The following is a 137,355-nucleotide window of genomic DNA, read 5'->3' on the forward strand; positions in this document are numbered from 1 at the left end:
ATTTATTCTGCAGAAGAGGAAGAGAATAGCATGTCGACATCTGGCAGTTCTACCTTAGGAGTTTGACTGTTGGCACTTGTTGAAGGGGTGGGCAGGTGTCTCTCCCCATCTGACTTGAACAATTCCATCAGCTCTGTCTGCTTGGCTCTCTGCCTCATTTCTTTAAGTATCTCAGTATATGGGGCAAATGCAGTGGAGGCAAGGCGCTTAAATTTGAGGCTGCGATCAAGCATAGGGTCACACTCTTCCATGTCATTAAAAATTTTTTCCAAGGCAGAATTCCATTCTGATATTTTGGCTGCTGTGAGGGGGACAATTCTTGGAGTCCTGGGCTGACTCTCGTTGCCATCCTCATCATCGCTGACTCCAGTGCCTTGTTTAGCCATCTCATCCAGGTCTTCATTGGTGGGTTCTACTGCCTTCTCTGCCAAAATTTCCTCCACATCTTCTTCCTTCATGTCCTCAAAGCCTTCTCCGCTTATTTGCTGCGCGATGTGCATTATGTTTCTCACACTGTTCTTTATATTTTCTGTAATACCTTCAAAACCTTCCAAATTTTCCACACAGTCCGGCCAAACTTTTTTCCAACAGTTATTGATAGAAGCTGGCTTGATGCTGTCCCAGGCTGTGCCAACATAATCAATAACGTTGTGTATAGTGACTGATTTCCAATAATCCATCATGGTGGTTTCCTTGTTGGCCTTGAGTGTCTCCCAAGCTTTTGTATAAAGCTCCCTCGTATAATGTGCCTTGAAAGCTTTTATTATACCCTGATCGAGGGGTTGGATGAGAGATGTAGTGTTTGGAGGCATAAAAAGAACTTCTACGTTGGGATGTGCGTTTTCAATTTCTTCACGGCAGTGGACTGGGGCATTATCCAAAATTAATAAAACCTTGAAAGCAAGGTTTCTGCCCTGGAGATAATGTTCAACTTCTGGAATGAAGCAATTGTGGAACCAATCAGACATCATCCACGCTTTTTTGTTCCACCTCCAATGGACTGGCATGTGGTTCACATTTTTGCCTTTAAGTGCTTGTGGATTTGGGGCTCTGTACACCATTAAGGGTTTGCACTTAAAGTCACCCTTGGCATTGGTGCACAATAGCAGGGTTGCATGGTCTTGGAAGGACTTAAAGCCAGGGGCTCTAGAGGCCATTTGTGTTATATAGGTTCGTTTGCCAACATCCTTATAAAACAAGCCCGTCTCATCGGCATTGAAAACCTGCTCTTTCACATAACCCTTTTCCTGTATAACACTTAGCAAGTATTTCTTAAATTCTTCCGCAGCTTCCTGATCCGCAGAACTTGCCTCTCCTGCGAGTTTAACATTTTTCACACCGTAGCGCCTTTTGAACCGCGCGAGCCAGCCGGCGCTCGCCGAGAAGGGCTTCACATTTCTCTGACCCTGGGTAACGTGACAGTAGATCTCTTTGGCTTTCAGTCTCACAACAATGCTGTCCATTATGCTTTTTTTGTCGGTCGTCATCTCAAGAATCCACAAATTAAGCCGCTTTTCCATCTTTTCCATAGCTTCATCACGCACTATGGACGTCAACTTGGCGCTTTCTGGAGCGGCCTCACGTACCGACCGGCGAATTTCCTTTTCCTTTTTCTTGATGTACCGAATTGTTGATTCATTAACATTGAACTCACGGCCAACGGCACTGTAACTCATGCCCGAACGGAGCTTATCTAACACGCGTATTTTCTCCGTAAGGCACATCACAGCCTTCTTGCGCTTAGGAACGCGAGACAGCACTTCAGCAGTACGCTTGGGGGCCATTTTAAACAGCAAAGACCAACAAAAAGCACAAAAATGCAGGAAAAAGTGGCACCGGAGAGACGGCGAAAAGGACTCTTGTTTACAGCAGGGAGAGTTGAACCAAGAAGGTGGAGCCTCTGCCTTGTTCAATCTCAGCTGGAAACTTAAACCTCCGCAGACTCCAAATGTTCATTCTGCGCATGCCCGGGAATAACCCAGAAAGCGCCCTTTATAGATTTGGGGGTTGCGGGGGCGGGAAAAATGCTTAGTGAGCAAGCGAATTTGAAAATACAAAACCACAGATAAAGACAGTCAACTGTATTTCCGTAGATATGTAATTTTATTTAAGCACATTTACTCCATCAAGGCGGTGAGGTAGCATCGAAGACTACAAGTCCCAGCATGCACGTCTTCAGGGCGGCCCGAACCTCCGCAAAGGCCAGAGTGCCCGCCCAGAGGCATCGGCCGGAAGTGTCGTGTTTCGACCACGTGGCACTGTCTGAGCATGTGCAGACGGTGCCGGGGTCGCCCAAGCTGCTGCCGCCGCCGCCACCGCCGCCTGAGCGGCAGCTCTATGATCACTCCCTAGAGCTTTTCGGTTGGCGGCTGCTGCTGCAGTCCTGTGGGTTGCCTGGCCCCAAGCGGCAGTGACATGGAGGAATTCGACTCCGAAGACTTCTCCACCTCGGAGGAGGACGAGGACTACGTGCCGTCGGGTGAGCGATGCGACCTGTGGCGAGAGGCGGGTTGCCCCGCCCCACGCCTCACGTGAGGCTCGCCTGGCCCTGCGGGCGTCGTCGGTGTCCGTGGGCTGCCTCGGTGTCGCGCGGTTTCGGGCGTCCCCGCCCTGGACACCCTTGTCCACGGGCCAGGCTGGACCGAGGCGTGCGAGCCGGTGAGTTGCGTGCAGCCGCTCCGCGTGGGCCGACTTCGGCCGCCGCCCCCTCTGGGAGCGAGCGCGGGAAGCCGCACGTGAACTCGGCCCTGGAGCTGGGGACGCGGTCGGTGCTCCCCGAAGGACACGCGGCTTCCGAAGTCCTCTGGACCGAGGTTGTTTTCATCCCGAGGGAATTGCTAGCTCCTGGACAAATCTGTCCACCTTTTGTCTTCCCAAGGGATGTGGTTAGAAAGTTCACACGAGGACGCATTTTGCCACCTTGCAGTGCCTACCCGTTGCTCTCCTCTCAGAACTTTATTTTAAAGCGTCTCAAACCGAATGGGGTCAAGATAAAACTAACCATCCAAAACTATCCCTGCCCCATCGTGCACTCGCCCCAGGCTTATCCATCTCGTAAAAGTTGTATGTACCCATATAATCCCTCAAGTGGTGAAAAAGCACCCTTCCATCCCCACCGCGCTCCCGTGTCCTTACTCTGTCAATCGGATCAACACGTTTTGTCGTCTTTGCGTAAAATGACCCTCTGATCTTTTGCTCGCTAATCTCACTGCTTTTTACCATCTGAGCTACCATTACCCTTCTCTAGGATTCTCCATACCTTACTAACTGGTTTCCCTGATTCCGTTGTCTCCCCCAACATTGGTCTTATTCCAGCAGCCAGTGGTCAATTGAAAACTCGTTTCCACTTTAATCAAAGTTGTGCATGCACATACTTAAACATAGGCAAGCATTTAAAAAAATATTTCAGTGTTTTAGATGGACACAATACCTTTATTTATTTATTTGTTCGTTTGTTTTTAAGTGTTCCTGAGGATCGAACCCAGTGCCTCACGTGTGCGCTCATAAGTGCTGTACCACTGAGCCACGACTCCAGCCCCATAATCAAGCATTTTTTAAGAGGCTTGTTTTGAAAGCTAGCAGTTCCCATCACCCTCATCCTTATTCAGTACTAGCCAGGAGAAACTGCTTTCCACTTTTTCAATTTGGAATTTAAGTTTTCTTTTGACTTAACTCATCCATGGTGAGTCTTTTTTTTTTTTTTTTTTTTAAATACTTACCTTGTTCCACTGACCTTCAGTCCCTAGCACACACACACACTTTCACCTTTAAGTCCTCCACAGTTCCTCAGCCCACCATTGTTTCTGTCAGGTTTTGGTTAGACAAGTAGTATTCATTATTTACATTTTTCTAATGACTGTGTAACATCTTGTTCACAGCTACACCTGGGTGGTGTACTGTGATTACTTGCAGTGCACAAGTCTTTCCTAGAGTTAGTAATTACCTTTTTTGTTAGTTTTGTTGCTTAGCTGTCTTGTGTTCTTACCACTAATTTCACTCTGAACTTTTAGGCTTGTCTAAATCATTTCCCAAGATATTAAGATTCACTAGGTTTTCTTTTTTTATATATGTATGTATATATATTTAGTTGTTGATGGACCTTTATTTTGTTCATTTATTTATATGTGGTGCTGAGAATTGAACCCATTGCCTCACACATGCCAGGCAAGCACTCTTCCACTGAGTCACAACCCCAGCCTCAGATTCATTAGGTTTTCACTTTCATCTTCTATAAGTCCATCTCTGCCCTTGCTGGTTTGGTTGCCTTCTATGACTGTGAAACCTAGGATGTCCATCATCACCTCTCTGAATGTTCTTTTTATATCTCTTCTGTATTGAATTCCTTGTTTTTTTTTTTTTTTTCTTTTTTCTTTTTATCTTGTGTTGTCTTTCTTGATGTTCCACTGAAGTGAGACTAAATTCTCTAATTTCATGAGGAAGGATGCATGGCAGAAACATTTTTTAAGATCTCAAATGTCTAGGACTGGGGTTGTGAGTCCATGGTAGAGGACTTGCCTACCACATGTGAAGGACTGGGTTTGATCCTCAGCACCACATAAAAACATAAATAAAGATATTGTGTCCATCTACAACTAAAAAAAAAAATTTTTTTTTTTAAATCTCCAATTTCTAAAAGTAACTATGCTATTGTCAGGCTTGACTGATGTAGAATTCGAGGTTGGAAATTATTTTCCACCAGAATTTTAAAGGTGTTGCTTCATTTCCTAGATTCTGTGTTGCTTTTAAGAAGTCTATTTTTTTCCCTCTGTTTTTAATTGAGGATCAAACCCTTAGCCTTGAGCATACTAGGCAAGCACTCTACCACTGAGTTACATCCAAAGTTGCCTCTTTTATTTCCTCTTTTTTTGTGGTGCTGGAAGGCAAGCTTGCTAGGCAAGCATTCTGCCATTTAGCCACACTCCCAGTCTCCTAGCACCTTTTATTTTGAGACAGAGTCTTTGTTGCTCAGGCCTGCCACAAGCTTGTGATCATCCTGCCTCAGCCTCCCATGTAGTTGGGATTATGGTATACACCATCATACTGGGCTTTTGCTCCCATTTTCTGATACATCATTGTGATATGCCTTTGTATGAGTCTGTTTTCAGTCACTGTGCTGGGCCTTCTAGGACTCCCTGCCCTTCCAGAAAATTTTTTGATGATTTCTTCTCTCTATTTTCTGTTTTATTTTTATGGAATCTTCATTTTTCATGTTAAGCCTTATGTCAGACCTCCTGAACTCTAATTTTTATCCTCTCCTTTTTTCTATCCCACTGACTTTGTTCTCCTCTTCCCGATGCTTTGGGAGTTTTCCCTTCCCCGAAACTTTGTAGTAAACAGTTCACACTACATCAGTTATAGGAGCAACTCCAGTCTTCTTTTTGACAGCATTTACGTGTCTGCTTGCTGACCAGGGTATACAATTTATTAGGGTTGACAGTTGGGCAGAAGCTCTGGTTCCTCTTTAAGTGGGGATATTTGTTGAAGTTAATCCTGTGACAATGCATGGCACTTTACCCTGGCCTCCTGGGTGCTTCTGGTGCTTGCTTATCTGGCCATGGTAATGGCTTACTTTGCCCCAGTTTACAGGTCTTCTTCAGTCTGAATGGCATGTCAGCTGCCGGGACAAAAAAGCTTGAATAACTTTTTTGTTCTTGGAATATTCTTTTTTAATAGTTTTATGTTCTTATTTCACAAGTGTAGTATTTTATCACTTTAAGGATATAATAACACTGAAGTTTTTTGTTTTTAACTTCCAGTAAAATTTACTCTTAATTTCACTGTTCTGTGATTTTTGGCAAATGTGTAGAATTGTGTAATTACTACCAGAATTAACAATTTCAAGCCTCTCAACCCCCCAAAATAGAAAAATCCCTGTGCTACTCTTAGGACAGTGCTCCCTTACCCACAACGCCAGCTGATCTATTTTTAGTCTGTATAGAGTTGCCTTTTTCAGAAAGTAATATAAATGGAAGCATAACTCTTATGGTTTGGATGTGAAGTGTCCCCCAAAAGCTCATGTGTGAGACAATGCAAGAAGGTTCAGAGGAGAAATGATTGGGTTATAGCCTTAACCTAATCAGTGAATTGATCCCTGACAGGGTGTGGTTGCAGAAAGTGGTTCACTGGGGCCATGACTTTGGGGTATATATGTGTATCTGGCAAGTGAACTCTCCCTCTGCCTTCTGATCACCACTCTGCCACACTCTTCCTCTGTGATGTTCTGCCTCACCTTGAGCCCAAGGAATGGAGCCAACCATCTGTGGAGTAAGACCTCTGAAACCATGAACCCTCAAATAAACTTTTCCTGTTTTAACATTGTTCTAGTCAGATCTTTTAGTCACAGCACTGAAAAAGCTGACTAAAAAAGCTTTATGTGCACGACTTCTCTTATTTAGCATGAAATATTTTTAGATTCACAATGCTGTTGTGCACATCAGTAGTTTGTTTTTTCCATTGTTGAGTGGTAGCCAATGTGTGAATGTGCCACAGTTTATCCATTCCTCTGTTGAGGGACAGGGCTTGTTCTCAGTTTTGGATGTTTACTAAAAACCTGCGTGTTAAATATATATGTATGTGTATATATGCATATATATATGTATATGCGTGTGTATGTGTATATATACATACATACATACATACATACATGGGTTTTCATTTCTCTTGGAATAAATACCTAGGAATGGGATTGCTGGGGTTTATGGTAGTTGTATGTTTAACTTTAAAAGAAACTGCCAAACTTTTCCTTGTCATTCTCAGCAGTACGTAAGAGTTCCAATTGTTCTTCATCCTCCACAGCACTTGGATTGTAAAGTTGTTTTTGTTTTAATTTTAGCTAATTTTCTCATTTAATTTACATTTCCCTAATGATGTTGACTGTCTTTTGAGTGCTTATTTGCTGTTATCTCTTATTTGGTCATGTGTCTGTTCAAATCTTTTTAAAAAGTGTTTTTTTACTGTTCAGTTTTGGAGTTATTTGTATTCTGGATATAGTCCTTTGTTGGATATGTGTTTTATAATATTATGTCTCAGTCTATGGTCTGTCTTTTCATTTACCTAATAGTGTTGTGTGCCACTTTTGATGAGGCCAAATTTGTCAAATTTTTTTGGAGGGGAGGATACTGCAGATTGAATACAGGGGTGCTTTACCACTGAGCCACATCCTAGCTCCCCCACCTTTTTTCATCTTGAGACAGGGTCTCACTAAATTACTTAGGGCCTTGCTCAGTTGCTAAGGCTGACCTCAAACTTGTGATCCTCTTGCCTCAGCCAACTGAATCTCTGGGATTACAGGCATGTGCCACCATGTCTGGCCCGATTTGTCAAATTTTTTTTGTGGATTGTGCTTTTGGTATCATACCTAAGAACTCTGCCTATCTCAAGATCACAAAAATGTTCTGTGCTTTTTTTCTGAAAGTTTCATAGTTTTACATTTTTTATATTACTCCTTTTCAGTCAGTTTTTGCATAAGGTATGAGTTATAGGTAATACCTAATTGACTCTCATATTTGTGACTTCTACATCAGGGTGATGGCAGTCTGATTCTTTGGAACAAGAGGATATTCTGTGTGGCAACGTATATAATGCTTAGCTGGTTGTGGTGATGCCTGTTTGTAATCCCAGTGACTCGGGAGGCTGAGGCAGGAGGATTACAAGTTTGAGGCCAACCTCAGCAATTTAGCAAGGCTCTAAACAACTCAGACCCTGTCTCAAAATAACAAAAAGGGCTGGGGATGTGACACAGTGGTTAAGCTCCCCTTGGTTCAGTCTCTAGTACCAAACTGTGTATATGTGTGTGTGTGCTAGTTACACTTAAAAATTTTTTTTAAAAATGTTACTTGATAACCCTTGCACAAATCACTACTATATTAGAGTTTGGGATATTTTCCTTATCCTATGATTTTTCTTTATTTATTAGTTTATTTCATTCTGTAAAGTATAACCTTCCCTCATAAACCAGAACAGGATAAATGTTTCACTATTTTCTCTTAATTATAATTTTCAAAATAGTAATTTTATGTTATTGGTACCAGGAATTCAGACCAGGGGTGGTCAGTCACTGAGCCACATCCCCAGCCTATTTTCAATTTTTTTGTTTTGAGACAGGGTCTTGCCAAGTTGTTAGGGCCTTGCTAAGTTGTTGAGATTGGTCTCCAGCTTTCAGCCTCCCAAATTGCTGGTATTATAGGCATGCGCCACTGAGCCTGGCTATTAGAGCAATTATTTATTTACTTATTTAGGTACCAGGATTGAACCCAGGGGCACTGAGCCACATCCCCAGGCTAATGTTTTTTAAGTTTTTTTTTTTTTTTTTTTTTTAGTTGTAGATGAACACAATACTTTTATTTATTTTTATGTGATTGCTGAGGATTGAACCCAATGCCTCACATGTGTGAGGCAAGCACTGCATCACTAAGCCACAACCCCAGCCTCCTCAGCCCATTTTTTAATATTTTATTTTGATACAGGGTCTCAGTGAGTTGCTTAGGGCCTCTGTAAATTGCTGATGCTGGCTTTGAACTTGAGATTTTCCTGCCTCAGGCTCCTGAGTCACTGGGATTATAGGCAAGGGCCACCATGCCCAGCTGTTATCACAATTTAAAAATAAATTTTTTAATTTATTTTTTTAATATTTATTTTTATCTTAAAAATAAAAATAAGTGATATGATTGAAAGGAAAAAAAAAATCACCTGGGTGCTGTGGCACATACCTGTAATCCCAGCAGCTGGGGAGGTGGATCACAAGTTCAAGGCCAGCCTGAGCACCTTTAACAAGACCCTCTCTCAAAATAAAATAATAAAAAGAGCTGAGGATATTGCTCAGTGGTGGAGCACTCAATACCACAATCCCCAGTACTACAAAAAAAAAAGGAAAAATGTCAGTAGCTAGGCACAGTGGTACATGCCTTTAATCCCAGCTACTAGGGAGGCAGTCTGGGGGAATCTCAAGTTCAAGACGAGCCTCGGCAATTTAGGAAGACCCTGTCTCAAAATAAAAGGAACTTGGGTGCTTCAGGACCTAGTTTTAATTCCCAGTACTGCTAAAAAGAAGTGGAGGGACATCTATAAGGATATGTAGGAGAGGAGCACATGGGTTATAGATGGAACGAGTTTGAGTTGATAATTATTGAAGGTGGATAATGGGTACATGTGTCATGGGAGAAGAGATGTCTTGGGAGAAGGTTCTGAGGAGTTCCCAGAGGGGAGGGGGATCTTAACTCAGGACCAGTGGGGTTCTTGGTATACGTCATGGAAAAGAATTTCAGCAGGAGCCATAGGAGGCATAGACAGGTTTATTTAGGAAGGTAGGTATGCATGCGTGCTGTCTGAGAGGGAGAAGCTCAAAATAGTAATTTTAATTGTGACCTGAAATGGTACAAATTATTTTTTCTGACTTAAAAAAATCATAAAGGGCTTACAGATTTTAATCGATTCACCTTTTACTCTCCTAACAGTTATTCCTTTTTTTAGGGGGTGGGGGGTTACTAGGGATTGAACTTAGGGGCACTCAACCACTAAGCCACATCCCCATTCCTTTTTATTTTTTATTTTTGGGACAGATTCTTGCTAAATTGCTTAGGGCCATGCTAAATTGTGGAGGCTGGCCTCAAACTTGCTATCCTCCTGCCTCAGCCTTCCAGAGTTGCTGAGATTACAGGCATGCACCACTGCACCGAACTACTTCCTGGCTTTCTGACACAGCAAAAATGTCCTGGTTTCACCTTGTGCTTTCCTTGCTTCATACTTGAAATTAATTGCATTTTTATTCAGGAATTTCTTTTGTGGTTAATCAGATAAAAAAAATACAATTTGACACAGAACCACAGCTGGTGATGTGCTAAATCATCCCTGGGTTAAATCCCGGTCCTCCCCCTGCAAAAAACAAACAAACAAACAAAACAAAGCAAAACCCACAGAGCAATAGTAAACTGCATGGTACTGGCATGAAAACAGGCACATAAACCACTGGTACAGAACAGAAGACACACAGACAAATCCACACAACTGCAATTAACTGATCCTTTACAAAGGTGCCAAAAACATGTATTGGAGAAAAGACAGCCTTTTTAACAAATGGTGCTGGGAAAACTGGTTATTCACATGTAGAAGAATGAAACTAGACCCTCATTTCTTTTTTTTTTTTATAATGGAGATTAAACTCAGGGGCACTTGACCACTAAGCCACATCCCCAGCCCTATTTTATATTTAGAAGGTCTCCATGAGTTGCTTAGCTCCTTGCCTTTGCTAAAGCTGGCTTTGAACTCAAGACCTTCCTGCCTCAGCCTTCTGAGCCACTGTTATTTCAGGCATGTGCCACCACACCCAACTAGACCCTTATTTCTCACCCTGCACAAAAATAAATTCAAGATGGATCAAAGACCTAGAAGTTGAACTAGAAGAAAATGTAGGATCAATACTCTAGCATATAACCATAGGGAACGACTTTCTCACTAGGACCTGTAAAGCTCAGGAAATAATACCAGGAGTTAATAAATAGATTATATCAGATCCAAAAGCTTCTGCACAGCAAATGAAACAATTAGGAATATGAAGAGAGAACCTAGAGGAAGGAATAAAATCTTTGCTACCTACTCTTCTGACGAGATTAATGTCAAGAATATATAAAGAACGCAAAAAAAACTTTATACCAAAAAATCAAATAACCCAATTAATATATGGGCAAGTGAATTAAACATACTTCTCAAAAGAAGAAATATAAATGGCCAACAAATATATGAAGAAATGTTCCGCATCATTAGCCATTAGGAAATGCAAATCAAAACTACACTGAGATTTCATCTCACACCAGCCAGAATGATAATCAGCAAGAATACAAATAATTAAGAGGTGCTGTAGAGGATGTGGAGAAAAAGTAACACTTTTATACTGTTGGTGGGACTCTAAATTAATAAAACCACTATGGATATCAGTGTGGCGGCTCCTCAGAAGACTAGGCATGGAACCACCATATGACTCAGCTGTACCACTTCTTGGTATTTATACTGAAGAATTAAAGTTATCATACTACAGTGATACATGCATACCCGTGTTTATAGCAGCACAATTCAACAGTTGTGTTACGGGTTTTGTCAAGTTGCTGAGACTGCTCTGGAACTTGTGATCCTCTTGACTCAGCCTCCTGAGTCACTTGGATTACAGTTATGCGCCATTGTGTTTGGGCTGTTTTATTTCATTTCATTTTGTTTTGTTTTGTTTTTCTTTTTTTGTTTGTTTGTTTTGTTTTGTTTTGTTTTTCTTTTTTGAGGAAGGGTTCTCACTGTGCTGCTCAGACTGGTATTGAACTCATGGACTATGACAGTCCTCCTACCTCAGCCTCCTGAATGCCGGGACTATAGGTGCAATACTGCACCCAGCCCTTCTGATCCTTTCTTATTACATACTACAATGGAGTAGATAATCTATTACATATTTTGGGATAGAATTCTGTGAGTGAGATTGCTGGATTGAAAGATAAATACATTTATCTAATTTTATTAGATGCTGCCAAATTCTCCTTCATAAGGTGTTTGTTAGAATTTGGCAGTACCGGGCTGGGGAGATAGCTCAGTCGGTAGAGTACTTGCCTTGCAAGCACAAGGCCTTAGGTTTGATCCCCAGCACCACCCCCCCAAAAAAAAAAAAAAAAAAAAGATTTTGGCAGTATCTAACAAAATTGCAGATCCTTGAGTGTGCTGGTTACTGCATAGTCTTGTTAACAGTATTTGCACAACAATAATATCCTTTTTGGGGGTGGGGGGACTGAGGAGTTAATCCAGGGGCAGTCAACCACTGAGCCACATCCCCAGCCCTTTTTTGTGTTTTATTTAGAGACAGGGTCTCACTGAGTTGCTTAGGGCCTCGCTAAATTGCTGAGACTGCCTTTGAACTCATAATCCTCTTGCTTCAGCCTCCTGAGCCACTGGGATTACAGGCATGTGCCACTGTGCCCAGCAGTAATATCCCTTCACAGTATTTTGTACTGTTCTTTTTTTTCCTTGTCTTTCCAGTTCCCTCTCTCCTGTCCTGGGGATTCAACCCAGGGACTTGCAAATGTTCTACCACTGAGCTGCATCCCTGTCCTTTTTATTCTTGAGACAGGGTCTCACTAAGATACTAAGACTGGCCTCAAACTTGTGATCCTCCTGCTTCAGTCTCCCAAGTAGTTGGGATTAAAACATGTACCAGCTTGTACCTAGCTTTTCTTACAAGTAAAAATGTGAACTATATACATAGAATTGAATTTAATATTCATGTATTCACCACCCAATTTAAGAACTAGAATATTTGTTCCTTGGACACTCTTATGTACTCTTGATTTTCTTTATAGGCATATTGACTTCAAAAAGCTGAGTAGAAAGCATAATATAACTATGGAAAAGGCAGTACTCTGGAACTCTCGGTATTTAGTCATAGCATTTATGTTGATCACTTAATACTCTTGAATTCTTAGAGTTTTTGTGCCATCACCCTTGCTTGGTATCCCCCAGTCCAGAAACTTTGGACTCCTTTTCGATAAAATCTTTAGACTTCTACTGGCAGGTGGAGGTGGTACAGGCCTATGGCTTAGAACTGTGGAGGACTAAAGTTTCTAACTGCTGCTTTACAGCTTTTCCCCTGTTAGGAGGACTCACCTTCACCCCTGGTTCCAGAGGCAGCTGATGCTTTCAGTCCCTGTGCTCTTGAGGATTCTGCATTTTTTATCACTTTAGCCTTTTACTTTCTCCAGACCTGCAGGCAGATAGAAGTTGCTCTTCAGGTTTCAGAAAAATGTGGCTGTTGTCTTCTTGCCTATTCTTTCCAGCATTGTAGGTTCTTTGAAAAATTCTTTGGCTGCCATGTGTTTATAGGGGTTTAAGGAAGCCCAATTACATGTGTGTGTTCACACTGCTGGCTTACCCTGAAGCTTGCTTCTCTCCTTGCGAAATTTTTTGACTGGTATTTGCTTGGTGTTGGGAATATCAAACTGGTTTCCCTTTTGGAATCCCTCATATTGAGGATGTGTGTTTGTGTATATGTGTGTGTGAGAGAGAGAGAGAGATGGTCATTTTCTATATTTTCACATGCCTAGCTCCTTTTTAAAATCTCTACTATCTTTTCAGTTTTTTTAGTTTTTAAGAGTTTTGTTTTCTAAATTTAAAAACATCTTATTTCTTGGACACTACCATTTCTCTTATTCTTTGAGGATATTAATTATAAAGGTTTTTTTCCTTAAGTTTTTAGTGCCCCACCCCCCCATTCCTGCACTGATTATTTCCTTCTCTGTTTTGAGTCTTGCCTGTCATATTGGAGACTTTCCTCAAGCGTTTGGGGGTCCTTGATTCGTTGTGAGTGAAGTATTAAAAGCTTATTGGATGTACAGGAGTATCAAAACAGCACTATTTGTAATGGCACCACATGGGAAACAGTCTAAATGTCTTTCCACAGTAGGATGTATAAATAACTGTGATGTAGTCATACAACAAAATACTCTTTAGGAATGGGAATGTATAAACTACTAACAAGTTGCGACAATAAGTTGACTCATAAGCATACTGTTGAATGAAAGACTTTAGATGAAAAAATATATTGAGGCTTATATTTGGTTAAAGTTCAAAAAACAGGCAAAACTAACCTGTGGTGTTAAAAGTCAAGATAGTACCTTGGAGTCGGGGCAGTGACTGGTGACAGGAAGCAGACAAAAGGGACCTTCTGGGATGCTGGCCATATTTTGTTCCTTTCGCGGGGTCCTGGTTTACTATGGGTCATTTTGTTGAACTGTACATGGGATTCATGTCAGCTGTACATTGGATTCATTTCAGCTGTACACTTGGTGTGTGCACTTCAAATAAAAGTTGAACCTCTGTGTAGTTTTGGTTTATTGACTGGCGTGCACAGTGTGGTCAGACTGGGCATCGAGGTAACACTTGTTCAGAACCCTGAATCTCAGTGTCTGAAGATGGAACATAGATGTGTTTGTTCTTTCTGCCATATTTAACTGAAAGTCTTTTAAGTTTCTTTGTAAACCCCATTTGTGGACAAGACAGGGTATCTTGGTTAATTTTGCACAACTAAGATGAGATGGAAACATCAGTTTCTTCTTCAAAAAGTAGTAGATTTAGAGTCTGCATTCACTTATTCATTGAACAAATATTTACAAATCAAGACAAGCAGAGTCCGTGACTTCAAGGAGCGTACAGCATAGCAGAAATTGTAAACCTTCAGTATAAGGGGAATGAGAGAGAGTGGGGAAATAAGGACTACTATGGAAGCCTAGGGTAGGACAACTTAGTCGAGTCTCCAGGGCTCTGGAGGACTTCCCTAAGGAAATGATGTTTTAGGGGAAGAATAAGGAAAAATGCTAGACTTTTTTTTTTTTTTTTTTAATGAAAATATCTCATCTTGATGTGAAAGTCCTTTTTCCTGTATGTCTGACCACCCTATTATGTAATTTCAGGTGGAGAGTATAGTGAAGATGATGTAAATGAATTAGTGAAGGAAGATGAAGTGGATGGTGAAGAGCAGACACAGAAAACGAAAGGGAAAAAGAGAAAGGCTCAGAGCATTCCGGCCAGGTGATGCTGCTCTCAAGTTCCCTAGAAATCAGGGGCTTCTCTACAGTCATCTGAATTGCTGAGATCAGTCTGATGACAGATTTCTTATTGCCAGGGTTTCTGACACTTTACTTTTTGAAGAAAACATTTGCTAATATTTTAGAAATAAATTCTTGGTCTCTGATAAAAAAATGTTTATTTTTATTTATTTACTTGTTTTTTTGGTGTGTGTGCTATTGGGGATTGAACCCAGGGATGTTCTAACATTGAGCTACATCCCCCAGCCCTTTTTACTTTTTTATTTTGAGACATGTTCTTGCTAAGTTGCCTGGGCTGGCCTTGAACTTAAGATCCTTTCACCTTAGGCTCTTGAGTTGCTGGGATTACAGGAGTATATCACCATGTCTGGCAAAATTTGTAAGTTTTAATTAAACAAAAACCCTAATACATAAAATGTGTGCATGGCTAAAATGAAGCTATTAATGTATACCCTGTTCCTAGCTTGGCATTGTGTCTTGAAGACTGCTACCAGAGATGTTCTGTCCTTGTAAAACATAGATGTATTTATCTTCTACCCTCTTTATTTTAAGAAAGAACAAGTGGTAGCACACTCTGCTTGTTGCTTCTCACTGTCCTTGTTTCACAAGGACATAGCAGTACATTTAAACATACGCATTGTACGGACAGGCCTTACTTGTCTTGAGGATTCCCTTACTGAGGAACATTTAGATCATATCTAGCTTTTAGTTCAACAAACAAGACTGCAGTAAATGTTTTTTATACATGTCTTTGTATACATGTACACATGTATATGTACACATAAGTCAGATTTGTAGATGTAGAATTGTTTGATCTAAGGTTATATGCAATTCAGTTTTTTTATTTTTAGCAAATTTTCTTTCATAAGCTTATACTGAATTACACTTTCATCAAAATTAGGAAAATTTTGTTAGTAATTTAACTCTGGGGCATCTTCTATGGAAATCTTTTACCTTGTTACTGTTTTTGTCTTCCTGATCATTGAAGCAAAAAGCAGACTATAATTGATGAAAAGGAAAAAAGCAAAAAAGAATTTTAGATTTAGATGATTCACTTAAAGCCAAAGTAATATAAAAAGCAGTATGCTTCTGTAAGTCTTGGGCCCAGTTCTTTTGTCTCTAATCCGGCTTTCATTTCTTCAGAAAGTAGAGCAAAACATTGATATATGTTTTTCCCTGAGAATTTCTGGAAGAAATAACACAATAGCTGGGTGCAGTGCCACACACCTATAATCCCAGAGAGTTGGGAAGGCTGAGGCAAGGAGATTGCACATCCTAGGCCAGCCTCAGCAACTAAATGAGGCCCTAATCAACTTAGCAAGGCCCTAGGCAACTTAGTGAGAGCCTGTCTCCAAATTTAAAAAAAGGGCCACAGATGTGACTCATGACAGAGTGCCTCTTGGTTCAATCCCTAGTTCAAAAACAAAAACACTGTTTTGAACAAATTAATTCTTTGAGGTGATTTTGGAGTTTTGTTTTATTTTGTTTTTAAGTGTAAATAGCTGGTCCTGACTTAGAACACTATATATTGATTCTAAGTGATTGGGGAAAATGCTAACAGTAAGAACTCAATTCTTCTGTAAAATTTCAGTTAATCTTCCCTGCCCCCACACCCCTTATGTTTGCTAGTAGTCCCAGGCCTAAATTTTTTTTCAGGTATATAAGATTACATTTGGAATTGAGGAAGGTGTAACAAAACATTTGCATTATCTGTCTTGTCTTGATTTTCTTGGTGACCCGTGGTGATTAGGAAGAGAAAACAAAGTGGCCTCTTGTTAGAAGAGGAAGAAGATGCCAAGGCTGAATCTGGAGGAAGTAGCAGTGAGGAGGAAGATGAAACAGAAGAGCAGGAGAAAGGTATTGGGTCAGAGGATGCAAGGAAAAAGAAGGAGGACGAGCTCTGGGCCAGCTTCCTCAACGACGTGGGACCAAAACCAAAATTAGCCTCCAGTACACAGGCAAAGGTAAGGCTGGAGAGGAATAATATAACTGCATCTCCAGAAATAGCCTAGGGTACCCAGATGTTTTGTGGGTTTTTTTTTTTTTTTTAATTTATAAACATTTGAATCTTATAATAGAAAGGAGACTCCATGCCTTTTATAGTAACTTTACTAAGTGGAAAGCAAAGCACTCTGTATGTTATAAAAATAAGCTTTTCTCAGTATGGAAATTCCTCAAAAAAACTGGGAATGGAACCACCCTATGACCCAGATATCCCACCCCTTGCTGTTTTTCCAAAAGAACTAAAATTAGCATGCTATAGCAATATAGCCACTTCAGTGTTTATAGCAGCACAATTCACAATAGCAAAATTATGAAATCAACCCAGATGTCTATCAATAGATGAATGAATTAAGAAATTATGGTACATACAAAGTAATTTTACTCAGCCTTAAAGAAGAATGAAATTATGTCATTTACTGGTTAATGTATGGAAATGGAGAACATCATGCTAAGTGAAATAAACCAGGCTCAGAAACTCAGAGATTGAATGTTTTCTTCCATATGTGGAAACTGGAGTAAAATAAAGGAAAGGAGGAGGTAAGGATAGGATAACATATAGGGAAGATCAGTAGTATAGAAGAAGATCAAGAGGCAGAGTAGAGGGACAAGAAAGGGGAGGCAGTGTAGAGTGTAGAGTGAATTCTGAGAAAAATCATGTTATTTGCACATATATATATATATATATATATATATATATATATATATATATATATATATATACCACAGGGAATTTCCCCTTTATGTATGAGAACCAATCAAAATAGATGAGCAAGCCGGGTGAGGTGGCACAAGCCTGTGATCCTAGTGGCTCCGGAGGCTGAGGCAGGAGGATCATGAGTTCAAAGCTAGCCTCAGCAAAGTGAGGTGCTAAGCAACTCAGTGAGACCCTGTCTCTAAATAAAATATAAAATAGGAGTGGGGATGTGACTCAGTGGTCGGGTGCCCCTGAGTTCAATCCCCAATACCCCCCCAGGCCCCCCCCCCCAAAAAAAAAAAAGGTGAGCAAAAGGAAGTATAGCAGAGTAGAGAAAGGGGAAGCAATGCAGGGCTGGGGATAGGGGAGGATGAGAGGGAAAAGGGGAGATCATGAACAGAAATCAAATTCTATACATGTGACTTTTGTCAGGATGAACCCATCTACTATATGTAACTATAATGCTCTGATAAACAGATATTAAACAATAACTGTGGAAGGGTGAGATTAGAACAGAAAGACAATTGTCAAAAACTAGCATAAGAACAAACTACATGGTAGACTTATGGACAGTGTTTACTGGTGGACAGTGGGTTTATTTTTTTCAATTATAGTACATTAAAATTATGTAATAGACACAAATTTTAAACTTTAAAAATTGCTGGGCTGAGACGCCGGAGCCAATGAGAAGGTGCGATGTTGGTGGAGTCTTAAGATGGATGCCGGGCAGGTGCTTCCTGACCGAAGAAAAGACGTGGAGTGGACTGCTGCCTCCTGGCCTGAATGAAAGTGCTGTTGAATCGAATTCTGAAGACGAAGCCACACTGGAGAAGTCTGAACTTGACTTACAGGAAGATAAGGAGGATGGGGCTAATAGAGACACAGAAATCTCAAGTTTCCCAGCAGATGGACCAAAAACAGAAACAGAGGCCAATGCAGATGCATATGAAGAATGCCCTTGTGGAATTCCTTTAAATTTGTGGAACAAATTTCAAGAATTGCATAAAAAACATTCTGAACAGAAAACCTTAGCTTCATGATTCAGAGGGAAAAAGAGAAAATGCTCCAGAAAAGATAAATTGAAGAATGAAAAAGAATCTCATAATGAACAGCCTTTAAATGAAACCCAATGGAAGGAGCTTACTCAATACTTTGGAGCCAATGATAGATTTGAACAGCCTGTTAAAAAGAAAAGGGTTGACAAGTCAGGTCTTGAAAAGCAGATAGACCAGGCTGTGGAGGAATGGGATGTGGAGAAGGCTGAAGAACTCAGCAACCAGCTTGCTACTCGAGAGCTTAGTGTAAAAATTGCCAAAAAAATCGCCTGTTACAAGTTTGTAAAAGCCAAAAAGGAGGCTGAAAACTCTCAGGCAGCCCCCAAAAAGAAGAAACTTGCATGGGGATTTGAAGCAAAGAAGAGATGGGAAACCAAAAACAACATGGGATATATGTAATTTGTCAGAGTTCTTCAAGATACTTGCAGACTCATGTGCTCCATTTACTGAAAAGATTTTCCTACTTAGGTTAAATATGTCAAGAAATTGATAGAAGTAGAAAAAATAAGCATAAAACTTTGGAGTTATTATCAATTCTTTTCAACCTTTTTCTAAGGAGTTCATTCATTCTATTGAAGTGAATTAAGTGAAGCATTTTGTTATTTGTGTAAGAAACCTAAGCATACATGCAAGAAAAGAAGTAGGATTTTATTTATTTATTTGTATAGACCTACAGTATAAAATCAGTTTTGCTTTTCACATGTTTAGTATAGCATAGCCTGTGAAGTCCTTGTACTTTCTTATCTGTTCTTGGCATAACTACATTTTTTCTGGAATTATATTTTTAAGATTAGCTTTTGTTTATAATGGATTAGTCACAGTGCAAGTCATAAGTCTCAATTGATGCTGTCTTTGCAAATGACTTTAATTACCCTGATGTTATTAAAATAACTTTATTCTTTATTGGAGGCACTAGAATTGATATTTTATAGTCACATATTAAAAGCAATTGATTAGTTTTTACATACCTTCAGATTGATTAACAATGCAGAGGGGACAGAATATAATATTTGGAGGATGATTTAAATTCAGCTCAGCTTAGAAATGTTTTCCTAAACATCTCTTGGCCTTGTCATTCTTTAAATGAATAAAGTTTTATTACTATTTATAACATAGCATCAACCATGAACTTCCTTACCAGCTTATCACTGGATTTCTTGAAGCCCTTTCCCATTAGGACTATGAAACACACACCTAATGAAAACTACTTCCTGAGGGACCTTCCTGTCTTTAGCCTCATTCATTCATTCTATCTAAAAAAAAATTGCCCTGGCATCACATCTCAGCTGTTCCTCAAAAAACAAAACAAAACAAAACAAAAAAAACCTTTTAATCAAATAAATTGCCAGTAAAGGAATCATTAACTGATTAGAGATGAAACATTAAGAATAATCATAAACAGCATGTTGAGATGACTCTTGTAGTTTTAGACTTTGATGAAACTGATTGTATTTCTTGCTTTTTTATGTAGAAAGGAGAGGAGGCTGAAAAGATGAATTCAAATAAATTGTTGGTCAAAGCAGAAGAGCTGGAAAAACCTAAAGAAACCGAAAAAGTAAAAATCACCAAGGTGTTTGATTTTGCTGGTGAAGAAGTAAGGTAAGAGAATCTTTACAGACATTAAAAAGTATCCTTTTCTAATTGAGCAACTTTATATGTGGTGTTAGACATTTTTTCTCCTTCCAACCCATCTTAATATTTTGGAAAAGTTTATATTGCTACTTGCTCATTGCTGTGCTTTTTGACTTTGGATAAGTCATTCTCTTACTTTCCTTGACTATGAAATAGAAGCCACAGTGGGGCCTCTGAAATAAGATAAGAAATGAAAATGCTAAGAGAGAAATTTGGTTCCAGTATTGTTTCCTTACCTTAGTATTATTGTTTAAATTGGTTTATGAGGTTTGTTTACAGTACTTTAGAAAAATAGTAGAGGCTTAGTACCTTGACTAATTTAGCCTCCTGGCTGTTATAGATTAAGAGCCACATGCCTGGAATTTTCTCTCATTTACTTAAATTTTTTATGTGAAAACAGCAAATCTATAATTTTGAGCTAAATGAGGACAGATGAAATGCCAGTAAGTAATTCTGTAGTTAGTCTCATTAATTATCCTTGACAGTAACAAATTAGGGGCTCTCTGAAAACAGACTTTTTCTTAAAATTATTATTATTATTATTATTTATTTTTTAATTTTTTTATTTTTTTGGTGGTGGTGCAAGAGATTAGCCACTGAGTCACATTTCCAGCCCTTATATTTTGAGACAGGCTAAGTGCTGTCAAGGGCTGCCTTGGCCCTTGAGTTGCCGAGATTACAAGCATGTGCCACTGTATCTGGGTTGAAATTATTCTTGAAAGTGATACCTGTTTTCTGACAATTACAGTCATCACTTATTATCCATGGAGATTCGTTCCAGATCCTCCTGAGAATGCCAAAGACTGAAAATACTCAAGTCTCTTATATAAAAATGGCATAGTCTTTGCATATAACCTAAGTACAACATCCTATACACATTAAATCATCTCCAAATTATTTATAATACCTAATACAATGTAAATGCCATGTTAGTAGCTGTATTGTTTAGGGAATAATGACAAGAAAAATATCTGTACATGTACTGATGCAGTTTTTTTTCCCTCAGTGTTTTCTATCTGTATTTGGTTGAGTCTACCAGATGTAGAACCCACTGATACAGAGGGCTGACTGTATTTTATCCAGTGAAAGTACATTTTGGAGGATGGAATTTGGAATGAACTGTTTTATAAATAGTATGAAGCAAAGTTTTTTATTGTTTTAAATTTTTTTCCTCTCATTTCCTTCTGAAAAATGTCAGTCACAGAAGTGTTACAAGAATGGTTCTACAATGCTCAGTCTCAGTGTAGTCTGATCCACCTTTGGCTAATGTTTTGCCTCTCTTTTACTATATGGATTTGTATTTTTCTTTTTTACCTTATAGGAACCATCTGAGAATTATTTGTAGATGTTTTAGCATTTCATTCTTAGTACTTTAGCACATCTCCTAAAAACAAGGACATTCTCCTTTGTAACCTAGTGTAGCACTTACATCAGTGAATTTAACATTAGAGTAGTTTACTCTCTTATGATTTAAAATGTTCATTCTGTTGCAGACCAATACTTTTGTAAAACACAATAAAAAGGAATTGCTAAAAAAAAAAAATTTAAGAAGATATATAAAATACAAGCCCAAATTTTATATGATATTTAATACATAAAATTGCATTTCATTAATGTAGCCAAAATGAACCAAAGCAACCAGGTGTGTGGTAGTTCCTGCCTGCAGTCGCACTACTCAGGAGGTGAGGCAGGAAGATTGCAAGTTTCAGGCCAGCCTCAGCAATTTAGTGAGTCCAGTTTCAGAATGAAATAAAAAGGACTGGAGATGTTGCTCAGTGGTAGAGTGCTTACCTAGCACACACAAGGCATTGGGTTAAAACTCTACTACAAAAGGGGGGAAAAAAAAAACACTAAATAAAATGGAAAGACTACAGATTGTTCATTGAAAGTGTGAGTGTGCATGATTAATATAGGCAAGAACTACTGTTGCACCTTTTATTATTCTGTATTTGAAATAAAATTTAAAAACTGAGAGTGAAATATCAGTTCTCAAACATCAGACAACATTCTGAATAATGTTTAATAAAGTTTCTATTGTGAGAGAAAAAATTCACTCTTTATAATTTATGTAATACAAGTTGGATTAATGACAGCACTATTCCTGCAGTAAATGTATATGCTAATTGTTTCTGTGCTCCTCTCCTCTTCCCTTTTATTTTCTTCTTTACTTCTATACTTATTTTGTTTCTTACTTCTATACTGGGGGATTGAATTCAGGGCCTTGCACATGGTAGACAATTGTTGAATACTGAGCCACACATCCCAGCCATTTTTATTCTTTGTTTTGAGACAGGGCCTCAATAAATTTCTGAAGCTGGCTTTGAACTCCTGATCCTCCTGCCTCAGTAGTCACAGGGATTACAGGCATGCAGCACTGAACCTGGCTACTTTTTTATTTTATTGAGGCAGCTAATTTTACCCTGGCTGGCCTGGAAGTTGGGATCTTCCTGCCTTACCCTACTGAGTGTCAGCTGGGATTACAGGTGTGCATCATTGTGTCTGGCTTTGTTTTGGTTTTCTTTTTTTTAATATATATATTTTTTTATTAGTTGTTGATGAACCTTTATTTTATTTACTTATTTATATGCAGTACTGAGAATTGAACCCAGTGCCTCACACATGCTAGGTAAGCACTCTACCAGTGAACTACAACCCCAGCCCCTGGTTTTTGTTTTTTAAAAAGTATTGCTCAGGGTTGGGGATGTAGCTCAGTGGTAAAGTACTTACCTAGCATGCTCGAGGTTCTAGGTTTGATCCCCACCACCACAAAATAAATACCTCCTACCCAATTCCAATTGTCATAAAGAAACTCAGCATATTTTCTTGGGAATGGAAGTATATATTTTAAAGCCAATTCATTAAGTTCAGGAATTTTATTTTTACTTTTATGCAAAATGAAACTAGTGATAACTGTATTTTTCAAAGTTCATTTTTAATTCTTTTTCAATGGCCCTTTTTAATTATGTATTCCATCAAGTTAGAATTAAATTTGTTATGTTTTAGTGGGGGGAAAAAGTCTAGAATCATAAATTTTCTCTGCATGGATTTTTTTTTTTTTTGGTGAAAATATAATTCAAAAAACATTCTATGAAACATGTCAATATGTAGACACTCATTTTTACCCTTATAATTTATTTGCTATTGAAAAGCATGATGAATTGCTTTCTTGCATAGAAGAACTAAGATTATTTAAAATGTCAAAGGTATTAGACAAATGGCTGAAACAAATTATATTAATTGGGGACCATCTGATTTTTTTTCCTTTTCTTTTAAAAACACTAAGTTTACTTTGTAGTTGCTAATTCTCAACATAATTTTTCCTTTCCTAACCATTTTACCTCAGCATACAACAGTTTTCGAGTGATCAATATTAAGAGAATAATTTAAAAATTAAGTCCACTACCCTTACATAATTCAGTTTTTACTACTGTACCACATATAGTATCTTCATTTTTTGCTTTGTTTGTTTTTCTTTGGTAGCAAAACTTTTCTTGGTAATGGAACAGTGTGTTTATTTGTTCTTCCAATACAAACTCCTAATCCAGAGTTTTTTCCTCTCTTGAAATTGCAACATTAAAACATACTTTTACAAACACACTCCAAACCACAATTGTTGAGCTGGGCATGGTGATGCACACCTATAATCCCAGCAGCTTAGGAGGCTGAGGCAGGAGGATCTCAAGTTCAAAGGCAGCCTGACCAACTTAGTGAGACCCTGTCTGAAACTGAAAAATAAAAAGGGCTGGTGATGTTTCCCAGTGGTTCAGTCCCTGGTACCAAAACAAACAAACCACCTCTGCTGAGAATGTGATCCTAGTTTTTTTATGCAGAATACTTTATATTACCCTCCTATTTAATTCACAGATATAATAAAGGAATTTTCATGTTAGCAGTAGCTGGCATTCTGCAAGTTGTATTGAAAATAGTACTTTGCTGATTTTATTAGGGTTTTTGGTATCATACGCCTGAATACTTCAAGTGTGTTGTCATTGGAAAGTTGTACTTGAATCACCTTTGAAAAGTATTGATTTTTCTAAGCAAACATCTTTGATATAGTTTTTTACTCATATCTAGACAATGGGTTTGTTTTTCAGTTTTAGCATACAAATGTGCTTCTTTTTCAAAAGGTAAAGGTAACTATCCCTTTTTAGAAGACCACAGTGCACTAATGTTAATACAAAATTTTATGTCTATTTCTATTGGTTTTTTTTTTTTTTTAAGTGGAGTACTCCCTTTCAAAAATTCTTTTGGTTTTGAACTTATTTCTTCATATTTTGTATAAATGCCTCTGAAGTTTGATGGATTCATCGCTCCATTAGCCAAAATCTCTCTGAAAAGAACTCACTATAATTTAGCACTGCATGATCAAAACCCAAATTCAATATATGAAGGATTATAGTCAAGCCAATATGATATCGATTGGTCTTCTGGTATGCTACTGCTGCTGCATTAAGAAAAAGGAGTGTGATTTCTTTACAGAAACATTCAGCAAGACTTTGTTTTGTCATTAGTAAACTAGGAGTAAAAAGAATTCCGGTTTTACTTTTGTTAATTTAAATACTAATTTTAAACTGTAAGTTTTAAAAAATCACACTTGGTTAATGTTTTTAAATTCTTTTTTTGGGGTGGTTTCTGGGGATTGAACTCAGGGCAGTTGACCAGTGAGCCACATCCCCAGCCCTATTTTATAGTTTATTTAGAGACAGGGTCTCACTGAGTTGCTTAGCACCTCACTTTTGTTGAGGCTGGCTTTAAACTCATGATCCTCCTGCCTCAGCCTCCCAAGCTGCTGGGATTACAGATGTGCCACACCATGCTTGACCATAAATTCTTATATTTAACTAGATTTTTGGATTTCAGTTGACACAATAATTCTAAAATATCATATCCACTATAATATGGTTTTACTTTGGATAACTAATACACAGTGTATATTGCAAGTGACTCAGTTCAGAAGTTTGATATTAACTAAATTAAATTTTGTTTAATGCAGTGACTACTGATCATGTCTTGAATATTGTGACATCAAATTGCTAAACAGGTTTCTAAGTACTCAAAATTTCTGTACCTATCTTGTCCCAGTAACAGGTGATTTTTTGTTTTGTTTTTAATTTTTTTTTCAATAAGAGGTAGTTTTGTAGTCCTTGCTTTAAGTAGCACTGTATACAATTTCATTCAGTCTTTAACCTGTTATCCCAGTGATATCCTTGCTAATTATATTTCTTATGCAGTCCAAGATTTAATCCAAGATTAAATACTGCATTTGGTCTTTTAGGAGTCAACCAGTCTGGCACGTAAGCCCAGCTACTTGGGAGGCTGAAGGCCAGCTTGGGCAACATAGTGAGACCCTCCCTGTCTTAAACAAAGAGTCTAGACCATTTGTGTTGCAGAATGCCCCTCAGTTTGGATTGTTGCAGTGTTTTCTCATGTTTAGTTTCAGATTATTTATGTTAGATGAAAACACTACATTAGCAGTGCTTCTCATTTATCAGGGAACCTAATATTGGTAGTGATAAGTTACCCAATTAAGGCAGTGTCTGTCAGAATTCTCCATTGTAAGGCACCCTTTTCCTTTGTAGTTAATCATTTTGGGGACTCATTAAATAATTATTGATATGAATTAATGATACATTTTGCTTCCAGAAATCATACTGATGCTATTGTGTTGTCCAGTAGTGGGTAGCAGAACACTGACAGTGTTCAAGGGTTTGGAAGTTCTATAAAAATAATATAGAAAGTGTACTAATGTATCATTAGAAATATAGGTTTAAAAAATTTAGGGAAGTTAAGTCTGTCTTAGCTTGGATTATTTCTCTTGTGTCTTGGGGTACACAGAATACCTAAAGGAAGATTTATTTATAACTTTCTACATGAAGAGTACAGAAAACTGGTCAATAACTGTTGCTATGAGAAATCATTAAATTTTTGATCAAATTAAATTTTATGGGCTTGTTTATAAATTCGATGTTTATATACCACAAATGTCTTATTTCATTTTTGAAAGCCAGTGGATGGTAATTTTAAATTGGATGGTTATCAGTGAGTCAGTTATTCCTACCATTTGCCAGAAGAGGTCAGTACCATGTCGCTATCAAAAAGAAAACAAGGGCCCTGTGCAGTTCCTATAATCCCAGTGGCTCAGGAGGCAAGTTCAAAGCCAGATCCTGCAAAAGCGATGTGCCAAGCAACTCAATGAGCCCCTGTCTCTAAATAAAATACGAAATAGGCCTGGGGATTAAATAATTATTGATGTGAATTAATGATATATTTTGCTTCCAGAAATCATATTGATGCTATTGTGTTGTCCAGTAGTGGGTAGCAGAACACTGACAGTGTTCAAGGGTTTGGAAGTCCTATAAAAATAATACAGAAAGTGTACTAATGTACCATTAGAAATATAGGTCTAAAAAATTTAGGTGTCCCTAAGTGTCTCTGAGTTCAATCCCACCCCCATAAAAAAAGAAAGAAAATAAGAATATGGAGGCACTTTTTTCCCATAAATTATATACTCTCACAAGCATGTGCTTATTCATATTTGAAAAGTAGTGCATACTTATTATTTTAAAAAATCATATGATAAAGAAATATAATACAGGGCAAGTGAAAGCCTTCTATAACCTCCAACCCCTAGAGAGAACAAAAACTGTTAATAGTTGTCAAGATTTTTTTAAAAGCTTAAATTGTTTATACTTAAGTTTAGGTGTTATAAGGAATCCTCTTGAGGGAACTTGGGAGATATGAATTTTAACTGACAACCCATATGCAGATTTGCTGTGTGGATTTGAGCATATCTTTTAATCTTTTGATGTCATTCTGCTTTTTCTTTTTTGTCTTTGTATCAAGTTAAGAGCATTACTACACCTTTAAGAAATGTGAGAAAAAGCTAGTGATGACTGGGAAGAATTTGTAAGTATAAGCATAAGGTAGTGTTAGTACAAAGCTAGTCTTTTAGTTTTTTTATAACTGGTTTAATTAAACTTTGGATTTTTGCTGTTTTGTTTTTCCCTACTTGAAAAATGTATGGTTTATTAACCTTGGGAAATGGGGGAAATAATACTTTTTATCAAATAACCATCTGAGCCAGTGAGCTTAGACTTTCCTAAATGATTCACCTTTTGGAAAAGACGAATCATGGAAAAGTTTCTCCCCAAATAAAGACTTCAGAAAGTACTGAGTAAATGAAAATGAAGTTAAAGTGGAATTTCTACTGAGAATACTTACATTAACTATTGTTAATAATAGGCTTTTTCCTGTCAGGGTTCCCTCTTGTGTATGAAATGGTCTATAACTTGAATATTCTACTTGAAGTTTGTTTGGTTTTTCTTTTTCTTTGTCTTTCTTTCTTTTCTTTTTTTTTTGGGGGGTGGTGCTGGGGATGGAACCCAGGTGTCATGCATGCAGGCAAGTGCTCGACCCCTGAGCCATATCCCTAGCCCCTTGAAGATATTTCGATAGCCAAATCTATTATTGCTTATTAAAAATGGAGTTCTTCTAGGTATACTATCTGAAGAGTAATCTGGTATGAATGTCAGTTATCAAAGACTTCAAGAAATATACCAGTTTATGTAACATGTTTTCTAGTGAATATGGGTAAGATTTTGGCACTAAGATATAAAGAAAGATATCTCCACAGGTTATATGTTCTTTATGCCTCCTCTCTGGCTCTCTATGTCATGTATTGTCATGACTTGATCTCATGGTTGGCTTTCATGCTGGACTATGAGTTCCTTAAGGACAGAAGCCATATCATATTTCTCTGTATGTCGGATATCTAACACAGTGCCAGGATCTAGTTGCTTTTCAAAAAAATGTGTACTTAGGTCACTGCTACAAAAGTCATGTCAGTCTTACAGTAAAACAAGAAAGCAACAAAACCAAAATGTGTTGCATAAATGCTGCTTTCCTTTCTCTGTAACTTGGGCCACTTGATCTTCATCTTTTCTTGCATCAGTATTCTAAAATTTTACAATGGTGTACCTTGATGTGGGTCTTTTAAATTTTGCTTTGTTAGGTGTTCTGTGGCTCTCCTCAGTACTGGGAATTAAACCGAGCGGTGCTCTATCACTGAGCCTGTATTTCCTGCTCTTATTATGTTTGATTTTGAGATAGGGTCTCACTAAGTTGCCAAGGTGTCCTGGAACTTGTGATCCTCCTGCCTCAGCCTCCTTGAGTAGGTGGTATTACAGGTATACACCATTGAACTTGGCTTCTTTTTTTGTAGAATCTTATCCTTCACTTAAAGGAAATTTTCTTTTATTATTGATAACCTCCCACTTTTCTCTTTTTTAAAAATTCATAATAGTGGAATTGATATAATGAGGTTAGACTAGGCCAAGCTTGGGTAACAAATGAATGGCACACCTCAGTAGCATAATGCATTATAGTTTGTATTTCTTTCTTTCTGGTAGACTCCACTGAGTTGGGTAGAACACTGCCCCCTGGAGCACATGGTGCTATGGTAAGGGAAGAATAAGTAGATTTTCACTTAATTCTCCTGTTTTCGGGATGGGCTTCAGTCCTTTCCTTTGTGAGTCTGGATCTTCTATGGTTTTTGTTTTTTCAAAGGGTAATAGGTCCTGTTGGCTTGAGAGTGGAGGGCACTAGCCTGTGTTTTGAGTTGGAAAAGGGATCAGAGGCCTCGTTGCTCCTGATACAAACTTTCAAGTGGGTTCCACCTACTTCTCTCCTCCACCTTCTTTAAAATTCCTGTCATCTCAATTGAATGATCTTTTGAGGGTGCTTTCACACAGATTGGCTTGCTTGTTTGGAACCATTCTGCATGACTGTCAGCCATCTGTTGCTAGAGTAATGCTGTGTGGCAGACCATCCCAGACTTAATGGTACACAACAGTAAGCATCGTTTTCTTCCTCATGTGCCTCTGGATATGTGGTGTTTGGCCAATCTCATATTGGCTCCAAACTCAACCATCATTTTGTGCCACTTGTATACAAGACACAGTACTAAGTTCAGGAATGAGATGACTCTTAATAAGAACATTTGTCCTTGAAGGTGAATAAATAGAGACTTGTATTCCTTCAAGGTGGATTTATAGGATTTTCCTATCATTATTCTTGACCAGTCCTTTCCTGGATGAGTGGTTGAACACTCATAATACAGTGACCATAATCTTGGTCACTCCTGATAGAATGGAATTGTAACACACTTCTCACATGTTCCAAGCCAAGGAAGGCATTGGGTACTTCTTATGTGAAATTTTAGGCACCTTAAGTATTCTTATTTGATCCTTTAGGACTCAGTTTTATTGAGGGCAGTTTTTTTCATATTTTAATTAGATAGGGTTCTTCCTCAGGCTTCATTCTCTCACTCCCAAATTAGTGCTGATTTATCCTGTTTTAAGGGATTGTGTTAAATCTTTGGGTTGTTTTTTAGGTGTAGAACAGAAAGGAGTCTTCTGCAGAACATTTCTAATTGTTTCTGTGCTTTTGCTTTTCTTCTTAAAAACAAGCATTTTTCTCCCCAATATTCTATCAGCTTTCACTGACCCTTGAGTCTGGGTGCTACTCTACATGTGAGGTTCACTATGAAGGTTTTTTTCAGCCTTCCTGTCAGTGACCACTGAGATTCATTGGTGACTCTGGAGTGTGCTTCATGATGACAGCTGTAATGGAAGGATTTAGGGAGATAAAATTTTACATGCACTGTTTCACTTGTTAACTTTAGTTAGGGAAAGTACCTTTATCTAGAATTGTTATAGAAAACTTTTATCATAAAACTCAACAGCCAGAATTTATTAAAAGGCCTACGGTGGATATGTTCCTAGTTTTCATTTATTTTCTTTTCTTAGATTTTTTTTCTCTTTCTTTATTCCCCTTATAAATTTAATGTCTCTTTCCTTGGAACAGGGTGATTAAGGAAGTGGATGCTACATCTAAAGAAGCCAAATCCTTCTTCAAGCAAAATGAGAAAGAAAAACCACAGGCTAATGTCCCTTCAGCTGTGCCGTCACTCCCTGCTGGGTCAGGGTGAGTACTCAAGTCTCATTCCCAGGTGTACTTGACACTTTGGAAAAGCTGTTTTCCGTGTAGGACCTGCCTTAACTGCAGTACTCATGACTTCTTTCTTGAGAGAGGGAATTATGCTGCCTTTGCTGAACTATTTACCAAGAAGGAAGAGGCAAAGGAAAATGAGCCATAGCTCTCCTTTAATTCCAGCCTGAAAGAAGCTCTGTTTTACAGTTTTGTGGTCACAAAGCTGAACATGTAAAGTTTATATTTAAAAATAATAAATTTTGAATGATAATATTAGCAGTTCATTAGAACTTTGAATGAAGATTTGAGTTGAGTATTTACTCCCATCCCTCGTAACTTCAAAGGAACATAGGTCAAGCCAGCACAGTGCCATATACTTGTAGTCCCAGCTACTCAGGAGGCTTTGGCAGGAAGATTACTTGAATTCAGGGCAACATAGCAAGACCCCGCCTAAAAGAAAATGGTGAATCAAAGGTGACTTACACATAGTTTTCTTAACATATTGTTGTGATTTTAATGTTTTCTTCCTTTGAGTTTTCCATGTAACTTGAATTGTTTTTAGCTGAAGACTAGAATTCTTGCTCTTCATAAGAAGTAAAACATCACAGTAGTAAGAGAATGGAAGCCTGCAACCCCAGGGACCTCTTATAGACCGCATCCCATGCATGGTTGCGATCACCCAGCTGACTCCTACAGAAATTTCTGTGTTTTTAATCCCCAGGTGTTTGGGGTAGAATAAGATTCTCTAAACTGGCTTCTTTGAAACTTAAGTTAGAGATTGTTACTTCTTCCTTCCCTCCATGAATGTACTTATCTTTGATCCAAATATTAAACTTTTATTTCTTCTTTATTTAAAAATAATTGATTTTTCTATTAGATTGTGAGCCTTCTAGGGCAGGTCTTTCTCCTCTTTGCAGCCCTGACTCTAAACAACCCTGTGTTAGACTGACATACTCTCTTAGGATGTGTCTGCCCAGAAGCAGATCCTGAGACAAAGGTTTGCATGTGAGTCATTTATGTGAGAGATGATTCCAGGAAGTCCCAGAAAGGAGGCGAAAGGGAGAAAGCAGCTGGTTAAGGCTGAGTTCTCAAACAGGTTGCTGCTAGTAGGGGCTGCAACTCAGCCCTACTGGGGAGCTTGGAGACTGTGAAGAAGAGTGAAAGGCCAAGAGGCTGGGATATTTACACTAGCTCTGGCCTGACATTGGCTCAGGACTGCTTCTGCACGTTCCGTGCCCTCAGTCCTCAGGCCATGAGCTGCTGCAGGTGCTTGGAGTAGGATGCTGCATGTGATTAATGTGGGGAGATGTGGGTGGCGCTCCCTTCTCCACTCTGCTACATCTTCTTACGTCTACTATGTAATCTTTATTTGTTACCTAAGTGTTCTGCACTGGAGCTCCCAGGTAGCAGAAATCAATGGTAGTTTCAGAGAAATTTCAGAAGGAAAAGGATTTCACTGCTTGCTGCCACAGTAGAAATGACACAAAAGCAGATGAAGGTGGCTATAGAAGAACAGAACTTTATGGAAATGTTAAAAATTCTCCAGACCTGGTCCTGTTGATGTTCTCTGAGTCAGATGCTTTCAAGCTGTGGTTTTGCAGTCATTAATTAAAATATTGCTACATTTTGTTTTATAAATTTTTTTTTTAGTTATCGATATGCTTATACTGGGTGACAAAGATAAACTGTTTTTATTGAGGGTCAAGATAAAAAGAAAATAGGGATCTTTAGGCTGATGCAGTGTGTTTTTAGCCTTTTATTCATTGTATTGTTTGATGGGGTTCTCTTCAGGCCAGTGAGCTTTCAGGCTCCTTTTTTTTTTTTTTTGCTATATTGGCACCACAGGAGAGATTTCTAAAGAAGGGTCCAGGGAGTTCCCAGAGAGAAGGGGGACCTTGACTCAGGACCAGCTGCATTCTTGGCATATAAAACAAAGAATTTCAGCACCCATCTGCCAAAGGAACAGGGAAGTTTATTTAGGAAAACAAATACCTATTCAAGGGAGAATGGGGATGATCTCCAGAGAGATGCCTCTGGGTAAAGCAAGGAATACACATTTAAGGGAGAATGTAGGCTCTCTGGAAAAGAAGAGACAGCCATCCATAGTTAAAAAAAAAAAAAAAAAAAAAAAAAAGAATACATTCTACATTATGCCCTATTAAACCCATAAAAATAGATTTGTAAAAAAGTAGAATAAAAATTTGGTGAGAGTGCTGGGAATTGAACCCAGGACCTCACACATGCTGGGCAAGCCCCCTACCACTGAGCTACATCCCTGGCACCACCTCCTCTCTCTCTCTCTCTTTTTTTAATTCTGAAACAAGGTCTTGCTATATTGCCTAGGTTGGCCTCATACTCTTGTACTCTAGCTACCGGTGTAGCTCAGTGGTAGAGCACTTGCCTGTCATGCACAAGACCCTGGGTTTGATCCAGTACACAAAAGAAAACAACAAAAACTCTTGAACTCAAGCTGTTCTCCCACCTTGGCCTCCTGAATAGCTAGGACTACAGATGTACACTGCTGGGCTTACCTTGTTGAAATTATATTTATGCTTACTACATGTGATTCACTTTGATCTTCCATTTTCTATTATTGTGTTTAGTATGTGTCATTTTAAAAATGTTGTGACCCACTGAATTAATTTTGCAGTCTACTATGACCTGAATTTGGCACATGTTGCTCTAGGCTATATATGGAATTAGCCTTCAGAAGACTTTTATGTTAGTTGCCCAACTTGCATCTGCTATTATTAAACAGATGTTCTTGGACTTATTAAAAGTGTTGCTGTGAAAATGACCTTTGAATATAACTATCAGATAAAAATAAAGACTATTTTTTATATTGTATTTCTAGCATATTTTCAGCTAGCACAGTTTTTACTTCTGGCTTCCTTGAGACCTCTTCTTAGAATAATCCCTATTGATGTTGTGAAATTCTACATGGAAACTATGTCTGAGAAAGCACTCTGGTATAAGTATGAAGATAGCTAGGGGAGGGGAGAAGTGGCAGCTTGACAGTAAGCTTGGATAAATTCTGAGTTGCTCACATGGAAATCTCTCCTTGTTTCTGTACTCTTGCTGCCTTTCAAATATAAGAAATCTGCTGAGATGATACTGTATTAGATAGACCTAGCAGGAAACAGATGGCATCCTCAAATTCCAATACTTTGAGGAGAACTTAATAACTCACAAAGTAATGGAAAAACCACAGGATCAGGAATAGCGTGGTGTCCCTGGGACTAGTAATAATGAGACTTCATTGCCACCTACAGGCCCAAAGGGGCAAAAGGGGAACAGTCGATGGGTGGAAGACAGGGTTATGTGGAACCGGCTCGCCCCACAGGAGCTGAGATCTTCATTTGAGCCACGGACCCTCCCAGGGAAAAGGCAAGGGAACATATGTTCAGATGTCCTTTTCTTCCCTACCACCTGTCTCTTGTCAGGGTATTCATTGCCCATTGCACTTGTTAGAGGAAAAATTACTCTGACGCTTATTAAAATAGTCAGGAAGACTTGATTGAGGACTTGATAGGTATCAAGATTAAGAGAGCTAAACTCTGGTTATACAAAGATTGCAGAAAGGAGAGCCACTGGGTGGAAAAAGTACATCAAGGGTAGAGGGATTCTTGCTGAAGGCAGACATGAATTGTCAATGTAGGGGATTCTCTCTAAACTGACTTAGCAAGATTCCTCCTAAAACTGAACTCTGCAGGCCCATCAAGGACAGGCTTAATTGACAATAGGAGTGAGAGGAGTCTGGCTGTAGTTTGGTTAAGGAAAGTTGTGCATACAGGGTAGTTTCTGGGGTGGAGAGGAGAAGAGAGAGTCATAGAGGGAATCTGGTGATTCTAGCAAGAGCTATTCCAGGGAAATATTTTTTAGTAGATGAAGGAACTGCTGACTCCTTTAGAAAGGGGGTTAAGTGAAATTTGACCAAAATCAGTTTCTTTGAAAGCTGTAATGGAACATTACAGATGACAAGGATATATCTGCCAAATGCCTGAGCAAAAGTCCTCAGAGTTGTACATGAAAATGGGGATACATTTAATTATGATACAGTGTGTCTTGAATTTCTGATAAATCCAGGATGACCTTCAAGGTTGGCCTGCTCATTTTTCTGAAATGCATATTGAAAGGCTTTTTATGCCAGGAGGAGTCATTTGCTCTGGGATGTCAGAGTGAACTCATTTTGTCAGTGCGAACATTAGGATCTGCTGCAGAGCATGGGGAGGTTTTTTCAAGAAAGAATCTATAGGAGTAATCTAATATATTAAAAGAAAATAAATTCTGGGTACAGGGCACACACCCATAATCCCAGTGGCTAGGGATTCAAAGCCAGCCTCAGCAACTTAGTGAGGCCCTAAGCAACCTAGTGAGAAATAAAAAATATAAAGGACTGGGATGTAGCTCTTGGTTCAATTCCTGGTACCAAAAAATAAATTAATAAGAAATTTAAATACACACACATGTATATTTCTTCACATAGTAAAATATTTTTCCATAGACATTTTCACTTTGGGAGCTGCTTCACTTTATAGAAATTTTACAGCAGAAACACTTTATTTTCCTTTTCTCTAAACAGATTTAAGCAATACAGGAAGACCAGAACAGGAGAGTAAAACATCCTGTCCCACGTCTTTTGCAAGCAAATAAGAACAGATTCAGAAGAGCAAATGTTTGTAACTGGAAATGCATTTCCTCCACATGTTTAAAATAGCACACTGCTTAGACTATAAAAAGCCAAAGTTTATGCTTTGAGAATGGAGTAAACCCTCTTGTAATTAGAGGCCGGAATCAAACTACAAGAAGAACGTTGTCTGTGTTTGGTGGTAGAAAGCACAGTGCTTACTTGGTGTATCTCAGTTCCCATGGTCTTGTCATCCCAAGCTCAAGACCCACCTCTTCCCCCACACCTCCAGTCCTGACTACTGCTTCTTTAGCTACTTGCATTCAGCTTCTACCAGCATTTGCTGGTAACTGCTGACCAGGTTTCAGCCCCTCATTTGCTACAGTTGGTTTCAACCCATCATTTATTACTTATCCCATTAGTCTTCAAAATTATTATCCTTATTGTTGGTATTGACTGAGATTTTGGCTCAGTGGTAGAGTGCTTGCCTAGCATCCCAGAAGTCTGGGTTTGCTCCCGCGCCACTCAGGGCTGCTATTTAGCTTCCTCCTTATAGATTGGGAATGACCTAGAGCAGTAAAATCTAAGGTTGAAAGACTTCATTTTCCCATGTGGTTTTCTCTTGTCATCTTGGTCTCTTGAGCAAAGGAAAAGGACTTATTGTTGGAATTCAAACAACCTCATGGGTGGGGTCAATTTAAGCGGTGTTTATCCCAAGAGTGCATAAAATTCTTCACAGTGCTACACTTGTGATCAAGACCCAGACTAAAGACTGAGACGATAGTAATGCCTGACCCAGTAGTTTGCCAGTATTCAGTATATTTAACCAGTTCCAGGAACCTTTCATTTATGCAACAAAGTCGTCTGAGCAGTTAACTGATCTCTCCCACTCCCCTCAAATGAGTCAACATAAACTTTACTCGTGGCTTTAAGTTTTAAAATTTCTTGGTATATTGTCTTTTGCTACAGAATATTAACCATTTCACTTAAAGTAATAAAAATCAGACAACACTATTGGGAGGAATTCTAATGTTCAATTAGAATCTCTTGTTATGATGATCAAACAGTTATCTAAATCCATGATGATTGATTGCTTGTTTGATATGATTCATTGGTTGATTGCAGTGGTGGGAATCTAACCCAGGATGCTCGCCTGCTCCACAAGGGCTCTACTACTGAGCCACATTCTCAACCCAAGGGCCTCTTACTTTTAAAGGATTGCTGTCATGTTGTTGGGAGCATGTTCAAAACTGGATCTAATTGTATTTCACACATTTTTACCAAGAGAGAAGAGGGGGCCCTAGATTATTCACAGCAAATACATTTATATCAACAAGAACAATAGCCACAATAAAAAGAGCTACCTTCAGAATCTGACATCATTTCCTGGTTTGATCCTTTTGTGAGACTCCTGATCAGTTGGCTTGAGCCCATGTGTTTGGTGAATAGATCTACATGTGAGGTCATATGATGCAAGAGAATGATCATTCCCAGAGGAAATCTAACTTGCTTCAAAAGAGTAACCCTTATAAGTGAGGGCTTCTTGTTATTGTAATAATTAAGATAATTAGAGGAGCTGAGCATGGGGTGCACACCTGTAATTCCAGTGATTCAGGAGGCTGCAGCAGGAGGATTGAGAGTTCAAAGCCAGCCTCAGCAGCTTGGCGAGGCCTTAAGCAACTTGGTGAGATCCTGTCCCAAATCAGAAGGACTGAATATGTGGCTCAGTGACTAAGCACCCCTGGGTTCAGTTTCCGGTCCTCTCCCCCCACAAAAGGAGACAGATAATTAGAGGAAGGTATAGAGATATTCAGCAGACATGGCCTGTGACAGTTTTTGAAATCTAGAAGTGATTTTATTTAAGAGAACAAATGATGTCTTGTCAATTTAATAATTTATGATAGGATATACTTTTTTCTTAAAAACAGCTTTATTGAGATATAATTCATATATTATATAATTCACCCATTTAATTCATGCACATGGCATATCCATAGGTTTGCACATTCACAGTGCTGTGCAACTATGATCATTTTTGACATTCCCAAAAGAAATCCCGAATCTCTTAGCAGTCACTCTTCATCCCCATTCCTGTCCCCATCCCTACCTCCTCACTCCACCTCTCCCAGTCAACCACTGATCTATTTTCTGTGTCTAGATTTGCTTATTTGGACTTTTCGTATGAATGGAATCCTGTTGTATTTGTCCTTTTGAGTCTGGCTCTTTGACTTAACATAATGCATTCAGGGTTCATCCATCTTGTAACATTTATCTCCACTTCATTCTTTTTTATGTCTTTTTTATTCATACAGTGGAATGAATAATCTTTCATTATATGACTGTACTACGTTTAGTTTATCCTTTCACAAGTTGGTGGACATAGTGTGGTTTCTAGTTTGGGGCTGTTATGAATAAAGTTTCTGTGAACAGTCATGTACACATTTTTATGTGGTTATGTGCTTTTTACTTCTCTTGTGTGTGTAACTAGGAGTGGAATTACTAGGTTATGTGATAACTTGGATAGCCTCTTGATTGAAGAACAAACTGTAAGGGAAAGTTCAAGAGCATGTCTTAGGAGTAAGGTGCCTTTTGTACCTCAGTTTCTTGCACTGTCACATCTCTGAGCATTTAGTTTTATATGTAAGCTCCAATTGCAGGAAAAAGAGACTGATGAAAAACTATGATATCCAGTAACACTGACTAGAAAAGAGAAGAAAGCAGTTTTCTCTGTAAGAGTTTATTGTAGAAGTAATAAGAGGAAAGTCTTGGTTTGTTTCCAAAATCAGCTTTAAGCTTCTTACTCTGAGATTTCCTAGTTGATGACACTTTTGGATTTTAGTTCAGTTGACTCACAACTGACCCTGTCCTAATTTTATTACTGTTTGTAAATAGATATCCTTGACCTTTTCCCTGAATTTTGAATTAAACTTTGTTATTTGTAGTGGATACAGTGCTGCCAGTAGGAGGTGTTCAGAAATAAATATATATATATATATATATATATATATTTTTTTTTTTTTTTTTTTTTTTTAATGTCATGACTCGAGAAAGCGACTGGTACTTAGTGAATGGGGTTCACTAAGGATGTTAAGTGTCCCGTGTTGCTTAGGATAGTTAATGTATTGAATAAATTTCCTTTTCCAAATGCCAGCAATATCCCTTTTGAAATACTCTTTCAGGTGCCCCTGAAAGTGTTTACATAACCACTTTTCCTTCAGCTTCAGGGCTCTCACTCAGAACTGACAGTTCGTGAGCCAGATCTGTCCTACTTTGGAGTTTGTTTTTGGTGGGGGACTTTGTTTTTTTATATGTATTGGGGATTGAACCCAGGGGTACTGTATCTCTGACTACATTCTCAGCTCTTTTTTATTTTGATACAGGTTCTCACTAAGGTGCCCAAGCTGATCACAAACTTGAGATCCTCCCGCCTTAATTTCCCGAGTCACTGAATTTTTATGTTTTTATTTGGTCAGTATTTTAAAAGTTAACTTAAATGTCTGGACTTATATTTTTTCTTGAGAAATGAGATATTCTACCACTGCCTTCCCCCTTTGCCGACTGAAAAAATGGGCCAGTACAAAATATCTTCAGTTCAGCCTTTCTCTGTCCTTACTCAGCAGTGTCATTCCTTAGTTCTTACAGGAAGCTGTTTCTCCCCAGTTTAGGGTAATGTTTCCTTTTAATGCCCATGTGAGTTTCCTTTTGGAAACAATTTGATTTCTAGGTCAGATATAGTATCTTCTCAGACTATAGTGTTGTGTTACTGAACTGGGGCTGGAGCTGAGAGGTAGAGCATTCTTAGCACGAGCAGGACCTTGGTGGTTTCAGTCTCCAGCATTAAAGAAAAAGAATTTCATCACCCTTTTTAAAAGAATAAATAACTCCTATTTGTTAACTACTGAGTCACATTTAAGGCACAGAGTCCCATTTAAGGCACAGTGCTAAGTGTTTTCCCTGCATTGATTCATTTAATCCACATAACACTGTTAAGAGGTAGGTATTAACTTCGTGCCTATTTCACAAGTCAGTACACTGAGTCTTAGACTTCAAGGGACATTGTTAACTTGTTGGGGTTATGTAGTTGATAATTAACTGGTGCCAGGATTCTAGTCCAGATCCATTTTGGGAATGAAGCCTGAGCTCTTACCACTGGGCCATACAACTGCTTTCTTGACCTCCTGTTTGGTCCTATTTGCTTGTTTGTTAAAAGAATCTGCTAGTTTTATAACTAATGAGGGGGTCTTTGAAGGCTAGTATGTATTTCCTTTGTAAGTCTTTTCTCCTTTAATCATGGGTTAACCAGGTTCTCTGTACTGTATTTCCATCTCATTTCTGCCTTGTGAAATTGAAGGAACTGGCACATTTCTAAGGTGAATTCCCATTGTGTTTGCATGTTGATAACCTGACAACGGTCAACAATAACACTGTGGATAAGATGTGATCTGTCACCAGGGGAATAATGGACTGTTGCTTTTCCCATATGATGGCCAACTCCTGTTGATGTGTGAATCATGTGGGCAGCTTATGTGAGGGTTTTTCCAGGGGAGCCAGATAAGATTCCTGGTCCAACTTGGGTTAAGATGTTCTTTTGGGAATGAGGCAAGGAGTTGATATTTAACATCTGGATCAGGAAATGAAGTTCCTGCCAGTGTGATCATCTAAGTGAGATTCCAAACACAGGAAAGCTTTTGAAACCAGAACTTTTTCATTTGTACTTACCAGGATGGGGTAATCTTTGACAATTTAGACTGGATACCTACAGCAAATACTGTAAATCTAGGAAGGGTTACTAATGGTTTAAAGGGTTCTCCGGAGTTGAACAAATTCTAGTGTTCTGAGAAAATCCTATAAGAAGATGAACTTTATTACTTTTTCTTTTGTTCTTTTTTCTTTAATATTTTTAGTTATAGATGGACACAGTACCTTTGTTTTGTATATTTCATTTTCTTTAATGTGGTGCTGGGGATCAAACCCAGTGCCTCACTAGGCAAGCACTCTACCACTGAGTCACAACCCACAGTCCCTCCTTTGTTCTTATTCTTGAATTATAGTATGCCAACAAGTTTCAAAAAAAGAAATGGTTTTTATTTTTATTTTTATTTTTTTGTAGTTGTAGATGGACAGCATGCTTTATTTTATATGTTTATTTTTATGCAGTGCTAAGGATTGAACCCAGTGCCTCACACGTGCTGAGCAAATGCTCTGCCACTGAGCTACAGCCCCAGCCCCAAAAACCATGGTTTTAAGAGTGAGATTATCTGTATTATAAACTCATAAAACTATTTTTCTATATTTTCTTATACTTATGACTATGCCAGATTTCTCTTGGTGTGAAAAATGAGTCAGTTAAAGTGCTTTTGGTGCTTCTCCGGTATGTAGGGGAAAGAATGGAAGAGGCACTTGGAAGTTATGACAGTCAAAGTGTTTATTCAGTATGATAATAGATATTGATTTAGGAACAAGGATGTGAAGACCCTCATTTAAGGAGAGAGTTGTGATGCTCCAGGAATGAAGAGAAAAATTCTAGTTAACTTCATGTGTTGGTAGCTATTGCTAATGGGCACTAGTGGGCACTAGAGGGCAGAGTTCCCCCTGAAAAGGTAGCTCTCAGGAACCTGAAGCATCTGAGACTGACTGATGTATGAGTATGGTATGTTTTTGTTTTCTGGTTAGGGTCAGTTCTTGGTATAAGATTTCTTTGTTCTATGCAGTTTCTAGATTTTTTATTAGAATTTGTTTTCTCTTCAACCCTACATTTGTGTTTGTTAGAAAGAGAAAGGTGCTTTTTCTCTTTTTTGTCCTTGAGGTACAAAAGTGTTTTTCTTGCTTGTGGGTTTACTTTTTAAATTACATATAAGAAAGTAAAAATGACCATACTATCACCACTTAAATTTTTTTCAGAAAAAAGGCTGTGAAAGTTCTTTTCTGCCTGCCTAATTCTTTATTCCCAGCCCTAGAGGTTAATAGTTGGTAACTGCTTTATTGTTGTATGCAGATCCTTCCCTGTGCCATTTTAACATATTGTATTGATACATACACTTAAGGAAAAATGGACTTGGTTTGTCTATATTGGTCTATAGTTTATGTATTTTTTTTATTGTAAACAAATGGGATACATGTTGTTTCTCTGTACATGGCGTAAAGGCATACGATTTGTGTAATCATAAATTTACATAGGGTAATGTTGTTTGATTCATTCTGTTATTTTTCCCTTCCCCCCACCCCTCCCACCCCTCTTTTCCCTCTATACAGTCCTTCCTTCCTTCATTCTTGCCCCCCTTCCTAACCCTAACTCTAACCCTAACATTAACCCTTCCCTCCCCCCATTATGTGTCATCATCCACTTATTAGCGATATCATTCGTCCTTTGGTTTTTTGAGATTGGCTTATCTCACTTAGCATGATATTCTCCAATTTCATCCATTTGCCTGCAAATGCCATAATTTTATCATTCTTTATGGCTGAGTAATATTCCATTGTATATATATATACCACAGTTTCTTTATCCATTCATCAATTGAAGGGCATCTAGGTTGGTTCCACAATCTGGCTATTGTGAATTGAGCAGCTATGAACATTGATGTGGCTGTATCTCTGTAGTATGCTGATTTTAAGTCCTTTGGGTATAGGCGGAGGAGTGGGATAGCTGGATCAAATGGTGGTTCCATTCCAAGTTTTCTAAAGAATCTCCACACTGCTTTCCAGAGTGTCTGCACTAATTTGCAGCCCCACCAGCAATGTATGAGTGTACCTTTCTCCCCACATCCTCGCCAACACCTGTTGTTGCTTGTATTCTTGATAATCACCATTCTAATTGGGGTGAGATGGAATCTTAGGGTGGTTTTGATTTGCATTTCTCTTATTACTAGAGATGTTGAACATTTTTCCATATGTTTGTTGATTGCTTGTACATCTTCTTCTGAGAAGTGTCTGTTCATTTCCTTAGCCCGTTTGTCGACTGGATTTTTTGCATTCTTGGTGTGGAGATTTTTGAGTTCTTTATATATTGTAGAAATTAGTGCTCTATCTGAAATATGATTGGCAAAGATTTTCTCCCACTCTGTAGGCTCTTTCTTCGCATTGCTGATAGTTTCCTTTGCTGAGAGAAACTTTTTTAGTTTGAATCTATCCCAGTTATTGATTCTTGCTTTTATTTCTTGTGCTATGGGAGTCCTGTTGAGGAAGTCTGGTCCTAAGCCGACATGTTGAAGATCTGGACCTACTTTTTCTTCTATAATCTGCAGGGTCTCTGGTCTGATTCCGAGGTCCTTAATCCATTTTGAGTTTAGTTTCATGCATGGTGAGAGATATGGGTTTAGTTTCATTCTTTTGCATATGGATTTCCAATTCTCCCAGCACCATTTGTTGAAGAGGCTATCTTTTCTCCATTGCATATTTTTGGCCCCTTTGTCTAGTATGAGAAAATTGTATTTATTTGGGTTTGTGTCTGTGTCCTCTGTTCTGTACCATTGATCTACCTTTCTATTTTGGTACCAATACCGTGCCATTTTTGTTACTATTGCTTTGTAGTAGAGTTGAGGATCTGGTATTGCGATACCCCGTTTCACTCTTCCTGCTAAGGATTTTTTTAGCTATTCTGGGTTTCTTATTCTTCCAGATGAATTTCATAATTGCTTGCTCTATTTCTGTAATGTACGTCATTGGGATTTTAATTGGAATTGCATTGAATCTGTATTGCACTTTAGGTAGTATGGCCATTTTGACAATATTAATTCTTCCTATCCAAGATCATGGGAGATCTTTCCATCTTCTAAGGTTTTCTTTAATTTCTTTCTTTAGTGTTCTGTAGTTCTCATTGTAGAGGTCTTTCACCTCTTTTGTGAGATTGATTCCCAAGTATTTTATTTTTCTCGAGGCTGTTGTGAATGGGATAGTTTTCCTAATTATTCTTTCCAAAGATTCATCACTTATGTATAAAAATACATTAGATTTATGTGCATTGATCTTATATCCCGCTACTTTACTGAATTTACTTATGAGTTCTTAAAGTTTTCTGGTGGAATTTCCTGGCTCAAGTATATAATCATATCATCAGCAAATACGGATAGTTTGAGTTCTTCTTTTCCTATTCATATCCCTTTAATTCCTTTGGTCTGTCTAATTGCTCTGGCTAGAGTTTCAAGGACAATATTAAATAGAAGTGGTGAAAGAGGGCATCCCTGCCTTGTTCCAGTTTTTAGGGGGAATGCTTTTAGTTTTTCACCATTTAGAATGATATTAGCCATGGGCTTAGCATAGATGGCCTTTACGATGTTAAGGAATGTTCCCACTATCCCTATTTTTTCTAGTGTTTTGAGCATGAAGGGGTGCTGTATTTTATCAAATGCTTTTTCTGCATCTATTGAAATAATCATGTGATTCTTGACTTTAAGTCTGTTGATATGGTGAATTACATTTATTGATTTCCTGATGTTGAACCAACCTTGTATCCCTGGGATGAAACCCACTTGATCATGTGCACTATCTTTTTAATATGTTTTTGTATGCAATTTGCTACAATTTTGTTGAGAATTTTTGCATCGATGTTCATTAAGGATATTGGTCTGAAATTTTCTTTCCTCGATGTGTCTCTGTCTGGTTTAGGTATCAGTGTGATATTGGCTTCATAGAATGTGTTTTGGAGGGTTCCCTACTCTTCTATTTTATGGAATACTTTGAGAAGTATTGGAATGAGCTCTTTAAAGGTTTTGTAGAACTCGGCTGAGAACCCATCTGGTCCCGGACTTTTCTTTGTTGGTAGGCTTTTGATGACTTCTTCTATTTCAGTACTTGAAATTGGTCTATTTAAATTGTGTATGTCCTCCTCGTTCAGTTTAGGCAATTCATATGTCTCTAGAAACCTGTTGATGTCTTCGAAATTTTCTATTTTGTTGGAGTATAGATTTTCAAAATAGCTTCTAATTATATTTTATATTTCAATCGTGTCTGTTGTGATACTTCCTTCTTCATTCCGAATTATAGTGATTTGGGTTTTCTCTCGTCTTCTCTTTGTTAGTGTGACTAAAGGTTTATCAATTTTGTTTATTTTTTCAAAGAACCAACTATTTATTTTGTCAATTTTTTAATTGTTTCTTTTGTTTCAATTTCGTTGATTTCAGCTCTGAGTTTAACTATTTCCTGTCTCTACTACTTTTGGTGCTGGCCTGTTCTTCTTTTTCTAGGGCCTTGAGCTGTACTGTTAGGTCGTTTATTTGTTGAGTTTTACTTCTTTTATTAAATGCGCTCCATGAAATAAATTTTCCTCTAAGTACTGCTTTCATAGTGTCCCAGAGATTTTGATATGATGTTTCTTTTTTCTCATTTACTTCTAAGAATTTTTTTATTTCCCTCCTGATATCTTCTGTTATCCATTCATCATATAATAGCATATTGTTTAATCTCCAGGTGTTGGAGTAGTTTCTGTTTTTTACTCTTTCATTTATTTCTAACTTCAATCCATTATGATCTGATAGAATACAAGGTAGTGTCTCTATCTTCTTGTATTTGCTAACGTTAGCTTTGTGGCATAATATATGGTCTATTTTAGAGAAGGATCCATGTGCTGCTGAGAAGAAAGTGTATTCGCTCTTGGTTGGATGGTATATCCTATAAATGTCCGTTAAGTCTAAATTATTGATTGTGTTATTGAGATCTATGGTTTCTTTGTTCAATTTTTGTTTGGAAGATCTGTCCAGTGGTGAGAGAGACGTGTTAAAATCACCTAGTATTATTGTGTTGTGGTCTATTTGATTTCTGAAATTGAGAAGGATTTGTTTGACATACATGGATGCGCCACTGTTTGGGGCATAGATGTTTATGATTGTTATGTCTTGCTGATTTATGCTTCCCTTAAGCAGTATGAAATGACCTTCTTTATCCCTTCTGACTAACTTTGGCTTGAAGTCCACATTATCTGAAATGAGGATGGATACTCCAGCTTTTTTGCTGAGTCCATGTGCATGGTATGTTTTTCCCCATCCTTTCACCTTTAGTCTATGGGTATCTTTTTCTATGAGGTGAGTCTCTTGCAGGCAACATATTGTTGGATCTTTCTTTTTAATCCCATCTGCCAGTCTATGTCTTTTGATTGATGAATTCAGGCCATTAACATTCAGGGTTATTATTGAGATATGATTTGTATTCCCAGTCATTTGGTTCATTTTTTAATTTTATTTTTTATTTATTTATTTATTTATTTATTTATTTATTTGACACGACTTGGTTCCTCCTTTAGTTGACAACTCCTTTAGGATAATTCCTCCCTTTGCTGATTTGCTTCTTTGTTTTTCATCTCTTCCTCATGGAATATTTTGCTGAGAATGTTCTGTAATGCTGGCTTTCTTTTTGTAAATTCTTTTAGCTTTTGTTTATCATGGAAGGATTTTATTTCATCGTCAAATTTGAAGGTAAGTTTTGCTGGGTATAAGATTCTTGGTTGGCATCCATTTTCCTTCAGGGCTTGAAAAATGTTGTTCCAGGCCCTTCTAGCTTTTAGGGTCTGGATTGAAAAATCTGCTGATATCCGTATTGGTTTCCCCCTGAATGTAATTTGGTTCTTTTCTCTCACAGCCTTTAAAATTCTGTCTTTATTTTGTATGTTCAGTATTTTCATTATAATGTGCCTTGGTGTGGGTCTGTTGTAATTTTGTGTATTTGGAGTCCTATAAGCCTCTTGAACTTGATTTTCCATTTCATTCTTCAGATTTGGGAAATTTTCTGATATTATTTCATTGAATAAATTGTTCATTCCTTTGGCTTGTTTCTCTAGTCCTTCCTCAATCCCAATAATTCTTAAATTTGGTCTTTTCATGATATCCCATAGTTCTTGTAGATTCTGTTCATGATTTCTTACCATCTTCTCTGTTTGTTCAACTTTGTTTTCAAGGTTAAATATTTTGTCTTCAATGTCTGAGGTTCTGTCTTCCAGGTGTTCTATCCTATTGGATATGCTTTCTATGGAGTTCTTAATTTGGTTTATTGTTTCCTTCATGTCAAGGATTTCTGTTTGGTTTTTTTCAATATCTCTAACTCTTTATTGAAATGATGTTTTGCTTCCTGTATTTGCTCTTTTAACTGTCGATTGGTGCGATCATTCAATGCCTGCATTTGCTCTTTCATCTCATCATTCAGTGCCTGCATTTGCTCTTTCATCTCATCATTTGCTTCCCTGATCATTTTAATTATGTACATTCTGAACTCCCTTTCTATCATTTCTTCTGCCATGCTGTCATTGAATTTTATAGATGTAACATCTAGATTTGTTTGGGGCATTTTCTTCCCTTGTTTTCTCATATTGTTCAGGTATCAGTGGACCGCTGAGATACTGCAGATTTCCTCTATTGACTTATAATGTCCCTGAAGATTTCTAGTATATCCCCTCTTAGCCTTCAGGAGGCTGAAGTCTTGGAGGAAGTTGATTGTGCGGTGCTCCACAAGGAAGCTGCCCCTCTAGGGGTGGTGGCCTTCAGGTGGGGTATATTCCCTGTTAGTGGGCAGAGGTGCCTCCACCTGTTGACCAATGGTCATCCAAAGGGGAACTAGGCTGTGGGCTGAGGCAAGGCCCGTTTGGGCCTGTGTCTCTGGTTTTACCGTCCTTGTGGGGAAAACCTCACCCGGCAGGGAAGACTCACCCGGTGGGAAGGTCTCGCTAGTCAGTTCCCCTCCTAGAGGTTCCCCTCAATCTACAACTACTGGCTGGGCTGGGCTGCCTTCCTCTGCAACGTTCCCAGGGGCCCGGACCTACCTACTGGGCCTGGGAGCCTCACCCTTCGCAGACGAGTCTCCTTAGGCTGCCTCTCCTCAGAGAATCTGCCCGCAGTCCTGGAACCTTCGCTCCGCCTCTACGCGTGTCTCTGTGCGGCTCTTCCACCAAGAAGCCTCCTAGGTCCTGGGATCCTGCTCTGCACCTAATCACCTGGCTCTGTGACCCCTCCTCTGAGCAGCCACCTGGAACACCATACAGTTGCTCTGAGTCCCAGCGACCCACCGCACGCCTCTTCCTCTGGACAGCCGCCCGGTGTTCTGGAGCGGTCAGTAGGAGTCCAAGCAACTCACTGCGCACCTCCTCCTCCCGCCAACCGCCTGTAGCCCTGGCCAGTTACTCTGAGTCCAAGTGATCCGCCCCGTTCCTCCTCCTCCTCCTCCGGGTAGTCCCCCAGGTGTTCAGGAGCGGTCGCTCTGAGTCCAAGTGACCCACTGCACGCCTTCTCCGGCAGCTGTCCGGAGCTCTGGTGCGGCCACTCCGAGACCAAGCGACCCACCGCACTCCTACTCTGGGCAGCCCTCTGGTGTTCAGGAGCGGTCCCTTTGAGTCCAAACAACTCACCACTTGCCTCCTCCTCTGAGCAGCCGTCTGGAGCTCTGGTGCAGTCACTCCCAGTCCAAGCGACCCTCCTCCTCCTCTTCCTCCTCCTCCTTCTCCGGGCAGGCCCTGGCGTTCAGTAGCAGTCGCTCTGAGTCCAAGCAGCTCTCCGCACAGCTCCTCTGGCAACTGCCTGTAGCTCTGGTGCAAGTCGCTCCAAGTCCAAGCGGCTGCGCTCCTCCTCCTCCTCCTCCTCCTCCTCCTCTGGGCAGGCCCTGGCGTTCAGTAGCAGTCGCTCTGAGTCTGAGCAGCTCTCCGCACAGCTCCTCCTCTGGCAACCGCCTGTAGCTCTGGTGCAAGTCGCTCCAAAAGTCCAAGCGGCTGCGCTCCTCCTCCTCCTCCTCCAGGCAGGCCCCAATGTTCAGGGAAGGTCACTCTGAGTCCAAACAGCTCTCCTCACAGCTCCTCCTCTGGGCAGCCACCTGGAGTCCCAGTGGTTGCTCCGAGTCCCAACGCTGTGCTGAGCGGCCTCCTCTATGATGCTCTTAGTTGTCCGAGTTCACTGCTTCAGCGGGGGGAGGGGTGTCTCGCCGGGCAGCTGTACTTCACAAAGTTCCCTGCGTTCTGGGACTACCGTCCCATCCGGGACGCCTCCCCAACGGGAGATACCCACCCGGCTGCTTTGAGTTGGTCCCAAGTCTCTCAATATCTCCTCTTTTGAATCCTGAGTCCTGGAGCAACATGAAGTGCAGCCACCCTCTAGTCCGTCATCTTGAAAACCCCTGTAGTTTATATTTTTATCTAACAGGTACTCTTGGAGATCTTTCCAAGTTTAGTATAAATATCTTTTTTTTTTTTTTTTTTTTTCCCCCTTTTTTAACACCTACCTGGTACTCCATTTTGTGAACATACCATAATTAGAGTAACCCTTCCCTTTCTGGTGAACATTTAGTTTTCCAAACTTTACAGTTAGGAATAATTCTGTAATAATCCTTGATCACATGTTTTTATGTTCTCATGCTGTTACTTTTGGTGTCAGTTTTAGAAGAGAGATTGCTGACCCATCAGATGTGTGCATTTTAAATTGTAACAGATGCTGCCAAAGGGCAATACCAATTTGCTTACATTACATGAGAGTGCCTATTTCCAGTACCATCCTTAGCATCCATCAGGGTATTCTCCATAATCACTATATCAACCAAAACTTCATAACATGCTTATTTGAGTTATGGCTTAAAATTTCCCCTCCATTGAAAACCTCCTTTGAAAACAGACTTTTATTTCAAAAATTAAACTAATGCTACATTTTTGTTCATTTAAGTGTTTATAGAATGAATAAATTAGATTTGGGTAATATAGCTGTATCAAAGTAAATTAATTCTCAACTAAGAGTTCAGGTTTTTTTAAAAATCCGTGTTTTATGAACACTGAAATTATGAACTGCTTTAGGTACTGTGTAGTACTGATCCTTTAAAAATGCTTTGTGTTGAAAGTTACTATTCCCAAATTTTCTGTCAGTAAAAAATGTTGTTTATTCTAAACATGACAATCAGTGATTCATGTAATCTGACAAGGTTCTGATAAAGGAATCTTAAGACCATTTCATGGATGGCTATGATTATGTATGATTATACAGAAAGATTCATATTAGATAAATAATTTGGATTGGAGAATTTCTCTCATGGGAGAGGCTGAGCAGCTGTGGTCTAATTATTTTGGTCAGGGATTGAAAATCAGACTGGTCTGAGATCTGTCACTTAATATATGCAGTTACTTAGTCCTGGATTCTTGCCAAAGTTGTTATTCAAGTGAACCTATGAGAAAATTCGACTGAAATAATTTGAAACTTTTAAAACTAGGCTAGTATTTCCATATCACTAAGAAAATGGCAGAGTCTAGGCAAGTCTTTATATTTATACTTAATAATCTGAATGTGTAAGCTCATTTTGAAAAATCACAGCCTTTTGATAATTAGCCTTTGCTTGAACTTGAGTGTGGTACGGTGTCAGTGGCTTCTACTTTGAGGGTGAGCAGGAAAAGTCTGTGTTTTGCATTGACTTCTCCTTTGAGCTGAGAGTCTTTAGGTCCAGCTGCTTGAGCAATGGCATGCTGTAGGAGGTGGAAGCCAAAGGAGGAGTTTTCTCCAGTCAGATAGTGCATGACATAACTTGTTTGGATCAAAAGTAAGAACTGGTAAGATCCAAGGAGTACCATGTACAAATCGCTCTTGATCTTGGTTTCTTGTCTGGAGTGACTATCTTCAAAGGAAAGATTTGAGGAAAAGTTTCATTTAGAATGGTGTCTGCATCATTAGGCCTGCTTCCTAGCATGTTTCTGTGTTGTGCCCTGGCTTAATGAAATCCAGGTTTTTTTTACAACATTTCAGAAAGTCATCCCATTTTGTCCCATGTTGGACCATTTTACTTAAGTTTCTCAGTGCTGGTATGGTGAATGAAGCCAGCTTTCCTGTTGGGGTATCTTGAGTCAGTTGTGTTTTACAGTATCATGCAGGCCTGAGCCAAGCAAAAGTTCAGCTATGTGAAGGTCTGGGATTAAGTTGTATTTCTCAGAAGCGGGTATGAATTTGCTTCTTCTAGGTGTCCTTTAAAGAAGCTGGAGTTGTAGCTCATTGGTAGAGTACATGAGCATCAGGCCCTGGGTTCAAACCACAACTCTGCAAAAAACAAAAAAAAGAATCTAGATGTCCTAGTTATGTTGATTTCTTAATTTGGACTTCGTGGCCCATTCATGTATTACAATTTTGAACTCCAAATCTGTGTGAGTTTTAAGCTCACAGTCTAATTCTCACAAAAGACTTTCCCAACCCCCACTACAACCTAAGCAAAGACAAGCTTTCTTGTTTGCTCCCTGAGCTGTTAGGTGAATTTTTTCTCTATTTTATCCTTTCATTGAGGATGCCTGGTTTCTGCTTTAGTTAAGATCTTAGTTCCAGTTCTCTACTTTTTATAAAATCAAGGCAAATACTTATTGTGGCTAACGAAACCCAAGCCCGGAAGTTATTAAAACTCTTCTCCCTTCCCCTTCACTCCCATCAGCTTATGTGCTACTACTGCGGTTTTCAGTTCCTTCTTTGAATCTAACACCTGGGGTTTTCCCTTTCTTTATTGCAAGTTTAGTTATACATTTTAAATATTTTTAAAATAGACGTTGACTAGCATTCCTGGGTCTTTTTCTGGAAGATATTTAGATTATCTTAAACATCTCTCTTGCCTATATTATGAGTTTTTTTACTTAAAGACAGAGATACTCTGGTTTGGGGTGTTTTTTGTTTGTTTATTCCATTTGTTTCCCAGCATCTAGTACAGAATTGTAGAGTAGTTTGTTGCATTTGATAAATTTGAAGTTTAAAGGAAATATTTCTTTCTAATTAGGCACATAGGAAGGAATAGCCAGTATTTGATGACTTATGTTTTTTTTTTTAATTTTTTTAGTTGTAGATGGACACAATATCTTTATTTTATTTATTTATGTGGTGCTGAGGATCAAACCTAGTGCCACGTGTATGGTGAGGCAAACGCTCTACCACTGAGCCACAACCCCAGCCCTGCTTATCTTTCTTAAGCAATGTGAAGAGCTGTTTCTATTCAAGCCCTGGTGATTTTCGTCATTAAAACGTTTTATAACTTAAATTTTTGTTGCTTTTCTTCTTTCTTTTGAGCTATATTTATATTGTCCCCTCTGTTGTTTTTCTCTGGTGTTTTTTTTTTTTTTTTGGTGGTTTTGGGGATCAAACCCAGGGCCCTCATGCGTGCTAGGTGAATGCCCCACCATTGAGCTACATGCCCAGCCCTAAGAATGTTTCTCTCTCTAAAACATGAATTTGCTTACTTGAAACTGCTTTATCCATATTTATAACTTCTGTTTGGCCTCACTTTAATGTTTCTTTTGAAAATCTTTTCCTCTTATTGTGAACCTTTTTGTTTGTTTAGCATCTGACTCCTCTAGAAATTTTTAAGAAACCTCATAGATGCCACTCTTGATGGGCAGCAGGAGGCTGAAATCAAAATCTTTGATTTCTCAGCTCCTTTGCATCTAGTTTTCAGTCATGGCCCTCAGCTTTAATATCACACCTCAGCCCAGGACTTTTAAGTCCAGGGCTAGTGAGGTAGAGGGAACACTGAGAATCTTCTTTTGGGCTCTTGGGAGTTGCTGGCTGCCCAGGTTTGCAAATGATTTGGGTCATTGATTAGGCCTCTGAACTTGATTCTTAAATCCTCCTTGATTTTTTTTGAATAAGCCAATACCTTTTTTTTTAATTAAAACTTTTATTTTGAGGGATTATTAACTAACACAGTCACAAAATAACAGAGAGATCCCTTGTATCCTTGACCTAGTTTTCCCTGAAGGTGATATCGTATAATAGAATAGTTGGGCTGTTGAGGTTGATACAGTCAAGGAATAGAATATTTCCATCTCCATTAGGATCCCTTGTATTTCAGTTTTATAGCTCCTTAATTCCCCTCCTTAATCTCTGACAACCCCTAATCTAGAAATTTCCTTTTGGGGAGTTTTTAAATGACAGATCCTGTTCCTTTTATAGTTATAGGGCTCTTTAAATTATCTATTTCATAAGGGTGTGTTGTGGTAATTTGTGCGCTTTGTATAGGTTGTCAAATTTTTGTGGGTAGAGTTCTTCATAGTGTTCTCTTACTGTCCTTTTGATGTCTGTAAATGATATCCGGTTTCATTTCTGATACTAGTAATTCGTGTTCCCTCTTTTTGTCAGTCTGATAGAAGCTTGTTGGTTTTATTATGGTTTCAGAGAACTACCTCTTCATTTCATTAATTTCCGCCCCCCTTTGTCTTCAGTTTCACTAACTTCTACTCCACCGTTATTTCCTTACTTTTTGCTTGCTTTGCATAAAAACCTGAAATCCAAAATACTCCCAAAAGCATTGGTGCTCAAAATGTTTCAAATTTTAGAGCATTTTGGATTTCAGAATTTTTAAATGGGGGATGCTCAGTTGGTGAACTCTATGCAAATATTCTAAAGTTTTTAAACAAAAAATATATTTTTTAAAAAATATGAAGCTCTTCTAGTCCCAGGCATTTTAGATCGGGACACTTACCTATGTGTTGTTCTCCTTTCACTAGGTTCCTCAAGTGAGAGCTTAGATGTTGTTTGGAGACTTCCTTTTTAACAATATTTTGTACTGTAAATTTCCTTCTTACCCTGTTTCATCTGTGTTTCACAAATTTTGATATGTGCAATCTTATTTTATTCTACTCATTGGGTTTTTATATTTCCCTTGAGACTTGTCTTTGGCACTGAGTTATTTAAAAGTATGTATCTTTATTTCTTAGTGTTTGGAAGTTTTTCTGTTGTCTTTCTGCTGTTGCTTTTTAGTTTGATTACATTATCATTGGGGAAACACTCTTAAGATTTCGATTCTCTTTTGAATTTGTTTGCATTAGTCTTATGGTCCCAGGAGATGACCTGTTTTGTATGTTTCAGTACACTTGCAAAGCCCAGTATCTCTTCTTATTTCTCCAATATCTTTTAAATAAATTCCCTTTCTGTCTAAATTAGCCAGTCTGTCTGTCTTACATCTAAAAACTATAGTAGTCCTTTGCATTTAGTAGTATTTATTGTAGTGATTACTACTGAACTCTCAGTTGGTTTACCTGTTAGTTTCCCGACTACACTGTGAGCTTGAGGGCATAGATCTTATCTTTTCTCTGTTTGTCCAGCCTGGTATGTGGTAAATAACTTACAAGTATTTAAATGAATGAGTAAATCAATAGCTTTTATTAATGGTGATTGTGTTTAAAAAGTAATGGGTAAGGCTGAGGGTGTAGTTCAGTGGCAGAGCATGTGCTTAGCATGCGCTTGGCCCTGTGTTTGTTACCAGCATCACAGTTAGGGAAAAAAAAGTAATGGGTAAATTTGGACATGTTGATTTTTTTTTTTTTTTTTTTCTTTTCAGTTTTTAAGGTGCTCTGTTGATATTTAATTCTTAATCTTTTGCTTATGTGTATTCTCCTGTTGGTTGTAGTCTTAACAGCAGGGTGGTTTGGGCTCCACAGCATGTGTTACAGGAAGTAACTAAACCAGGAAACAGACTGTAATACCTTCTTATGTGATTGGAATGACATTTTATTTCAGCTTAATCATGCCAGAGTTCAAGCATAGACTTGTGGAAAGTTTCTTACTCATTCCACAAGAACCCATTTTGCAATTCCTGCCATTTCCTTTATTTCAGGTTGACTTGTCCTCTCGTAGAAGTGTTGTTTTCACCACAGTGTATTTCACAATGCACATCCTTGTGGAGGGTGCAGAAGCCCTGCCATTTGCCCGGGAGCTCTGTTTCCTAGTCCGGAAACACATGGTATTCCCTCAGCTTTTCCTGCACTTAACTGGGTTGCCTTCTGGATAACAGGAAAGTCCTTCATTTGTTTTCTCCCATTCAGCATTGGTTAAAATGTATTTAGGGGATTTTGATGTATGATATGCCCCATTACTGATTTGTTCAGGCTGTCACTGGTGACCACTTGCAGAGTTGCTAGGGTAAAGTAGACGAATAGTTGTAAGGGATATTACAGGGACTTGAGCTGAACTTACTACCATTTGCTGTGGTATTTCATTTATTACTAAGGTGATTTAGAGTGACTCCGTTTATTGCTTTAAGTAATTTTCTGTGACTTACTGGCTCCCTACCTAGGGAGGTGGAAGTATAAACTGTTGACTTTTTTCAGTGGTTTCCCTGATTTTTAGTTCTGAGCATATAGAAGCTTTATATTTTTTCCCTAAAACTAAACTAACTAGATTGTTCTTAAACACAAGAGGCCTTTTCTCATTTTCTCTCCTACTCAGTTTCTTCTCTTTGCCACCATATCTTTTTTTTCTTTTCTTTTCTTTTTTGGTTCCTAACCTGGTAACCTTCTTGTTATAGATGTTCAATGAAAATAACTGAAGAACGGGATGAGATATTTTTTTAAAAATCAGATTTCAAAGAGACAATATAACATCTTGATTGTAGTAAGTATTCTTTTGTCTCATTTATAAATGACAAACTGTAGCAAAATATAGATACATGTGTGGACTCACATCAATATAGTGGTAGAAGAATGATGGAGAGCATTTTAATGATAATTCTCCAAGCTGCATTATTCTCTCAGTCTTTGTCTAGTCATCATGTATCAAATAGCATCTATAAGTATCACTTTTTGATTCCCAGAGCATTTGATTTTTTTTTTTTTTTTTCTTTTATGGTGCTGGTACCCAGGATTGAACCAAGCATTTGATTTTGATGAGAGGAGATAGATGAGTTATCATAGGGCCGTTAAGTGTTCAGTTCAGTGAGTTTTGACAGTTGTATATATCCATGTAGCTACCAGCCAAAGTAAGGTCTAGTATAGTGACATCACCCCAGAAAAGGCTTTTCATTACGCTAGGTTAGTTTCACGTGTTCCAGAACTTCATGTTAATCAAATCATATATTGTTTAGCTTTTAGTGCCTATTTTCTTTCACTCAACATGTTTTACAGGTGCATCCATGTTGCTGTGTATATTAGTTCATTCCTTTTTATATTCTGTTGATGGGCCTATGCATTGTTTTTGAAGACATGTGTTTTTATTTCTTTTAAGTAAATAAATACTTAGGAATGGACTTGCTGAGTCACAGAGTAGATGAGCATTTAATGTTATCACAAACTGCTGAACAGATCTCCAAGAGTATCGAACTGTTTCATTTTCCTGTCTCTGGTACCTAAGAATTCCACTTGGTGCATGTCCTTGTCTGTATATGGTGTCATCAGGGTTTTTGTTTTTTGTTTTTTAGTAAGTGTGGAAATGGTGTCTCCTGTGCTTTTAGTTTGCATTGCTCTGAAAACTAATAATGATGACATCTTTTCATGTGCTTATTTGTTCATTTATATGTAATCTTTTGCAAAATGTCTTGGTCTTACCCATTTTTATTGGGTTGTCATTCTCTTGTTGTCTTGTAGTTCTATCTGTATATATTGTGGGCATGAGAGTACTTTGTCATACATAAACGCTGTGAATTTTTGTCAGTTCCTATCTTACCTATTCTTTTATTTTATTTTTTTTGAAGTGTTTACATGAGCAGAATTTTTAATTTTGATGAAGTTTGTATCTCCTTCATACTTGGCATATCCTAAGAAGTTTGCCTAATCTGAGGTTAAGAAGATTTTTTTTCCTTTTTTTTTTAACTTTATGGGTTGGTTTCATATGTTTAGATTTGTAGTGTATTTTTGGTTCTGGGAATTGAACCCAAGGGTGCTTTACCACTGAGCTACATCCCCAGCCCTTTTCATTTTACTCTTTTGAGACAGGGTCTGACTAAGTTGCTGAGGGTTTCGCAGCATTACTGAGGTTGGCCTTGAACTGGCAATCCTCCTGCCTCAGCCTCCCAAGTAACTTGGTTTACAGGAATGTGTCACCATGCCCAGATTTAGTTTGATTATTTTAAGAATTATAAAAGCAATAACTGCCTGTTGTTTAAAAAAATTCAGACAACACAGAAAGGCATGGAAGACGAAATGATAGTTAATGGTTTGTTGTTTCTTTTTTAGACCTCCTTTGTTCAATATAGTAGTCACTAGCCCTATGAGACTACTGAGCATTTGAAATGAGGTTAGTCTGAACTTTGAGGTACAGTAGTGTAAAGCACACTAAAGAGTGAATAAGAAAAAAATAATAAGCTATCAATTTTATGTCAGTTCCTTCATTGAAGCAACATTTTGGATTTATTGGGTTAAATAAAGGATTAAAAATATTTTCACTCCTATATTATTTAACATACTATTATAAAGTTTTAAATCATATATATCGCTCCTGTATCCCTATTGTACAGATCTGATGTAGACCTTTCCCTAAGCATTTAGGACTCTGTATATGGATGTCTATCTATGTGGAAGCCCCCTCCCCAATTAACAAAATCAGAGCTGTGATATTCAGTGATAGAGCACTTGCCTAGCATATGTAGGGGCCCCCGGGTTCAATCCCCAGCACTGCTGTTGTTCCTATGGGAGGAAAGTCCTATAAGAGAAAGCTATCAGTAAGCTTTAGCAAGAATGAATGAAATTATTTAAATATACTTTGGCCAGTTTCATTGTGCTTGTGGAAGTGTTGAAGTAATTGTTATTTGCATAGCTGTGGCCTGGAAAATGTGCCTTCTTTTCACTTAGCACATGTAACTGGATAAACCCAGACCTCAAAGGAGCTTTTAGAAGGAGGGAAATTGGACAAGATAGAAGCAGCTGCTCCAAGAGAGGTGTGTCCAGCAAACTGTCATACTTCATCTTCAGGCCAGAGCTATTCAGTTCCTACACCAGGAATTAAGGCTGTGGTCTGATTGCATGCCTGGAAACTCCTTTAAATTAGCCAGATCATGAGCTTTTTTCTTTCTCACACAGTTGGTAGAATTAATTTTCTTTTTCAGTTAGCGGTTTGTCTTTGGAACATTATAACTGTTTGTCTTTGGAACATTATAACTATAATGTCTCTTGCTGAAGCTTTTTTAATCCCCTCCCTGACACACGTTCTGGTTTATGTAGAACTCAAACAGGCATTCAAAGTGCGTGGGGGGGGGGGTATTCATTCTTTTAAATGATTCTTTTATCTTATTTATATGGGTGACAGTGACATCAGAGAAAAAGTTAATACTTTCTCTTGTCAAAAGATGATGGTTAGCCAGGTACAGTGGTGCATGCCTGTAATCCCAATAATTTGGAAGGCCGAGGCAGGAGAATCAAAAGTTCAAAGCCAACCTCAGCAACTTAGCAGGATCCTGTCTCAAAGTAAAAAATAAAAAGGACTGGGGGTGTGGCTCAATAGTTAAGTGACCCTGGGTGCAATCTGTGGTATCAGACAAAAAAAGAAAAAGAAAAAGATGATAGTCTTATTTTTCTTCCATGAAACAAAGCTTAGAAGGAAAAATTAAATGAACTTTGCAAGTAGTTGAGAAAATAAACAGACTTCCAGACCTGAAACTCTGAATCCAGACACTACTAGAGTACTCAGATTTTGTTGATTCTTCATGGAGAAGATATTTGATGCCCAGAGCTTTGTCTGTTTTTGTTTTTGATTTCTAGTATGGGTTGGGTCTGGAACCATTTTGCAGGCAACCGTGCATTGCTTTCTTAGAAAACTGGAAAGTCCCACTGATTTGGATCCTTTGGCCACAGGTTGACATTTTACTGAGATTGGTCAGCAGTCTTATAAATAATTGTGGGTATGTTCCCACTGCTTAGTGTTATCATACATGAATAGATAAGAAAACCACATATACACCCAAATTTTGGTACTACTAGATTTTGTTGAGTTTTTCTTTTTCATTAATTTGGGCATGCTTAGCTCTTTTTCCAACTCTTCAGATTAAACCCTGCTAATGGTTATTATTTTGGGTCTCTTTTCTTTTATAGTAGAGGGAAGATGATCCCCTTGTAAATATTGCTGGCTTCTTAGAAGTAGATAGAGTACATTTGTCTGTACTTTTGACTTGGGCAGACTTGCCTGATTCTTATTGTTGCTTTGCATGATTTCACCTGGTTGTAAAATCAGAATCATAATTCTTATTTCACACAACCTGTCCCCCCAAAATTTGATTTTATAGAGATTATTTAGGTGTCTTGATTTAATTTGACATAAGTATTTTTTTAATGTCCACAGTTTCATTTATTTAGGGTATTAGTCTCAGTGGTAGAGTTTTTGCCTACCATGTGTGAGACCCTGGTTTGTATCCTTAACATCACCCCCCTGCCAAGAAAAAAGGATATTAGCTAGTGTCTGATAATTTTACAGAGAGTGAGGGAGATAATTATGAAGCTATATATTATTGTTTTAATTTGTAGCATGTCCTAGGGGACATTTACAGTGTCTAGAGATATTTGTGGTTGTCATAACCAGGGCAGGACAGTGAATGCAATTGGCCTTTTGGTTCTAAGAGTTTAAGATACTGCTAAATATCCTACAGTACAAAGGACAGCTCCCTACAACAAAGAGTTATCCCATTCGAAATGTCAGTAGTGACAGGGCTGAGAAACCTGTGTAAGCACTACAGTGAAGCCCATGAAACTATTTAGTGTGTTTTTTATCATTCTGGAATTGGCCTTTCTTGCCCTTGACACAGTATATATTCATATAGGACATGTTTGATAAATGAATAAACTAACAAAGAAAGGTAGGTCCTGTCTTAAATTTTGTAGCTGGCAGGTTCTTTTGCAAATGGATGTTGAATTTTGTTTAGTAAAATCCAGGTACTATTACAAGCCAAGTGACAATTAAACACTCTTAAGATGTATAAATAAAGTATTTACTATAACCTTTATATTAAAGGTGCATATAATAAAGCAACAAAAAATAGAAATAATTTTAAAGGAACCTTTCTTTCTCACACACACACACACAACATATACACATTCATTGCAATTAAATTAATATTACCTGCTTAGCAAATATAGGGAATATTGTTTGTCTTCATATCAGTTTTGAACAGGGGTCCCCTAATTCCAGTGTCTTTTTTTAACTGGGGCCTGAACCCAAGGGTACTTTACCACTGAGCTATATCCCTGGTCCTTTTTCAAATTATTTTTTAAATTTTGACACTGTGTCTCATTAAGTTGCTAAATATGGCCTAGAACTTGGGTTCCTGCCTTAGCCTCGCAAGCATCTGGTGTTACAGGCATGCACCACCACACCAATTCCAATACCTAATAGCCAGTTTTTGCCACATGGAAAGATTACCAGATTTTATGGTTTTTTCAGGAGATATGTAGATTTGGACTTTATGTGAATTTGTATAAATTTTTTTCTGTTTTTTATAAGTGGGCCCAATGAAAACAGGCCACTTCAGAAACTTGGCCACTTTAGAAACCTGATCTGCTTCCTTAGCCTTGTCTCAAGGCTCTGAGTGATAGAGAATAGACTGGCCTTGATACCATTCTTTTTTAATGGACTTTGTAGATCTGGTAGGCACGTTTGTAGTATTGCTTTTTCTGTTTCATCAGAAGAAACAAGTCTGGGGACATGTGTCTCTAGCAATAGTCTGTGTTTAGATCATTGGAGAATAAGTAGGTTACCTGCTGCAAAGCCATGAGCCTAGCTGAATCTAGAGCAGAAGTACATGTCTAATTAGAATTCTACAAAGCAGTATGTGCCTTGTGCTACTGTTATTATTATTCCACAAATTTTAAAAAAATATTCTCCTATGCCTAATGAAATCAGTCTAATTTTACCTTCAAAAACTATACTGAGGCACTGGATACAGGGGTGCAGGCTTGTAAGCCCAGTTGCTTGGGAGGTTGAGGCAAAAGGATCCCAAATTCAAGGCCAGCCTGGGCAACTTTAGCAAGACCCTATCTAAAAATAAAAAGGACTCGAGGATATGACTCAGTGGTAGATCACCCCTGGGTTCAATCTCTAGTACAAGGAAAACAGAGCGAAACAATAATCCCTCGATGTCAAATATTCATTCAGTATTCGTATTTCCTTAATGTATCATAAATTGATGTGGTTTTCCCCAACAGGTTCACTTAAGAAAGATGTAAATAAGGTCCACAAGTTACATATGACCAATAAACCTTTTAAGTCTCAGTTTATCATCCTCACGCTGCATCTTTCTCTAACATTTTTTTTTAAACAGCATTTTTTAGGGATAATTTATTACACCCCTAAAATTCATCTAACATAAGCCTGTAATAGCTTAATGACTTTTAGTAAATTTTAAAAATGTGTATCGTTCACGCATAAATCAGTTTTAGAATATTTCTGTTCCCTATAAAGTTCTTTCTTACCTACTTACACTCTTATTTTTAGCAACAGACCACACTGATCTGCTTTCTGTCTCTATAGATTTGCCTTTTCTGGAAATTTCATTTAAGTGAAATCATACTATTTTGTCTTTGAATGTTAGCTTCTTTTACTTTAATTAATGTTTTTGAATTCATCCATAGTATAGTACATATCAATAATCCATTCCTTTTTATAACGTTCCTTTAGGCTGCAGACCTCCCTGGAGGTTGGGAGCCATGGTGGGCCCCCGTGGTCCATGGGTTTCCATGGGATGCAGCCAGGCTTCGTACTGCTGCTGCCATGGCCCATGGGCAGAGTCGGTCAGGCAGGCTGGCATTAGACTAAAAAGATGTCCCTGTATGATGACCTTGGAATGGAGGCCAGTGACTCAAAAACAGAAGGCTGGTCCAAAAATTTCAAACTTCTGCAGTCTCAACTTCAGGTAAAGAAAGCAGCTCTCACTCAAGCAAAGAGCCAAAGGACAAAACAAAGTACAGTCATTTATCTAAAGCCAGGTTGCTCCTGAGAGAACCAGCAGATTGTGGACACACCATCACATGTAGCAGCTGGCCTGAAGGACCCTGTTCCTAGTGGGTTTTCTGCAGGAGAAGTTCTAATTCCCTTAGCTGATGAATATGATCCTATGTTTCCTAATGATTATGAGAAATTAGTGAAGCACCAAAGAGAGGAGTGACAGAGGCAGCAGGAGCTGGAAAGACAGAAGGAAATAGAAGAAAGGGAAAAGAGACCTAAAGATAGACATGAAGCTCGTGGGTTTTCAAGGCGACCATATCCACATTCTGATGAGAATGAAGATTATGAGCGAGAGAGAAAGAAAAGAAGTATGGAAGGAGCTGCCGTTGCCCCACCCACTTCTCTTATAGAGAAAGACAAAGAGCTACCCTGAGATTTTCCTTATGAAGAGGACTCAAGACCTTGATCACAGTCTTCCAAAGCTGCTATCCCTTCCCCCAGTGTATGAGGAACAGGATAGACTGAAATCTCCAACCAGACCTAGCAACTCTTTCCTTGCTAACTTGGGTGGCACAGTAGCACATGAGAACATGCAGAAGTGTGGCTTCCAGGAAGGCCAGGGTCTGGGGAAGCAGGAGCAGGGACTGAGCACCATATTGTCAGTGGAGAGGACCAGCAAGTGAGGCGGCAGGATCACTGTAGGTGATGCCATGGAGAAGAGTGAGTTTCAGGATGCATCTGAGAAGTCACATTCAAATCCATTAACTGAAATACTTAAGTGTCCTACTAAAGTGCTTCTGCTGAGGAACATGGTTGGTGCAGGAGAGGTAGATGAAGACTTGAAATCTGAAACCAAGGAAGAATGTGAAATATATGGCAAAGTTGGAAAATGTGTAATACTTGAAATTCCTGGTGCCCCGATGATAAAGCAGTATGAATATTTTTAGAATTTGAGAGAATTTAATTAGTAGTTAAAACTGTTGTTGATCTGAATTGGGGGCGTTTTGGTGGAAGGGTATAAAAGAATGTTTCTACAATTTGAACAAATTCAGGGTCTTGAATTTGGTGGAACAAGTTTGATTTCAAGAATTAATATCATCTCTAATGGTCCTTAAATGAGCTGCAGACTGAGCAAAGACTGAAAAAGGCAATGGCCTCTGTGACCGTTGAATACTGAAACTATTGAAGAGACTTCTAAGATATGTATTGATTGATTTCTTTTTTTATTTTGTGATTTTTTTAAATATAGTATAAAAATCCTTTAAAAAAAATCCCATTATATTGATATACCACATTTTATTTATTCGTTGATAGAGAGTCATTGGTGTTATTTCTACTTTTTGGCTGTTGTGAATAATGCTGCTGTGAACATCTGTGTACAGATTTTTGTATGGATATGTTTTTACTTCTTCAGGTTTGATAACAAGGAATGGAATTACTGGGCATATGGTAAATTTGTGTTTTTTAAAATTTGCCAGTTGTTTTTCAGAGTGACCTCACCATTTTACATATAGACCAGCAGGGCATGAGGGTTCCCATTTGTCTACTTTCTCACCAGCATCTTGTAGGGTCAGTCCTTTTGGTCTAGTAGGTTTGTAGGGGTACCTCTTTATATTTAACTTACGTTTCTCTAATGACTACTGATGTTGAGCATCTTTCCATGCCTTTTTTTTTTTTTTAAGCTATTGATGGACCTTTATTTTATTTATTTATTTATATGTGGTGCTGAGAGTTGAACCCAGTGCCTCACACATGCTAGGCAAGCGCTCTACCATCGAGCTACAACCCCAGCCCTTTCATACCTTTTCTAGCCATGTATATCTCTCCTTTGGTGGTCTGTAGGTTTTATACCTTCTGATCAAGTTAGGATTTCCCACCTTACTTTCCAGCTATTCTGACAGCCAGATTCAGTACTGTCTCCTTAAGTCATGAAGAAACAGCTTTCAGCTTGAGTCTAGCCCCTGTGTACCACAGGAATTCATTCAGATCTCACAAAGTCAGTTCCCATCTCCCTAGAGCTGACCCCACTCCTCTTTCTGCCTGCCTTTGGTTGCTCTCTGGTGCTTTCAAATAAGCCTGAGTTTTCTGTGTGTTAGCCAGAGTTTATAATTGTAATCTATCTCGAGAGGATTTGTCAAAATTACCATGTTGTTCATTTAATAATACTTTTCTCTTATTCTCCCATCATGGATATGTGTTTAACCTTGTTATTCAACTTCAGATACTGCATCTAAGTTATCATTGCTTTCTGATTTGTAGATTCTTTTTAAAGGCTTGGAGTAATTCCATGTATTAATACACTAAATATTTAAGGTGATACGGAAAAATAACTAGCCAGTCACCATGGCCAGGTAATCCACAACAGATCATAGCCACAAGTAAGTAACTTGGTTTCCTTCTCAGCACCCATCTATTTAAAACTCTCATGACCTATTCAGGAGACTGAGTCAAAAGGATTGAAAAGTTCAAGGACAGCCTGGGCAACTTAGTGAGACCCTTCTCAAATTAAAATAAAACAAAAGGCCTGGGACTAGGGATATAACTCAGTTGATAGAGTGCCTGTGTCATATTCATAAGGCCCTGGGTTCAATCCCCAGCACCACAAAAAAAAAAAAAAAAAAAAAAAAAAAAGGCCTGGAGACATGAAGTAAGTAAATAACCATACTCACCAATATCCACCAAAGCAATATAATAGGTGACCAGTATTTAGTAGGGTTAAAAAAAATGAACAATTAACATATATTTATAAATGCTTAGATTCATGGTTCTCAAACTACTTTGTCTTGGGACTCTTTTGCATCCTTGAGAACTATTAAGAACTCCAGAGAGCTTTTGATACCTGTTGATATTACTGTATTAGATATTAAAACTGAGAAACTTAAAACATTAACATATTTTCAAGTAACAGTAGTAAACTCACTACATGTTAACATAAATAGAACCACACTTAGAGTACTGCAGGTTTAGTATATTTTTTGAAGAGTTCTCAAACAATTAAGCATAATACTTGTTTCAGGGGAAGGAGAATTTGGTAGCTGAAAGAAAGGAGTGGACTGGTGTCTTATTTTCAAATACCTTTTAGAGCACTGGGTTCAATTCCCAGCACTGCAAAATAAATATATACATATATACATGTGTGTGTGTGTGTGTGTGTGTGTGTGTTTAAATTTATTTATTTTTGGTGGGGAGAAGAACGTTGGAGTAACTTCTCCCATCTAAATTAGGTTTCCACTATCATTAACTCTCACTACCCTGTTTGCTTTTTTTTTTTTTTTTTAAGTTGTAAATAGACACAATACCTTTATTTCATTTATTTGTTTTTATGAGGTGCTGAGGATCGAACCCAATACCTCTTGGATACTAGGCAAGCGCTCTGCCACTGAGCTCCCCATTTGCTTTTTATAGCACACAAAAAATTTTTTTTTCTTAGTTGTAATTGCATGGTTTTGTGTGTGTGTGTGTGTGTGTGTGTTTGTATTTCTTTCACTTCCTTTCTTCCCTCCTAGACTGTTAACTCTGTAGGGGCATAAGTCAAATCTATTTGTTCACTATTCTTAATTCAGGACTTGGTTTGTAATGGTTGGTTATAGTGGTTGAATGAGTAAGGATCTGTGGGAACTTGTACCAATTTCCCATTTGTTAATGCCCAGCGCAGTAGTTCTGGACAGTTGCCAGAAAAAATTGCTTGCCCAAACACCTTTTTTCATGGGTAAGTGGTTCTGGCATTTGTTCAAGTTCCTTATAGGTTGTGTACTCGATGAGCAGTCAATAGTAATAAACAGTTTAGGAGGTCAGGTGTCACAAGAGGGAACCACAAAGTAGTTCTCTTATACTGACTTTCATACATGAGGTCTTTTTGCTATTTAAAAAATTTCCTGTTCATTCTTTGGTTTGTTGTGTTTTTCTCTGGATAAACAAAATAAGCATTTTTTCCCCAGAAGACCTCACTGGTTTTGTTAAACCTGACTAGTGCCAGAATAAAGAGCATTGTACCAAACACTTCCTTGTGCCTGAATGAAGTTGGCCAAATGTGATTCTTTCAGTATTTCCAGTTCACACACCGATGGATCACAGAAGGCCAGTGGCTTCATTTCAGAGGAGATAATTTGCTTGCAAACTCAAAGCCGTCCATCGCACCAAGATCTGCCCCTGCCATCGTTCGTTTGGTTTTTTGTTTTTTTTTTTTAATCTCAGCTAGAGCTCTTGATGCAGCCATTAAATTCATTCAGAAGCTTCCTGCCTTTGCCTCACCATTTCCCTATAGAATTTTTGTTTAAAAAAAGAATTAGTACTTGTTTTATACAAAACAGGCAGAGGTTTTGTCTGGTAAGTAGGACAATTGCATAGTAAAGTAATACTTTTCTTTATACAACACAAGTTTGCTTGTAAGTAATGGAATGGAGAGTGTCTTTAAGATTGGCTTTATTATTGTTCTGCATGTTTTCTTAAGCTATCGTGAGTGTATTTTCCAAACCCCAAATCCGCCTACCTTTTCTGACAGCATCTTTTTTATTTGGAAACTTATTTATCAGAAGGGTTTTATAGTAGCTTTAGAAGTAAGTCAAATATACATTCACAAGAATGGGATCCTGATTAGAATAAGATATATTTCATGCTTGTATGATTATATCAAAATGGATTCTACTGTCAGGTATAACTAAAATGAACCAATTTAAAAAATAATAAAATAAAAAAGAAACTGCCATAATGACTTCCAAAGCATCATGTACCATTTGGCCTTGTTATGGAAAATGAGAACTCCTCTTGTTCCACATTCCTGCCAGCATTTGGTGTTGTCAGTGTTTTGGATTTTAGCTGTTATAATAGCTTTATAGTAGTATCTCATTGTTTGATTTGCAGTTCTCTAATGAATATAATGGTGAATATCTTTATGTGCTTTTTTATCATTCATGTATCTTTTTTGGAGCAGTGTTGAGTTTTAAGACTTATTTGTATAAATATTTTTTCCTGGTCTGTGGCTTGCATTTTCTCTCAACAGTGGTCTTTTATAGAGTAGAAAATTTTAGTTTGAATAAAGTCTAAATGTTACCAAAAAACAAAAGAAAGTCAAATACAATTATATATTTAGGAAGAAAACAGTTGGGTATATCCAGGAAAATCCAGGTTACTTTTCCTGAAAGACAGGAATTTAACTCTTCAAAAGAGAAATATGCTGCATTTTAAATTCCATTCTCCTAGTTTTTCACCGTAGTGTAGGTTCAGTACTCCTAGTTATGCAGTCTGGTCCTTCCTCTGTACCCAGAATAGAATATTGGACCAGAGTCTGTAGGCCAACCTTGGTCTATTTGGAGATTAACTTTTTAGTATAAAGGGTTCTTTTGTCTGGTTCTTTTGCCTGTAGGACAGACAAGTACAAACTTGAGGTGACAGTGCTGACCCAGAACTGTTCCATTCTAACCTCCCCTAATTTGATTCGTCCTACAGTGGAGGAAGTAGCTGTTTTTGATGGTAGTGAAAGCACCTGGGAAGCCAGTAACTTCATTGAAATTTTGGGTTTTCTGCATCTCCTACAAATATTTCTTACAGATCTGGGAATTATGGTCAAGATTGGCTCATTTGCTTGTTTTTCTTAGGCCATGCTTCCAGCACACTGCGAAATAGGACAAGGAAGAGAGCAAAGAAAAAACAAAAGTTCTGAGAACAAATACAAGGAAACCAGGGGAACCAAAGAGGAAACAGACCTTAAAAAATTCCAAGAGAAACCAGACAAGTAGAGAACATGTTCGTGTGTTCAGTTATTTTCTGCAGTGTATTTATGGAGAGTACAGGTGCCTTGGCAGTTCTATTGTGTATTGTGAAAAACAGATTTTTTAAAAAATTCTCTTAACTTTTCAAAAGGTTATCCCTTCTTTAAGGAAAAAAAATTTTTTTTAATCTGACTGAACATTCTGTTTTAAAATTAGAGTATAGTTCTTTCTGGATCTCTTGTCCAAAGCAAAATCTGTGACATTGATAGCAATCTAATTCTGATTTTAGTATCTAGAACACATTAATAGTGACCTGAATCTGTGGCTTGAACCCATTATTTCACCTCTGAAAATCTGCATTACTGGGCAAGGGTCAGATATTGCTAATGTGTGCAGAGCCATGTTTATATGATGAAGCTGTAAGCCTCATCATATAAACAGGGAATCCGGTTACCACAGCTAGGACAGTTTATGTTAAAAATATGCATGCAATAAATATTTGTTGGTTAATGAATGGATTTATAGGAAGAACACTTAGGAATGGATGGGTATGTCTTAAAGGATAGCCAAAACGCATCTTACCATGCAAGGAATTAGATAACACTTCTAGAGAACGTGTAGACAATCACTATTTTTTACTATTGCTCTTAAAAGATGTCTTATGTACATCTTCTTTTTTTCCCTGTAACATTTTTGTGATTTGTTTAATGACTGGTTAACTTATCTACTGGAAATTAATGTTGCTTAAATATTAAATGTGAACTGATATTTAATATAGCTTGTTCTTTTAAACACTTTAAATATCTTTTTTGGGGGAGGGGGTACCAGGGATTGAACTCAGGGGCACTAAACCACTGAGCCACATCCCCAGCCCTGTTTTGTATTTTATTTAAAGACAGGGTCTCACTGAGTTGCTTAGTGCCTCGACATTGCTGAGGCTGGCTTTGAACTCATAATCCTCCTGTCTCAGCCTCCCAAGCCACTGGAATTACAGGCGTGTGCCACTGCATCCAACTAAATATCGTACAGTTAAAATATAAGTAACAGTTACTATAAAACACTGTTGTCTGGTTTGGGGGTAATCTGGTGGTAGATTTTCAGTTTTCTTGTTTTTGAGCAATTTAGAAAAAAAGCTCTGTTCTGTTTGTCCTTATTTCATGTTCCCTTTGGAGGTTTTAGAAATGGAGGAAGAGGACTACTATTCCTTTCCAATGTAGACAAACGCATTTTTAACCCTCTGGATATCACACAATTCCTTTCAGTTAACCATAGTTATTTTTTTGATACTCAGCTTGTCACCATCTGGCTAATGGCATTGTCTTTGAGCTGACCTCTTTGTCCTTTCAGCATTGATTCAGACAGTCATAAAAGTATTAGTGCACACCTGTAGTCACAGCTACTCAGGAGGCTGAGGCAGGAGAAGTATAATTTCAAGGCCAGCCTCAGCAACTTAATGAGACCCTGTCTCAAAAATTAAAAAGGACTGGGGATATAATGCAGTGGTAAAGGACCCCTAGTTTCAATCCCCAGCATACTGGGAGAAATAAAAGTATTCTTGCTTTCTGGCTATTGAAAATACCGGAACGGTCTCATTTATTTTTATTTATTTTTTATTTTGGTCCTGGTGATCGAACCCAAGGCCTCGCATGTGCTAAACAGTCTACCACTGAACTACATCCTTAGCCCACTCTTGATTGTTTCTTGCCGCTAGATATAAAGTCATCTCCCATCCAAGAAGTACTGGTTCCTTTTTTTTTTGGTGCCCTGGATTAAACCCAGGGGTGCCTAACCACTGAGCCACATCCACAGCCCTTTTTATATTTTATTTTGATATGGGGTCTTGCTAAGTTGCTATAGGGCCTCACTAAGTTGCTGAGGCTGACTTTGAACTTGCTATCCTCCTATCTCAGCCTCCCAAGCTGCTGGGATTACAGGCATGGGCCACCATGCCCAACAGCATCTTAATTTTGCTTTTATCATTCTCATCCTTTTCTTCATAGTGATTTTTTTTTTTTAATCACTTAACGTGAGTACCCCTAAATAGTCATTATATAGGTTTGCTTGTTTTTAAACTTGAAATAATTGATATCTTACAATATATGTTTTTCTGTGTTTTTTTTTTTTCATGTTGGGTTATTTTTAGATCCATGTTGATGCAGTTTTATTTCATTAGTATTTACTACTTTATTATATCTTTCTGTATGAATATATCACAATTTTTGTGTGCTCCTGTGTTATTTCTAGAGTTTCAACATTGGAAAAATACTACTGTGGACATTGTTGAGTGTTTCCTTGCATATATTTGTAAAGAGGTTCTCCAGGTCAAATTTTTGTGACTGCTAGTAAGAAATATAGTTTCATTATGACTGCATTATGCACACACATACTAACTACATACACAACTAAAACAAAATTCACTGAACTTAGATAGAATAAGGTAATATACAGTGCATAATGTATAATAAGGCAACCTGTCACATTGTATTCTATTCTGTTTCATTTACCTACTGACTGTAAAGCCAGAGGTATAGCTCAGTGGTTGAGCACTGGCCTGCCATGCTTGGGGCCCTGAGTTGAGTTCCCAGCTTTATAGTACATACATACACACATGCATACATACACACATACAGGCTATGACCTGCTAAATTGATTCAAGGCCCATTGGATTACATTCAGCCATTTTAAAGAACTACTCTAAGAATGAATTTGCTGAGTCTAGAATATGTTTAAATGTTAACCTGAAGACATACTATCATTTTTGAAGTGGTTGAACCAGTCTAGCAGCAGGTGAGTTCCTTGTGCACCAGTTCTTGCTGTCAGCAGACTTCAGTGTCTCACGGGTGTAAAGTGGTATAACCTAAAGTTTTATATTTTGGGCTCCTAATATATAGAACCATATGTGTATATACATGTATGTACTAAAGATGAGTCACAGAGCAGAAATTAGGAATTCATCAGAACAAAATAACAAAAAAAGCTGGAAGCAACTAATGTAAGTAAGACCATACGTCTCCAAGAGTGAATGGGGTGCATATTTTCCCATCAGATGGCAAATTGTACCAGTTTTATTTAAATCCGAATGGACAGGATTATTTAGTAATAACCTCGAGGACTTGGTGCCACCTGGTAACTGATAAGGGTTACATGGACCCCAGTTATATACAATATAATTTATTCATACTAGTGATAATAGGTGGGTATGTATAATTCTAGATGTGTAAACTAATCTTGAAAGAAAATTAGTTCATGCTTTCTTTATCTGCCAGTACCACAAAAAAATTTTCAGCTCTCTTCTCCCTAGGGCTTCCCTTATTCATCTGATCCCAGGACTTAGAATCACTTCCATTACTTGGACTCCAGGGAACTTTACTTACTACCCAGCCATCTGATACCCGTTCAGAGCTTGAAACTTAATTAGGTGTTATATTCTCTTCTGAGACACTTTAGTTCTTCCCCCACCTTTTACCCCAGAGTCTACAAGACTGAAATTAAAGCTGTATTGCAATATTAGGACCCTTGTGTTTACTTTCTGAAATGACATCCTTCCAGAAGCCATCTTTTATTTGATGTGAAGTATGTGTGGGTAAGTCACAAAACAGATATTCTACGCTTTATTGGCAGAGTAGAGATTTTGGGGGGTTTGTTTGTTGAGATGGGGTCTCTGTGTTGCCCAGGCTGATCTCCATCTCCTGTACTTGGGGATTCTCCTGCCTTAGCCTCCCAAGTAGCAGGGACTATAGGCATACATCCCCATGCCCAACCCTGGGAGATCAGAGTTGTAAAAGGTAGTGTAGATGATTCAGTGAGTTAGAAAACTTGTCTCTTAGCAGATCATTTTTGCTTTCTCTGGGGAGTAGCTGTTAGCAATGCAAATGTGAGTGTTGCTATTACACAGTAAACATAACATTGAAAACTATAGTTGCTACTTAAGAAACACTGGCACCCAGGGAAATCAACTTTCGTCAAATAGACAACCATGTATATATACCTGTGGGGCCAGAGGTTGTTACCTTTTTGTTCTGAATTCAAACTTACTTTCAATGGTCCTGAATGTGTCTTGAGATTTGCTTAAGGCTGTTACCCCTGGAAAAAAAGATAAGAGAATCCAATGGGAAGTCAACACTGTTGGTTAGTACCAGGTAGAGGTAGTGCCTGCTTGCAGGTTATAACTACACTAGAGTTACAGGAAAGACTGGTTGGATGATTTGATAAATTCAAGAGTCTTTTAGAAAAAATTCAGTGCATAGACTGACTAAAATCCAACAGTTAATCTACTTCACAGCATATTTGCCTCCACAGAGCTTTGCTATTTTGAAACATAGGTGTGAATCGTTCTGTTAATAAGAATGTGGCTTTTCTTCCTACTGGGGAAAAGAAGCTTATGTACACATTACTCTGTGTCAGCAGTTTTGGACCTTTCATTCTCAGGGCATGTTTGCATTTTTCAAAATTATCAAGTGGGTTGTGACTATTGTTATTTATAGTATAAGTAACTAAGAAAAGTATAGTATAAGTAATTTAAGAAAAATAAAAGGTCATTTTTAATAACAATAATAAACCTATTACATGTTAACATAATAGAGCTGCATTTTTTTATTAGAAAATAGCGTGATTTTCAGAATCTTTTTAATATCTGACTTAATAGAAGATAGCTGTACTCTTAGATCTGCATCACCATTCAGTCTGTTTTGATGGTTTTGGTTGAATCATATGAAGAAAATCCAGTCTTGAACAGATATGTTGTTGAATAAAGAAGGACTTTGTCTCCCCCACCCCTTTTCTTTTGGAGTACTTTTGTGGAACCCACTGAGCTATGTCTCCAGTCCTTTTTCTTTTTTATTTTGAGATAAAGTCTTGCTAAGTTGCCAAGGCTGACCTTGAGCTTGCAATCCTCCTGCCTCAGCTGCCCAATCCGCTGGGATTACAGGCACCATTGTGCCAACAAGGAAGGAGTATTTTAATAACTGTTTTGATAACTTTGGATAGCCTTCTGTGATACTCCACCAAAATGTGAACAGTGGTAGTTTCTTAAAGTTTAGTTGTGATGTGAAATCTAAACCACATCAATGAATTTTTTGTATTAATACATTAAAATCCTTTGGTCTGCCTTTCACCTTGAATGATCTTTTTACCATTATACACGAATTGTAACATCATGCATTAGTCATTTGGAACATACTTGTTTGCTGGATTATACAGATCTTCTGTTCCCTAATTTCGTTAGAGGGTATCTGCAAGTCACAGTCATTAATAGCACAGCCAATCTCATCATAAGTCTTTAAGTCCTGGGAAATTGTCCAACTCACAGTCATCTATACAAATTTTCCAAATTCTGAACCTCAAAATGTATCATACTCTCAGTTCTCCTTGAAGTGATAGACTTACTGCATTAATTTTTGAGTAATGAAAAAATGTCTGCCAGATAGCCAAGTATGAATAGCCTTAGTTTATCTTCTGTTCTCTGAAGTAAAATTGTCATTCTGTTATCCAAGCAGATCCTTCAGCTTGCAGCTTGTGTACCCAATGCTTTTCCAGGAGACCTCCAATCTTGGCAGATGTGTTTTATGATTACTTTTGATTCTCACAAAAATAAATTGAAAAGATGTCTACTCAAAAATCAAGGTTTAATCACTTTGTTTTATGTAGAAATATGTTTATTTTATTAGAAATAAAATATATTATAGACCTGAGGCCCACGGCACAGCAGTACTCACCCAACGTGTGAGGCCCTAAGTTTGATCCCCAGCAGCACCACACACACAATTTACGTTACAGATGTATAAAATATTTATTTTACTTAATACTAACCTTTCTTTTTTATGAAAATAAAGGTCTTATTTTAGAATGATTTTTATATTGAGTAATCTTAATAGGTTGTATCAGAAAAATTTCTGAAAATGATATGGAGAGTTCCCATATACTTTCACTCAGCTTCCCCTGATGATAGTGTCTACCATAACCATGGTACATTCATCAAAATAGAGATTTAAAGCTGAGCTGGTGACACACATCTGTAATCCCAGGAACTCAGGAGGCTGAGGCAAGAGGATCAAAAACTCAAAGTCAGCCTCAGCAACTCTGGCTTTGGGGGGTTCTGGGAATGTGACTCATTGGTGAAGTGCCCCTGAGTTCAATTCACAGTACAAAAAAAAAAAAGAAAGAAGAAAAAAGTAGAGATTAAGATTAGGACAGTACTGTTAACCAAACTCCATACTATTCGAATTTCCTCATTTTTTCTCAAGTGGCCTTTTGCTGTTCCAGGAACCGGTCCAGAAAACCCCATAGCTTATATGCAGAACATATTTATTTATTCAGTAGGCACTAGGGATTGAATCCAGGGCCCTGTACCACTGAGCTACATCCCCAGTCCTTTTTCTTCTTTAGTTTGAGATAGGATCTTGCTAAGTTGCCCAGGCTAGCCTTGAACTTGAGATCTTCCCGTCTCTGCCTCTTGAATCCTGGGATAACAGGCCTGGCCCTGGCTTTATTCTATTCTTTCAGCAAGTTTCAAGAGAGAATAATGGGGTCTGGGGTAATGGCTCAGTGGTAGAGCATGCTTGAGGCACTGGGTTCAGTTCTCAGCACTGCACATAATAAAATAAAGGTCCATTGACAACTAAAAAACAAAATATTTAAAAAAGAGAGAATGGATCTTTTCTCTTGCTGCCTCTCTCCTACTCACTCTCTTTCTCTCTCCTCCTCGCTTTTCACACTCTCTCTTGCGCGCGCCCTTTTTCTTTTCCTCTCATTTTCTCTCTTACTCTGCAGGGAGACACTCTGTTAGCTTAATAAATTTCCTTATGTGAAGAAAAAAAAGAGAGAGAGAATGATTTAATGAATGCTTACCATGGCTACTTAATATGTATTATCTCTAATTCTAAAGAAGAGTTTTATCCGCATTTTACACATGTGCTTAGACAGGTTTGTTAATTTGCCCAGTTAAAAGAGACAGAGAAACCAGATTCACAGCATTTGCTTAACTCCAAAACCTGAGCTCTTTCTGCTGCATCATGATGCTTTTCCAAGGAGATGGAAGCAAAGACATGAGTACAGATGGCAGATAGGTTTCCTGACACCTGATCACATTGATCATGGCCATCACCTTGGAAGAGGAGGGACTACTGACACATTGCAAGATATTGGATGCCCCCCCCCCCATAGACCATCCTTTTTAGCTTTGACTTTTTACTCTTCCTGTTTTCTAAGTGAGGGGCTTTTGTTCCGTGTGGACTTCAAATGTTCTTTTGAGAAATTACCTGAAGACCATGGTTCACATTTACCTTTTCTAATGTATTTGAATATTCCCCCAGTGAAAACCTCTTAGTTCATCAAAGTAAGCAAGCTTATTTTTCTGGTAACTTTTTTTTTTTTTTTTAATATTTCTTAGTTGTCAATGGCTCTTTTTTATTTTATTTATTTATATGTGGTGCTGATAATCAAACCCAGGGCCACACACAAGCCAGGCAAGTGCTCTTCTACTGAGCCACAACTCCAGTCCTCTGGTAACCTTTTAAGTTACCTGAAGAAAAATATTTTTTTGTTATTATATTGATAATAAGGGAAGCATACTCGTTTCATTGGAGACATAATTGCTTTAGTTAAGATGCATTCGAGTGGGTTATGATAATTTGGGTGTAAATTCTTCTAACATAAAAAGTAATTACAACAGAAAGCATAAACATTCTACTTCAATTACAGATATTCTCTTCTGTTTCTAGAAAGAGGAATAGAATAAAAATTCGGTGAAATAATAAAAAGTTTTTTTAAAACAAAAACTCTTGAGTTATTTCTCTGAACATCATGGCCCCATTTTCTTCTTCTCTCCTCCTTTCTTCCCTTCTTTTTTCTTTTTAATGTCCCCAACCCTTTTTAAACTTTTATTTGAGACAGGGTCTTGATAACTTGCCCAGGCTGACCTTGAATTTACAATCCTCCTGCTTTAGCCTCTTCAGTAACTGGGATTACAGCTGTGCACCACCATCCGTGGTTCCATTTATTTATTTTTCGTATTTCACCTGTACTCTTATTAATCTCCCTATATTATTTTAAAACAAGTTTCAGATACATAATTTTGCCTATAAATATTTCCAATACTTTTTTTTGGGGGGGGGGGGTTACTGGGGAGTGAACCCAAGGGTGCGGAGTCATATCCCTAGCCCTTTTTATTTTGAGACCAGAGTCTCACTAAGCTACTTAGGTCCTCAGCCTCCTGAGCCACTGGAATTACCTGCTCATGTCATGATACCCAGCTTACATAACTTTAAAAAATATTTGCCCATAAATATTACAGTATGTATCTCTTTTTAAAATATAATCATCATTATCATTCTTGGAAAAAATTAACAGTGTTTTCATAATTTTAGCAATTATTCAGTCACTGTTCAGTTATCCAGTTTGTCTCATGTATTTGATTATTTAGTTTTGTTTGTTTTGGTATTGGAAATTGAACCCCAGGGGCACTCTATCACTGGGCTATATCCCCATCCCTTTTTAATTTTTTAAATTTTGAGGCAGGGTCTAAACAGGTTGTCCTAAAGAGTTTCCCACATTCTTGATTTTACTAGTCACAACTTCATGGTGAAGTTTAATATGTTCCTCTTCCTTTGTTTTTCCTGTAAATTAGCAGTTGGATCTAAGGACTTGATCAGATTCCAATTACATATATATATATATATATATATATATATAAATTTTTTTTTTTTTTTTATCAAAGCTGTTTTTGTTTGTTTTGCAGTACTTGGGGATTTCACCCAGGGCCTTGAGCATGCTGAGCAAGTGCTGTATGATAGAACTACACCCCCAACCCTTTTTTACTTTTGGTACTAGGGGTGGAACCCAGGGCTGCCAGGGCTGCTCTACCACTGTACTATATCCTCAGTTCTTTTTTAAAGTTATTATTATTTAATTTGAGACAAGTTCTTGCTAGGTCACTGAGACTAACCTCCATCTTTGTTCCTCCTGCCTCAACCTCCCAAGTCACTGGAATTATAGTTATGTGCCACCATTCCCAGCACCCCACCCTTTTTAAATTTTATTTGGAAACAGGGTTTCCCAAAGTTGCCCGTCCTGGCTTCCAGCTTGGGATCTCCTGCCTCGCATCCCATCTTGAGTATCTAGAATGACCAATACTGTATCTTTATATTAAAGATATAGAGTGATGTTCTGTTGGGAGACACAAATGTCTGATTTCCTCTTTGTGTGTGATGTCAGTAGCTACTAGATCCATTCATGATTACAAAATGGTGGTGGTCTGATTATATCATTGCTTCCTTAATTTTTAGTTCCGTACTTCAGTATATAAATCTCTTCCTCTTTTGTGTAGTTTCCAGTTCAAAGAGGAAAGATAAATTCTTTTATTTACCTGTTTCTTAAATCATTTGGTTCCTCCAGTTTTAACTAATTAATATTTTTATTATAAATTCATGAATTTAAACATTTTGATATTATTTCAGTCCATTATAGTCATTATCTATATTGATTCTCAGATCGTTTTATCTTTGGCCAGTAAATAGTTCTTCAAATAAGTTCACAAGTCCTTTTGACACAGACCCTAGTAGTTTTTGATAGCTTCCATGTTATCAGGTACGACAGACTATTCCAAGCACATTTTGTACATTTTTCTGTCTCAGAGCTGGTATTAGTCATCTATCCCTGGAACCCTGGTTCCTTTTAGCAGGAAATGGTTTAAAGATACTCGGGATGAGGGTGCTTGTTGTTACTGAGTTGGTCGTTTTTTCCAGAGCTTTTCAGTACATAGGAGCAAAAAAATTACATTTTGCTTTACTGTTACTTCCTTAATCTAAAAGAATACAGTTACTTCCAAATCAAGCTTAGACCTCCCAGCTTATAGAGTTTCTTCCTTTGTAAGCCAAAGACAACAGGAATGTTGGAATTTCACATAGATGCCTATTCATGATACACATCTTTCAGAATGACATTGTCAACACCATCACCCATTGGGATTAGTACAAGTGGCTTAAGTCGGGGTGTTCTGTTTTCGTAGTTCTTTTTGTCCTTAGGATATATTTCACTAAATGTTTAGTTATGAACACTGTGTTCCAAAGTTGCTTTGCATAGTTTGTCTTTTTTTTTTTTTTTAGCAGTGGCAATGTTAGATACATATTAATTTTTTTTATTTTTAGTGATTGCTTTTGTTCTGTTTAAATTTTTGTGTGTCTATCTACCCTTTCATAGGTTTACCGTAGTATAGCATATATAGCTTTCTCCACCTTGTTTATTTCTACTTAATATATGGTAGATGTCACTTGATAGTAGTACTTTAGAAAGTTCTTTTTTCCTAGGTACTGAGATGGAACCTAGTGGCACTCTACCACTAAGCCCCAGCATTTTTATTTATATCATATATATATATATATATATTTTTTTTTTTTTTTTTTTTTTTTTTTTTTTTGAGTGCGGTGCTGGGAATTAAACCCAGGGCCTTGTGCTTGTGAGGCAAGCACTCTATCAACTGAGCTACATCCCCAGCCCCTGTATTTTATTTTGAGACAAGGTATCACTAAGTTGCTAAGGCTACCCTTCTGCCTTAACCTGCCCAATAGCCAGGATTACAGGCGCACACCTCTGGGAATGTCTCTGTTCATTTTTTACATTCGAGGTATTTCATTGTATGAGCTAATAGCTTATTCAGTAATTTTCTTTTATAAACATTTAGGTCCTTTCTAGTCTTTTTATTACAAAGATTCTTGCAGTGAAATGTCAAGAAAGAAAGAGAGAGAGAGAGAAAGAAAGAGAGAGAGAGAAAGAAAAAGAGAAAGAGAAAGAGAGAAAGAGAAAGAAAGAGAGAAAGGGAAAGAAAGAAAAAGAGAGAGAAAGAGAGAGACAGAGAGAGAAAGAGAGACAGAGAAAGAAAGAGAAAGAGAGAAAGAGAAAGAAAGAGAGAGAAAGGGAAAGAAAGAAAAAGAGAGAGAAAGAGAGAGACAGAGAGAGAAAGAGAGACAGAGAAAGAAAGAGAAAGAGAGAGATAGAGAAAGAAAGAAAGAAAGAAAGAAAGAAAGAAAGGAAGAAAGAAAGAAAGAGAGAGAGAGAGAGAGAGAAAGAAAGAAAGACCATCTGCATTTTCCCAAGGAAGGTAAAGCCATTTTTCAGGATGGCGAAGGTACCTTATTGACCAACAGAGTTTCTAAGTTTTCATTAGGCAGCAAAATACTGTCTCTGAGGAGAGGTAAGGTACAGGATTATTTCCAGAGTTTGGGTGGCTCCCTAGTCTCTTGCAGGAAGTATTGACTTTTTTGGAGGGGTGGGGGATTGAGAGGAGTAGAGCTTTTTAGATCTATCCTGGGAAATCGAAGTATGCCCAGTGTAGATTATCTAAAAACTTGGTTTATTGTTGCTTCCTTCATCTTGCCTGTCTACCTCATACTGCATTCATTAGAGTTTACTTTACCCCTAGAGAACTTGAGTAAATTGACATTCCTGGTCCTTGGGCTGCTTCATTTACATTCACCTGCAGCTTCTATGTCAAAATCCAGGACACAGTCTCACCACCTTTCTTCTCTCTCTCTCTCTCTCTCTCTCTCTCTCTCTCTCTCTCTCTCATATTTTTAGTTGTTGATGGACCTTTTATTTATATGCGGCGTTGAGAATCAACCCAGTGCCTCACACACGCCAGGCAAGCGCCCTACCACTAGGCTGCAACTCCAGCCCCTGCACCTTTCTACTCTTGACACTGGCCATGCACTAGTTAGCATGGAAGGTGAAGTCCTCGCAGGAGATGGATTTCGTGTGCTGAACTTTGGCATTTGAGCCTTCACTCCATCTCACCCTTACCATCCAATTCCATTATTTTTTAATGAACATTCAGATTTCTTTTTGGATAGAGGCCTGGGAGCTTTCAGACCTTATCTGTAAAAGATCTGGATTATTCCCTGGCACAGCCTAAGTTTTATCACTGATTACATGACCAAGTCTTAACAGCAGCTGGACACTGACTCAGGACCAAATAACATGTCCCTTGAAAAGGTGACCATTTTTTCAAGATTTTAATGTTCACTCAATTATATTCTTGTAATCCAGCTTCCAAATTGGTATGCCTCAAACAGTAGGAAAACAAATTATTTTGATTTCCTACCACCAAACTGTCACAGCTTTGGGGATTTTCTTTCTAAAATGGTGTTTCTCCTATTGCTCTTAGCCGGGTGCAGTGGCACACACCTGTAATCCCAGCAGCTTGGGAGGCTGAGGCAGGAGAATCATAGGTTCAAAGTCAGCCTCAGCAAAAGCGAGGTGCTAAGCAACCTAGTGAGACCCTGTCTATAAATAAAATACAAAATACGGCTGGAATGTGGCTCAGAGGTCGAGTGCCCTGAGTTCAATTGCCAGTACCCCCGCCCCCAAAAATAAAATAGCGTTGCTTCTGGATTCTTCCTAAGACTCTTTAATCCCTTTCTAAAGGTTTGTTTTGAGTAGTCTTTCATTTTGATTTCCTTTTTCTTATGTGAACATACTGCTATAAAACAGCTGAACATGAGCTATAATGTGGTAGTTTGGTCATGAATTGTACCATTATTTTATAGGTTTTTCTCTATTGGATGTGTTTACTTCTAAATTGAAGTGATTTGATTCCTGATTCCTTTTTTTTTCTTCTTGGGTGAAACAGTATAATTTTTAAAAAAAATTAACCTTTTAAAAATATACAGTTCAGTGGCACTTAGTACATTCATAATGTTGCGCAGTCATAATTCTGATTCCTTTTTATGTTTGTGTATAACAAAGGAAAAAATATGCATAGGTCCCCAAGCCTTGTCTGTGCCGATAGGGAAAACTTTTCATGGCTTCAGAATTTGGTGTATTGTTTCTAACAACTTATTCATAGCCATTCAATTGGTCTTTGGGGTTTTAAGTAACTGATTTATTTCAGCCTGTTGTTCTACTGTAATTGCCCTAAATAAGAGCTATAAAATTGTGCTGCTTTAATTTCAGAATAAGAGGCAACTATTTTCTACTAGAGATTTTTGAAATGTCATAACTGAACTTTTTTTTTTTTTAAATTCCACATAAAATGCTGCATGCTCATCTGTTGCCCAGGTTACTCAGCTCTCAGATCATCTGTTGGATTATCTCCTGTTCTTTACCACACTTTAAGATCAATCATGGGCTGAGATTGTAGCTCAGTGGTGGAGCGCTTACCTAGCATGTGTGAGGCACTGGGTTCAATTCTCAGCACCACAAATAAAAAATAAAATAAAAAATCCATTGACAACTAAATATGTAAAAATATATATGTATTATATATGTATAAATTAAAAGATAAATTTTTCCTGAGCCGATCGCACATTGATTAACTGGTATGGCAGGAAAGAGACAAAGGTTAATAATGTAAGGATATTAGCCATTTATGGTTCATCAGGCTGCCTTTGAGTTTTACTTACTTTGGTAGTGAAGGCAGCTTAGTTTCTCTTTGGAAAGTTTTATCAAGTCATGAACTCCCTTAGTCTCCTGTGTGCTCTGGGGCCTTGTGCCCCCCTAGTGACCTGGGAATTGCCCAGGCTGTTTTATCATATACATATATTTTCTGTATAATTATTTCCATCATGGAAAAGTTCCCTTAGTGTTTATTCCTTGTCTGCATGATGTGGAGCAGCTCCTTTTTTGCTGAAGAAAAATGGAGCCAATACAGTTAATGTGAGAGAATCATAGCCTGGCTCACCATTTGAAGGCTTCTTGCAGGTGAAATCCTCAACAAAGGAACTGCCATTAGACAAGAGAATGTTCTTGCTGACTGATACTTTAAAATGCTTAGCATCATGTAATAGAGTCATTTTATATAAGGGACTTTTTCCATTTTTCTGAAAGCCAAGCAAGTCCGTCTGCTCCAAGAACATCCAGAAGTTGGTACTTAATGGGGTGTGTTCCCTGGTGCCCTCACCTTAAATCTGGTTGTTTTCTTCCTAGAGAAGCACACTAGCTTTACTGTGGAGACTGCTATTCTCATTGCAACAGGTCTGTAGAGTTGCCCAGGTTGGGTTGAGCAGGTCCTGTTTCACATGAGTCATCTCAGCCTTGGCCCCGACATTTGGGCTGGATAGTTATCTGTCTTGTACATAACGGTATTCAGCAGCTTTGCTAACCTCTACCTACTAGATGCCCATAAGACCTCTTTATTTTCTCATGTCAGAACCAAAAATTTTTCCAGCCAATGCTAAATATGTCCTGAGGGCACAATTGCCCAAGGGTGAGAATCACTGCCGGAGGCAGGATGAAGGTTCCTAACTCTTGACCCAGCCACCCAACCTCAAAATATTTTTCTTTTCCCAAATAAGACCCTAGAGAAAGGATGCATGTTCTGCTCTAGTATGTAGATCAACACAGGTGTGTGGCATACAGGAGCCAGGCAGAACTTTTGGCTTTGGTGACCCCTGGTGATGGGAAGTGATGGGCACAGTGAAAATGGAGGTGCCATCAAGGACTGGTGACTATAGTGAGTGACACTTTTTAAAAACAATACATACATATTGTTCACAATAATTAGTAGCACTGTTGTGGGGCATGATGGCACATGCCTGTAATCCCAGCAACTTGAGAGGCTGTGGCAGGAAGAGCACAAGTTTGAAGCCAGTCTCAACAACTTGGCATGACCCTGTCTCAAAATTAAATAAATAAAAGAAGGTGTAGCTCAGTGGTAGAGCACCCCTGGATTCAATCCCCCATGTTGCAAACAGTTTTTTAAGAAAGAAAGTACCATTGTTATCTACATCTTAGAGTAAAAAGTAGGCTTTGATGTTAAGAGCATTGTTCAACTTCTAGCACAGCAGATGTCATGAATAGATCCTGGCAATGGATTTTTGGCATTGTGCTAGCAATTTTTGGTGTGACCTGTGATACTCAGTCCCATGAGGTGCATAACATGGAATGTGTTTACTGTACAAATAGGAATTTTTTAAAAATGCCACTGGAGTTTTAGAAGTGACAGACCGCAGAGACCCTTTTATAGGGAAATGAAGTTCAAGAGGCTTGGGAGCAGAGCAGTCATAAGAGCTAGGTCTTTTGATTTCTCCAGCCAGTTATTCTTCCATGGAACCTCCTTGTCTCTGACCACTTAAGAAGAACAATAAACTGAACCTGGAACAGAAGGCTTAGAAATGGGGACAAATGCAAAAGCAAGAACGGAAAGGGAATTCAACAGCTTGGCCTCATTAAAAGTGTGGCAGCTGGAGCTGTGGAAAGTGTGGGTATTGCTGGGTCAGGTCTTTTTTCTTTTCCTTCCCCTGTACCCAGCCGAAACCTGCTATATGCAGAAAGGCCAAAGAAACATTCCCAAGGTGTAATTGCCACAGCAATGCCGAGTGCAACCGCTGAGTACCATCTACTCACTGAGAGGTTTACTTTGGAGTTGTGCTTTAAGCTCTCAGCTAACCCAGCCAATCTCTTACCTTAGAAACTACAGTCTTCTCTTGACTTTGTGGTCATTTCCCAGTCTCTGCAGTTTTCCTCACAGAAGATGCAAGAGGCAGTTTTACAAAAGAAAGCCTTTTTGAACATGATAGCAAACCAGTTGGGTTTCCATAGGGTTGCTCATAACTTTGAATCCCAATTTGGAGTAGGTCCTGGTCACGATCACAGCCATCGAGAATTGTGCAGTACAGGTGGATGGGCAGGCATTTACTGCTGAAACTTGGCTAATTTACAACTATTAACATTTACTTAAAAATTCTTTTAAAAACTGGGGCCTTGTTAGTAAAGCCCAATAAGCTTTACAGAGTGCTCTGGGAGTAGAAGCCCCATGATTACCCATTATGCCTGTGGCCAAATGTAACAACAGCCTGAGAAAAGAATAGTCATCCTGAAAATATTTTCTTTCCTTCTAAGTCAGGAAACAGACTCACAATGGAGTCTGCTTCTCCACTCTGCATTTTGAGATGTGCAGGAAACAACCAGCCATTACCAGCTGAGGTTTTCCTGCTGATAAATGAACCCTGAGGCCACAGTGACCTGTCCTGTTAATGAGTTAATGAAGAATCTGATCCTTGCATTGACCCTGTTCTTAAAAGCTTTCTGTGGAGCTGAAACAACATTCTTCTAATTTATGAGTTAACTCTTTATTACTCAGCAAATGAGAAACCGGAGGCAAGCAAAGAACCTGTAGCGGAGAAGTGTAGAGTTTACCCTGGAGCCTCTATTTCTTAAATCTTTTGTTTGAACTTTAGTTTCATTTTCAGAAAGAAATTTCATTCACATTTTTTTTCCTTATTGCAGAACCTTCATAAAACTGATTTTTTGTTCTGTTCTGTTTTATGGGTTTTTGCAGTGCTAGGGATTGTGCATGAGCTACACCCCCACCCAAACTGGTTTTTTAATTAGATCCTTTTACCCTGAGGCAGTGACATTTTATTGAAGGATTTCCCCACCCATTACTCTGTCAAGAAACTGCTTTATAGAGCAACATAAGTGGTTTGTATTGTATGTAAACATTTTAATGTGAGGGAGAAAAAAGGAGAAATCTTGTGTAAGTAAACATTATTAACCAAGTATCTTATTAAAGGAGGCAAATCTTGTCTTTAGTTTACTTGAGAAAGACCCATCTCCTTTAAGTCGGTCATATTTGAGAAACGAGAAATTATTTCTTCTCTTAGTGACTGTTGATAATGTTCTACAGTTTGAAAGAGGATACAGGGCTATTGATAGTCTCTCTGTTAACAGTGTCATTTCCTAACTTTCCAATTCTAGAAATGTGATTTTGTCAGTCTACTTGATTGATTGATTCATGACAGTCCTAAGGCTAATGTTACATTTGTTTTAGAAAACCCAAAAGCTTGTTAGTTATAAATACTATTTCAGTAACTAGAGGAGTTTTTCATGTTGGGGCCTGCCAAAACCAGTTCCTAGAAAATCATAAAAAGTAGCAGGAAATTTTGATGACCAAGCTGAGGAGATGAATTGATCATCTTAAAACAGGTTCTAAATATACCATTTGGAGATTTTTTAAGGAATCTTTGTTTTCCACTCTAAGATATATACATTCTGGCAGGTGAGAATTCTACCTCTCATTTTGGATACTTGGCACGAGTGGTTCGTATCTAGGATAACCTCTACCTGGTCAGTGCTAAATGACCCATCCTAAGATGGCTCGTGGTGACAAACTGAATACATGCCACCACACATATGCCCCAAATCCCAAAATAATGGGAAAACAGTTTTTTAACAATGCTGGAAGTTAAAAAAAAAAAAAATCCTAAGTAGTCTAGAAACCTGAGGAATTTCTAAAAGGACAGAGGCAGCTGGAATCAGATTAAAGGTGGAAACCCCAAAGTCTAAAAGCCCTACACATCCTGCCCTTCCTGCTGTAGTGAGATAGCATTTACACACAGAAGATCTGAAGCCTGGTGTGACAGGTGTGTAACTAAGAATCGTCTAACACTGGAGAGAATCTACTGTCATCAAAGAGAAGCACACGCTCAAGAAAAACTGACGTGGAAGATCCAGGGAAATAGAACATAGAAGAGACTGAGGAAAGTGCATTTATATCCTGAAAGAATAGAGTACTGCACTTGTAAAATACGAACAGACTGTTGGGGGAAAGAGAATTTCAATTTCTGTATCTTAGAAGTAAAACACGATTAAAGGGGCTGAATATATGATATGGGAATTGGGGGATACAGGGAGAAAAGATAACAAGTCTCAAAGAGAAGGGCCCAGGAACTATTGCGGTGCAAAGCAACCAGCTCACGAGCGGTAACCATGAATCCTTGGCTCATCTTTGCCTGCAAAGTAACATGAAGGGAGCCTAAGAGCCGGCCATGAAGCTGTTCATCTCCTCCCTGGCTCCACCTCCAGTTCAGCCCCCTCGCTCCTGTCCCTCTATAAATAACACCTCAGACTAAGCCCTTGCTTTCACTCTCAAGACCACCTGTACTCTCCCTTCTAGTGTGTAATACTTTCCTAAATAAATCTCAGTCTGTGCCTCAGACTGACGTGTCCTTAAATTCTGCGATGTGTTCAAGAACCCTGCTCATCCTGAGTTGAGGTTCACCTCTGGGAACTCCTCAGACCTCCTACAGTGACAAATAGCAGCTAAAGGGAGTTAGCAGGAGGAACAGAGCCAGAGAATTTTCCTAGACTATTACATGATTAAAAGAGACAGGGTGACCCAAAAAATAATAAAATGAGGATCATTTCAGAAGTTCCACTGTCCATCCAGTGTGAGTTCTAGAAGAAGATAGGGAAAATGGAGGAGGAGGGAGCAAGTACCCAACAAGAATTGGAAGGACATTTCTTAGGACAGAAGGAAAGCAAGAATTCTTGAGAATGAAAGTACCCACTATGAGTTTGAGAGCTGGTGAATTTAGAAAGACTCACATTTTACACGATGGAAATTTTAGAATACTAAGGATGAGAAAAGTGTTAAAGGCTTCCAGAGAGAGAAAACAGCCCAACCTACCAGTAGCAAGAATGAGGCTGGCCTCAAAGGCTTGGCAACACCAGTGCAAGAAGACCACAAAACAACATGTGGTTCTGGGAGAAAATAACAGGGCCCAAGAGTCCACACCCAGGTGAGCTACCCATCAGGTATTAACAGCAAATGAAGGTGTTTTTCAGGTTTGTGAGAACTCAGGTTTCTCATTCATGATCTCAGTTTTATAGACTTGCTATGGTGATATTGTTCAGAAAAACAAAAAAGGGAACAAAAGTATTGATGAGCAAAAAAAAAAAAACGAACAGTGCATGAGGTCAGTAAGCACCCAGCACTTGAGAAGCTATATGCTCCTGACGGCAGCGAGATCTCCTGGCCACCAGAAGTCCAGTCCTCCACACTGTTCATCTTCACGAAGCTCACAGCCACGCTGCTCTGATTGTGTCCTGAATCTACCCCTCCATGGTCTCAAATCTCAATGACAACTAAAACCTCCTGTGAACCTGATTCTGGTGGGGTGGGAGGAAGAAACAGACAAGGGCAGGGGCAGCATCCCCTTGGTTTTTGTTTGTTTGTTTGTTTCCCTTATATGGGAGATCCTTATGTTAATTTCACTTTGATGATTTTTTTTTAATCTAATCATCTCCTAATTCTGTATTTTGGAGCAAGTCATCTATTTTTTGTTTTGGACTCAGCTCTGCTTATATCCTTGGCATTTTTACTCTTATTTGTAGAGCTTTATGTCCAGAATCAAATGAAAACTAAATAGGGCTGAGTGTGGTGGCACACACCTGTAATTCCAGTGCCCTGGGATACTGAGGCAGGAGGATTGCAAGTTCAGAGCCAGCCTTGGCAATTTAGTGACACCCTGTCTCAAAATAAAAAGGGCTGGGAATATAGCTTGATTGTAGAGGGCCCTGGGTTCAATCCCTAGTACCAAAAAAGGAAGAAAAGTAACTAAATATATGGAAATTTATCACAAATACTTTTAGATCAGATTGGAAATCAGCTACTGAAGAATTTGCCTACGAACTATCAGTGTTGTATTTGTGGATCTCTGGATGGACACTTAAAAACTGGTACTATTGGTTGCCTGGGAGAAAAATGGAGTGGCAAGGGAGTGAAAGGAATGGTAGGGATTATTTTTCACTGGGTTCCTTTTTTGATCATTTCAGATTTTCATCATGAACATAAACCAAGTAAAGGTTTAAGTTATTTTGCCCCATAAGGGCAAAGAGACATAAGACAAGACATCTGACAAAATTCATACTTCGTGTTTTTGGTTTTGGGTTTTTGGTTTTTTTTTTTTTTTTTTTTTTTTTGGTACTGGGGATTGAACCCAGGGATGCTTTACCCTGGAACTACATCTCTAGTCCTTTTATTTTTTATTTTGAGATAGTGTCTTGCTAAGTTGCTGATTGTCTCCCCAGATTGCTGAGGTTGGCCTCCAACTTGTGATCCTCCTATCTCAGCCTCCCAGTTGTTGGGATTACAGGTATGAGCTGCCACATCCCGCTTATATTCTAGTAGTTCAAACATTTAATTGTAACTAAAGATACCAGAGGACATTTGAAGTCCAACCCAGGGCAGGCTACCACATTTATGAGCTGGCAAGGCCAACCCAAAACTACGGATTAGCTCAGAATAGTCATAGAATTAGGAGGATCCATAACCCACTGGATTAGTAGTACCTGAACTGTTCCCCAGCCCCCATATGTGATGCTCTGTGCCCATCAATTGACCTACTGAATGGGTGTTTTTCTTTGTTTCTAAACTTTTCAATTTGGTAAGACTGAGATTGTGCAGGTTGAATGTTCTCCCTTTTATTTCTTTGTAAGCCTTGTTTTGACAGTTTAACGCCAGTAATGTAATGAGGCAAGGGACTTATTGAACCTCGAGTGACCCTTCCCTGTCCTTCCCTCCCCCACCCTCTGCACCTCCTCCTGCATTGGCTTCTGTTTGGCAGCATGGTGCACACTAGCCACCAGCAGCCTATTCGTGGGGCTCCCATCCCAGGGAAGTGCACACGTTTTTAGAATATTGGAGCTGGTAAGGTGATCTGGACAAGGTGGGATTATTGCAGCAGCTTTATCCTCCTTCTCATCCTCTTTCCTAGTCCTGTTCACCTTTCTATTGTTTTAAAGGGTTTTCTTGAGATTAACTGCAGGAGACAAAAGAAACCAAACCTTTGCCCAGCCGCAGGGGGTCAGGTACTACAAGGAAGCTGCCCATCCTGAATGCATGTGAGCCAGCCTGCTGGTCCTTCCCAGGTGATCAGGAAGTAACTGATACTCTAGTACCTCTGTTCTACATAGGCTCTTGCAGAGCATTAATGATTAATAAAATTCTCCCAGAATTAAATTGGTTTCTGTGTCTAAGTCACTGAAGGAGAACACGTGAAGGAGCGGTGTGGGGTGTGGGAGTGGCCCGCCCACACAGCAGATGAATGAGGAGTGGGCATCTCCAAGCCTTGCTCCAACCACTGTACTTCCTTCTTTTTAATCAGCTTGTGGAGAGGTGAGAGGAGGAATGGGCACAGGGTGCAGTATGAAAGGCGTTAAGGATTTCCTTTCTTGTCTTTCTTACTTCCGTCCTCATACTTAAAAACAAAACAAAAAGCCCCAGAACTTTCTGACTTGACAGTCTCAACAGCAGACCAAAAACCCCAAGTGTTACCAGCAGAACAGCTACAATTCCACATGGCTGGTAGAGCCTAAATTATGAGAGCTTACGACTTTGAAGAACTCTTTGGCAGGTTTGTGTGTGTGTGTGTGTAAATTTAAACTTGCACCTACCTACTCTGACCCAATAATTGTATTTCTAGATTTTCATCCAGAAGAAATGAAAACATGTCTACAAAAAGATCTTGATACAAGCACATTTTATTCATGATAGTTTAGAACTGCAAACAGGCCAGGTGTCCAGGGATAAGAGAAGGAATAACAAAGTGGCAGTGAGGAGGAACAGGCCATTGGCACACACCAGTGGATGCATGCTGCCTGGAATAAACCAGACACAACTCGTACTGTGTTATTCCATCCACAGAAAGTTCAAAACAGGGCAGATCTCTGATGATAGAAGTCAGAAAAAGTCACTGCTGGGCGAGTGGGGAGCAGACTGGGAAGGGAACTTTCCAGGATGGAAATGTTCTATATTTTCACTACGAGTATGAGTTACACAGGGTGTGCATTTGCTAAAACTGACAGAAGATAAACCATATCTTTAATCTGTGTGCCTCACTATATATAAGTTTCAGTGCCAAAAAAAGCAGAGCAGGGTGGAGAGCCTGGGAAAGACTGAAGGGATTGCTCACCCTTCTCTTTTGCCATCAGTGTGCAAATGTGGGAGGGTTGGGGGCTGCATTGGGTCCCCACTGAAATGGGGCAGGTGCTAATGCAGGCTGTGTTGCTCCTTTGATTTTCCTTCTAAAAGCTCCTGGCCATTAATTCTTGATGCCTGCACACAGCAGGTGGAGCAGTGCCAAGGCAGAAGAGGCTAGTCCTAAATAGCTGTGGAATAAGTCCCATTGCCTATTGAAATAGTCCTGGTGAATAAGACCCACTTTGTGTGTGTGTGTGGGGGGGGGGTTAATAACTGAAATTTGCTTTATTTTTTCATAAGGACTGGACTGTCTGCCTGAGAAGCAGCCTTCTGAATAATAGCAAAATTGTGCTTCTTGGACTCCGTGTACTTAGGGATGGACAGTGGAACTTGATGATTAGTAAACTGAGGGTCATTCTTATGACAGATATACACTCTTCATATTATAGTGAACAGAATAGAGAATCTATTGAGAAAAAAACAATAAAACCTTGTATATTAGGTGCTGGAAGAATGTTCTAGCTCTCATCCATGACATCATTTTAGCTGGTTGGTTTCATTGGCTTTTCCAGTAGAGAAAGAGCAATAAGTTGAGTGATTTTTTTTTCCCCCTAATGAGGAATTCAAAATCAGATATAGGGGCAGCGGGTGTAGCTCAGTGGTAGAGAGCTTGTCTGGCACATGTGGGGTCCTGGGTTCAATTCCCAGTACTAAACAAACGAGCAGAAGTAGAAGATACACCAACCCCATCCTGGCCTCACCTCTATCCTAATTTTTTTTTTTTTTTTTTGGTTACCAGGGATGAATCCACGGGCACTTTACCTGAGTTATACCTCTGGCCCCTTAATTTTTTATTTTAGACAGGGTCTCACTAAGTTGCTAAAGCTGGGACTCAAACTTGCAGTCCGCAATCCTCCTGCTTAGCCTCCAAGTAGCTGGGATTATAGGTGTATAATCTGCACCTGGCTACCTCTACCCTAAATCTATATATGCATGGTTTTTAAAAACTCACCTCATTCATGCTGGCTTAACTTATTAAAACCCAAGTTTTCAGTTACATGAGTATTTCAACAATACTCATGCATTAAAATAGATTAGAAATCATAGGTGCATTAAAATAGATTAGAAATCATAATCTGAAACATATAATTACATTATTTATTAATATTATAACTATTTAACTTTTTATAAGTGATCTACATCTGGGACAATGGAACAAAAAAATGGGTTAATAACTAGGCCTAGTTGACCAAAATTGAATCTACAATTTTGCCTGAATTCTTGGACAGCCCATTTAGCTTATCTCTAAGCCATAATTTTTGGATAATCACTTAAGTTGTGCTTCAACCAGAGAGGACATGAACTTACTCTAAAACAATGGCCCACAAACTTTAGTATGCCCCTGGTGATTTAGATTCTAGGACCCTGTTCCTAGAGAGTCTTGATTCAGGGAGGTCAGGGAAGGGCCCTGTAGTTTGAATTCTGTGTGTGTGTGTGTGTGTGTGTGTGTGTGTGTGTGTGTGTGTGTGTGTGTGTGTGTGTGTGTGTGTGTGTGTGTGTGTGTGAGTGTGTGTGTGTGTGTGTGTGTGAGTGTTAGCTACTAGGAATTGAATCCAGGGCCTCAAGCATGCAAGCTAGGTGAGTTCTCTACCACTGAGCTACATCCCCAGCCCAGAGTTGGCATTCTTAATAACCTCAGAGCATTCCAAATGTTGTGGTTCTTAACAGTGAGAAACACTAGGAAATATTACAGCAGGTGTTTGAGGGAGAAGCAGGAAAAAGGACTTTATTTTGGTATTTTATTTGTCAGGGACCAGAGCTCCCTAGGAACAGGAACTGTCTCTGGTGTCAGCATGACTACTGGCAGAGGATAGGCACATAGAGGTCATTTTAAATGAGTAAATGAATGAATTAGAACAAATGACATATGCCAAGTGTTATCAAATACAGCCTCATTCATGTACTTTGATATTATGGGAAGGATTACATGTGTTCAAGGAAGGAATTTCTTATGAGGAATAAACAGTAAGAAACATGCTAAAGGACAGCAGCAACAGAGTTTAAGCAGGACACATTCAAAACTAGGAAGGCCAAAAGACCAGTGGGCAGACTGAAGACTCCCAAGAAAACTTTACCTTCTCTCTTTTCTGGTAAAAGAAACGATGAGATTTATCAACTCAGCCAGGCCTGGTGGTGAACACCTGTAGTCCCAGCAACTTGGCAGTCTGAGGCAAGAGGATTGCAAGTTCGAGGTCAGCCTTGCAACTTAGGGAGATCCTGTCTCAAAATAAAAAAGACTTGGAGATATAGCTCAGTGGATAAGTGCTCCTGGGTTCAATCCCCAGTACCCCCCAAAAGTAATTTTCCTGGATTGGTTGCCAGTGAATTTTTTTTCAAATCTAAGCCATGCAGGCACATAGTTTGAAAAATCACAGTGTACCATGTGGTCAACCTGTCCCAATCCTGGGTCCTGCTTTCCAGAAATAATCACTTGATTAAAACTCTTTTAGCTATTTCTTTGTTGTTTTGTCCATATTTTAAAATAATGTGCTTAGTGTACTGCTATTCCTTGCTTTATAAATTTAAGACACTTTACCAATGAGCTATATCCCCAGCTCTTTTTATTTTTTTACTTTGAGATAAGGTCTTTCTCTGTTCCTGAGGCTGGCCTTGGAAGATCCTTCTTCCTCAGCCTCTCACTGGAATTACAGGTGTGTGCCCCCACACCTAGCTAGACATCGTTTTTTAACTTCTTCAATCTAGTTTTTAAGAAGCACCAACTTGGCCAGAAGTGTAGCTCAATTGTAGAGCACATTAGCATGCACAAGACCCTGAATTCAGTTCCCAGCGCGCGCGCACGCGCACACACACACGGAGGAAAAGCAACAGCAGTAGCACCAATTCCTATTTCACACAAGAAGAGTTGAACATTCTCCTACCAACCCCTGCCCCTTGGCTCCCAGTTCTCTTCCCATTCTTCTAGCTTAATACTGTTATGATGATCATTATGTTAATATTGTTCACTACTGAGCCAGGGTCAGTGGACGCTTATTTCCATTCATGTGTGTGAGCATGCCTTTTCTCTTGCTTGCTTGCAGTGCTGGGGCTTGGACCCAGGGCTGCCTCGCATGCCTGGCAGACACTGTACCACTGATCTACACCCCCAGTCCTACAAGACTTTTCTACTATATTCTGCATTCTACTGTATTTTATATTCCACTCCATTCTGTATTTTATTACATTCTATATTCTGTCAGCTCCCTCTTTCCCCCTGCACACCCCCCTCCAATTCATATCCCTTCTAGAGCCTTTCATTCTCCTGCTCAAATCTGGGGTCTTTGTTCTTTTGGCTTCTGTGCACCTGTTAGGCTGAGACTGCCTTTTCTCCCTCTTCATGGATCTCTCTTGTTTCTTGGAATCTATAGCTTCCTCTTTCTAGATTTCTTCCTCCATTTCAATAAAGCTCATCCTCCAGTAATTTCCTGAGGAAAATGTTTATAGGAGGTAAATTTTTGAAAGCTTGCACGTACGGAAATGTCTGCTTTCTGCCTTCACATTTTATTAGTGCTTTTGCTGGGTACATCACTGCACTGGGAAAGGATTCTCCTTCAGAATGGTGAGGGCATTGCTCTACTGTCAGGCTTCCAGCTTCCAGCCTTGAGAAGTCTGAAGTCTTTGGAGGTCTTGAATCTGTGTGTGACCTCATTTCCCCCCTCTCTGCGAAAGTGTGTAGATTTTTTTTTTTTTTTTTTTTTTTTTAAACGCTGAGGTTCTTAACAGACACCACAATCCCCAGTAGTGAGAAACACCAGTTCCTTTTTGGTTCTCCTTCTAGCCAATAGTGGCTGCCTCGCCGGTTCTACGGCGCATACAGAGCTGTCGGAGTCTACGTAATTCTCTTGCCTTGCCATAGCAGGATATGACAGCTGGAGGGAGTGGAGGGAGTGGCCATCTTTTTCCTGCAGCTCTGCTTGCTGCCTGTAGCAAGTCTGTATACCTGAATAATTCTTTGTGGCAGATTCTGACAAGAAATTGTTCAGTTGACTGGGTTCTGAGTTAGCTAATTGCTCTAATTATATCCATCCAGCATAGGATTTTAGCTTCCAGGCTGGATCCAGGCATTGCTCCTGGATAATGTAGCAGTGTGTAGGACTTTAAAACCTAGACCCCTGGGGCTGGTGGCTTAGCTCAGTGGCAGAGCACTTGCCTAGCCTGTGTGGGGCCCTGGGTTTCATCCCTAGCACAACAAAGGGAGGGGGGAACTAGCCCCCCCCCAAAAAAAAAAAACCAAAAACATCCCAGCTGTGTTGCAGCCAGTGGCAGGGGGAAAAACTTCCCCTTATATGAGAAAGTCTTTTTGGCTGATTTCCTGACCTAGTTGTTACAGAGTTCCATTTTCACGTAAAATGAATCTCTCCTCTCCTCCCCTCCCTTCCGCTGTCTCCTCCCCTCCCCCTTTCTTCCTTCTCCTGTCTCCCTCTCTCGCCTTCCTGCATGTTATCATGAGAAAAGCCGGGGGTGGGGGGATGGGGAGAGCTGGGGGACACAAAGATTTGCTCAACATTCCTCTTAATTCTATCTTTTATTTGTATCTCAATTAAGATATTTTAACCCCTATATCTCAGATTACAGTTTATGACAAGACTGTCAGGCATTCAACAAGCCTTTAGGGCACGGTGCCCAGGCCAGCCTCGGACAAATGCCAGACTACTGACAGCCATTCAAGAATGTCTATCATCTGTTGTGGTAAACAAATGCTTTTCCTCTGCTTGCTTTAAAGTACTTAACTCCCCTTTAGGAACCTAGGTAAGGGTGGATAACAGCTGAGACACTAGCCAGTGCAGAGTTGTTACTTTAATAGGTTTATCACTGGGAATTTATTATGATAAACAAGGCTGACATCATTTTCTGAGATACCTACATTCTGTTAATAAATATTTATTGAATCCCTGCCAGGTACCAAGGCACTCTGTGAGGTGTTGGGGACAAGAAGCATTGGACATCTCCTGTGTGCCCAGCATATGCCAAATGCATTTGCACACATCACAAATGCTCTTATCTCTTTCTGGATTTCTCTATCCTGGCTTGTCCTTTTGGCAAAGTCCTTCTCATCCTTCCCATCTCAGATACTTACCCTTTCTTTCCTACAGCCTTACTGGTTACTTGAGATTCAAAGAAATTAACTTACCCAGGGTAAAAATAAATAGTAATTAAGTGACAGGGACAGATTTCGTGCTCACTGCAAAGCACTGCATGTGAGTACTTTCACAACAAAATAGTATTGCGATATCTGAGACTTTGCTGTACAATGTTCAAATAATCCAGTATGCTTCTCTAATTTCTGATGCTGATCCTGGTCCTTAACATAACTTAGATATGACAATGAACATAGAGAACAAATTAGGGAAGTTCGTTTCCTCTAGGAGGCTGCAGTAGAAACCATCTGGGAGCTATATTGCTTCTGAATACATACATGTGATCTTAAACTTATGGCTTCACAAACTTAACTGAGAGATGGATCAGTGAAGACAGAGGGTAGATGAGTGGTTGCATAGAGCTGGGAGGAACGGGAGTGAAGGAGCACAAGGGGTTTGGTAGGGGTGACACAATTTTAAAATCAGGTTGTGACAATGGACAGACATATTAAAAACCATTATACATTTTAAGTGGGTGAGTTCTTTTCTATATGACTCATATCTCAGTAAAGCTGTTAATAGTATTAGCTGAGAGCTGAGGATGTTGGGAGAGTGCTTGCCTCGCATTTGCGAGGGCCTCGGTTTGATCCCCAGTACTGCCAAAAAAAAAAAAAAAAGTATTAGCTGAAAGAAGGGATGGGTTGATGATCAGCTTTTCCAGCATTCTTTCAGAGTACAAATAAATTTGAGTAGCTGATATTTGTGTTGTTTCCATTACCTTTATGCCTAGAAGAAAATTGGTCTTTGTGAGACTGAGGTCTTATTTTGAGTTTGGTTCTGGTTTAATTGTGAGGGCTCCACTTTTTTGTTGTATCGCTCAGGTGACACTGACAGTGTCCCCCAGCTCTAAGCCTCCTTCCTGCATCCAAGAAGGATGAACACACTCATGCAGTCCTCGCAGTTTCTAGCTGAGCCTCTTGGGGAAGGACAGCACAAAGCCAGTGGTCCCCCAGAAGAGGGTGTTAGTCACAGACAGCCACCAGTGGGAGACCTCATTTTCTCAGCAGGGAGCATGATAACTAAGTTTCCCAGAGCACAAGGACGAATCTGAAAACTGAACAGCTAGCTCTTTTTTAGTTGATCATATTTAGATTTTTTTTTAAGTAGTTGTAGTAGTGTTCCCTCAGGCTGTGCCTGGCATGGTCTGTTTCAACAGACCTTCACCTGCCAGTCATCAATTGTCAGACACCTGTGTCGAGTTCCCTTGGCCATGATCTATAGTCATGTTTTACATCGTGTCCCATTGTGGGTCATGGTCACAAAAGCATGTACTCTGTCAGGTCCCAGAATGCAAAGAAGTTGGATTTTTCCAAGAATTCATTATTCACTCAGAAGTAGGATTGCGTGACTGGAACCTTGGAGAACAATCTGTTTGTCTGAAAAAGCTGCTTTAGCAACCCCTAGCTGACAGACTAAGGAAAGAGACTCTACTTATCATTTTCTCTTGCTATAGAGATGGGAATATTTTTTGGTGGTCAGTGATGCAGTGAGTAAAAATCTTGCATTTATTAAAGAGAAATGATGTTGTGGTTTACAGATGACCCAGCTGTGGCTTGCGTCTATGAAAACCATTTCCTGCATGCAGTAAAAAGATAGTTTTCTGCTTTTGGTACCAAAGTACGTGGGAACAAATATTACTTTGTTGAAATCCATTGCATTCCCATAGCAGGGTGACATCTTAGACTCCTCTTAAATAGCCCCTTCCTGTGGTCACCCTTGTAGAGACCTTTGCTTTCCAAGGGCTCTTTTCACCCTGACTTGTGAGAGTCGGTGTGATAAGGGGAAAGCTGTTGGTGCTGCATCTGGCTTTTTGAGGAGAGGCAGGAGCTGTCCCTGGAGGGAGAAGGGCAGGTAGGGTGAGCTCATTAAGTTGCCCATTGAGGTTAGCAGATTGGGATGTCAAGGAGACCCAGAGACGCTACCCTGGCAACTGAGTAAGCAAGCAACATTGCAGATGCTGCCAAGAAAGGGATTTGGGGGTGGGATCCCAGCAGGAGCACCAAGCGCTGAAAAATTACCTTCTTTACCACTTCATCCTCATCAAATGAATGGACCATAAAGCCCAGTCCCTTCCAGACATATCTGAGGTGTCAGGAAAACACAGCTCTGTCCAACATCCATATCCTTTTCATCTGAGATTTCCCTTGCTTATTTAGGAGCAGTGAGAAGTTTGGGAAGAAGGGGGAATGATTTTGCAAAACGTATGCTAGCCAGCTCATCTGAGTTTGATTTAAAGCCATGTGGTTAATGTGCCTACCCATTTCTAAAAAGGGGCAGACATGACCCGTTTTAAATGAGGTCTCTATGATACAAGCCTAAAGGAATCATTTCTGGTCTGACTAAGAACACCCCCTTGTGACCTCAACCTGGGAGGTGCCCAGCATTTGAAATTTATTTATGTTGACATCCTCAGATTTTTTCCATGAGGAGACAGAGGCTTGCCTGGGAGAAAAAAGAAAGCTGAAAGTCAAAGAAAAAGCAGAACACTGAGGTTTGAGAAAGCATGCCAAGTCCCCCGTCAGCATTTAGCCGAACAACCCTTCTTTGATTCACATTGATCTTCTGTGCTTGGTGCTTTGCTTCTCATGTTGGTTAGTTGGAGAGATGTGCCATTTGCCCAGCAGTGTTGTCTTACTGAGAACGATGATGTGTGTGTGCTTCCTGCCCTCACACCAGTGCAGGCCTGCACAGGCGTGGCACAGTGACAGCAGAAAGCCAGGCAGTGTTCTCCTTGAGAGGGGTCATTGCCTTTTAAATGCCAGTTCCTGGTTTCACTTTGGCTTCTCTGTGCTTGCAATTGGTTGGGAACCCACATGGAGCCAGTATCTGGAAAATGAGCTGTGTCTTCCTCACTTGAACTCACAATGTTTTATGTAAAGAAAAGTAATAGTTCGGGCTTTGTTAGAAACTGTATTTAATAATTCCTTTAAGATTCTGCCTCAGAAATGTCAACGGTGTATTTGTGTTGGTCAGTTAAATTATTCTCCCCGTCATATCTGATGGTACAAATTAAGGTAGTAGCAGTTCCCACCTTGGCAACAAAGCATCCCCACCCCAGGCACAGTCCTAGCTCCCAGTAAATTTCCTCCTTAGGGAGCCCACCAGCCTCTTCTACTCCCTTACTGTTGGGACATGGTGGCATGTCCCTGCTTCGCCATAAGCCCTCCACTTGGGAATGACACAAGGAAGGAAAATGCTGGAGCACAGGCAGGAAGGGCTGTGGCATTATCTCTTTCCCGGGGAATGAGCGAAGCTGCATTGGAATGGGACAAAGGGGACGGAAGTCAGAAGTCTCATCCCAAGAGGTTGGGACCTGGCCAGAGGGTTTTTACTTTCCAGTAATTTCATGTCATTTAACCCTTTGCCTTTTCTGTAGTCACTGCTCTTTTACTTCTTCAAGACTTTCTCAAAGCTAGCACTTTATTATCTATCCTCTGGGGATTTTCTGTATATGTGTCCTTCAGATAGGATCCTTTACCATGCATTCACCCCTGTCTCTCCTTAGATGTGGCCAGGGCATGACAGAGCAAAGCACCAGAAATAAGACACAGTCAAAAAACTTCTAACTTCTGGGAGTATTACCCCACAAATTATACCTTGATTATAGTTAATGAGAGGGTAAACGTACCTTTCCAGTGAGAATTCCTGCAGTCACCATACCCGAGGACCACACTTAGCATTCCTGGTGTAGGCCAACCTGACACTGTGTGCCCCCTGGTGATGTTGCAGTGACAAGTACCCAGACTCATCTGCTTAGTATGCCTACCAGAAGTGTTTAACCTGAATCTGCTCATAGGAAGCAGTGAATCCACTGAGCAGCTTTCTATAAGACAGTCAAAGTGGACTCTTCAAAACTGACAATGACACCAAAGGCCAAAAGGCAATGGACTATGCTTGATTTAAAGATTGAAGAGGACTGGGGGTGTAGCTCAGTGGTAAAACACTTGCCTAGCATGTGCAAGGCCCTGGGTTCTGTCCTCAGTACTGGGAAAAAAGATTAAAGAAACTTCCAAATGTGGTCTGTGGTGGGAGAGAATGAGAAACAACTGTCAAGGCCATTTTGAGCTGGCATCAAGGGAAATTCGAATCTAAACTTGGTCCCTAGATTATATCATATCAGTGTTAAATTTCTTGGCTATAATTAATATAAGGTGTTGAATGCATGTGGGAGAGCATCTTAGAAGATACATGCTAAAGTATTTAGAGGTAAAGTGACATGGTGTATGCAAATTCCTTAAAAATAACTCCACATTCCCCCTCCAGAAGTAAATATTTACAAAAAGAAAAGGCAGGGCTGGGGCTGTAGCTCAGTAGCATAGCACTTGCCTAGCATGTGTGGGGCACTGGGTTCAATCCTCAGCACCACATAAAAATGAAACAAATAAAATAAAGGCATGCTCTCCATCTACAACTACAAAAAAAAATTTTTTTTAAAGTTAAAAGGCATAAAAGTATCAGCCAAATGTTAATACTTGGTGAATCTAAATGAAGAGCATTCAGATAGTGGTGTCTCTGCGCTTTCAATTTTTCTGTTGGTCTGACATTTTTCAAACTAGCAAATTGAGGGAAATTTCTCTCTATAGATCATATTGGAGTTCTTGGGTTTGATACTAGGGATTGAACTCCTCGGGGATTTTTTTGGGGGGAGGACCAGGGGGTGCTGGGGATTGAACTCAGGGCCTTGTGCTTGCGAGGCAAGCACTCTACCAACTGAGCTATATCCCCAACCACAGAGATCCTTTACCACTGAGTATATCCCCAGTCCTATCTATGTTTAATTTATGCAGTACTGGGAAATTGGACTTAGGGATACCCTACCACCGAGCAAAACCCTTTAGAGACAGGGAATCGATGCCAAGGTTGGCATCAAACTTGGAATCTTCCTGCCTCAGCTTCCTAAATTGCTGTAATTACAGACATTTACCACCATTCCAGGCCACATTAGAGTTCTTATACCAAGTGACTTTATTTTTCATAGCCCTGCCAATTATCTCCTTAAGATTTTAAAGCAAACAAAACAAGAGTCAGCTAAGAGGCTGATTAACTCTGGTGCCCATTTCCATCATTATTATATATTGGTATACCAGAAGACCTTCCTTTAGACCAACTACATGATAGGCCAATTCTAAAATGCTTTGTGAATCTGGGAAATATTTTTGCTTTAAAAATAGTTTCTTTTATTTCCTTTTATTTCTCCTGAATGATAAAAGATGAACTGGACATATAAATTCAGTGCCTAGAGAAAGAGTAATTGTTTATATTTTTCAAATAGCTTTATTGAAATATAATTCTCCATACCATGGCAGTTTACCCATATAAATTCTATAGTTTTATTGAAGGATTTTCCCACCTATTACCCTGACAAGAAACTTTAGTATATTCACAGAGTTGTTCATCAGTCACCATAGTTTTAGAACCAGTATCTGGAAAATGAACTGTGGTTTTCCAGCATAGTCTATAGTCTTTGCAATGGAGAATTTCATTTCTCCAGGAAGAAGTCTTACACCCTTAGCTACCACTCTCAGCTTCCCAGCCCTCCTATTCTCTGTCTGTCCTGCAACATTTCATCTGCTTCTGTCTATATGGATTTGCCTGGTCTGGACATTGCATATAGATGGAATCATGTGGTGCATGGTCCTTTGTGACTGGCTTCTTTCACTTAGCATGTTTTCACAGTTCATCCGTGTTGTAGCATGTATTGGTTCCTTTTATTTTTATAGTCCATTAAGTAGCTTATCTTGTTGTCTTTGAAAATAATTACTCCATTCCTTTTCTTTCTATCCAGATAGACAACAGTAATTGTAAACATTCAGTCACTAGACTCATATGCATCTCATACGCTTTGGTTAGGGGCACTCAACAACTTAAACTTTCAACTTGAGGTTGAAATTTCTTTTTTTTTTTTTGGGAAAAAAAAAAAAAAAACAGTTTGATGATATTTTGCTCTCTGAAGAACTGAGGCATGTTCCATCATCTAACATCCCTCAGAAGCAGGAATGGGATGAGTGTTCAAATACTGTACCTTAAACCTTACATTCCTGACTGTTAGTTCCCATCCTTTTGCATCCTCGAGTGGCATTTCTCTGCATCACACATGTGAATCAGGCATTGCAGACACCTGATGTGTACCAAGAAAGGTGGGGAGATGGGGGCATCCATTCTTTCCTAACACTTAAGAAACTCAGGTTCTTTCCAAAAGGTCTGAACCAAGCAGATTAATAAACAGACAACACATACTGAAACCCACTGCATTGGCCATTTCAGTGGAATAAGTAGACCATAGAGTCCTCCTATTCATAAAGAAAGGGACATAGCTGTCTTTTGGAGTATGGTGCTAGGAATGGTCCTGCCCAGCAGGTCAGTTAACTTGTTCCAGAGAAAAAGTCCATTCCAGTGTTACTTGAGAACACCTAACCCCAATTAGCTGTCTCAAACTGAATGTCATTGATCATGACAGAGACCAGGAGACTATGCAATTGGAGCACCTCTGTTCTTTGGGGAAAACTGTTCATGTCTTCTTGGCTGTCATGGATGAGGTTATCTTATCTAGCAAGAGCTCTTCGTGTAAGGTCTCTCAGTTTTGAGTATAGTGTTAAATCTTTTTGTTATGAAAAAAAAAATCATTTGGGTAAGTCCACTGTCAAATTCCAGGGACGTAGTTCATAAAAAATATAAGGGTCATGTACCACGGGCAAGTAAAGAATGAGTAGGACTTGCTTTCTGTGTACAGGGAGTTTCAGGACAACCAGCAAAATAAGAATTCACCCCCTTGCTCATCACCACCAGTAATAGAAACTGGGGCGTGGAAGGATCTCCAGAGTTTTCTGTCCCTGGCTGTATCAACACAGTGGAGAAGATAGTAGACTGAGTGTTAGAAGCAAATGAGTGCTGCTCCAGGGTCTCCCACCATGAACTTGGGCAGGGTTCATTCCCTTTTTGGAGTGCAGCTTATCTATACAAGAAGATTTGAATTAAACAGCCCTTCAGCTGCTCCCTCTGTTTTCTTGTTTATTTATTTGTTTTTGAGACAGCTAAATTGTCCAGACTGGTCTCAGTCCTGGGATCCTCCTGTCTCAGCCTCCCAAGTAACTGGGATTACAGGTGTGCATGCCCAGCCGCACCCTTTGTTGTCCCCCATAGCCTGTGGGTACAGTGTGTCTATATGTTACTCTTCTCCATTAGATTTTCTCCTCAAAACCAAAGATTAATACCATATATTTTTTATGTCCCCAGTTCTACGCACAGTGTCTGGTAGACATAAGATCCCAGTTATCTCTTTTGGTTGAATACAATGAGTGAATGAATGACTCTTAAATTCCTTCCCAAACCAAAAATACTTTGCAGTGGATGGTTGGGTGCCTGGGGTTGATTTTAAGGACCACAGGCAAAGATCATCAGACTCGACAAGGTGGAGTTTGTCATTTAGTTACAGTGAAATTTGTTAAAATTACATTTCTCTGGCTAAAGAGAAGCAGAGTATTTTCTAGCAAATTATGATTGTAAATTCAAAATCAAAAATGAAAAAGATGACCTGTCATTTTGCCTTCTGTGTTTCTTTTGCTCTTCTGCGTTAATGAGTCTATTTTGGAAAAGGTCTTTGTTGGGGTCTAGTATTGAGGCAGGTCCTTGGGCTAGTTGTGATGAGAAGGGCTTGTTGAATATAATTATGCTGATTGATCTGATGGACAACTGAGCCAAATACAGCAGGAAGGAAAGTTTGGTCAGTCTCCTTCCACTAGTGTGAGCTACACTCAGCTCTGCTCTCTCGCAGCACAGAAGCTGGCTGATTAGAGAGAAGGTCATGCTCCATGTCTTTACATAGAATCTGTGGTAGCAAGGTCATTAACAGAGTGATATTCAGGAGAAGGTGGTTAGGTGGTAGAAATGTCATTGTGACATAAGACATATCTTGGTAATATTTTGGTCATGTCTCTGTGTTATTCTGGGTGTAATCTATGAATGAGCAAATGCATGGTGTTTCCTTGAACTTTGACTTGTAGGTCAGGTGAGCATTCTCTTGAATGAAGTAGCATTAGGGGATGGTCTTTCAAGGCTGACTTTCTGTCAGTACCTGCCCTCTGGCTTAGGATCCAGAACAAAGAGAAATCAGTGGTTCTCCTGATCTGGAACTGCACTGGTACCTAGTAACAACAGAGAAATCCTCATCCCCAGGGGAGTCCTGACTCGCCCTTCCCAGCTTCCAAATGCTCGGAGGAAACCAGTGCTGACTTACTCTCTTCTGGGTAGCTGCATCCTCAGAGTGGGAGGCCCACTGAAGGGCCTCTGCCCAGAAGCTGACTTACCTGCCCTGGGTTCTTGGAAGCCTGATGGATACACCCTAGTGGCAGAGATGGGGGCAGAGTCATGGCAGATCTGCCCTCCTGAGAGGTGAATTGATACCAGAATTATGCCCCTGAACTGTACCTCAAGGTGGGAGAGTGATTAGGAGCACCCAGACACATGCAGGGAGCCCACATGCCAGATTCTAGGAAGAAGCTGCCTGTCTCTCGGTGAGGATGAGCCTCCTGCATGTGTGGACCGCTGCAATCAATGCATCATTCACTTTGTTTGGATGCAATTAAAGGCAGGTTATTTCACTTTAGAGACTAGCAAATTAGGGTGTCATAAACCACGTTAATGATTCAGTGAAGGTAGAACTGGAATCTTTCCCCCAAAGCATAGTAGCACAAGTGACATTCTGCTAATATTTAATGGTAAACAAAGTGCAAAGGGAGATTATGACTGTTTTCCTTTTCTGGAAACCCCCTCACTGCTATATGACCAAATATCATTTTCTTCTAGACCTCTCAAAGTGATTTGTCCAAAAAATGGCATAACCTGGGAATGCCATCAGAGGTATAGGCTGAGGTGTGAGAGTGTACATAGCCTGGGTGCTGCTTACATAAAATGGGGAGCGTTGGAATGTTGAGAGTGGGTAGGAGAATAAAAGTGGACATTAGGGCTGGGGCTGTAGCCCACTGGCAGAGCGCTTGCCTGGCATGTATGAGGCACTGGGTTCAATCCTTAGCACCACAAAAATAAAAAATAAACAAATAAAGGCATTCTGTCCACCTACAACTACAAAGAAAAAAAATATATATATATATATTTTTTTTTTTTTTTAAGTGGACATTATTTTTCTTAAAAATCCCCAATTTCGAAGTGCTCTTGAACACCTGTTATTCTACAGAAATCTGGTTCTTTCCCAACAATTTGTGATCCAGGGGACATTGTTAACTGTGTTAAACACCCACTGACTGCGGAACTATACCCATGTAGCATCGGGAGGTTTAGAGACACAGGAACTTAAATATCCACGGAGAAAGAGATTACACAAGGAAAATCATTTTTCTCCTAAATGTCTTAGATAGATTCCCCTCGAAGCAAAACTTAAGACAAGAATTTCGAGAACAGGGAGTTTATTTGCAAAGTGATGGTAGAAAGCAGGATTGAGGGGCAGGAAGACTACAACAAAGAAGAAAAGCCAGTATAAGCTTGTGTTTTCAAGGCCATGGGGACACACCCCCAGAACTTCAGAGAAGTATTCAACCTGCCAAAATTGGCCTGTGTAAGGGTAAGTGACTGGCCCATTTAACCACGTATCCAGCCAGTACTTGCAACATGTGAGCAAAGGGTGGCACCCACCTATAATGCCAGTGACCCAGGAGGCTGAGGCAGGGGATCACAAGTTCAAGACCAGCCTGGGCAACTTAGCAAGACCCGTCCTCAAAATAAAAAATATAAAGGACTGGGGATATAGCTCAGTGGTAAAGCACCCCTTGGTTCAATCCCCAGTACTCTAAACAAGGAAACAAGCAGGCAGAGTAGAGGAGGCCCTGTGGCCAGCGAAGTAAAGCCTCTAGGTGCGTGTGTTTGATGGGGTGTTGACGGTCTGAGCTTTTCCCAGAACTGCACAATGCTGCTGCTGCTGCTGAAATGAGAGCCCCCGAGTGCCTGCCACAGAAGGTCAGCACCATCAGACGAAGAGAGCCAGGGAGCAAGGGAAACGCCACAAGGGCATCTGACCCAGAGATCAGAGAGAACACAGGGAAGGCTTCCAGGAAGAACTGGTTTCTCTAAGAGGGTAGAACTAGGTGGATGAAAGGAGGCAGGTAGAGGTGAACTGCAGGTTCAGGACTGTGAAGCATAGGTAACAGAGCAGCTATGACAAGAGAAGATCAGGGCGACCTTTGCAAGTTAAGAAGTTTAGACTTTATTGTAAGAGCGATACAGGGTCAGGGAAAAGATATAAGCAAAAAGACATGAGGATAAGTTTTGAGTTTTAAGAAAATTTGTCCTACAGACAGCATTTCAATAGATGCCCGGTTAGGACCATTGAGGTGTGGGACAAACGAAGCCAGGGAGACTAGTGAAGAGACCAAATTATCCAGGTGTAAGAGCCAAAGCAGTAGCAGTGAGGAAGGGGAAATTAAAAGATTTGGGACATTAAATTTCCATATCCCAGCGATGTTGCTCAGGGGTAGAGCACTTAACTAGCATGGGTGAGGCCTGGGTTTAATCCCCAGCACCACAAAACGAAAGAGAGAGAGAGTTAGTTCTATATTCCCACTGTGCTCTGCTTGTGATAAAATTGTGTATGTGTGTGTTGGTAGATTGTTATAGGGAATGAGTTATCTGGGAAATAAAAGTTTAGAAAACATGCTTCGAAAGCTCGTAAAGAGCAATTTGGAGTCATCTTAAGCAAAAATAAAATGGCTGTCAAAAATCTCTCAAGCAACTTTTTATCTTAGAGGCACAACAGCACAGTACACCATGCCGAGTCCAGAGAAACCTCACCTCACTTTCTCCTGGGTCTGCATTTTCTATTGGTTTGACCTTTGTTGTATCATTTAACCCTCTGAACTTTGTTTATTTGTCCAACTCAACACAAGAGTGGTGGTGCGGGCCTGTTCCAAGTTGATCTTAAGCTCATCATTAGTGGGGTGTGACCACAGGGGAAGCTGACATCCTCTGGACCAGGGTTAATAGAATAAGAGCATTTAGGGCAGTTGTTTGACCTCAAAAGTCTTGTGTTTAGTGTGCACGCTGTCCTGTTGGCTCTCAGCAGGGCACACGTGGGGTTTTATAATGCACTGGGGGGCTACTAGGTCATCTGGAAGATGATCCCCTTCTGTGCTCATGGTGTGCTGTCCCAGGCTGTAGTGAGGGTCAGATGAGAGTGGCTATGAAAACACTTAGACCAAGCATTGTGACGTTAGCTCCTGGTCTTTAAATGTTTTAACTCTTGCATATCTACGTGTGGCAGAAAATAACTTCCAGTTTCCTATCTGCTGGTAAATAACTTGTTTTAGTTTCATAAAAAGACCAAAAGCTATGTTCTCTCCATAGTTCCTTCCCCTCGGAACCACGTCCTTACAAAGTAGCTGCCTTCTGTTTTTCTTACTTTATCTCATACGTGTAACATTGACTAGAAACATTTGACCTCCAAGGCTTGAATTTGGGCATGTGGGGTTTCTCCCCAGCCCTTGATAGCATCACCAGCAACCAGAGCACGGGCTGTACGTTCCCTGCTTTCAGGATGAGAGATGTTCCCCACACTCCTGGGAAAAACCAGGCCCAACTCATAGGGTTGAAAGGCAGCTGATTTTAGAGCCCTTTTATGGTACTGTGACTTCTTGCTCATCGGTGCTGGGAACTGGTTCTTACTCTTGAAAGAGCCCCCTGGGGCTTCAGAGCACAAATGATGACAGTGACTCAGTGGCCAACATTTGTGGCACCTTGACCCTGTGCTGGGTGCTATTTTAGCCCTTTCCTTAGAAGATGCCGCAGCCCATGAGTAAGCATTCACTTTGTCCCTTAGGAAACCAAGGCACATGCATTTAAATAACCAGCCTCTACTCCCTCAAGCAGAACTGGAATTTGGACCCTAGCATGTGACTCCAAGGCCTTGCTTGAGTCCCACCACTCTCCTCCCTCTTTGCAAGCAGAGACCTGCCACACTAAGTACACAGAGGTTTGAAGAGGTTGGGGTTTCCTATCTGCAGCACCTCAGAGCAGTCAGAGATGTTAGGCAGGAAAAGCACATTAGAATTCTGCTCCACTTATAGTGTTCTTCACACTAGGAAGGAAATACCCTAGTATTTCCTAATGGATTCCATTAAGATAAATGGCTCCAATCCAGGGAACCCTATGCCCACCAGAAAAACCTAATCAGAAGATCAGAGATTTTAGCTGGGTGCAATGGCACCAACCTGGGCGACTTAGTGAGACCCTGTTTCAAAATAACAAGACTGGAATAGAGCACCCTTGGGTTCAACCCCCAGTGCTATTAAAATAAATTTTTTAAAAAGAGAGCTCAGAGGGCTGGGGATATAGCTCAGTTGGTAGAGTGCTTGTCTCACAAGCACAAGGCCCTGGGTTCGATCCCCAGCACCACAAAAAAAAAAAAAAAAAAAAAAAAAAAGAGAGAGCTCAGAGTTTTTACATGTTTCATATTTTCTCTTTTCTTAGGTTAAAAAGATCAAGTGGCATGAGCAGCCTTTTGGGGAAAATTGGATCCAAGAAGCAGAAAATGAGCACCCTTGAGAAGTCAAAATTGGACTGGGAAAGCTTCAAGGAGGAGGAAGGGATAGGAGAAGAACTCGCCATCCATAATCGAGGGAAAGAAGGGTAAGGAGTAGATTGGATTCCTTTGACATCACAGAACTCTGGAATGAGTCATTACAGACATACTGCCCAGCTTCAGCAAGCAGGAGCTTTTCATGGTGAAGCAAAAAAATGTGCTATGATTTGTCAGTGACACTGTGCTAACGTGGGGCAGGTCCCGTCAGAAAGCCACAGGGTGAAGGGAAGAAGGGCGTGCGCGCAGCATTGCTCTGAGCCAGTCACGTCTGCCAGACTGGATTTTTTAAATTACAGCTCCAGTGAACTCTAAGTCACCTGGTTTATTCACGTGGTCAGATCTAGCTCATGATAGCAATGTTGGCCTAATCTGAACTGTACAAATTAGGAATCTTGAGTTCAAGTGCTTCAAAAGCAGAGCCAACAGAGTACCTAGTGTTGTCTCATTATGTTGTTTTTTCGTTTGGTTTGGTTTTGGTTTGGTTTGGTTTTGGATTTTGTCATTGTGGCCCAGGGTAGGGCTTCACCCTCACTTGTATGATGCACTCCAGGCCATCGAGTGAACCCCTCCCTCTTCATTTTGGAATATGGAGAAGGTGTCTATGAACTGTGTGTTCAGTTGTAAAAGGGTCCCTTCCTTGTCACATTTGTTTTCATGATAATTGAATTTTAAAACAAGAAAGAAATTGGGTTCCACAAGTACTGGAACCTCAGGAGGAGATAAGGAACAGAGTTACAGAAGTGTGTCCTTGGCTCCAGGTCAACATTGCCCACCCCTAACAGTGAAAGAAAGTGTTGACTGGCCCCTCCTACAACTCAGGGTGTTCATCGGCCCCACCCCTCACCAGTAAGATCTCTGATGGCACAGGAAGTACCTTGGAGGCTCAGCTCCTTTACTGATAAAATCGGGGTAATGATACACCTCCACCATGTAGTTGTAAGGATCTTGTGAGATACCATATATAATACATAAATCCCTTTGCAGAGCACCTGTCACACAAAAACCTGCATTAAGTACAAATTATTCAGACTAGTAATAACCTAAATTATAATTAAGACAGGTAGGAGATTTTGTGGGGGAGCCATATTTCTAAAATAGACTTCAACATTATTTGAATGAATATTTGAATGAAAGCCAACCAATATGTTTTAAGATTAAAAAGTGTAAATGACTTTGTAAGCTTGTTCAGCTATCATATCCAGGTCAGTCTCTTTATGCGGAAAGCCTTAGTACAGAGGCAGAGGCAACAACGCTCTCTGGGGTAGGCCCTGGACAAAATGAAGACAGGAGTTGGTGTTACGTCCTCAAGAGGGGCAGCTCTTGGAGAAAGTTGGAAAGCTCTTGGAAAGGTTGTGCCCAAACCTTCCCCCTCTGGTTCAGCTCTAGTGACTCACAACTCCTGCCTGTTCACTTTTGCTCAGGAATCTTAAGCTACACTTCATTGATTATATGGGTTGGACAATGTTCACTCTGCTCAAGCTAACAGAGGTCTTATAAAAGTAAGGAATGGTGCTATTAAAGATAAGGAAAGTTAATAAAATATAGGCTGGAAGAGAAAACAGGATTAAAAAGGACATCTGCCCAACAAGGACTTTTTCAGGCAATGGAAAAAAAATGTAAGTGAGTTAGGGAACAACTAATAGCATGCCACTCGTGTGCTCTGCTTTTCCCTCCTGTATCTGAGGCTCTTCGCCCAACCCCCACCCCCCACCACCACTAGATGATTCCACAGATCTGAGTGTATTTTTCCAGTGCAGTTCTGGTGACTTCTGTGCTCTGCCTCAGCTCTTCGTGCCTGCCTTCCTCAGTGCACCCCCCAACACCTGCACTTCCTAACCTTCCTCAACTTCTGCAGGCAGATTAAGGAAGCCTGACTGCCACTCCAGGGAGGGGACTACAGCTCTGCGACTCACCTTAGCTAAGCATGAGAATCCCCTGAGAACACTTCCCAAAATTCAGACAATAAAGCCTCCCCTGGATATAGCTGCTGTATTGCCTCTAGAATAGGCAGATCACAAATATCTGTATCTTTTAACCATTCTGCAAGTGATTCTAATGCACAGCTGGGGTTCACAATCACCAGACCACAGGATCAAAATAATAGAGCTGAGAGCCAGACAAGCAGTTGCTGGCTAAGCCTTCTCAACACACACACACAACTAGGGAGCCAACTCCAAAGTAGATAAAGTTGAGATATGTGAACAGTACGAGCATTGAAAAGAGGGAGAGATGTTGACAAAATGTGCCTATTTAGCCAGGCACAGTGGCACATACCTATAATCCCAGCTGCTTGGGAGCTTGAGGCAGGAAGATGCAAGTTTGAAGACAGCCTGGGCAACTTAGCCAGATCTTGTCTCAATATAAAAAATAGAAAGATCTGGCATGTAGCTCAATGGTAGAGCACCCCAGTTTCGATCTCTAGTTCTGGAGGGGAAAATGTACATTTTTCTAGAATAAAATATATAATTTCTAGAGTAATGGATGGAGAAAAACTGAATGATTTTTTTAAGTTAATCAAAGAAGATATAAAAAGAGAGTACAGAACCATGCCGGGGTGGTGATGCATGCCTGTGATCCCAGCTACTTGGGAGGCTGATGCTGGAGGATTGCAAGTGCAAGCCTGGTCAACCCTGTCTCAAAATAAAAAGGGCTGGGATATATTTCAGTGGTAGAGTATTTGCCTAGCATGTGGGAGGCCCTGGGTTCACTAGTACTGGAGAAAAAAAAGAAAGAAAACTGGACACAGTGGCACACGCCTATAATCCAGCAGTTTGGGAGGCTGAGACAGGAGGATTACAAGTTCAGAGCCAGCCTCAACAAGTTAGTGAGGCCCTAAGCAACTTATTGAAACCCTGTCTCAAGATAAAAAATAAAAATGACTGGGAATGTGGTTCAGTGGCTAAGAGCTTCTGGTTTCAATCCCCAGTACCAAAAAAAGGAAGGAAGGAGGGAAGGAAGGGAAAAGAAAAGCAGGACCAAGAGGGATGCACATAATAGAATGGTAGATTTAAGACTAAATTTATTAATATTTTCATTAAATGTAAATAAACTTGGGCTGGAGATATAGCTCAGTTGGTAGAGTGCCTGCCTTGAAAGCACAAGGCCCTGGGTTCAATCCCCAGCACTACAAAAAAAAAAAAAAAAAAGTAAATAAACTAAATGCTCTAGTTAAATGACAGATTAAATTTTTAAAATCAAGACCTCTAAAGAGATTTGTCCAAAATATAGTACGTAGGGATATTGCAAATTTAAAAATGAGGGAGAAGATAGATCATGCAAATACTAATCATAAGAAAGTTTATGTAGCCATAGTAATATTAGACAAAATAGGTTTTAAGGTAAAAACATTACCCAGAAATAAAGGAGTTTCTTCATTCAATAAAAAGATCCAATTCATCTGGGAGATATAACAGTTTGGAGTGCACCATTTGGCATTGCCTCCTGAATTTCCACATAGTCATTCTCTATAATTCAGCAGTTCCATTCCTAACTTTTTTCCCAACAGAAAGTCGGTTATATATTCTCCAAAAGACACTATGACTATGCAAGTAAAGTGTGGTCTCTTCACTCTGTGGGATACTGTTTCTGCAATGGGAATGGACATGGATGAATTACAATAACATAAAAGTGAAAAGAGCACATGCTTTATGGTTCCATTTATGTGATGGTCAAAAACAGGCAAAAGCAATATGTCCATTAGATCAGTTTGTGAAAGAAGCAAGTCACAGAAGAACGCAATGCAATTCTATTTTCATCAAATTCAGAAAGAGGCACAACTAAACTTTAATGTTGAAGAAACCAAAAAACTTGAAAGCAAGAAAATGAGGTCCCAAAGTCCTACACAAGCTCATTACACCCGATTGGGCTGGAGGTGTGGGGTAGGAGTTGTGCAGGGGTCTCCTTGAGGCAGGCAGCCTTTTGCCCCTTTACTCAGTGGCGGCCACGTCAGCACTTGTTTTATAACAATTCATTTGCTTCGCTCTGTGTAGTGAGGGTGGGGTATGCTGGGGACTGAACCCAGAGTCTTGGACATGCTAGGCAAGAGTTCTGCAGCTGAGCAACATCCCTGGCCCCTTTTATTTTATTTTGAAATATATCTCACTAAATTACCCACACTGGCATTGCTTCCGCCTCCTGAGTAGCTGGGATTATAGTCAAGCACGACCACACCCAACTGCCACACCTTCTGTTCTTGGGTTATATTTACAGTAAATAGATTTCAAATCTTGGCCCTGCCACCCACCTGCCCCAGTTTCTTCATCAATAAAGTAGAAATTCTTTAATATGACTCTCAGGATTCTTGTGGGAATTAAATAAGTTGGGGAAATGCCTGGCATGTTTTTTTTTTTTTTGGCCTGGCATGTTTATAAATAGGAGCCCCCTCTCTTTCCCTGGCCCCCAGTCCTCTGCTCAGATTTCTTTCTCCCACCTGCCATTATTGACCAAGACTCAGGCCTTACTGGAAATCTAGATGCTTTATCCATTTAAATCTCTACCAGCTCTTCAGGAATATGTTACACAGCAGTACGAAGCAGAGCTTTGGGACATCTCATACTCTCCCTGACTGGCTTTTGTCCCTTTGCTGAGCTTTTCAATTTGGGAATCTGGGCCCTGGGCAGCCACCTCTTCTCCCCAGGGATGTTTACTAGTTCCAAGACTTGGCTACCATTTTCTGCTGATGGATTAAAAAGCATGGAATCCCCTCCCTTGACCGTTCCACTGAGCTCCAGGCTTAGGTCTCAACTGGTAGGTTGACATCTCCATATGATGATGTCCAAAGCACACATCAACATCCAGAACCAAATACTTGGTCTCTCTCCATAAATGAACTCCCTTCCTCAGACTTCTCAGAAAAATGCCACCATTGTTGTCCAGCTGCTGTTAGAAGAAAACTTGGTCATCGTCCTTGATTTCTTCTTTCCATGACGTCCAGCAAGTCTAGTTTGTGCCCCTGTCACAAAGTATTTTAGCCCATCTTTCTTTGTACACTACCCCCTACCCAGAGTCAGCTAAAGATCCCTGCTCTGCCCTCTGCCTCTTCCTCTACCTTTTCATTCATTCTCCCCCAGCTGCTGAAGTGAGTGTTTAAAAGTAGAGACCATTTTCAACTCCCTGCAGAGAGCCCTTCAGTAGCATTTTCAATCCATGCCCAACTCCTTACCAGGGACCCTCCCTGAGCCTTTTCCTACCCACCTCTATCCTCTTCTTCCCTGCTTGCTGGAACTAGGCCTTACTGCTAGCACTGTAGCACTAGTCCCCCAGAAGGCTTGGGTTTGCCATCTGAGACTTTGGAAACCACTCTCTAGAATAGCCTATACCCCCTCAGTCACATCATCCTCTTTGATTTTCTCCATTACACGTATTGACTGATGCATGTTGTTTTTTATTCATCTTTAATAATGCTCCAGAGCAGAGTCTTATTCCCAACTCTGCAACAGCTCCCAGCCCAGAGCAGGTGCTGCACCATTGCAGTATCTAAATGCCTATTCTGCTAGCTAGTAAATAGCCATGACTTTGTTTGGCAGCCTAATAGGATTAGCACTAGCCACCCAGAAAAGATGGGCATAATGTATCATCAGTATGTCTCATCCAGGCACCATTTTCAGTCAGAAAAATTGGTTGAAATGCCTGTGCCAGAACCAGTTGTTTGCCCAGCAAGGAATTGTCGCTTTTCCTCTGAGCCCCAGCCCCTGGGCCCATGTAGCATTTCAGAATCAGTGTCAGCAGACCACTGGGTGTTGAACATGGTTTCCTCTAGGCCTCTGTACCTATCACACGAGTGTCCTGGTGGTGTGCAGCAGCAGCAGCAACTGAGCATCTGACAATGCCAAGGCAGAGGCCAGAAGGCTTAGGGAAGGGAACCGATGAATGCACAAAAAGAAGAAAAACACAGACTTTGTAGTGACTACTGCTGTCTGTCCAATCAAATTGAAGGTCACAGAACTTGTGATTGGAGGCCAGGTGTCTGTGATTCTGAGTGACATGAAGAAGGGACCAGTGAAAATAATATTCTTTCTCCAAAGAATCTATCTTTATGACCCCCAGGAGTCCTTCTTCTCGAACCAGTACAACCTCAAGGAGGTACAGAAAGAAGCCACGGAGAAGAAACTGAATTAAAACCATTGCTTTGTGAGTCTGGCTCTCAGGATGTTTGCAAGTTAGATCCTGGGTTGTTGTGGACATGCCTGTGCAGTATTGGGCAGTTTGCTTTTCAGTTGCATTTCTCAGGGCAGAAAATTCTCATTACATCAGTCCTAGAGCTTTAGTCTAGGAACTGAAGTGTAACTCCTTTCATCCCTTGTTTGTGCCACCCTGAATGCTCACTTGGAGAACTGAATGCTGGCTCTGCTTGGAGCAGCCTGATAATGATGCAGCCCTGCCAGGTGGCTCACACCTACCTCCCAGTGGTTCAGGAGACTGAGGCAGGAGGATCACAAGTTTAAGGCCATCTTGTGTAACTTAGCAAGACCCTGTCTCAATATAAAAAAGAAAAGGGCTGGAGATGTAATTCAGTGGCGAAGCACTTGTCTAACATGCATGAGGTCCTGGGTTCAATTATAATAATAATACCACCACAACCCTTGAATATCCTCTATTACCTGCACCTGCTTCAGGTTGCCCTGCCCCTCCCCATGCTCCCTCTTCTCCTGACCAGTGTGCGGTCACAGGATGACCACATGACAGAGCTTTCAGAGATCATCTTACCATTGCCCCCCACTCTGCCCACCCTCAAATCTCCCTGACCCCTTGAAGGGTGGGTTCCTGGACAGGAGATACTGACATCTTCCCTGGTAGCACTCCCTACCTGTCCGTTTTCTATTCCTATTCCCATATCTCTCTCGCTCCCTGTTATCCTGGATTTTAGGAAAATTGTGGCAGAAAAGTAATTTGGGTTAGAAGACCCAAAAGATGTCAGAACCTGTTGAGTCTAACCTGGTTCTAAAAGGAAAAACTAGAATATCCCTTAGGTTCTTAATGCTGTTGACATATTTTGTTAATGAAAATAAAGAGCTATCACTTCTTAAATGGGCCACAAAAGACAATAGCAGCAGGAAAGGACGATGCACTCCTACCCCAGGCTTCCCTGTGGACTGGGCTCAATCAGGCTGAGTTCCCAGGAGTACTGGGCATAGACCAGAAAAGCATCAAGACAGAAAATGAGCAGAAGCCATGATTCTCATTGCATCGTCAGACAGCAGGTCTGTTCTGGGACTGTGACCCACTTAAAATGCCTGAAAACTCTTGAGGCCCAGTTGAAATAGGCGAACACTCAGGTGGCTTTCCCAAGCAGCCCTCGTTCTTTCTGGAGCGTTCGCTCTCTTGAGCTCTACTCGATGCCCATGTTCTGAGACCACTTTACACGGCAGTCAAGTCAGAAATGGGAAGCAGGGCTGGGAATATAGCTCAGTTGGTAGAGTGCTTTCCTCACAAGCATAAGGCCCTAGGTTCAATCCCCAGCACTTGAGGGGGGGGAGGGGGGCAAGAATCCTGGAGCCCAAAACAACTAGCATAGCTGTTTTTTCATTTTATTGTTTACAAAGCACATCTCAACATCTCAGTTTCATTGTTTTGTCAGAGATGTATTGTCCTTTTTGTTCCTGTTTTACCAAGAAGCAAAAATAAGGCTCAGAAAATTAAAGATCTTGCCCAAAAGTATACATAGTCAGCTATAGGAGCACCTTTTTTGTCTCTTGGCAATTGGGGAATCTGTGTCCAACAGAAGTTTTTGTTCATGGTCAGCTTTTGGCAGGAATCCAAGGCTGTTACAGGTCCCGTTAGCAGCTGCTGATAGCTGTGAACAGGGGAATGAAGTCGCCTGCCTTGATGGCCTTTGTTTGGGTTGCCCTTGAGAATTCAGTTGCATCCTGCACATGTGCCCCTCACTGCTGTCTGAGGCCTTCACTAAGCCTCAATTCTGCCTGCACCTGCCTGTTTCATGTCCACCCTGGGCTTTGTACTCGGTGGTCTCAAGGTCAACTGGACCCAGCACAGCCTCCAGGAACCCTCAGTGAGCATCCTAAGTATCACTTCCTCTTTAAAGGAAAGTCAGGAAGGATCACAAATGCTCCAAGCCTCATACTTCCTCCTCCTCCCGCTTCCTGATCGCCTGGCAGATAGCCCTAGGAGCTCTCTCTTGAGATCCTCCCTCTGTTCCCCTTGCACCCACAGACAGTGGCAGCAGTGCAGTCTCTTGCTGAGAATCACCCCTCTGCAGATGGATGGCTCTTCCAGAGAGCAATTAAAGCACCTTGCTGTTAAGACCCTGATTCCCCTATAACCTTATTCCCCCAGGCCCGTGGAGCAGGGATGATTGTTTGCAGCAGGAGGAGGGCCTTGGTCTATTTTTGTTAGCAGCCAACTCCTATGTACCTTGGTGCTTTAGTGTTAGGTGGAAGTGTGTTGTTCAGTTGTATGTCCACTCTTCGCCACCCCAGCCTCTCTGTTTTCTTTATTTGAAGTCTACAGTTGGCCGGGCACACTCCTATAATCCCAGTGGCTCAGGAGGCTAAGGCAGGATTGCAAGCTCAAAGCCAGCCTCAGCAAAAGCAAGGTGCTAAGCAACTCAGTTGAGATCCTGCCTCTAAACAAAATACAAAATGGGCTGGGGGTGAGGCTCAATGGTCCAGTGCCCCTGAGTTCAGTCCCCAGTACTAAAAAAAAGAAATCCAGTACACAGTATCTGCAGCTTTCCTCTCTACCAGAGAATCTGAAATTCAAATTTATCTGGACATCTTGTATTTTTACTTGCTAAATCTGACAACTCTGACCCCCCCCCCCCCCCAGGGCTTATGTCAAACTTAAGAGTGCCCTGCCCTTGTGTTTCCAGCCATTATAGCCTTGTTGATGGTTTTGACATGGCTCTAAAGTTCCTGATCGAGCCCAGGTGGTGGCTATTGGTTACTCATAGCATACATCCCAACTTTGGACCATCTGTTGTCCTCAAGGACCCTGATGGAAGCTGACTTCTTAAAATGATGACTACCATACTAGCTACATTTTTTTTTGGTAGTGGGGATTGAACTCAGGGACACTTAACCACTGAGCCACATCCCCAGCCCTATTTTGTATTTTATTTAGAGGCAGAGTCTCAACTGATTTGCTTAGTGCCTTGTGCCTCATTTTTGCTGAGGCTGGCTTTGAACGCATGATCCTCCTGTCTCAGCCTCCCGAGCCACTGGGATTATAGGTCTGTGCCACTGCGCCCGGCTCTAGCTACCATTATACTGAGTGTATGCCAAGCACATTGTGTATACTTTAGTTCTCACAGCAGCCCTTCAGAGTAGAGAGGATTTGTCTGTCTTATGTGTCCTGCCCAGAGTCACACAGCTAGTGGGTGACAGGAGTCGCAGTCAGCTTCCTCTGGCCTCAGAGCCTGCAGTTTTGGGCCAGCCTTTGGTACTAGATGTGGGGTAGGTAGGTTGGACCTCATTTCACAGGATCCTGTGAGGAGGGAAAATGAAGCCAGAACTCAGCAAAGGAGCACAGGTTCCTGAACCTGGTAACATTCTCAGATAAATGTAATAACCTTGTAGCGGCAGATGCACATTTTCCACAGTGCATCAAAAAGAAAAATTAGTGCAGAGATTCAATTATGTTTCCCATTTTCAATGGCAGTTTTTCTCTCTCAATAGATTAATTAGCAGCAGAGATCTCCTCCCCCTAGGCAAATTGCAGCACACTTTATAGCAAGAAGGTGCATTAAAATGCAGCTGTGTGTCATTCAGCAGCCAGCCTCACCAGTGAGCCTCCCTCACAGCCGGTGTTGGAGGACCGAGGGAGATCTGGGCCACTGACCTGATCTCAGATCAGAAACAGTGCCAGCCTTCTAAGGGGACCCTGTGTGTGGACTGCAGGTGAAGAGGCACTCAGTCTTGTTCCTTAGTGGAATATGGGGAAGGGCCTCTCCTGTTATCCTAGCAGAAGCAGTCTGGCCCCAAATCATGTGGAAGATGCCAAGGAGAGCAGAGGATGACAGGAAGGAAAGAGCTAAATGCAGTTAAATAACTTCTGAAGGGTGTGCTCTATAAACCTCAGCTTGCTTTACCCACTTGCTTTATTCAGTAGCTCTTAGGACATTTTCTATTCTGTTTCTTTCATTTTCAAATGGTATCTTTATGTATTTTGAGATACACAAAATGTGTGTAGCTTTCTCTCACCCACCAAACCAACACATCGCCAAGACTGATAAATCTGGAATCGCCTGTCATGGTGAAAAAAATTGAGGTTCATTCCTTACTTAGCATTGCCCAGCTAGGTTTGTACTAAACTGGTGTTATCTTCTTGCTTTAAAGTCTGTTACAAGGGTGTGGTGTTTCCCTGCTTCAGAGCCTCTAGTGTACTTTCCCATTGATAAGTTTTTGCTTTGTCCTTTCCTTTTTATTTTCTTTCGTGTCTGAACCAGAATCATCCTCTCGTATAGACCAAATAGAGTAGTTTGGATGTCAGTGACAGTCTAGGCACCAGCTGGGCTCATCTGCATGTCATTGCTGTACAGCTGGTTTACCCCTGGGGGTCAGAACCACACAGAGGAGTCACTCTCTCCTGGATTCTGCTGACAAACATTTTTTTCATCTTCTAGGTACATTGAACGGAAAGCTTTTCTAGACCGAGTGGACCACAGGCAGTTTGAAATTGAACGGGATCTCAGACTGAGCAAAATGAAACCTTGATGTTCTGGGAGAATCCATAAGCAGCTTAATCCTGTTGACAATGTGAGCTTTTTGTGCATCTGTGAAACGTTTCCAGTGTTCCTCATCCACTATTTCCCAGCAAGGTCTTTTTCTACTTTGAGGTTCTGTTTATGTATCTTGATCTCATGTGGTTTCATTCATTTTACTTTTAAGTTTGTCGTTAAATAAATAAATAAAAATCAGTCCTCTGTGAGGCTGGGGAAGATGAAGAAGTCGCTCATCTTCCCTGTGCTGTGCTGTAGAGTTCAGACTGGGCCCAGCCAGCATATCCCAGGCATGCTGGGCGGGCAGAGCTCTGGCCAGCCATGATGGAGAGAAGACCAGCCTGTGTGTAGATTTTTCTGGGGCCAGGAGGCTCACTGGGGTGGGGGAATGTCAAGTCCCTGGGCATTCATTCTTGCTTCTGCTCAGGTTTCCCTCCTGATCTTTCTCTCTTCTGAATGGAATTCCTACTGATGTTGTGTCAGGCTGAAAGTTATATTATTGCTGAATTGGGTTTTTCCCTTCATCCTTTTTTCCTCTTCCCAAAGAAAAGTCAACTTAGATGTGTTCTTATCTGAATAATTCTTTAATTTTTGGTTTGTCAGAGAATATTCTAAAGGCCAGGCACTGTGGCACACACCTGTAATCCAGCAGCCGGAAGGCCAAGGCAGGAGGATCACAAGTTCAAGGCCAGACTTAGCAACTTAGTAAGACCCTTAGCAACGAGTGAGACCCTGCCTCAAAATTTAAAAAAAATTTTTTAAAAGGACTGGGGATATAGTTCAGTGGTAAATCACCCCAGGGTTCAATCTCCAGTACCAAAAAAAAAAAAAAGAAAGAAAGAAAGAAAGAAAGAAAGAAAGAAAGAAAAAGAGTATTCTAAAGAACTCTTTAACACTGAAAAAAAATCGAAATTTTGAACTTCCTGCTTAGCATAAGACATTATCTAGAGAGCAGCAAGGAAGAGATTAACAAACAATCTTCGGTGAAGAGAGAAGAGGGGATATCAATCATTCATGGTAATAAATCTTTAAACCCCACAACCACTGCTGGGGCCTGGGAGTGGGTGATGGTGGCGTTCCAAGTTTTCTAAGCCTCAGTTTTTTGGTGTGAGTCATACCAGTGCCTCGGGCTTGAAGGAAGTGAGATGAGTATTAGATCACAGCAGGTTCCCACATCCAGGCTGCTAATGTGTGGTCAGTGTTTGTGACAACCAAGACCTGATTGTCAACCCTGGATGGTTAGGGTGTTGGAATCTTATTATTCAGAAAGGTAGTTTATAAGCTACATTTGAACACACTGTTCACATCCACTGTGATAACAGGTTTTAGAAATGGTAATAGAAGCTGGGTGTGGTGGCTCATGCCTGTAATCCCAGTGGATCCTGAGGCTGAGGCAGGAAGATCTTGAGTTCAAAGCCAGCCTCAGCAAAAGCGGGACACTAAGCAACTCGGTGAGACCCTGTCTATAAATAAAATACAAAAAAGGGCTAAGGATGTGGCTCAATGGTTAAGTACCCCTGAGTTCAATTCCTTGTACCACCCAGCCCCCGCTCCAAAAAAGAAAAAAAAAAGAAGGAAATGATAATAGAGCATTTCAGGCCAGCATTAGAACTGGTGACTTGTCTGTCTGCTGTGGCCCTGCAGTAGGACACAGGAATAACAGAGGAAAGTCCTTTAGCCTAAGCCCAGCCAGCATTTTGACTAGTGTAGGGCCTCCAGCCTGCAGCAGCTACCAGTCCAGGTTCAAGGTGAAATCCTGCCATGTGGTACTGTTTGGCACATCACCCATCCCCTCGCCTCTTGGATGACTGTTTCCCTAGCTGGCATCTGGAGTCCGTGAGCCTCCAGCATGCCATTTCATACAGTCCTTCAGCTCAGCAGCTGGCATATCCAGTGTGTCAGTTCACTCCTCTGTTTGAAAATGATCTGGAATCCTATGAAATAAGTGGTGAGGAACTCAGGGAAAGTTAGGGTTTTTCCTTTAGGCAAACTCTCACCTTTGAAGTCTTTGAGAGATCAGGACGAAAGCCCAGGAGCATGTGTTCTCCACACACGTGCTCTTCTCACTTTTCACCTGGAGAACAAAGGCCCTTAGTCAGTGAGAATCACAGCTGTGTACCTGGTCCCTGTGTGTCTCATTCAGGATCCAGTCCTCGCACAGGCTTCTCCATCTGTGCCCTGTCACAAATCTGCAGAAAGGTGGGTTCCTTTCTTCTGTCCCTTGAATGGGTGCATCTTTCCTCAGCAGGTTTGCAGCACACATATGACTCCCTGCAGTGTCCCTTGACTGGTGGTGAGTCTTTGGAAAAGCCCCTGGAGTCTGTCCCCTTTTGACAGAATCTGGCCACTTGCCAGGGCATGCGTAGCTGTTTGCCCCATTCCGCCACAGATCCCTCCCTCCTGGTGTCCCTCACTGTCACATCTTGAACTGACATTTGCCTTTGCTCCAGCCATCTCCATCCAGACCTACATGTACCTCTTTAAAGCCTCCAGTACTGAGTGCACTTCATGTCACTAAGGAAGCACTTCCCTGTGCACATACAGATGCTTGTACACATGTGTATCATCCCTCAGTGGGACTTCAGAGCCTCAAAACAGACCTCCATGTATGTCTCACTGGGCGTAGCTGGTCATCACACCATCCTGGCTGCAGGGGCGGCTGGAAAAGTGAGTGTTCAGCATTTCCAGGTTCTGTCTCAGAAGTCAGACTGGGAGGGAGGAAGTGAGGAGTAGGTGATAGGTTGGCCAACCAGCGTACCTGGCACACTCTTCGTCTTAAACCAACAGCCCTTTCTCCATTTATTCTTTAAAATTGTCCTAGAGGAGTTTGGTGGGGGGGGGGGTAGAGACAAAACAAGATGGGCAGTGTGTGGTAGTTATTGAAGCTAGGAGAGGAGTGTATTTGGTCTATTATGCTATTCTTTTTTTTTTGGGGGGGGGGGGGGGGGTTCCTGGGGATTGAACTCAGGGATACTCAGCCACTGAGCCACATCCCCAGCCCTATTTTGTATTTTATTTAGAGACAGGGTCTCACTGAGTTGTTTAGCACCTCGCTTTTGCTGAGGCTGACTTCGAACTCATGATCCTTGTCTCAGCCCCCCAGGCCACTGGGATTACAGGAGTGTGCCACCGCACCAGCCCATTATGCTGTTCTTGACCTTTCTATATGTTGAACTTTTCAAAATAAACCATTTTTAGCTGGGCATGGTGGCACACCACTGTAATCCCAGCTATTTGAAAGGCTAAGGCAGGATGACCACAAGGTCAAGGCCAGCATGGCAACCTAATGAGACCCTGTCTCAGAATAAAAAATAAAAGCTTAAAAAAGTGAGTTGGGAATGTAGCTCAGTGGTCGAGTGCTTACCGAGCATGTGTGAGGTTCTGTTTGATCCCCAGTGAATGGATATATACATGCTTAACAAAATAAACCATTTTTTAAAATTGTCCACAAGAAGCAGAATTGAACTCTGTATGTAGAAAGACTTTAAAGTACTCCATGCTAGGTCAGGCAAGTAAGTGCAGCTTCCAGATCCCCACCTCCTGCCCTGCAGACCTGTAAGCAGTAGGAATGTAGTGGAAGGGACCTGTGGCTGAGGAAGGGGATCTTTCTCTGTACCTGTTCATCAACTTGGAAACCAAACTGTGCAAATTCTATATTGTCTTATCTTCCCAGAACCCTCTCCTTAACCCCCGCTCCTTAATGTGGTAGATCAAGTTCAAGGGAGAGGAACTGGCCAGCAAGGCAGGCTCATTAAGCTGGACAACAGCAGCTGTTCTCTATATGAATAGCTGTTTCTTGTAGGTGACTCCAGGCCCAGAACCAGGAGTTTTCTCAGCTTGCCTGGCCACCTACTTTGTGGGCTGAGTGCTGTGGTAGCAGAATGAGCACCCATAGCAGCCAGTGTCCAGGCAGGGGACTAAGCAGGTGGGCATCTGTGGGAGTGTCTAAAGCAGGCATGTGCTCTCCTTGGACCTTCTGATCATCCATGCTCCTGCCTGAGCCTATTGATGCCTTTGGTGGTAGCTGCTCAGCCAGCTGTCCCCACCTCTTCCTACCTCATTCTCAAAGGACTGAGCCACCTCAGCAAATGCCTGGATTTCCTCAGTGGGCCACTGAGACTAGACTGCGTAGAGTGGCTGACTAAAGTGTGTTGATCTTCGATCAAGAATCACCTTTTCAGGGCTGGGGTTGTGGCTTAGTGGTAGAGTGCTTACCTGGCATGTGTGAGGCCCTGGGTTCAATCCTAAGCACCGCATATAAATAAATCAATTAAATAAAGGTCCATTGACCACTTAAAAAAAAAAAGAAGGAATCACCTTTTCAGGCCAGGCACCGGTGATGCAAGCCTGTAATCCCAGCAGCTCAGGAGGCTGAGACAAGACAATACTGGCCAGCAAGGCAGGCTCATTAAGCCGGACATCTGCAGCTGTTCTCTAAATGAATAGCTGTTTCTTGTAGGTGACTCCAGGCCCAGAACCAGGAGTTTTCTCAGCCTGCCTGGCCACCTACTTTGTGGGCTGAGTGCTGTTCAAAACCAGCCTCAGCAATAGTGAGGCACGAAGCTACTCAGCCCCTGTCTCTAAATAAAATACAAAATAGGGCAGGGGATGTGGCTCAGTGGTCAAGCGTCCATGAGTTCAATCCCCAGCACTAACCAAAAAAAAAAAAAATATATATATATATATCACCTTTTCAAGCTGGGGATATAGAGCTCTTGACTAGCTGACTAGTATGCCTGAGGCCCTAGGTCCAATCCCCAGAACCACAAAAGAAAACAAGAAAGAAGAGAATCGCCTTTTCACAGGGCACAGTGGTACACACATGTAATCCCAGCAACTCAGGAGACTGAGGCAGGAGAATCACAAGTTCAAGGCCAGCCTGAGCAACTTCGCAAGATCCTCTCTCTGCATTTTTTAAAATAAATAAAAAGAGCCGGCTGGCACTGTTGCTCAGTGGTAGAACCTGGCTGTGTAAGGCCTTGTGTTCTATCCTCAGCAGGTTTTAAAAAAAGGGGTGGGGTCCTGGGGATATAGCTCAGTTAGTAGAATGCTTGTCTAGCATGCACACTGCCCTGGGTTAAATCCCCAGCACCACCAAAAAAAAAAAAAAAAAAAAAAAAAAAAACCTTCCTTGGTCTGGAGTGTGGCTCAGTGGTAGAGCACTTGCCTAGCATGCGTAATGCTCTGAGTTTGACTATGGCTGTATTCCCAGTACACACTTAAAAGAATTTTATCTAGCTCTTCACATCCACATTCAGAGAAAACTACCCCAGAGGAAATGATGTCTCTTTATCCAGGAGTTAGGAATTGTCAAGGAAATGTTTGCAGGAAGTGGGAAGTGAAAAGAATAAGTCAGTGCTCAGGGACAGCTTGACAGCCTTCTGCCAGGTCCAGTGTTTGGCCCTTGCTATGGCCTGAACAACCCATGGGGCCCATCCAAGGATACTTTCAGTTGATACTATAGAGTCCAGAGACTCCCAGGGGCTGGGAGTTTCCTGGCCTATCCCTGACCATCAGCCCTTCATCTTCTCCATGTCCCAGATGGATGTCAGATTTCCAGGGCACCTGTGCCTTCTTGTTACCAAAGAAAAAAAACTGCCCTAAAACAGTGAAAGCCAAAGAATAAAACAAGAGTCTGTGTTCTGCTCCCCTATTCCTGCAGAACACAGTGCTCTAATTAGGATCTGTGCACAGAGCCTCAAGGGGCTAAAGGGGACACATTAGCAACCAACCTGAAGTGAGCAGTACATGACCAGAGCTAGTAGGGAACAACAGGACTAAGGGCCCTGGCAGGCCGCCTGGGGACTGCATGACACAGTAGATTAGCTGAGCCACAGGAGGACGTGGAGAACCCCTGGAGGGGAGGGGAGCAAAGCTGCTTCTGTGCCCAGCCAGCGACCAGTAGGACCAGGTGAAGGGCTCCCAGGAGCCGTGCTGCCTCAGTGCACCAGCAGGACAGGCGTATGATTGGTGTGGCAAGATGCAGTGTATGGTGTGAGGAGGTGTATGGTTTGGGTGGTTCAGGCCCTGCAGAGTGCAGCCTTCCGCCTTTTGGTATGCCACTCCCCAGAGCTGGACGTGCTCGGGCATGTTGGCAAGTGAACAGGTGAACAAACAGGAGGTGGTATGAGGATGGTGGACTTTGGGGAAGAGCCAGAAGCTCCTAGTGTCACCAGCAGATGATCCGTGCTCCCATGGGTGGTGCTTCCTCTCAGGCTGTCAGAGCCCCTCCATTTTCCAGAGGAGGAAATTTGCCTGAGGTCAGCAGAAAACCAGCCAGCAGTCACATGTGCAGGGCACCATGTGGAAGGGCAGGACGACCAGCCTCTTGGCACCTTCTGGCTCCCCACCACCATGTTGGGGGAATCCTGCTGGGAAGGAAAGACTCCAGTGCCAGGGGCAGAGGACGGACACACAGATGCTTACAATTGAAAGGAATGACAGCTGGCACACCTAAGACAAAACCAAGGACACACTGGCCACAGTGTCCAGTCTGAGGAGGAGGCATGCTGCTGAGCAGGACACCTGGAGTTGGCTTCAGCAGCCTGGGGGTAAAGTGTCACATCCAGACTGTACCATGATCAAGCTGTGCTGACCAGCATAGGGAGTGTTGCCTTCTTCACTTGGGGATGTTAACCTGGTTCTAGGGGCGAGGAGAGGAGGAATGGGGCCCCAGAGGACAGCAGCCACTTAGTGTGTGGGCTGCTCCTACAGCACCTCCTCCCCTGGTTCCCACCTCAGCCTTCTCTGCAAAGTCTTTTTCAGTCTGCTTTTTCCCACGGCTTCCCAGAGTAACTTAGATCCAAAAGTACTGCCGGATGCCATCTTTGTACACAGGTAAATTGATCCCATCAAGGCAACCAGGATGTGGGAATTGAGCAGAGTTCTTCCTGGTGCCCTGCAGTAGCCCAGACCACACAGCCTGTCCTTCACATTTGCTTCTCCAGGGCCCACAGCAAATTCTAGTTGTTTGAGACCTCAGAAATGGATGGACTGCGTGGGTCTGTGTGCATGTATGGTACAAGATGGACTTGTTAGGCTGAGGAACAAACCTAGGAGAGCCCTGGGTTGGCTCCGACACGAGCTGGTGCCCTGTCAGATCTTCCTAGCTCTGTATCCAGCAAACTCCCTTGACCTCTCTGAGTCTCAGATTGTGCACGTTCATAAAGTTGCTGAGAGGACTAGGGGGTAGCTCAGTGGTAGGATGCCTGCCCAGAATGTACAAGACCCTGGGTTTGATCTGCCTCACCCCAAAAAACATAGGTTGTTGTGAATGATTTATTAATACAATTACACTATTCTGCCCACTTCAACATTTTATTAAGTGCTATACACTTCCCAGGTGCTAAGTTACTATAATTTTGCACCTGATTTCTCATTCTGCAAGAAAGCCAAGCTTATAGGAGTATAAATTAGTAGTACTCTGAAGAGCACTTTGGCAGTGCCTAATAAATCTGGAGCTGTTCCCAGCGACATGGCAGTTCTCCTTGGTTTACATCTGAGAGACGCTGCAGCATGTGCACAAAGAGGCAGACTATTGGTAATCATAAAAACCCTGGAAACCAATGTAGCTGAGGAAGACTTTCTCCTCTGCCCTCAGGGTCTCCAGCTGGGCCTAAGAAATTAAACCTACAGAAGGCGATTTATTAGGAGGAAAGCACACAAGCTTTAAGTTTTTTTTTGTTGTTGTTTTGTTTTTTGTTTGTTTGTTTGTTTTTTTACATGTACAGGAGTCCTCAAAAGAAAAAGAAAAGGTAGGGGCTATGGTTGTGGCTCAGTGGTGGGACGCTCACCTAGCACATGGAAGACGCTGGGTTCCATCCTCAGCACCACATCTAAATAAATAAAATAAAGGTATTGTGTCCACCTACAAGTTAAAAAATATATTTAAAAAAGAAAAAGAAATAGCAAGCAGTAAGAGCTGAAGGCTTATACACTGAGTCGGGGGCTGAAGATGTAGCTTTGTGATAGAGCACTTGCCTAGAGTGCAGGAAGCCCTGGGTTGATCCCCAGCAACATACAAAGTGTATTTTATTTGGTGGGGGGTGTGATACACACGGAGCTGGGCAAAGAGTATTAAATTGTAAAAATGTGAGAAGGCACAAGGGCTAGGGTAGTGACTAGGAGGGTAAGGGTTAGTGTAATAAGGTTTGTTTTTACAGATTTTTCTTCGCCTTTGACTTCCTGTCCTTGGTGATGAGTATATCTCTTTCCTTCTGAAATCGGGAGGACACATTTTACATGCAAATTTCATCTTCTTGAAAGAACAGGAAGAATGATCAGAGTGTCCTTCTGGCATCCACTGTCCTTCAAGTGCCTTTAACTCAAACGAGTAGATGAGAACAGGCGTGGCCTGTTCTGCACTTCACCACCCAGTGCCCACCAGGAAAATGATGAGTTGTGAAAATAGACACTTGATGGCAGCAGCAGATTCAACAGCAGAATGAACGAGCTGAGCCACGTGTGTTGTTATACCACATGGTGTATTGGCAGTTTTTGGAAAGCACCACTTGCATCGCAAAGACACAAAGCTGGCCTCAGCTAATGTTGCTTATTCTCACCATTTCTAGCCCAGTTGTCTGCATCTGGCTTCAGGACACATGGATGCAAAAAGCAGAATGAAAAAGACCCAAGTACCATCTCAGTTACATAGGTTTCAAACATGCAAATAGAGAGGCAGTGGTGGCCCAACAATGCAAATGTGCAAAATGCCACAGAAGTGTACTTTTTTAAATGGTTACTTTGGTGCTGGGGATGTAGCCCAGTAGTAGAGCACTTGCCTAGCATGCAGTGACCCTGGATTCAATCCCCAGCACCACAAACAGTAAAGAAAATGGTTAGTTTTATGATGTGTGAATCTCACCTCAATTTTAAAAAAATTTTTTTAAAACTTGCAAAAATATATGTTGATTGGTTCCTAACATGTTGACACCTAGTGATAACACTATGCTTAGCAGGTAGGCTCCTTCTGTGAGACAGGAAAGGCCCTACCATGAGAGGAAGATGAGAAAGGAGCTTCATCTACAGTTGTGGGTTATGGCTTAAATTGGGAGGGAGGGACACAGGTATTTCTTACATTATTCATATGTCTATTTATCTGACACATTTTAGTATTTGACCTCAGTCGCCTCTCCAGAGATTCAAGGATGGAAGTGTTACTGTGGTGATGCTGGGTGTCCAAGAGCTTTTTCTGCATCCCATTCTGGGTTTATAGGCATTCCTGAGTGAATCTCTATGTAGGTTCTAGAATATATCCCAGGAGAAAAGACACACAGGTGACCTGTCAGGTGCCCCTTTTGCCCCTTTCAAAAGCAAGTTCAGGTGGCTGGGGAAACTGAGGGGACTGGACCAGGCTACAATACCCTTTCCAGCACAGCTGCATGATGCGATTGTTCCTGGCAGCCAGTGGTAAAGCCTGCCTTTGGCCTTCCCTCACACAGCCCCAGCAGATGCAAAGAAACAGGACAAGCACAGACCACATGTTAGGTGCTGTATGAGCTTGAAATCTGAAGACACCAAAACAAATTACAGTCAATGTCTCAATTTTCTGGCAGAAGTTAGGGAATGCTCTGTGTTCAAAGTGCCCAGTATCCTGAGCTCACCCAGGATCTTTGGGCCACACTGAGCACTGGAGGCTACAGTGGATGCCTTCTCTGGAGGTGTGGCCAAATCTGAGGACATGAAGAAACCTGACTGGGCTAAGCCTTCTGTCTTGGGCCCTCTATAGGGAGGGCAAGAAGCTATCCTCTGAACAGCCCCTTATAGTCTCTTCTCCACTGAACATGTTTGCATTAAAACCTGGCCCGCAAGAGCTTGAGGCACCCTGACTGGCCAATAGAAGACATTATTAAACTCTTTGGAGGTCTGAGGGTGTGCTCTTGCAGAATCCTCTTTACCTGTGTCTCTAGCAGGTACATAGTTGTTCTACAGTTCTGCCATTGAGCTCCATTATCAGATCTTTAAGGTTCAGGGTCCTGAGATTCAGGGAAGGGAACCTGTTCATATCCCAATTATACCCCTCCCCACCCTCTTGTACTCAGAGTCTGAATGTGGGCACTCTTGTGCCAGCTGCAAACAAGTGGGCTAGATACAGGAGAATAAGCATTGCAGAGGCCTGTTTTGTCTTTGCAATGCAGGCAGTTTTCCAAAAAGTTGCAAATATATCATGTGATATAGTTAAAAAAAAAAAACAAACAAACTAATATTTGGCTATCATGTTCTCAGCATAGAGCTCCTAAAACCCTTGGAATTTACTGTCTTTGTATGCTATTGAAGGACCATGTCCTAGCATGGGCAAGCCCATATGATTAGGGTTGGAATTTTCAGTAACAGCCTGACCTCCCAGGAAGGGGAGGTGGGGTGCAGAGATCAAGTTCAATCTCCAATGGCCAAGATTGAATCAATTATATCCACATAATGAAACCTCCATAAAAACTCCCAAACAATAGGGTTCTGGGATATTGGTGAATGCATCCACTTGCCAGGACAGTGTTACATCCTGAAGTCCACAGGGACAGACTCAGGACCCTTCCAGATCTCCCCTTGGAACTGGGTACTTCTTCCCATGGCTATTTATTTGCATCCTTTATAATAAGCTGTATTATTGAGAATAGCACTTTCCTGAACCTGTGAGTGTTCCAGCAAATCTTCAGACCTAATAAGGGGAAGGGGTTATGGGAACTTTCAAATTTGTAGTCAGACAGGCAGAAGTATGGGTAGCCTGGGCACTGCATCTGTGCTGGTATGTGAAATGAAGACAGTCTTGTGGCACCAAGCCCTTATCCTGTGGGACATGCACTAATTCTGGATAACCAGTGTCAGAATTGAACTGGATATCCAGTTGGTATTAGAGAACCAGTTGGTGTTGAGCAACACCATAAACCTCACTCTGTCTCACTCTTGGGGCAAACAGCTGCCACAGGCAAATGGGGGCCAGTGTAATATGTTGACAGATATCCACATCAGACACCCAGATTCTAACCCCAGCTCTGCTGACCAGCTGGTGTCCTCAGGCACATGGCTTGGCCCTCTACCTCCCCCATCACATCTCTGCATCTGTAAAATTAAGGGGTGGATTAAATAATCACTGGGATTTAACACTAGAAATCCTTTTTGTTTTTGAGACTTCGGTATTCCTATATTGCCCAGGCTAGCCCTGAACGCCTGTACTCAAGCAGTCCTCCTGCTCCAGTCTCCCAAGTAATTGGGATTACAAACTCCCCACTGCACCTCTTTTTTTTTTTTTTTTTTTTTTTGGTACTGGGGTTTGAACTCAGGGGCACTTAACCATTGAGCCACATCCCCAGCCCGTTTTATTTTTTGAGACAGGATATTCCTAGTTGCTGAGGATGGTTTTGAACTTGCAGTCCTCCTGCCTCGACCCTCTGAGCAACTGGACTTTACAGACGTGCACCACCTCACCCAGCTTCAGTCTACATTTGTAACAAGCAGCCAGATAATTCTTAGGTACTCCAGTGTTTGAGAACTACAGTTTATGACCTCCCTGCCTGTAAAAAAAAAAGGAAAAATTTAAGCCTCCAGTCATGTATTTGGGAAAATTACATCTTCCTTTATCCTTGCCACTCCAAAAAATTCAAATTCCTAAATTCCTGCTGCACCAGCAAAACCATGAGTATGCCAGCCCAGGTTCCCTCCCTGTGTCTGCTGAGACTCACCTGCAGGAACTCCTCCTTACAAAGTCATTAGAATTCCAGCAAGGAGCTCAGCTCCTGACAAGGAGTTGTCAGGAACTTGAAGAAGTAGCTGAATCAAGCCCAGGAAGCAAGTGAAATTCAAGCACAAAATCCACCCAAGTGGACTGGGGTTGTGGCTCAGTGGTAGAACACTTGCCTAACGTGTGAGGCACTGGGTTTGATCCTCAGCACCACACAAAAATAAAAGTAAATAAAATAAAGTTCTATTGACAACTAAAAAATGTTTTAAAAAAAAATCCACCCAAGTCCCACAAACACAGCTGAAGGGGCAATACTCTGCTGCCTCTGGAAACAGATGGTGTGACCCTTGAGCACACACACTGTCACACCAGCTTAGCCAAAGTTTGCAGTGCATCCACTCGATTGCCCTGCAGCTCAGAGAAGACACAGGCACCAGACTGCAGCACTCTTGTCAAAACAAGCCCTGCCCGAGGCCAGGTCTCCAGTTGCTCTCCAGCACAGCCATGCAAGGCCCTCCCAAGCTCTAGCTTAACCTGCTCTGGGCTTTTCTCCTTCCCCCACCCCCCAAAGTCCTCTTAGTTACTTTGATTATAGAAGGAATCTGTTCATTACTTGAAATTTTGAAGCCCGTTCCTGGAGGTAGAGCTGAGTGCATGCTTAGCATTCTTGAAGTCCAGGGGTTCAATCTCCAGCACCCCTACCCCACCAAAAAAAAAAAAGAAAAAGAAAGAAATTTTGAAAACAGAAAAACAAAATGTAAATTGGTGATCTTGTTAGAGAAAAATCACTCTATACACTTGAGGATACATTCAGCCTTTTTTTCATACCTTTAACATAATTGGGATTATACTGTAGCTGTGTGACTCAATACACAAACCACTAACCACATGTGACTACTTAAATTTAGGTTTTTAATTCATTAAAATTAAAGCAGCAGTTCTTCATTTGCACAGCCAAGGATTTCAAGTGCTTAGAAGTCACATGCCTGTGGCTTTGGTATTGAACTGTGAAGGTATAGAACATTTCCATCAGGGCGGAACTGTGAACCTGATGTTTTGTGTTCATTTTCTTTTTCTTTTTCCTTCTCTTCTCTTCTCTTCTCTTCTCTTCTCTTCTCTTCTCTTCTCTTCTCTTCTCTTCTCTTCTCTTCTCTTCTCTTCTCTTCCTTTCTTTCCCTCAGTGCTGGGAGTCTGCATGCTAGGCCATTACTCTACCACTAAACTACACCAGCCCTACCTTTGTTATACTATGAGCATTTACCCATTTGCTCAGACCTTCTTTGAGGACATGATTTTTTTTTTTCTTCCTTTTTTTTGGTTTTGAGGTCGGTACCAGAGATTGAACTCAGAGGCACTCGACCACTGAGCCACATCCCCAGCCCTGTTTTGTGTTGTATTTAGAGACAGGGTCTCACTGAGTTGCTTAGCACCTCGCCATTGCTGAGGCTAGCTTTGAACTGGTGATCCTCCTGTCTCAGATCTTTAACTGCATCCCTGATTATTTCTAGATTACTTGTACATTAGGGCTGGAGTTGTGTCAGGGAAAGCGACATTTTCAAGGGCTTGAACTAGAATGCTCTCTCCCTGAAAGGTCTCTCTCTCCAACAGAGCAAGTGTACCCTTCGTTGCTTATTTCAACCCTCTGAGAAGAAAAGCCCTTTCTGCCTGTTTCTGCGTAGACAGCCAGTGCTTTGAGCAAGACCTACCTGAACTAGGAGAAAGTTTATCCAAGGAGCAGATGGGACTGGACAGTTTTGAGTTCCAGAACCTACTGCTGCACCAGCCCAGTGGACAGGGCAGTTATTCCCCAATGACCCTTGACTTATCACAAGCCCAATTTTGTGGCACATTGCCCAGGTCACACCCCAGAAAAATGTTTGAACCAACCCTCCCCATACTATTTTTCTGCCCAAAGAGGTCCCCTGATCTTCTAGCTCTGTTCCAGGGCTGCCTCCCAGGAAATCTCTGCTAATCCCAGCAGGCCAGGAGAGAAGAGCCTGTAACTCCCATTTCTCCACTGGAGTCTATCTCCATGTGTCTGGGCCTTAGCCTGGTGTTCACTCGGAGGTCACTCTGACCCGGCAGAATGCTCTCATTGAGCATCGCTCCATGCCATTCAGCCGTTTCTAAAATCTCCTACCAGGCCTTGCTTTGGTCAAACATTGAGTTATTTGAAGGGTGTTGCCTAAAGAACTTTCTCACATGCAGCCAAGAGACCAACCCTTGCATCAACCTCCAGCATCCTTGTTGGTCCCTCTCCACTCAGAACACAGGATAGCCTTCTGAAAAGCAGAAAGCTCCAGGCCAGGCAGGGAGGCGTGAGAATGGAGAGGCTGAAGCGCACAGCAGCTCCTGCAGTACCAGTGTTTAGCCGAGTGCGTTCAGAGAGCCCTGTGCCCCATCCACCAGTCCCAGTGCTTCCCAGTAAAATGTCTCGGTGCATTTGAACCAAGGTCACTGCACCACATGCCCTTAGGGATGCCATCCACACAGAAGGGATGGTGCTCCCTGCAGCTGTGGGAGACCTTGCTAAGCCTTATGCACCCCCATTGTAGAAATGGGGGAGAGAACATGTTTTGAGAGTTTTAAGAACAATACTGAAGTTCACACGGTAGGACCAGAACCCAGGCCAGCCTTTCACCCTACCCTGTCACTGGAGGTCAGAGGTGGCAGGGAGCCTGTGTTCTTACCACAGTGCAGACCTCACCCCCTACAGTGAGTTCCTTCCTGTTTTCAAAAAGACCAGTCTCACTCCCAGAAAGCATAAGTATTTTCCCAGTGCACCCCTCACTCCCACCCTAGGGCAGAGCCTTGACCTTGGACAACATCAGAGTTGCTGTCCAGGATGCCTGGTGATCTGTCCTTGCTGAGAATATGAAACTGTGACTCTGGGGACTTGCACTGGTGACCCCAATGTGGCAGCCACTCTTTCGGGCTCTTTAATAATTTAGAGAATGTATACTACCCAACCAGTTGGCTGCATTTCTGGATTCAGAAATACAATGCCCTGGGGATTTTTTCCAGTGGAGAGTGAAATTCCACTTGTCACAGATACTAAGGGTAAGAAGCCTGTTCCTGGAAGGGGCTCTGGTTGCTGGGTGTTTACCAATGTCCTAGAAGGCCAGCAGCCAGCCCCCTAGGAGCCAAGGCGGAAGCCTGGGGGTCTCCCCAACTCAGTTGTCTGGAGAGGGTGAAGGGGCTGCATGGATTGACATGTGATTCCACACTGCTGCTCATGACTCCATAGCTCCCTACCCAGCCTCCCTCAGTGTCTACCCCTGGGGAAGCCCTTTGTACCAGGCCCCAAAATTCTTTGGGAACCTTTTTCTAAGACAGCTTGCTGTTCCTAGAACTTAGTGATTGTATTTTCCCTGAAAAATTCCTTGTGGGGGCAAAAGGGCAGGGTACCAGGGATTAAAACCAATAGCACTTAACCACTGAGCCACATCCCCAGCCTTTTTACTTTTTATGTTGCTATAGGGTCTCACCAAGTTGCTTAGGGGCTCACTAAGTTGGTGAGGGTGGTCTAGAACTCACAATCTTCCTGCCTCAGTTTCCCAAGCCACAGAGATTACAACAGTGCGCCACCACGCCCAGCCCAACCCTTTTTAATTTTATTTTGAGACAGCATCTTGCTAAATTGCCTAGGCTGGCCTCAAACTTTTGATCCTCCTGCCTCAGCCTCCCAAGTAACTAGGAATACAGGCCTGCACCAAAATTATACTTGATAGGTGGGTATGATGCCTGTAGTTCACCTACTTGGGAGGCTGAGGCAGGAGATGCCCTTGAGCCCAGGAGTTCAGGACCAGCCTGGGCAACAGAGGAGATCCCTCTCAAAAATAAATAAATACACTTGAAAAATGTGATTTTGAGTGAAATAAGCTAGACACAAAAAGACAAATCATGTATGGTTGCACATATCCATATGAAGTACCTAGAATAGACAAATTCTCAGAGCAGAATGGAGAATGGTGGTTGCCAAGAGCTAAGGGGAGGAGAGAGTTATTGTTTAATGAGTTCAGAGTTTAAGATGATGAAAATGTTCTGGAAATGGTGAGCATAGCATCGTGAATGTATTTAGTCTCCTGAATTGTGAACCTCACAATGGTTTAAATAGCTACTTTTATGTGACACCTACTTTACCACAATTTAAATTCACAGTGAATAATTGGACAAGTAATAAATGATTTCAAGAAAAATTAGAAAATGAGCCAGGTGTGATAGCACATATCTGTAATCCTAGTAATTTGAGAGGCTGAGGTAGGAGGATTGCAAGGCCAGCCTCAGCAACTGAGTGACCTCTATCTCAAAAAGGACTGGGATATGGCTTAGTGGTAAAGTATCCCTAAATTCAATCCCCAGTAACCCCCCCCCCCCAAAAAAAAAAATTAGTCTGTGAAATTCTAATCCATGAAAATTGAGAAGAGGTTCCACTTCTGAACCAGTACAAGAGACCCTCCCTGAATATCACACAATGGTGGGAAAAATCCCACCCCTACCTCCAACATAAGCAGAGCCAATATCCTGATTTCTATTCTTCTATTTTCCCAATGCAAATATGTGACATAAATATACATGTGAATTTTTATGAAAATAGGGTGCCTATTATTTGGAGTCCTCTGTGTTCTCTCTTCACAGCACACGATAAACGTATTTTCATGTTATTCTGTATGGTAAAGTCCTGTGATTTGTTCAGCTGATGCCCGTTACTGTACATGTAAGTTGTTCCCAAGGTTTTCCAATCAAGGAAATCTTGTAGCGTCCTTGCATGCATTTTTAGGATAAATTCCTAGAAATTAGGGGTCAGAAGATCCATACACATCATCCTGTCTGCACACTGCAGCCTCACATCATTTCTGGCTGTTCCCATGAACAGTGTGAGATGTGCTGCTTAAACTAAGCAAAAGGATTCCTATACTGGCCAAATCAATATGGTAGACATTCAGCTGTGATGCCCAGTGGGGGGCCATGGTGTGAGGAGGGGGCTCTCCCCTATTCCACTCAGGCTTCCAGCAGTTATTTGCATCTTAGCCACAGGCAGGGTGTGGTTTGCAACTGGAGGACAAGAGCTGTGTCTCTGAGTGGGATTCAGGTGAGATACTGGGACTTGGTCCTACTCCAAGGAGTAAGGGTGTGATGCCCAAGCCTCCCTGTGGTCAGCTAATATATCCCCCAAATATATCCTTATCCTAATCCCTGAAATCAATGACTGTTACTTTACAAGGCAAAAGATGCTTTGCAAGTGTGATTAGACTAAGGGTTTTGAGATGGAGACAATTTCCTGAATCGTCCAGGTGGGTTCAGTGGAATCGCAAAAATCCTATAAGAGGGAAGCAGGATGGTCTAAGTTAGAGAAGGAGGTTTGATGACTGGAAGCAGATGTCAGAGTGGTGTTGGGGCAGGAGCATGGGTGGCCACTAGAAACTGAAAATAGCAAAGAAAGGGATATTTTTCTGTGGAGCTTCCAAAAGGAATACAGTCTAGGCAACCCATTTTAAGCTTCTGACCTCCAGAAATATAATAGTAAAAATTTTGTTATGTTAAGCCTCTAGGTTTGTGATAATTTGTTACAGCAGCAAGAAGAAACTAATATATCATCATCCCCAGGTCTTGAAAGCCCTCGTCTAAGGGACAGTAATCTCTCTGTGCCCCCAGCAGCCCACTGTCCTGAACATCAACCTTCCCCTAACCAGGTGCTCTCCAGGCAAGATGTACCCCAAGGTTCTATGATGGGGAAAAACAAGGGGGTAGCCATACCCCAGCCCCCAGGGCCCACCCTTGCCCAGATTGTGAAATCACTCAAGGATACTGAAAACTGAACCTGCTTAAGGTCCTGGGGAAGTGTGAGGTGGTACCAGGACCAAACCCCAATGTCCAGCCTGGCTGACTGATAGGTTCCCTAGCCACTTCACTAAGCTGAGCCTTTCTTTCTGAGCCAGTCTGATTTACCTTCTTGGGGAGAGGGAGTCATTCATTCTTTTTTTTTTTTTTTTTTTTTTTTTTTAATACCAAGAATTGAACCCAGGGGCATTTAATTACTGAGCCACATCCCCAGTCCTTTTTTATATTTTATTTAGAGTCAGGGTCTCGCTAGATTGCTGAGGCTGTCTTTGAACTTGCCTTCCTCCTGCCTCAGCCTCTGGAACCCTTAGGATTACAGGTATGTGGGATTCCAGGCAGGCCATTGCACACAACTAGAAGTCATTCATTCTTGATACTCCTCCCATCTGTCAATGTAGTGTTACTACAGAATGGTGGGGCTTGATTCTCATGTGGAAAACCAGGCTTAGGGTGGGTACTTCCTGTTCAGCCACCCCCTTCCTGAAGTTTCCCTTGACGCCTCCCAAGAACAAACACAGTTCTTTGCCCTCCGTAGATAATCTCTGTCATTTAATAAGCAAAGATTCAAAGATCTTGGGGATGTAGCTCAAGTGGGGATGTTGCCTAGCATGTGTGAGCCCCTAGGTTTGAACCCAGCGGGGGAGGGGAAGCAAGGAATCTATATTTGGTCTAATGCCCCCCCAACACTTCTGCATCAGTGTAACATTCGATTGAATTCTCCCAACCACCCAGCATAGTCTCCCATTTCACAAATGAGGAAACAGCCCCAGGTGGGTTAACTCGCAAAGGTCATTCAGCTGCAAGCAACAGAACAAGATACAAACTAGGTGGTCTGACTCCGGAGCCCAGAGTTACCTGAAGTTGACCTGTAGAAACATTTTCTTTGACTCTGTCATTTTGAAATCCAGAGAAACAATCTGGGTTTTGAGATTCTCTTGAAAAATCTGATTCACCAACTGAAAGAGCTCCCAGTGACGCTAGAAGGAACAATTTGAGCAAGGAAATACATGTGGTAGCATTGGATTATACATGTATAGCACTGGATTATTGTCCAATGTATAAAATAGATATTCATGGGTCCACATGATATAGATAAATGATTGAATAAATAAATACATGCAGGAGAAGAGGCATGCAGGAGAATTCCAGATCACTTAAATATCTAATCTGTCCTCAAGGAAGTGGAGCATAACTCCCCACTCCTTAGGAGTGAACTGTGCACTGTGGTTTCCTTCCAAGGAGCAAAGTGTGGGAAGGGGAAAGAGAGCTCAACAGTGTAGGACGCTGACAAGCACCCCCTCTGCCAGGTGATGAGCCATGTTGCTAGTGTGCACCTTTGATGTGACGTGACAAGAGTAACTACTTCTGTGATCCTCCTCCTAAAAACCTATAACCCCAGTGTAATCACGAGGAAAATATCAGACAAGTCCCAATCGAGGAACATTCTACAAACTTCCCAGCTAATAAACCTCAAAATTGTCAAAGGCATCAAAAACAAGGAAAAACTTGAGAAGCACACAGTCTGGAGAAACCAAGGAGATATGAATGAGAACTAAATGTGATATGGGAACCTAGATGGGAGCCCAGAAGAGGAAAAGGACAGTAGGGAAATATAAGGAGATCTGAGTAAAGTGTGTACTTGGGTTATGAAGCATGTGTCAGTATTTGTTCATTCACGGTGACGAGGTACCATGATGGTTACACAGTGCCTGGGAAGGGCTTCAAAAGACTGCATTCTCCTGTTAGAGGCTCCTGGGTCAGAGTAACCTGCCGGGGCAGGGGTGGGGAGGGAGAAGAAGCTACCTCTCAGCCCTCAGGCTCTGTAGACCCGGCAAGGCCCACGGGACAGAGGCGTCTGGACAGCTGGGTGTGAAGTTTGTCTCTGCCCTGATTTATATGGCCAAAAGTTCTTATCCAAATTTCTTTTCCTTAGTGCCAGGAGCAACAATAAACCCTTCCTCCCTGGGGTGGGGAGTGGGTACCCTCAGTAAGAGGGCTCTGGTTGCCCTCAAGGACCCTCTCCAGTCACTGGCGCCTACTTGGGCAGCCCAGCTGTTTCATCTAAACTGAACTGCTGGTAGTCAGGCCCTCAGAGGCTGTTCTCCGAAGGACTGAGTGAGTCATCCTGAGATGGTTTTGCCTGCAGGACCAGATGAGGGAAGCGTAGCTGCTGCCTTTAGAGACACAGGACAGTGTCCCGGAAGGAGTTCTTCTGACTCCCCGTCCCCACACCCAACATCCTGATCCTGCCTCAGAGCAAAAGACGGATCTGCCGGGGTCCTGTTCCCCAGCACTAAGGGATGAGTTAGCAATGCTGCCCAGAGGCATCTGGAGGCAGACTAGTGGGTTTTGAGGACCACCCCAGCTTCAGCCCTCCTTTGGATCCCCATTTCCTCATGTGGAAGGATTTTCTCCACTGCTCACCCTGTTTTGGCCTGGGCACCTAAATTTGGGGAGAAGGGAGAGAAGACAGTAAGCGAGGCGACGAGGCAGATCAACTACATAGGAGAAGTGGAAGGGAGGTGGAGCCTGAGCGAGTGAGGGTGGGGACCAGGGTGACTGGCGGAGGGGGCTTCCAAGACAGCGGGAGTGTATGGCCAGGAGCCCAGGCGCCAGGCTGAGCTGCTGCTCTCAACTCAGGAGCCCTCGTGCCAGCTGGATGCGGTCGGGTGGGCACGGGCAGGGCCATGTGCCAAACACACACAGAGCACCCTTTGAGGAGGTGGCAGCTGTCAGCCCAGACCCCCCCACACACACTTGCTGTGGCCCCTCCTGCCCCCTCCAGCAACGCCCTGCTGAGTACTGGGCTGGAGACACTGAGATGCTCAACTGGGAACCCTCACTCCAGGGATGAAGGGGGCAATCTTGTTCAATCAGAGCAGAAAGGGACACCTCTTCAGTCCTACAGCTAGGATCTGGGTATGGTGGCAGGTCTTGATGTCCCCTTTCTCAGACATCTTGTATTCTCCTCATTGCTGGTGTCACCATTAAGACTCTCTCAGAACCATCCTGGTGAGGAGACCAATGCTGCCCCACCCCTGGAGGAAGAAGGCTGAAAGCTTTCTAAACTCCAAGAGATGATCTGCTAATGGGGAATACAGGGATCTGGAGTGCTGGAGCCAGCCCTGGGGAAGTCAGTACCCCCATTTCTGCTTCCTCCATTCACTCACCTTGGGCCTCTTGCCATGGCACAGCTGATAGACCAAAGAGCCTGTTTAGATCCATAGTACACCCACAGAGATATTTCCTAGGGGGCCAGAGCTCTCTGTCCACAATCCAGATCCCCCATGAGCCAAGGATGCCGCCAACTAGCCTTGTGGAACTGGTTGTCTCTCCTCCCCAGGGTGGGCAGCAGGGATCACCTACAGGACCTGCCTCTGGCTAATCCCCCCCATCTGATCCCCATTTGGTCTTGGTCCTCGCCCTCCCAAAACAACAGCAGCTACTACCCTGGGTCTAGCCTTGGCCTGGAAGTCCACCTACTCACAAGCAGAAACAGGCTGTATGTGGTGGGTAGCAGAAGAGACCCCCGATTCTTTCTGCATTATGGTAGCTGAGGGATCTAAGCCTCAGTCTATTAAGAATAACATGGAAGCAGCAAGACCGGGAACTAGCATGGGAGTGGAAGGATGAGGATGAACATATATATGCCCGCTGCTTGCAGATGCATTTTTCCACCATGTCAGGGGTGGAACGGCTGAAGAAATTGGGGGTGTTTAACCGGGGAAAGGAAGGCTCAGGTTCATTTATTGTAGTCTTCCAGCTTCTGTAGGGCTGGCCCACCGCGCAGGGATGACTGTGGGTGGGCCCATGGGTGGGGGTTACCAGGAGACGGGATCCTCCCTGAAAACCAGTCCAGATCTGCCTGG

General features: G+C 40.9%; 1 protein-coding gene and 2 pseudogenes across 3 annotated transcripts; all 3 read left to right on the forward strand.

Moving 5' to 3' along the window:
• Positions 1-2,262: 2,262 nt before the first annotated feature.
• CFDP1 (craniofacial development protein 1) lies at positions 2,263-116,728 on the forward strand. Its single transcript, XM_079119685.1, has 7 exons — positions 2,263-2,479; positions 14,433-14,550; positions 16,318-16,531; positions 19,792-19,919; positions 29,817-29,936; positions 105,185-105,343; positions 115,876-116,728. Exons 1-7 carry the CDS (start codon positions 2,416-2,418, stop codon positions 115,964-115,966), a joined length of 894 nt encoding a protein of 297 aa, XP_078975811.1. The 5' UTR covers positions 2,263-2,415; the 3' UTR covers positions 115,967-116,728.
• LOC306649052 (protein FAM204A-like) lies at positions 17,615-18,857 on the forward strand (annotated as a pseudogene). Its single transcript has one exon. The product of its transcript is annotated as a protein FAM204A-like (transcript).
• LOC306649049 (splicing factor 45-like) lies at positions 58,253-62,640 on the forward strand (annotated as a pseudogene). Its single transcript has one exon. The product of its transcript is annotated as a splicing factor 45-like (transcript).
• Positions 116,729-137,355: the final 20,627 nt, after the last annotated feature.

The sequence above is a fragment of the Sciurus vulgaris genome (assembly GCF_902686455.1).
Source record: "Sciurus vulgaris genome assembly, chromosome: 17".
Taxonomy (NCBI): domain Eukaryota; kingdom Metazoa; phylum Chordata; class Mammalia; order Rodentia; family Sciuridae; genus Sciurus; species Sciurus vulgaris.

Excerpts from the sequence above, each read along its gene's own strand:
- CFDP1 (XM_079119685.1), top strand. The coding sequence starts at position 2,416 with ATGGAGGAATTCGACTCCGAAGACTTCTCCACCTCGGAGGAGGACGAG. Across the intron at positions 16,532-19,791 it reads CCTCCAGTACACAGGCAAAG|AAAGGAGAGGAGGCTGAAAA; the intron begins GTAAGGCTGGAG and ends TTTTTTATGTAG. Across the intron at positions 105,344-115,875 it reads CATAATCGAGGGAAAGAAGG|GTACATTGAACGGAAAGCTT; the intron begins GTAAGGAGTAGA and ends TTCATCTTCTAG.